The sequence below is a fragment of the Achroia grisella genome, unplaced genomic scaffold (assembly GCF_030625045.1).
Source record: "Achroia grisella isolate CSIRO2021 unplaced genomic scaffold, CSIRO_AGI_Agris_v1 utg516, whole genome shotgun sequence".
Classification (NCBI taxonomy): domain Eukaryota; kingdom Metazoa; phylum Arthropoda; class Insecta; order Lepidoptera; family Pyralidae; genus Achroia; species Achroia grisella.
Genome location: NW_026712909.1, coordinates 2,794,197 through 2,916,092, shown reverse-complemented (window position 1 = coordinate 2,916,092; position 121,896 = coordinate 2,794,197). Strand labels below are relative to the sequence as shown.

The window sequence follows — 121,896 nt, the reverse complement described above, 5'->3', positions numbered from 1 at the left end:
ATAAAGATAGATAAATAAATGTTTGTACGTGGTATAAATAATACTATTTAATATCTTAATTTAACTGTAAGTAGGTTTTTAATAATTTAGTACGGCTTGTTTACTCTCGACTTCTTCTAAAAGACATTATGTTGTCCAAAAAAATGTATCCGAGTAATATAATATTTTATAGTGTGGCTCTAATTTCGTTTAGAACATTAAATTAAGTGATTTACTTCAAATTTCATATGTTTTTAGTTAAATGGCTTACAATAAAACACAGATAAGAATATTATATTTTGTAAAGTCCAATTACAAAAATATAAGTGTTTTATTTATCATTCAATAGAGTAATTGTGCTTATTATTAAATAAGACATGATGTTGATATTATAACAAAACCCATATTTATAATATAGCAAATATGTTATTTGTGCACATTAAGATAAATACATTTCATTAAACTTTGAGATACATATTAATATAGTTCATAGTTTGATTGATAATTTTAGAGACGTTATACGTATAGTATATGTATGTATAATACTTCCAAAATGGAATAGCCTTACATCTAATATATTTACGTCAATAATCAGTTGTACATAGATTGTGGCCGTTTTTGTTGGGTTTAATGAGTCAGTGGGTGCCATTGTTGGACTTGTTCCATAGGCGAGGCAAGTGCGGAGTTCCAATGCTGCAATGCACGACCTCTAGCAAACATGTATGACCCTAGGACGAACTTTCCGAGAAGTCGGTCTGAAACAAACATTTAAGAAAACGTAAATAATAAAAATAAATATGTATAATTATAATTAATTCGTTATGACTCACATCATATAATTATCATTTCATATAAATTTAATTATATGTTAATACTTTGCCGGTAATGCTGTGTAATGTAAATAATCGTGTTAACTATTATATATACCTACATACGTAAATACCTATATATTATGTGTATGTACTAAAATATATATGTATATATCGACGTTGACCCGTAGCATCGTTATTACGCCTTTGCATCGTTACTAAGACTTTGTTCTAAAAGAGTAACAATGTAAGTTTTCCTTGGTTCACAAACAACATGTTATTGTTATTTTATTTTTTCCTTTATAACAAGTTGATATTATTGACCGAGTTAAAAATTATTATACCAATTAAATGTAAAGCATATCAAAGTAAAATATACGATTCCGAATAGACACAATTACCTGAATATTCGGAACAAATGTAGAGTATAAATTTATATTTTTGGTATATATATAAAAGAGTAAATAATTATTTCAAAAAGCAAAATAAAAGTAAATTTAATATGTATGAATTCAGGAAATGTATTAAAAGAGCATTTATACGCATTTCAGAACATGAGTGGTACGTGGTACCAAATAGATAACTAACTAAAATAAAATAAATAAAAACAACAAATCACTATCAGGAGAGCCATGTAGTAGGTACTACAGTTTAGTCGTATAGAACATTTTTCTACGAGTGAAATATATAAATGTTCGGTTATAAATATTTATATCGTATTTTCATCAAGGGATTTTATTTCGTTTACTACGTGCAAAAGTTTTTTCCATTCAATGCCTCTCATAAGCAAAAGCCTTTGTCGAGACTGGCACGTATACTGTTTTCATTTTCTCCTTTTTGTAACCGCTATAAAGGTACTGATACAGTAAGTATCAATTTACGTAATTTGCTTTTATATTTTCCAACCCATATGGAGTATTTCAAGCTTCATGTAATTGTATTTGTAGGAAATTGGGTTTGAGCTGAATTATTGTTGTTTTTGTACACAAATTGCTTATCTTTTGTCTATATGTTTACTTCATGCTCGTTACGGAAAAGGAAACTTTATTTTTCAATATATTCTTCTTTATTATAATAATTTTATATTTAAAATAATTTACTGTAGTTTTATTATACTGGAAAACACACGCTGCCTCAATTTTTTTTTTCAAGTTCATGACTCTTATAGAACACATACATATTTTTAAACACATATTTTCCGTTTTTTTTTATATGTATTTAGTTTTGTCTTTTTCTTGTAGTTAATTTAAAATAATAAAAGGCACATATAAATAAAGTTTTTGTTAGTAAAATAAATAGAAGAACACCTTCTTTATTTGTTTACTACATATATGTACATATAAAGCGGAATTTTCCTAATTTAAAGGAAGTAGTATATATAATATGAAATAGAATTAGTTTTCAATATACCTACTTTCCACCATAAATATATTATCGTAAAATGTATCATATATTTATAATAGTTCCAACGCAATGGGAAATCCCGAATACCTTTAGGGATTTCACAGAAATCTAAATATTATTCCAAGTGGATTTAACTGCTTCGCAAAGCAAACGCCACAATGTTTGCTAATCGCGATAAACTTAAACAACCACAGTATATGTATACCTGAAGGGGTGAATTCCATTAAATTTATTTTCAGCCTCGCTTGTATATACTTTTGGTACTACTAATCGAAATGTTTGCGAGCTCTTTTCAAAGTTTCAATATAAATTCAGCAGGTGTCTAGAGTGTAGGTTCAGAGAGGCGTGATATATATTTTATCCAATTTTATATTACATAAATTCGAAACATTAGTATTTTACAACGACTTCAAATAATGCGTGATATCTTCAGAAGTTCCATTTATGTTTATTTCAATTTTGTAATAAATTTGGTTCCTTTTACAAGAAATAATCTAACGTTATTGTTATGAATTTGTGATATGTTATATTCTATCCAATCTTAATACAAATTCAACGTATTTCGCCATCATATTCTCCCTCTAATTTAAAAGAATTTTGCTGTTATGGTTTTCTTGTGAAGAGTTTTAGATTTAGTTATATATTTTTTATGCTGTCAAGGGTGATGGCCAAGCCGTCCGTACCTATCTAAGACAAAATAAATAAAGAAACAAGATGTTTGTGTCAGGCGGAAACCAATTTAAACAGCATAGCAATAGAAGACTATATTATAACTTTCTGTTTTTCTTACTTTATAACTAAAAATAGCAAACAACGACATGTATGATCTTACTTATGAATGGAAGTCTTTTTCTAGGAGAAAAGACTTCCATTCATAAGTAAGAATATTTACAATATTTTTGTTACTAAATATATACTTTACTTACATAATTATATCTATAAAGCAAGATGAGTTTGATAAGTATCTTATCTTAGACTGGGTGGCATAGTTAAAGAGATTCTCATGAATTGTTGAAAACATGTAAGTGACATTGAGGAATCTAATCTACAGAACACCCACATCAAGGAAGACACGGGTGCATTAGAAACGAAATTAAATTACAATATTAAATAGGTACGTAGTTACTCAACATTAGAATAAATTTACATACCTGTCTGTCTCTGTAAAGATTATAATAATTAGCTATATAACGTTCGTGAAATATTACATGGGATTATTATAATCACGCTAAAGTGAACATATAGGTATATTTTAGAAAGTAATAGAGGGGTGATGTACCTCTATATAATTATCCCCGAGATAGACTAAAAAGTCGTCTGCGTGGGTACCCCAGTCTTAGTTGTTTCAGATGCCTAATTAGCTTTGCTTTATAAACTGAATATTGGTTGAAGGCATAAGGCAGTGAAATTGCAGAATAAATATAATAATTAAGTTAAATAATTGCAGGATTGGTATCACGGGCGACAAATGACGTGATGACTGCAGTGCTGTTCATGTATATAGGTGACGGTTACCACATACCATCAGGGGCATCGTAATGTTCTCTGCCATTAAAATCTAAATAAATTCTTATACCTAAATCCTTGTGATGAATCCTTTATGATGCCTATATCGTTGGGTTAAAACGTTTTTTCATTTCGACGGAACGGCGTTTTACGACCGTCATGTTTATTTTGTTGAGCAGATAATAACTTGAATTGTGAGGTTTTGCTAGCGATATTACCATTATTCGCTTAGTAGTCGTGTAAGAATTTATTTTGATAATAAAATCAACTGTCAACTCAAAAGAACTGTTAAAAGCAGAGGCTGCAAGACTGATTGTATTCATTCTGGAAAATGGAATATAGTTTGGCGAACATAATTGGACTCCGACAGCCGGGAACAAGGTTACCACTACGAGTACCTCTCGGATTAATTTGGTTCAGTGATGGCATGGTCGGTGGAGAGTTAATTGGTTTGAAGTTAAATTAATAATAATTCAAGTGTATTCCTTATACCTTGCATTGCCACCGTGACTTATAACCTTATTGTCAGTCATAAATTCTAATCTGACTTATCGTATAAAATTTATTTTACGAACACAACCAGTTAAATAGATAATATTAATGAACTAAACTTAGTTAAACACAATGATAAATCTATCCCGTCTACTATCCAATTAAAATATATCTAAAGAAAAGCAGACAAATTCATTCCATACATTCTTCACAGGATCAATAAACTTTCGAAATAATAGTCAGTATAGTTTTTTTTTATATTATTGTTTCAACTAATAAGAAACTTTTAGGTACGTGATAAATTTTAATATAATATAAAAAAAATTCTTAATAAACGAACCTACCTTTAGCATACACAGAGTGTGGTTGCAAAGCTTGCACTGTAACACTGGTAGTGTGCAATTCATCAGCTCGTAGCCTGAAGTGGAAGCACTCGGAGACCAAAGCGCTGCCATCGTCTCCCACTTCAACGGCGGCAGTGCGACGCGCGCGTACTCCACGACACGCACGTTCTTGCGTTACTCGGACCACCATCTCACGCTTGTTTGAGGACGGGTCCAACTAAACAAATGTTTATTTAATTTTTAGTAACATGCTCTTAGTCGGCTGAAATTCACCATATAGATTGGCTTTGTGCAAATGAAAAAAAGTCCAAAGACAGATAGGCGGCTTCCTTAGAAAGTAGAATACGAGCACTCATGAACAGTTTCCTCATACACCCCGCTTTCACAAGTTCATCATTACAAATGTAAATTATCTGCACATTTCAATTATATATCGGGAGATTAACAAACATACTGTTACGCCGAGGAAATATTGTCAATAAAAATCCATCAGAGTTAGTATTAATAGACTAATCAAACATTTAAACTTTAATCAAGCGCTTAGTATTGTTTCTTCCTTATCGTTGTTTTCTATAAAGGATATTTGAAAAGAATAAAATTGATGTCTGAGTAATTCTACATTAAACGCAATAATTATTTATATGAGCATTATTTAAATAGGTGAATGTATCAGCATCACAAATTAAATACTCGTCTACATTCTACGTTTTCATGGGGAGATATGTAATTAAATTAATAACGATTTCATCCCCAGAATGGATTTTGATTAAAAGAGATTATGTCGAGGCGTAAAATAAATTATTAAATCTCATCAATAATTGAACATTTTGATTACCTAATTTACTACGTACTCGCTTCATTTTGATTACTGCCTACAAAGTGTCATTATTATCTATTTAAAAATTTCTTCTAACTTTAACATAGTATTTATGGATGATGATACTATTAGATTAGAAATATGAACTGTGTTAATTTGGATATTGTGAAGTTAGTATCTTGAGTATCTACATCTTTTACTGCAAAAGCTACGCTCATTAATGTCGGGTGAATGGGGTGTTCATGATTATTATGGTGATTATTATTATTAATGTAGATTTTAAAGTTCAAGTATATATTTTCTTATCTATGATTACACGTTTAAAATATTATGAAGTTTTAATTTATTCATTTATTCTATATTCAAACGCCATTCTGGGAATGTATTTTCATTACGTTTACATTAGTTGTAACAACTGGAAGTAATAGAACTAATAATATATATATAACTCTAATATGTACTTATTCAGTAGAAACTGGACACTAAAGTACATCTATGTCATCATAGTAAAATATTTACTAAAATATACATAGGTGACTTAAAGAAGCGGAAATTATTAATATTATAACAGGGGAACGAACAACACGACGAAAAATATGACAAAACAGTTTATTATGCAAAAATGGAACGTGCCTGTCGAGTCTGTATACCCTCAGTCAGTATAAGGAAGGTAAATATCGATTTAATTTTTGTCCTACTTGACGGACAAAAATTATGTAGTTTAGGAATAACATCAAAGTACATAATTATACATTTGAAAAGATGTTTGAATGTATTAAATTTTAATGCTTTTGAAATTTATAGTAATTGATGATGAAATTATAGGATAATAGGCATGACATTTTAGTCCTCTGGAATGACGATACGTGAATAGTATCGAGAGTGTCACTTGATAACGTAATGCCCGTAGTGTTGCATGGAGACGGTTACTGCTTTCCATTAGGTGGGCCTGTATCGTCAAGCTGACGATACAGTTTATCATTCGATACGTTTACCATTTACTACAATTAAAATTCTCAATAAACTAAACCAATAAAAAAATAAAAGTGATATGACCTACATGAAATCAAATCTCAAAACTTTTAATACCTACCAAGACTTGTAATCCTTGCTACTTTTAAGTTATATTAATTGTTCAGTATGTTAAATAGCAATTTTGTAAGTAATTTTATTAATAGAAGTTTAAAATTAATAAAAACGAGATTTAATAAATAATACCTTATGCAAATTTTAAAAAAATGTAAGAATTTGTTTTTAGTAGAATTCTCAAGATTAAAGAAAATTATTGTAATTAAATGCCAGTTTTATGGTATAAGATTTCAATGTTTCACTTTTAGGGAGGTATTTGTAAACACAAATTAAAAAAAATCTGCTGAATCTGATCTCACCTTAAGTGCTCGAGCCTCTATAACTGTGACGGTAAGCCGATGTAAATTTTCGTTATAAAGCAATGACACCAACACCTCGCCCAAATCGGAAGTAGGTTCTTGTAACTCCTGAAAAACATAAATTATTATAAAATTTGATTTTGTACTTGAAATTATATTATCCGATTTCTAAATAATTTTTTAATTAATTTCCAAGGACATAGATAATGTCACATTTTTATTGTATGTGTGTATATATAAAGTAAAAACAAAATTAATCGTAACTGTATTCAACTTTTAATCAGCATATTTTACTTCATATATTTGATTTCGATAGTAAATACTAATTGATACCAAGAACATATTAAGAATCAAAATAATAACGTAATCCAATGAAATACCAAGTAAATGTTCTGTCAAATGAAAGAAATTACAAAAAATATAACTAAAAAAGAATATAACAGAGAAATCTATTTAATTTACGCCTTTACCTTTTCTATATCAAGTTTGTATAACTGTGGTTCTTCATCAGGCGAGACTCCCTCCAACTCACTCAGTGGCAGTATAATGTGACCAATAAGCTGTTTCCCTTTTCCCACTCCCCCCAAATCGAGCACAGATAGTTTCAGAGTCAGACCTTCCACTTTGCCCGGTGGAATCTGTTAATAAAGTAATTTAGTCATTATTATTGATTTATTATCTATGTAAGATGATTATATAAATTATACTAATGAACTATAAAATATATAAAGAGAATATATAATTATGACTTTTTTCGTTGCACTAGATAAGGTTAAAAAAGTAGATAATCAATTTCTATTTGATTTTGCCTACGACGAGTAAATTACTAGTTTTAAAATAATCAACATGTTTTTTTATGTATTTGCCATGACATGACTGGTAATATAGTGCCTAAAGTAATACTCATCATGTCAGTCCTGTTATGACAGGATAGAACACAACAGAAATAATAATTAACATCCTCTATGTAGTAAACTGTATATGTAGATTGAAAAATGAATAAATAAATGACGGTTCATTTCCGTCTGGATTGGTGCCTAAAGTTTTTAATGTACTATCAGAAAATACGATAGTAAGTTAGTTTACCGAGGTTTCCATCAAAATATAGAGTTACAGACGATTCACGACTCTATACTTATAGTAAACGTATGGTATCAGTTATTTATTTAGGATTCTACCTATATTTGATCGATTTTGTTTGAAGGTTCGTTTTGTGATCCGTGAAAAGCTTTGTTCCACCTCTTTCCTTTTACAATTGATAAAATATACTGTCGGTGTTAGGTTAGGCGTCATAGTGAACGTAATATTTGACATGCACACATTTCGCCGAGCATATTTATATCTAACGTGGCAGATTAAAGTGACAGTGTATGTAGGAAGCATTTATTCGCGAAGAAGTAATTGGAAATTCAATATGTATCTACGTATACAATAATATCATATAACATGAAAATTACTTCATGATGATGGTAATGAGGCCAAAAGGTATAAGGCAGTAGTAAGTAGTAAGTATAAATTACCGTAAATGTAACAACAAGTTCAATACTAGAGTATTATTGCAATTGACAAAAATTGATTTCCATTTAGCAAATCTAACATAAAAAAGAGGCAGAAATAATAATGTTTTCTATGAATAAAATATATCATAAGAATATATTCAGGATGACTATATCCTGTTACATGAAAACCAGATATGTTGAGAACAAGTCCTATTTTATGGTGTTGAAAACAAATCTCTGACAATATACCAAGTTAGATGTTTAAAGGTCATTCATAAATAAAGTTATATGCAAAAGAACAATGAATATTCTGTAATTTTCAAAGAGCGATTGCGACTTGAAGAAAGTTAAATTACTTGGAAACATCATAAAAAGTTATTTTATATTTTTATTACAATACTTAACGAGAAAGCATGATTGTCTTAACATTGTGTCATATTAGCAAGCTTTTTATTTACGGTGTCTTACACTAATATATATTGAATTGTATTACAGAGAGATAGAATAGAAGAGAAATAATATTTAAAACAAACTTAATATAAACACTTCTTAGAATCATTTTAACAGTAACAATAAGGATGAGAGGAAAGACTACCTACCTACAATAAAGGAAAGCCGCAAAACAAATTATAAATACAATTATTTTTAATACAAGATTATATCAGAAATGTTTTATTTTAAAATTACTTTATATCACTAAATTACCTCAAATTCTAATATTATGGAAAATATTTCAAGGTATTGTACTGTTTGAACTCTCGGTAACCCAATTCACACCTTTATAGAACATTAGCTGATTCTCACGACTTCGCTTGCGTGATATTTATGTAATACTTCGATGATTTTTATATTACTCTGCTGATTGTGATTTTAACCTTTTCTAATCTTATATTCGTAATAAAATGTAGCTTAAGTATTTTGCCAAAATGTATCGCTATGGATACCAAAATTCGTGTAAATTTATCATTGCTGTAGGTTAAAAAGAGACATATTTGTAGTTTAAAGATTAGTTTCATATTTATTGTTTTATTTTGATTTTTTTAATACTCTCATTGTTACAGTAATTATGAGTAACTAGTAATTATAACACGTTAACTTGTATATTTCCCTTGAACTTAGGGGTATTGTAAATAAACATAGATACCTACATCGGAAACTATAAATACTTCTTAGTTCTTGCTATTTCAGTAACTTGAGGGTGTAAAGGGCTTAATAAAATTAATCATGCCTTTAATATTATTAAAGTGAGAAGAGCACTTGAGAGCCCAATTAGTATAGAGTAGGTACTGTCGATAACTATGTCCATTTACGTAATTAAATTTCTTCCCGTTCGGTACACATTGAATATTTTGTATTGCCAGACAACAAATTTTAAGTAATACCTAAATCGGAATTAATACGTTTATACCTACAAATATATTGTTATAGTCTAATATTTTACACTAATAGGTAACTTTAGAACCAGATCAATCAACAATATAGGACATTCTTAACTAGCTGCGAAAATTATAGCAAATTGTTTCCCAGTTATATATATCCTATTTGCATATATTTTCATGTTTCTAAAATTATATTTATTAAACCTGCACTTAGATTTCTTTGAGGATTAGTCTAAAGGGACTGATTTAACATCCATTAAAATTGTTAATTTCGTACAAAATGTGCCGACGTGGTATTTGTTCAACGTAATTATTAATTCTATTAAAATACCCTTTAATAAAGAGTAAACGGACCAGCTAAAAGGGTCACAGGTTACAGAGCTCCATAGAAAGAATCCATCGCGTTAATTTATGTATAAATATTTGAAGAGAATTTTGTCAATGTCGATAAATAAAAAGTCATCATTATTATATTCTTTTTGATACATGTTTATAAGATTAGATTTTAAAGGACAGTAAAACATACATATGTAGGTTTGCCTTAATGCTGTTTTTTGATGCAATTAATAGTTGACTTGACTTTATTCGAAACTTCTCTTATCGTTTTGGACTAAGCATATATTTTTATAAGGAATTTGAACAAAATGACATGATAGTAGTGGTAAAATAAAAATATACTATAATTATAAATCTTCATTTCATTTATGCAAACTAAATAAAGTTATATTACGGCGAACTCATTAATATTTCTAAAAAAAACAATTGTTTCAAAAAGAAAGTTAAAATAGAATAGAAATTACAATACTTTCTATAAATTATGATGTATTGCTATTTTTTATAATTTTAAATAAGCAGAATAATTAATCTAGGTAGTTGTTTTTTTTTAAGTTAATCCTGTACCATTCATTAAGGATTTATTGTATATCAGTTATATGAGATGTCCGGGGACATCTCATATAATTGTTAAAGAATTATGATTATTCTTTTTAATAATACCCTATTGCTATAATAATAAATTTGTCATTTTAGTGCTTATAGCACATATTAGTACTCTTATTAAAATATATATTATAAACTAGCTTTTGCCCGCGGCCTCGCTCGCGCTAATTTATCCTGTTAGGGGTGGAATTTATCAAAATCCTTTCTTAGCGGATGCCTAAGTCATAACATCTACCTGCATCAAATTTCAGCCCGATCCGTCCAGTGGTTTGGGCTGTGCGTTGATAGATCACTATGTCAGTCACCTTTGAGTTATATATATTTAGATTGATACTATAAAAATATGTCTCAGCAGTCTCAGTATAAGATATAATTGTAAAGTAAAAGTAACAAACATAAACACTCCTTTAATATTTTAAAGCGTTTACTTGAAAGTTTAATTAATTTATTCATCATTAAGGACTTACTTGATAAACAAAACTTTCATCAAAGAACGGATTGCAAGTCTTCTTCTTCTGTTTGGTTTGCAGCACTCGTCTCTCGTCTGGCATTAGTTGTATTCTAACAGATAAATTAACAGTATTAATATTTAAGTATGCAAATTAATTAAGTTAACATTATACCACATGGTATAATAAAGAACCTGTTTAACATGCCTACATTCGTGGACAGTTATTATACTGAAAAACTTTATTCCTGTTCACGGCCACAGTTAGTATAATATCTAAGACTCGTTTCTGACTTTGTTGGTACGTTTTCGTATCTGTAGCGAATCTGTACATATTCATTAACGAAACGGAATAATGCTTTTTTATTAGTATATCTGGTCTAGTGACCAGAGCGACTAAATGAGCCTATATGGAAGTAAACGCCTTACAAACCTCGTCTAATAGAATGAAATGAAAAGAATATACGATGTACATAGTATAGTATTAAATAGCTACACTATGTCACAATAGTTTGTCTAATATTAAAGCCTGGAAATTAGCTTCACGATATTATTATGAAAAATGAACAATAACTCCGATAGCATTTTGTTAAAACATTCATGATGTTGAAAAATTAATAAGTCTGACGGAAAAACATTCTGGGTCAGCATGCATATGAAATTGTATGTGGTAACTGATGAAGTATGTGATGAATAGAAATTTATAGTGTTTCTATTATAAACAATGTTTTCATTAATCCTCACAATCTATAAATATCTAAACTATTAATTAAATGTAAAAACAAGTTGTTTGAAATTTTATTCGGAATCGGAATAAAATGTTGTTTTCCTAAAAAAAGTTCCATGTATTCATATTAATTATTAATAACGAAGAGCAGTAAATTCTGCAGTCAACAATGTAAGCTGTATTTATATATCTGAATCCATTGGTAGACTCCATCACTTACATAATATAGACAACTTGATTTAACTAAATATTAGTTATGCCATTTACAGTACCATGTCTATCTCACATTACGAACATGTTAAACAGAACTACATCGAATATAGTTGTCAGCAGGTTACGCATAGTTGTAAGTGACGTACATGTAATTATTATATCTACCAACGGGAGACTTTTTAGAAAGTCATTTGAGTGGCTACGTCAATGTCAACTAATTCCATAGCCGCTTGTATTTGAAATTGTGTCTCGGTTTGAATGCTGAAATAGTACCAATTATGTATGGGTATAAAATACATTGTGATCTCCTTGATACTACTTACGTACTACTCGATATTTGTCACTTCATCAGAGGTATTGTCAACCTATCAGCTATTTCTATAGCTATTCCAATGAACTAAGTATTAATAAGTACAATTAAATATAATATTTCAAAAATCTCAACTTAAGTTGTCAGATAACACTTCGTAAAACTTAAAACTGAGTTGATAATTTGTACCTCTGAAACGTTCTTCATAAATTATAGCTAAGCAATGTTTCGATCATGTTTTTTTTTCAAATAAAAAAGCATCATAATATGTATATCCCTTGGTTTGGAAGTTACGTTGTCAAATACAGATACACGGGTAGATATACTCGACTTTGAACACCGGTAATTTTATTTTCATCGGATATAAAATTACCTAAATTTTCGAAATCTAAAACTGAAACATTAACAGATTATGAATTAATAATTGTGATTTATGCCCTTTCCATTTAACTAATAGAATATTATATTTGATAAGGTTAACAAACGGATATATCTGAGCTGTATTGCGGTTTCGGATCCACTGGACCTTAAAATCTCTCCTTTATTAAACTAACCGTCGCATTCGTCCCACACAAAATTTTAAGACCCATTGAAATTGTTGGAAATTACTGAATATATATGTGATATATCATTTCGAAAGTTTGACACTTCATTATGTGAAGCAAATTATATCACATTATTTAAGAGATATAGTATTAAAATAACAAAAAATATTGAATAGGCGGGCTTAATGATATATAACAAGCAATTCAAATATGTAATAGTAATAGTACTATTGCTACTAATAGTATTATATATAGATATAATTTAGTTTCAGAATTATAATAAATAATTTCGTTAAAAAGTGTATTAGGGAATTAAAAACTTTATCATAAAAAAAATTAACAACAGTGTTTTAGAATTTTTATATCTCCATTCCGTCCGTCTGTACATTTATCCACACGTCACACAAAATCTACTAAATAGAATTGTATTAAGTAATACTTTATACTATAAAGTATCCATATTGGTTTAACAAAATATCTGAAATCGTATTAAGCAACAGTAACCACTGTTGCTTAATACGATTTCAGATTATAATTATATTATATTAATAATATAATATATTATAATAATATTATTATGGATGTATGAATGGATGACAAATAATTAAGTAATAAAACAATAAAGTACTTACTTTATGTAAGGATCGCAAGCGTTGGCCAGTGCCGGAGTACGGGAGGGCAGGTGTTTTGCTTTCATAATGTGCACTTGTAACCTTTCAGTGCTTGATTCGTATTTCAGCGTGAACCATACTCGCCCCTAGGGAAATCAAAATGGATGTCCAATTAGGCCTACATATCATTTTGAATTTACTTCATGAATCACACTTTAGAATCCATTGGTGTCATTATATAGGTACTATTGATGTTTTCTTGGCAAATAACTTTAGTTTTTAATTCTACTATTTTTTTTTTTACCTATTGTAATGGTCATTACGTACCATAGAATTTTCTCTTTTGTTACTTCCAAACCTGATATAATATTCCAAACCTAATCTAAAATAATAATTTTTTGATAATATTTTTTGTAGAATAAATTCTTAAGGGGGTCTTCCTATGTGATGGGTTGAAAAAATCGTTTTTTTTTTTTTCATAAATTGCTCCCTTAACATGTCTAGAATACGGTACTTTGGCAGTTAGAGACCGGGCCTATTGTGTACCGTCGGCTTTATAATCCTGGCCTCCCTTTTATTAATATATTTGTTTATACAAGTTTAGACCATTACCGGGTCAACTTCGAAGAGAGCAACAGCTATTTTTTTTCATAATGAGTGGACGGAAAGGAAGTACGAGTGGAAATGTTCATCCTGGTCGTAGTAAAAAAAGAAAGTTTTGTGGAAACCGTTTTACCCACCAAAATGACAAGGTATTTACATCAGCTTCGGCCAAAAAACTTGTTCCCATCGCTTCGAATTTCGCATATTGCATTTTGGAGTTTGTTTCTGTATTTGCTGCAATCTCTGAAATAGTTATATGTAAAACTTGTACAAGTGACGTGTCTATTTCGCGATCAAGTTTCCGAGGCCTAGGCTTTAAAATTATTTTATCGTGTGAGTGTTAAACATCTTCATTCTGGTCCCAAAGTTGTTGAAATTGCTAGCTACTTAGCAGTTATTATCTTTAATGAAGGTTTTCCGAATTTTAAAAGTTATGTCATTATGGGATGCCCTGTTGGTCGTGAAGCCCAAGCGTATATTGAGAACGGGTCGTTAAACAAGCCAGGATTGACTCAAGAGCTGAACAATCTGCTTTAAAAGAGTTTCACGAGGAAGAGGAAGGAATACCTATGGACCAGGCATCGCCGATTGATTGAAACTTTAAACGCGTTTTTCTCAAAACTGTGTTTTTCAAACTTTCCTCCATTGTATCTCAAAACGGCTGGACCGAATTACTTGAAATTTACAGGGCACACTCAATATATGTAAACGCATGGAATGAACTATTATCAATCGAAAATTTTCAAAACTACGATTTTTTATAGCAAAAAACAAAAAAAAAACGCCTTTTTGTAACTTTTATTTCAAATGTCTATCAAAAATCCAATTTTTTTTATATTCATTTGATTATAGGTCATTCCGTGCTTTTAAGCCTACAAATTAAAACGCCGTTTTTTTTTTTTTCAATAAGCCAGCGCTGTAACTCTAGTTTGACTGAATATTTTTAGCTTAAATTTTATATTTATACTGTCCAAATATGTGTTAATAAATGATAAAAAACTTGAAGCTCTAAATATTTACTGGTCGTAGAAAAAAAATCCTAAAATATCCCTAAAAAACAGGCCGTCACATAGGAAGACCCCCTTAAACCAATTAATTACTTGTACTGTTGAATCCAAGCGAGATAGAAATACCGAGGGTCATTGACTTCTACCATTAAACGTAACTATATTTTTAATAACATATATTATGAGTACTATCTTCATTGTTTCAGAAAAAAATGGAATAATTTAACGAAATTACAAATTTATGAAAGTTTGTAACGTGAATATAAGATAATTTTCTACTTACATACTTAGAAATTAAGAATACTATAAATAACTCTAATTCAAATACAAATAAAAATTTATTAACTCTTTAACTAAAACATTTAGTATTAAGCACTAAATAAAAACTCTTTTAGATCAAATATTTTACTAGAGTGCTATCTGATGTGAGTCCGTTATTCCGTATCAATTTACACCTCCTGTTATCCCCGTACAGGCGGTCGTAAAATGCTATTACCCACATCCCTTTACTCGTGGGCGTCCCATCGATTTATATAAAAAGAGCTACAATATTTTGCACAATGCATATGTTATAACAAAAATATGTTATAACATATAAAAACGGTTACATACATACAACCCGCATTATGCCAATACGTAGGTTACTTTTGGTTTTCATTACAAGGGTTTTCTATTTTGTTAGACACAGTTAGACTCTTTTGCGCGGCCGTTAGTAGATACTTTAAGCTGACAGAAATCATAACAAATGTTGAATGCAACTACCTAGGTTTCATAAATCAGCTAATAAAAGTCTTCTTATTCAAGTAGTAATAATAAATACTCTGTTTATATACAAAGGTCATGAATATTTAATAAAACCTTGACAGGTGTATCTTTATCATCTTGTAGTTCAAATAGTAATAGCATTATTGTTTCATATAAGTAAAAGATTTCTCGAAAATTCCTATAAAGTGTACAATATAGGTAAGTTAGGTTGCACTTATATCAATCTATTTTTTAAATAGTCTACCTATTATTTACTATTACTCAAATAATCATACAAAGTAAATATAAATAATATTATAACGAATGAAGTCTGTATTTAGACAGCATTCGCGGACTAGACTACTGCATATACTCCAAGAATAAACATAAGGTCAAAATTGTTTTCTTTGCCAAAACAAAGTACTAGCGGTTTATCATAGTTTTCTTATCGTGGATCCATTATCTCATGTACTAGAGGGATTTTCCGATTTCCATTAATAATATATTTATTAAATAGATGCTCATGATCAAAAGGAAGTTTTAAGTTGAAATTATTAAACACAGGTATATTATATAACAAATGTTTAATAATTTGATTGACAAAAATTTTAAATCTCCAAGTACGAATATAATTTAGAAAAAATATATTAACTATTACTAGTACTTCGTTTATATCATCTATTTTAGAATTAGAAGAATCTTTATGAAAATACCAATGAAATAGAATATTAACTCAATTAAGCTCAATATAAATGTAAAATAGATTGTAGATGATACAGAGGTATTGTATATTACATATTTTTCTACTAGATAATGACGGCAAACTCGCAGTGTAGAGTTAAGCTGCAAAAATAATCTGCATGCACATATCACTTGGTAATAGAAATGTGAGAGTTTTTTATGTGCATCAAATAATGTATAATAGTAATAATATATATAATAGACAATATATGCTACTTATCATCTGCACTACGATTAGTGATTGTGAAAGACGAAAGTTATGTTCAATCGATACAGTTTGGGCTGAATAGCAACTAAATTATTTACTCACCACGTGACCCTCTGGCCACATGAGATCTTCGTCGAGACAATCCGATTTATATAGCGCCGGGTCAAGTACACCGAGGTCAGCTGTGTTTGCTAAAGGAAAAAACAAATATAATTACATAAAATTAGTGTGAATTACGTTAAGCTTAATTATAAAACTGTATGAATTATTAAAATATAGGTATAATTTAATCATTCATACAGTTTTCTAAATTTTCAAACAAGTTAAAAATATAATAATGACAAATTAAGAAGAAATTTAATAATAAAATTAGGTGCATATTGATTGCAGCTTAATAAAGTATAAATACTATCTTAATAGCTAATGTTCTGATACAAATTCTAAAGTAAGAAAACTACTGTAATCACAGAGGCATATAGACGACGATTAATCTTAATATAATGTTTGAAGTTTCTGATAGGCTCATAAGAATGGATTCCCATATTAAGTCTGTCATACGACTCAGTACATAAATATTAAAGAACTACATAAATAATGCTTTTTATATCTACCGAGGACAATGATATGGTTGCGGTCACGTTGACCAGTATTATTGTTGATCGCCTATGATATTGATGAAATGTCAGTTAGCACAAATTTACATAATTAAAACGACTATAATCGCTTCTAAAACCAAAATCACTATTTTCTTCTGTTTTTCCGCTTATTTATTTATACTGGCAGGTTTATATAGATATGTTAAATGCAATTAATAATAATAATAATACCAAAAAAAGCATTTAATCAAGGTAAGTAAGAGTTTTTTACTTAATGTTTTTAATAATGAAACAAATAATATACAAATTAGACTTTTTTTATTATTATTAATGGGTTTGCGCTTAGTCTTACCTCATCTGATGGCAAATGATGGTTAGACCTAGACTATATATAATATGTATTCTTTGCAAAATTATTAATTTATAAATTACATATGCTTTAAAATGGGTAAACTGTTTTCCCCAGTCGCTACCTCTATCATCTCAGTAACTATTAACACAAAAATCTTTAGACAACAAAAAACACAAAGTTGATTAAATTTAGTAATTTAAATTTGAGTTATGATTTAGTGTCACGCGATATGAAAATTTATTACTTTTTTCATACGAACGCGTACGGGTAGGTATACATTTTATATTAACCCCTAAAATATGTATATGGGGCATGCATAAATCTATTTTGCTTGTTTTCAATAATTTGGCTATGCAAATAAAGAATAGACATAACACAGTTAACTATTTCACAACTAAACTGCTCCATGTATCAAAATGCAATTGCAATAATATAATAATAAGCAATAAAGGTCGTATCAGAAGGACATATATTGGCTTCATTTATTTAAAAAATAATTGAAGTCGTGTGAATTATTTGCATTATTGGTAGCTTTGTCAGTCAAAAACAATGAAAATAAAAAAGTTTCATTACAAAAAAAATATTTGTTTAGGTAAAAGAATATTGTCTATATTTCATATAAAAGGTTAGGTCTACATGGAAGTATTTCCAGGATGCTAGCAATATTACTATGCTAAACTAACTCGTTAATCTATAAATGAACTATTAATAGGCTAAGATTTTGTATGATAAGATAAATATTGCATATCCAGTGGATACTTACTACAAACGCATATTTATAAAATATACAATATAAATTCTCTTTACCAAATATATAGAACATGCAAGATATGATGTGATATTTGTGTAAACCACTTTTTTACTTTTGAAATGTCACGACAACTGTTTCCATTAAAATACATGTCCGCAACTCTACCTACATGCCGCCAAGGCAATATGTTTTGCGATTATGTACTTTGCGGAAAACGGGGTTTGACGAGCACATTATATGTGGGTTGTTGTAAGGATTGTATACTAAAACGTGATAATACATCACAGTCATAATATTTATTTTATTTTCTCGTGGTCCCATTTTTATATTGCCTTTTAGAGAATGATATACTTTCGGACAATATGTTGTAATAAAAATCACAACCGTACCGTTACCATAGTCTATGGATGCGAGAAACACCAGGGTATCACGTGCTGGTTGCCGACCCTTAAGAAACCTTAATATACCCTTCTCGAATAACCTCATGCTGTAGTCGAGAGAAGGGTTTATGAGCCCCGTGTACCCAATATAATTATTATTATATTACTTAACGTCTTGGTGGTATAGCCGTTTACCACACCATCTTATTTCCGATGGTCGCAGATTCAAGTTCGAGCACGATGCAAACGTTTTGAGTAATTGTAAATATCTACCTACAATTCTGCTCAGCTTGGGTCTATCTGGCAATATATATTATTTATAAGATTATGTGTATTTGCATGTCATGAATGATATACAATAAGGTTAACAGTAAACACCACCTTTATGCTCCTTAAAGTACATAAATGATGCAAATACTAACATATGCTGAATAACGTGACTAACAGCTTAATGGTATGCTAATGTACTTACAGTTCTGTTCGCAGTTTGACTTGTTACTATTGCAAACTTAAATATCTATCAGTCAACTTGAATTACTAACAGTTAGTAATATTTGCTCTCTGAATTATAACCTTTGTGTATTAATATTAATTTACATGTCTAATCTATTTGTTTTTGATGACTGATATAAATTCCAACATAGTAAAATACTATTATACGAATGGACGATATAGATTGCATTGATCTGTTCATAACTGGTATTTTTAGATTGAATTGTTCATAAAACTTAACTAAACATAAGATATATACGTAACTAATACACAGTTTGTATATAATATAATATATATTGTACACCTTTATGCAAAGAGCAATAAAGATATCTCAATTGCTAAGAGTGTGGTTAATGCAAATACTGTTCTTGTTCATGTCCATACTTTAAAAATATAACAGCGACACGAATGAATTAGGCACTTTAATAAATTTTCTATAACCAAATCAAAGTTCAAAAAATTACATCAAGTTTTTGTATTAGAACTTTGTAAAATTAATTTTCGGCAAGTTCAATTAGTTTTTGTGAAGTTTGACATAATAATATTCTAGCATTAATATTAAGTTACCGGTTGTTTAATTAACAGTGCTGTCAGTTCAAATATTTCGTAAAACTTCTTTATCAGATTAGGACTATATTTATTTGTATAAATTATGTCAAATTTACTTTATGGAAAGAAGTACATGTACAGTATCAGGTTTGGCATCGCGCACATATCTCTGGTGTTTCAGGCATCCATAGACTAAGGTAAGCGTTATCATCAGATAGTTTATACGCTAGTTTGCCACCATCGTAGTATAAAAAAAATTATGTCCATAACATAATTAACAGGAGAAGGAAATAGATTACATTAATCACTGTTTGTAACATATATTTGGTCAGCTGTCAGGTTGCCTAAATGCTACAAATGTCCCGGTGGACTCCAATCGGCGGCAATCTAAATTTAGTTGCACTGTTTGGTGATGGACGATATAGTAACCAAACGTACGAACGGGACCGATAGTGTCATATGGGTACACTTATAAGTGAATGAATATATGTTACCAGATTTACGTATTTGTATATAACATAGAATACACAAAAAGAAATACTCATTACACTGATGTCTTTTATTGATATATTAATATAAGTAAAAGTAAAGTTTTTGATGAAGTGTTTTTCATTTTAGAAGAGTGAATTGAAAATTTATTTTATATATAGTTTACCCGGGCGGTCCCAAAAGTACCCGACCTGACAAAGAAAACAGTAAAAAAATTGCAAAAGTGTTTGTTATTTTTCAATATATTCTCTTTTCAAGTCGATACACTTTTCCCGATGTTCAATAGCTTCGATACCCGCTTTATAGTAGGAGCCGTCAAGGTCCTCAAAATAGCTATTAACCTTTTCATTGTTGCCGATCTTTTGCTGCCAAGCCATTTTTTCAAATTTGCAATAAGAAAATAATCAGTGGGAGCCAGATCTGGCGAATAGGGTGCGTAAGGAAGCAATTCGAACTTCAACTCATGGAATTTAGCCATCGCAATGACGCACGTGTGGACTGATGCGTTGTTGTGATGAAAGAACACTTTTCAAGAAAGTTCTTGATTTCATCGCTTAAACGCTGCAGTAAGACTGCATAATATGCGCCATTGATTGTTTTTTCTTTTTCGAGATAATCAATAAATATTATTTCACGCGCATCCCAAAAAACGGATGCCATGTTTATAAGTAAAATATTCAAATTAATTTAAAAGCGTATGTGTGAGTAACTATATATAATAATATACATTCACAAATACTTAAATTAATTTGTTAAATAAATCCAATTTAATACAGCATAATATCTAAATAGCTGAATTAAGTAAGATTATGAAGGCAGTCCACAGGGTATCAAATTATATTTTACTTAGATAATAACTTGAACAGTAAGTTTAATAAGCCTAATAACTAAATGTACGGTAAACCACGTATTATACTTACTACTAAAAACTCCGTGTGGTTTTGCATGCGCAAACCCGTCATTACCCTTTCCCATGAGAAATAACCTATAATAATATTTAGGAATAGCGTAAAATATTATTAAATTAATTTTATGGAATCCGCTTATATACTTTAGTGATGTGGCAAATATTTAAATTAAAAGTGTTACCTGAATATATAGGTTGCCTCTTACAGATATAGAAGAAAAAAAATATATATTTATCAGAAAAATGTCTTACGATTATATAGAGACTTCAGTTTAATACTGAAAAGCGAATGGATTTGTTTGCATTACTTTATTGTATTATACTCGTACAACATAATTAAAAAATAGAGTTATTTTATGAAACAAATTAGTAATAAGACTTATCTTAAAGCGATTTCTTTAGGGAGGATCATGATGATGATAGTAATAATTTTTAAATTAAATTAATTTTTAACAGATTTCGAAGAAAAATCTTAAATTAACTATAGAGATTTCTCACAATATTAAATTTCGCAATACAAATCTCATTACAATTAGTGGTCTCATCAAAGTCGGAACAGGATGTCAAAAATAAATGAACATATTGCTTACAATGAATATTTATGTAGCCTATATATTGGTAATAGAAATATAGTCAACTATTTTACAAAATGATGATTTGTGAAAATATATACTTGTTTTATGTTACGCATTATCTGGGTGTGTCTGAAAGGTGCGGTGGTCAGTGAACGAAGATCAACATAATAGGTGTACTATTACGCACCCTATTGTTTGAAGAGAGGTTTCAAAGAAATTGTTTATAGCTTTGTAGCAATTTGGAGACTTATATTTCGTATTATTCTTTCGTTCCTTTTTTTTGTCGTATACATTCGTCACTTATCCTTTAATCCACTATATTTGTCTCTGTATCTCTTTATATTGTGCTAAGTGTATTTACTCGTAGCAATGTGTTGCTGGGACTCATATCAGTAGTAGTAGTAGTATAAACGGATTTAATTATAATGATACCAGGTCATAAAAGGCTAGGCTCAGCTTTTCTTATGCGAAATAGAATAGCAAGCAAGTTACTTAGCTAATGGTAATCGGTAACCATGCTCTATATATATATATGCCCATAGTGTTGCTCATATATATATATATATGAGCAACACTATGGGCATCACATCATAATGTGACATCCGCGATACCACTCAGGCGTTTCCATTCCAGAGAACTAAGACATGTGCCATGTCTTTTATCCTGTAAATGTACTTCTAGTTAACTGAAATAGGTTAGACTGATGTTTGAAATAGGTTATATAAATGACTTTTTATAGTCTTTCATAATGAAAAGCATATGGACAGAAAAATCAATAGGCATAGATTACCTACGCCAGAGTTCTTAATTAAATTTAATCTAACACGAAATTCCTTGCGTAAGCAATCACTGTGTAACAAGAGTACAGGATCCAATAATAATTTCTCTTTGTCAAACTACCTACCTCAATACATAAATATCAATTCGCGTGCGAGAGTTAATACTACAGGTAAGCAAAACATTGTTCAGGTTAATCCATGCTTGTAGGCTTTTACTTGTATGTTGAATAGAGTAATGCTTTCAATAACTAATTTCTAAACATAATAATTAATTAAACAGTTACCTTAATCTATTTATCAGGTGTTGATACTGCTACATTCATCATATCCTATATATGTTGGATGTTTAATGATTATGGGTGTTTAAGATATGGATCTATGGATTTTTATATACAGGACGATATTTTTATACATTATATTTACGAAATATTTTTTGACAAACTGTACGAAACCATCACTTCTTTTATCAAAGCTCCTTCTTCTACATCTAATTAATGAAGTAACATGTTACAAATGTAAGATAAGGAAATAACAATTACAAGATAAAAAATAACTAAACATATTCTGTGATTGTAATTAGCACTTCTTCATTTTTGTTATTATTCACATGAGACAAATCCTGTTTAAAACTTTCTTACTTAATATTTGGTATAGAGCAATGGCAATCATGTTTGTCTTGTAGTATGATAAAGTTACTTTCTCTGCAGTTACACTATTTATCTTTCTATCTGCCACAGTATACAGTAGATATAAAAAGTAAATAAAAGCAACAGGACGCAACGGAACTTTATAGGTAATAAGGGAGTTTGCCTGACGGATACCACTAAACATCGCCTATAGTATACTAGACTATACTTATGAATGTATACACAGGTTTAGTCGTAAAGCGTATAGCAAGTGGAAATACAGTGATGGAATTCAAGAAACTGAATATAATTCACAATGAAAAGTGAAAATATGTTTTTTAACTTTCATACAAACTACTCGGTCACATACATGCTGATTTAAATCTTCCTGTGACAATTTATATTTCTGACTCATTCACCGTTGAAAGAAACACCAATATAAAACCAAAACTTCAGACGCGGGGACAGATAGATTCAAATATACAAGTGAAATGTGTTGCTTTCACCACAACATTAACAAGGGCTATTTCATTTTGTATTATAGTTGCAATGGTGATGACAGGATACCAATATTAACTATAAGCGCAGTTGTAGACATGTCTACATAAGTAGGTACTTTCAATCCATCTAATAATTAGTACGTACCAATATTAACGTATCGTAGTAACAAGGTTAAGGTCACTTTTCGGCAATATTGCTAAGGTAAATTTCGAACTTTCGTCCCAGGTGTTTTATTTAATGACATGTTATCATAGCATATTAATACTATTATGTCACTGTCTACGCATTAACATTAACTATACTGGCAGGATCGAAGCCTAGTTGTATGACACAACAATTGTAATTTTTGTTATGTCATCATTAAAAATTAAAAAATTATCTTTTATAGCTCACACAACGCCATCTGGTCCTTCAGGAGAATTGTTTTAAGGATACCAGATAGATATAGTCAAAATATTATTTGTAAATAAATTTTAATAATAATAAATAAACGCGAAAGGTTGTAAGTAGGGATGTTTGTTATTATTTCACGAAAAAACTACTGAACGAATTTTTATGAAACTTTACAATAATATACATCAGAATAACACAGGCTCTTTTCTATATTTAAATAACGCGGGTGAACCGCGGTCACAGCTAGTACCCAATAAATATAGCGAAATGCCCAGAGATATACTAATAATCACCGCCAATTTGTAACTGAACAATTAAATAAAATATCTTCAAATTCTTCTTCACATAAGGATTCAATTTAATTACAAGTTCAGAATGAAAATTTCTTGAAGTCGAATATTCGTTCTAACATCGTAAAAGCGAATTTATATCTGTCTGTTTGTTACTGCTTACTTTAAAACGGCTAAATTCAATTGTATGAAATTCGATGTGAAACTAAAATTTAGTACGGGCACAGGATATTTTTTTGCTAAAAAAACCAGATAAAGCCGCGAGTAATATCTAATGAAGAAAGAATTTTCCTAACTCGATTAGTTTATATGTTATGCATCTGTGTGCACATCTATCTGGAATATTCTCATTAGTATCCCTGCTAGGTTTATTTAACCTGAGTTACATTCTTGTTTCAATAATTATTATAATGCCTATGTATGCAGTAGCCATGATTAACAGTGCAATGCCTTTGTTATTACCATACATTTATTATGTACGTTGCAATCAGACTGTGCACATACGAGTACCTGCTGAGAAATTCCCTGTGAGGGACATGATTTATATTCAACAATACACCTATAGTCACATAAAATGCTGCTTATTTACTTAAGTGATGTTTATATTTCGTTTATTTATTCATTCAGAAATATATTAAGCATACATAAAGTACGGAATAATGGTAAAAGCGATAAGTTCAAACCCTTACACTTCTTTAATATATATTACCCGATATGGGTTGTTTTCAAATTTGGTGCCAAATAGTATAAAAAAACTTGAAATCGTATATAAATAAATACGGTATAGTCCCACGATAAACAGAGCTAATGTTATGGGTACTAGACAACTGAAATAAATAGTTAGATACATGTATTTTTGTAAATACGCATGAATACAAACGTTTGCAGTGTGCGAGGAATCGAACCCCTGACCAAAGTGGAAACATTGGAAGTAAAGCGGTGTGTTAAACCACTAAACCACCGAGAATGTATATATAAACTAGAGCACGTGTAATAATTGTCAATGTAAAAAAATATTATAAATGTATATTTTTCGTCCCCTGCAAGTTCAGTATATCAATAATTCTCAGTAGTACAAGGAGTACTTACTGTCACTGATGCCAAACGCTTAGTTTTTCTTTCGGTATTTTTTAAATGAAAGTATTTTATAAATAATATATTTTACATAGAATACTAAAGAAACCGTATATCTTTTTTTATAACTAACTTGACGATCAAAAAATAGGTTACATTAGGTTTATTTAAACTTTTTCTATAACTGCTTGTTTTTGAGACATCTTTAGTTATAACTGCAATCTCGAGTACCGAAATACTATAACAATAATTAATCTAAACCTATCTATACCTTGTACCCATGGGTCTTTGTGGATATCGTTCAATCATTCCATATGATTCCAGCGGGAGTTGGTTTTTTGTTATTACAGAAAATAAGGTTTTATCATTAAATCATCATCATCATCATCATCATCGCAGCCCGGAAGACGTCCACTGCTGGACATAGGTTTCCACGACGATCGGTCCTGCGCTTATCCAATATCTTGACCAGATCGTCGGTCCAAAGGCCTAAGCGTCTTCCGGTCCGTGGTCGCCACTCGAGGATTTATCTTTATCATTAAAATTTCATCAATATTGCTTTTTTATTTTTTTTACTATGCATCAATAGTGGAATCCGTTTTCTAAGGCACGTTATATAGCGTTTTTTTTGACTGAATATTAAAAATACTTTCAAAATCTCATTAGTGTCAGTCTCATTCATGTCGCTTTTCAAGTACACTAATGATATTAATTTGAACATCTAAAGACTATATATTTTTGATTAAAATTAATGTGAATTATTAAAATGTAAAAGCAACCCATACACATAATATAATAATAAAAAAGACAACACTAAATATTTTCTTTCTTACTTTCTAATTTTGATGTTTACATATTTACTGCAATCGACTTCTTGCTATGACGATTTCATTTCTACTAATATCACGCGGATGGACAGCTAACAGTCCTGTATACTCATATAGCTGTAATTTTTTACTTTGGCTTTAATCGATAGCAGTTGTGAAAACTATATATTAATATAAATGCAATAATTCACACTGAATGGAATATATATATATTTTAACATTATTACCCGTTGAACTACTTTATTCACTCTGAGTATTTTTTGAGCCTAGCTCAGGAATAAAGTTATTTTACATTTTATTAATGACTGCAAAATGAACGACCAATTAAATGGACTGGCTGAGTTTTAAACGAATGCGATAACTTTAAAACCATTTGTTTCACCAGAACCAGTCTGAAATAAAACGAATTTTAGTGGAAAATTTGTTTTACATTGGAATCCGTTATTTGTTCATTATTATTAACTTTAGAGTTCTAAAATAACTTATTTCATTATTAAAAATAATACTTATGATAATAGTGTGGTAAAAATAAATAATGGAATAAGTAAACACCTTATTTTATTATTTATTTTTTCCATCTTGTACACAATGTGTAATTAATTTTTTAAAAGAAATGCGACTGTGGTGACAGGAGCGGTTGTGAGAGTAAACACACACAGTAGGGTGTAACTTGTATATTAACTGTTACATCTTGAATACTCTAGCTTAAACTAATTACATAAACTATATATATGAGGTACTGCGTGACCTACGTGTCATTATACAAAACGTACACTCGCACAATCTTTTACTGAACGTGCTGATTTGCATCACTATACCACACCTCCCCTGAAAAGTAGGGTGTCTATGGTGAGGGTGTCCCCTCCCTCTGAAAGTTTAACATTACAAAGACAATTTTATTATTTAAACATTTACATACAAAAAGACAAAAAAAAAAACAGCACTACAGGATTAATTTAACAATTTCTCAAGGTATATCATACCTGAGTACAAAAAATACAAAATTTTATAATTACATTGTATTGTTAATACATATTTGTCATCATCTAACAGATCTTGTTTTCTACTAAACAAGTAGTAACCAAAAATTAAAATTAGGCCTTTACTCTATAACAATATTAAGAAATTTTATGCTTTACATTATTGGCCAATGTGACAATGCTCACTTCATTATCTGTACTTATTGGCTTACTATACTTATCTATACATTTTACAGTATACCTACATAATTGTAAAAACTCATCATATTTCTGTATATACCGACAAAACTTATTAACTTAAGACTTATTGTACATATTTTTAATAATTATAACTTCCATAATATTATGATCCTTGCATATCTCTACAAGTTCTCTTAATGATTAATTTACGCCCACCTTTGTTAATAGAGACGTTTGATTTAAATATATTATAGATCCGGATAGAACTACATTGCACGCATTATCATGCATATTATGCATACCTAACACTTTTCCTAATGTCTCCTTATTACAAATATTTAATTTCACACGAAACTGTGATTTTCTAGCAATTCCTACCATCTTTGATGGACTAGATTTTATTTTCACTTGAGAACATTTATGAATTTTTTTAATTGGACCTTGCTTAATAACGCTTGAACAGCATGAGTTTAATTCTTTTAACTCATCGGACGTTGCAATTATTTTCGATAATTCGTCCGTTGTTCTATTTTTCGCACAATTTCCATTTTCCACAATATAATCAGTTTTCCTTTTATTAGGAAAATTAACATATTTTATACCATTTTCTCTTTTTTGAAAAGGTATACGGACCCTATCGAGTGATCCGTGGGGCTTTACACTTAAACAGCCCAATTCAAAATTTATAATACCTTTAAATTGTATTAAAAAATCTTCTCCTAATATACCATGGGAACTGCACTGTAATTCTTTAAATACATAAAACTTTTGTCTAAATAAGTTTCTGAAATTCAAGATTCAGGTAAACAAATCCCATTGCCTCTAGATTACCACAAACACCTTTTATTAAGCGTTATCTTTATGGATCTTAATTGAAGGCAAATTTTTTAACCACACATACTTTAAAACTGACCTTGATGCTCCTGAGTCTGCTATCAAAAATATATCCTTATTAAAACAATTAAATTTACCTACATTATTTGTGTTAAAAGCTAAAATTTCGGCATTCTTATTTCCATGAACAAAATCTAACGATGTCTTTCTATCGCTATTCCTACTATCAGCTGACGCTTTGACGTAATTCATATGCTTACTATAACAAACTGCGCGACCTTCTTTACTATGCATTTTTGTATTTTGCTGACTACGCGCCTTAGTATTATTACGCTTCACTTGACATTGATTTGTTCTACGATCAAATTCTCGTGCGTCATAATTTATTTTATTTATTAAACACGTTTGGAAGTTCTTAGGAATGAATTCCTCCTCTTCTATTGCTGATCTGACAGCTTCTTGTAAATTTGATATATTTCTACATATTATATACATTGTCAACCTACTATCGTTTAGCCCGTATGCAAATTGCCTAATTGCAATATTCTCATTTATGGGCAATAAATAATTGTTAATTCAACAAACAACCTTTCAATTTCATCCCCAAACTCTAAAATTGTTCTATTACCCTGCCTACATTTTTGTAGTTGCGTTAAAATGAATGTATACGATTTAATTGGTAATAGAATTTTTCTTATATCCTCCGTTAAATTATTAATATTATCGTAGTTTGATTTTAATTTTAATTGGCACAACTAGAAAGTCTCGTCTTTAATATAAAATTTATTAGTAAGGGATGGTCATCAGGCCTGAGGATGGTTTTGTAAAATTCAATGCCGTCTAAAAGGCTTTTTATAATTTCCTCATCCCGATTCACTATAGGTAATAGCAATAAAGCTGCTTTTAAATCAAATGCGGCCATTTTTAAAATATACAGACTAATATAAAATTCTTTCAAAAAGTGTGTAAGTGGCCTGTCACAGTTTGCCTACTTCCTGTTCAAAATAAGTGACTTAAATTTAAATACACAATCAAATATTATATACCACTTAATATGTCCCGAAATTATATTTTCACTGCACCAAACACGTATAAAAATGTCTTCAGAAATGACACTAATCACGGCACAATAATCACTACAACATTTGTAGACCGCTAGCACCCTTTTATTCAATCTTTATAATTCCATCTATGGATGCTTCAATCAATTTTTTAGGCACAGGTATGCGGTGAACCTCAATTTGAGGATATTGGAACCGATGGCCTAGGAACTTTAATTTCCACCGTACAATATATTGAAGATAAATAATTTATACCTCTTTGCTGCCCGAAGATCTTCAGAGTATAGTCTGATCTTGATCCATTTATGCAGCTTCTTTGTCACGGTCGCCATGTGGTGACAGGAGCGGTAGAGTAAACACACACAGTAGGGTGTAACTTGTTTATTAACTGTTACATCTTGAATACTCTAGCTTAAACTAATTACATAAACTATATATATGAGGTACTGCGTGACCTACGTGTCATTATACAAAACGTACACTCGCACAATCTTTTACTGAACGTGCTGATTTGCATCACTATACCACACGACAAATTAATTGTTGTGGCCGTATAAAAGTTTTCTTCCAGAAATTCTACGGGAAGATGTATGTAATAAGAATCCTGAGAAAAGAAATAGTATAAAAACATGGATGGGACATGGGTGGCTAATATACGCACAAAAGAATTTAATAATTCCATTTGAAAACCACGTTAATTTTTAGTTGGTTAAAAATGTTTAGTGCCCGTCATCTAGGTACATTTTAATAAATATTAAGAGACGAACTTTATCTTAATTACGTCATAACTGTCCAACTATGTTGTAATAAAAAGGACATTTTAACCCTAAATACTTATTATTTATAACCTTAACATCAACTAAAAGGTAGGACAGGTACATTATATAACCCAATTAAGAACACTATGATGTTTTGGGTTGACCAATTTAGGAAACAGTATCTCTAAATTGTCTCGAATATGTACAATATATATTTAGTTTAGGTTAGAGTAACGACTAGGTTCTTTGATTTATGTTCATTTGTTTATTTACATTAAGGTAATAATTATCATTAGAACGTATAGTACTTTAATATCTATCCTCCTATATTTCTAAATTTCGATTATATATGTAAATATATAAACGAAATTAAAAAAATGCTGCTTCTAGACCAAAGTCAATTCTTTTGTAAATATCCATTTATAGACACCGAGAAAGACTTAATACAAAGGTTTTAGTTGATAAGCAGCTTGCGTTGTAAGCAGTAGTTCAGATGAAGGTTTAGATTAGGTAGTGAAATTGAATGCGGAGTGGTTTAGCGCATTAGGGTTACCACAGCATCTTTATCAGCATCATCAGCATCACCTAATAACGTGTATCCGTAGCGCTGTCTTTGGCGTACGAGTATATAGGCGATTGTTACTACTTATCATCAAGTTGTTTGTCATTTCATTTATTTTAAAAAATACAGCATTATATTTTTATATTAGCTGTCAAATATATTTTAATAGTATGTCTTTAAATATATGTACTCACTGAATGAATTTGATCGCAGTTGAGGAGGTACAGGGGGGCACAGCACCTCACTGTCCGCGCTGCTGACGCTGGCTACCTCCCGCAGCTCTCCTAACGATGATGACCGGAGAGCAGGTAGTGAGAAGTTAACTTCTTTCGTCCTATTTAAATATAATGTATATTAATTATCGTATTTACAATTATGATAGTAGGATCGCCCACTTCGATGTTGAATTCCAATGAGATACTCCTCAAAATGTTGGCATGTCAAGTATTACTTTTACCATTATTTCAACAATTGTCCTAACTTCAAATTTGTAATCAATTATGAAAAATACATCAACTGATTTAATAATAATAATTTCAAAACAATTCTTTTTGATATCACATCACAACGATTCTTCACTAGATATTTAGCAAAAATTCCAAAATATATAAATATTAATACACACATATACATCCTTTAATATTAATGTCCTTTATAAATATGCGCTACATAATTTTGCTATATTGTCAATAATTTCCGTAAAGAATCCATATATGGATTTTATTTGGTACATTTTTCACATGTTTTTGCCAATATTCTGTCGCCTATATTCATAAAAAATGTAAGATTCTAATGTAACAGAAATTTTTAAATCGGACCAGTAGTATCGGGGCCTATTCAATGAAAACAAGCTAACAAGACTGAGCTGTACAACTAGTATTTATTTGTTATCACCAAAGTTTTACCTACCTATAATAAATTATGCAAGCTAAAACTTTTTCTAATAAAATTGCGAAATATCCGCCAGAATTCCTTTTTTTTGCTATCCATTAATCATAATCACTCACACCTACAGGTTGTAGCGTCAGCCACGAGCGGTGGAACAATTTGTATTCTAAGACATTCATTCGTGACAGGGTAAGACCTAATTAACTGTGTAACGTAATACATTTTATGATACAACAAGCTAGTTAACACTGTCTAGCTACTGCGAAAGTAGTGGACGTGTTAGAGTTAGACCTACTAATGAAGAAAAATCTTTTTATGTTATATTTATTATTTCTTCTTGTATTTTCTGTATTGTAGTCGTAGCTATTGTTAGAAGAAATACTTACTTAATATAAATAAATTATGATAAAAATAAATATGTATTTAGTAAGATTATAATCATGGACAACAATTTAAAATTACAGTAAACTAAAAATTTAAGTAATATTTTGACGAATCAATTAGTTAGTCATATAAGTTACAATAATATAATTTGGTCTATATAGTATAACTTTACAGAGAAGTATATATATATATATATATATACAATTATCATATAGGTATATCATGTAATTTATATTTCTGTTCTATTTATTAGGAATTCTAATGTATTTTATTTGAATTACATGCTTACATTACATTACATTAATATAATGTAAATACTTGTTAAGTGCTCAGATTCAACTCAGAACCCGTCCATAAAAGTTGTTAAATAATTTTCTTTCTTAGGTTTATTTAACAATTAAGTACATTTTATAAAAGAGAATGCATAATATTACATAATATATAATAACCTATTATATTATATTAAAGTTATAAAATAAGTGTGTTTTTCTCCCAAATATGTACATGAATGAATGATATGAAATGAATACATGAATTGGATTATTCTGTTATATTGAATTATTGTATGCAAAATTACCTAGAACCTGTTATCGACATATTTTTTATTCATAAATATATTTCAAGCACTAGGTATTTGTTTTCTAACCGCATAATTCTCTATTTAAAATTAAATATTTAAAAAACCGGTCTTTTTTAGTATATTCTAGATAGATATTGTTCTACCAGGCAGCCTTAGGGATAACGCGAGAGGAATTAATAGACGGTTTATAGAATAAGTATTCGCATTATATTTAATGAGCTTTAATATAAAAGATACAACACTAAAGTGGACAATAGGAAGTATACTTATCTGTATATTTAAAGATACCTATATCATTATGGTTATGAAATGATAACAATAATGAGAATGATTACGCCTATATCGAACAAAGAAGATTGAATTAGTCGGTCTCCTTTGTAGTAAGTCACTCCGATTGCATTTCATAGTTTCTACTCTTAAATTATACAGTAACTATGTATTAATTCCATATTTCGTGCTCAATACAAGCTAACAGCCCTTGTTGCCGATTTATTTGTTTAGACTTGATTATTTCAAAAGTAAAGTTTCTAAATGGATTAGATTGATTGTGCCAAGTTGTGCGTCAACAAAACAATACATTTAATAATCACTTAAGTTTCTATATGCATCTACGCAGTTATATTTAACACAAATGAAGTTGATACCGTAGGAGCTGAAAATAGCAACATTTACAATGGTGTTGATTGTAAATTGTTAATAAGCCTGAACAAGCCCTTTCCCACAGAATGCAGAGCAGAGATATTATGTATATAGGTTTATCATTTTATTATTTGACCAATTCGTGGAAAAACTCCGTGGACAAGACAAACGAGGAAAACAAATAACTCCCAGTTCCTTAAGGTTAATGACCTCATTGAGTTATTAGAGAACGTGAAACGTGACATGACGTCACGTAATTCTCATTCTTTATTATTCTTACGTGCAATGTATGTAATGAAGCTGATTGTAATTTATAGATCCACGTGTTGATTAAATATAAGAAAATTTCTACGTGGACACAAATAGCGTATACTCTATTTGAGAAGGCGAGAGGTAGAGAATGTGTGGATAAACATGGATGGTAAGTATTCATGTACAAATCAAAAACATATATATCTGCTTACCAATAAACTAATACACTGTCTACGACGATATCTATATAGGTACGTATTTACGTATTTCCTTTGCTGGTAAATTATTATCTGTAACTGTATGTAAGTTACAAATACCTAATGTATGAAAGTAAAAAAATGTAATGTCATTTTGTTTATAAGTAAAGAATTCCAAGAAATTCAATATTTTTATATGGATATAATAAATACTAAGAAGTGTACTGTGTATTATAGAGTAAAAAGAAGTCTATTAATGACATTATTTCACATTTACTATTCTATCAAAAATGATTGCCGACCTTAAATAAATATCTGTATAAACAATTGCAGAAATAGAACAATCTGTTAAAATTAACTTTTAAAAGATTTGTTTTTACTTTATTTTACAATATGTATACGTTTACTAGTATTCTCTCACAGCTCATTTATTACTAACTTATTATATTATTATTATTAAGTGAATATTCGTGGATTTTGATTAGCGTGTTTTTACAAATTGACTGTACAAATTTAGAAGGCCTATTTGGCGCCAAAAGTTGACTATAAAATAACTGGATTAGAACTTAAGCATAACTTAACTATAACTTCTAAAACCCATGTCTGAAATACGATGGTATTGTTTAATGTGGTTATACGATGGTCATTAAGTAATCCCCACGTACATGCTATTAAAATTTGTTGGGTAGTACGTGATAACTTCATTGTCGGTTATCGATAAGGTTTAAATTACTAGAAAGAGCTACAAGGTTACTACTACGTAGCGTCACGTAACACCATTTGCTGTCCACCTTCATATCATAGTTACGCCTACAATCCATAAAGTCGATTAATTTCGATAAATAAAGAATTTTACGGTAATCAAAGTTTTTTATGCTACTGTTTATATTTAGGTTCTATGAAGTTGTTGCTTCACCTAATAAGATGAACGGCGACATGAATTTCTCAAAAACGTGACGTCTTATTAACTCTTAGTAGACATTTTTTAGACGTAATAAGCTTTTTTTAATAAAGGAAATAACAACCAAACTGACGGTTCACCTAATAGTAAGTAGTAACCGTCCCCTATATACCAGCAGCAAGCAAGCATAGGACCTATCTGATGGTAAACAGTTACCTGAACCCATGGATTACTAAAATACCAGGGGTATTACGTGCGCCAAACCTTAAGAGAAGGTTATATTACCTTTTTAACATATATTTCGGATAGTTGATCATTTTATGGTTTACCAACTATAATACTTCTACGCCTTTTATACCAGCAAATGAAATGGAACGTTTCCGAGAGGCTTCGGCAATGTAATTGGAGCCTACCCGTCATCATGTCAATATATACGATTGTTATCGCATTCCATCAAGTAATTCTATAGCGTGTTTATTATGGGAATAAAAAAAGGTTTCATTATAACCGTGACATCTTTCACTTAGGTATTATATATAGAATTTTATACAATAAATATATAATAACATATAATAAAAACGTAACTGATCACAGTCTGTACATGAACGATACACGAGAAAAAGTATCAACGCTACTATCTAAAATAATGATTATTAGAACTTTTGTCTGTTTGTCTGTTCGGTTGAGATTCTTAATCTCAAAAACAATTTAAGTACTTTCCATGCCGTTTCCATTAATTTATTGTGCTAATACAATATGTTGTGTTTAAAAAATGAACACCACTATTCCATCTAAATAACATTTAACAAAATAATAAATTCAAAATGAAGCTCTTACAAGTTTATATTCGTCTCTAAATACCCTTAATTATACAATTAAAGGTAATTTAAATTTATATCATTAAGTTAATTAGAGACCATTATCAAATACACGGTTTTTGCAAAACACCCACGTGCTACTTTACGGAACCCCGTTGACCTTTTTACGGAAATCGGAACGCGAATATTAAAATATATTAGCGCCAATGAACATTGGATTATACGCCTGTGTTCAGTTAATTACTGAATAACGAACTGCAACTAATCTTACACACATAAAATGTAAAAGGTGCAGCGCCTACCGAAACGCTCACTACAAATAGCAGTAATTTTACTATGGTGACTTTAATTTTTCTTATGTCAAAGCCAAATGATTTGCTGATAATAATAACAAACATATACATTGAATTTATTCGTTTTCTTCTTAAAAAATCCACAAATAATAAAAAAGTTTTCTTTTAAAGCCAATGAAATTAATTCGATACTCGGCGGAAATCTACATTTTCTCTATATATGTAGATATTATTTTTATAAACGTTAATTAAAATAATTATTCTCTATGAAGACCACAATTTCCTGTTTCTTACTTTAAAAGTTCAAGATAACCGTACAGTTTGTAATCGCAACAATTAAATTTTCTAAACAGTGTGATTAGTAAAACTTTTTTAAATCAGTTTCAATAAATATTTTTTTAACAACTCACTGATAATGGGATAATGATAATGTTATCATTATCATCATATCCTATAACACATTCGACTCAAAATTCTGTACAGAATTTGAAACCAATCTAAAATATTTATATAATTAAAAAAATTAATAATAGAATCATGACATTTTTATAAGACTACTAGTTGTATCCGCGACTTCGTCCGCGTAAAATAATGACCTTCACCAAATAATGACAAAGTATTTAGTAATCTAACCAAATAAAACGTTTTATTGTTCTAGCTTCAAAAATAAAAATTTCTATTTCCATTTTTCCAAGAGAATTCCATACAACAACAATTAACAGCCTAAAAAAAGCATGACAGAGACTATTAATTTTATAAGACTATTAATCGATATAAATTAATTGTTAATAAATATACTTACATATAGCATGGTCCAGCAATATCATGGGGAGGATACACAAGTATGGGTGGGGATGGCGCAGGAGATGGACTGTTCTTACGCCTGCGTGCCACAAATACGCCCGCCATCACGATCAGCAATACTAGAGCAGCGCTCGCACCACCCAATGCAACAAGTGCCACTTCTAAAACAAACATTGAAATTATATATCAATCCTATGAGAGTATTTTTATGTATATTTCTTATTTGGGACAATATTAGTAAAGTATATAAATAATTAAATTAATGAATAATTATAAAGAATATTAGATAATGATCGATCAATAATGAAATATCTACATTCCTAATTCGGCAAATTTATGTAACGTATAGCAAGTATTTCAGTTTCTGTAATTATATCAATATTTTCTGTAATCATTACGGTTTACGCCCGTGTTATTCCTGTACATTTTTTTCACATATTATAATCAATTTATAGTGATAAAAATTATAGCTAGACTATAAACAATATAAAGGTGAGAGTATAACTTTACGATCATTTCGTAAGTTATATTCTCATGTTTATTTGATTTATTTCAAAAATATCTCAAGGTGTATATTATATGTCTGTGTTTATACTGATATGTCTATATCATAAGCGCTAAAAGCTCTACCTACCTAAAAACCTACGTTAAAGCATTGATTACTAGAGAGGTCTGAGTAAGAGCATTGTTTTAACACAGTAAAGTGTAATGGATCGTAAAACAACTACTTATAGTTTATCGATCCCGTTTATACTACACTCCAAGGTATCCAAGCAGTAAACGAAACGGTTATTTAATAATAGGATACTTTATATTTTAAATAATAAAGAAAAGGTCTTCAGAAATTTACCGTGTAAAAAGATATAGAATCGTATATAAATTACCAACTCTACTTTAACAACTTCATTAGTGCACTGTTACTGAATGAAAGAAAAGAGATTCATTGATAAATACGCTACGAAGTAAACAATGATAAAATCCTTCTGTAGTATAAATTACGTGTTTAAACTCTGTCGACTTCGATTTTTTTAATATCAAAGAGCAATGTATGCAAAGATTATGTAACTGTAAAGGTATTTTTTGAGGATTAAAATACTTATATTTTGTTATCCCTGATGTGTTATTAATATTAGACTTCGTAGACTCTTGAGTGTTCTGAGTAATTTTTTGTTTGACATAATACATATCTTTCGAGATTGTGCGCTCGCCATCGACTAACCTCTACGCGCCCACTCTGATTATGGATTTAACTACTAAAATTTTTCTCTACAACCAGGGTGCTTTTTAAGGTCAAGTCAAGTCACCACTATGGTAGAAAAATAAATCACTCTCTTATTCATAATACTGCATGACCTACTTCCATTGTATATATACATAGAGTGTAAGGAAAATCAAAAATGTTTAATTCAATCCGCTTGACACATACAAAGACGACATTATACATAATAATGATAGTCGGGCATATTTCCTATCTATTTCTTCATTTGCATATCAAATAAAATTTAATGAGGGAATTTCAATCGCTTTAGTTTATTAGAAGTAAATCAAATTCATTCTACAATAAACAAATAAAATAGTTACATATAATTGAAGATATCAATTTAATTTAAATCTTAAACAATTTCATTTAAAGCTACAGTTAAAATATATTTATTGTGACCCCTTTCTTCTCAGTAATTGTACTTATATTTTATCTAATATAAGAATTCTTATAAAGTATAATAAAATGTAGTAAGTATTTGTACTGAATAATTTTAGAAATATTAACAGGAAAATCATTATTATTATAGTAGTAAATTGTAAATTGTGGCCCGACCTACAGTATCAGATTATAGAGACCAACCCGTATTAATGTAAATCTATTATTCCTTACCAAGGTGGACGATGTAATTGATGTCTGATGTTATATTCTATTAGGTTAGAAGCTGTCTAAAGTACGGGTAATTGCTTATTTTGCATATTGAATGATAACACAATGTTTTGTTGTAACGTTGAGTGTGTTTATATAATTTTGTTAATTAATAGATAATTCACAAAGTTACAGATCTTTAAAAGAGTATTATAATTATTGAATTTCTGAAAATATTTCAAAGGAAATCGGAAACGACTGCTTTCTAGTAAATGTACTCCATTTCAATGTTCAATAATTAGAATTGTTCCATTTGTCTAAATAGTAGTTCGGAATTAATAAATTCTAGCATTTAAAAGTACTGTTGCCGACGTAGACAGCACAAAGTCGTCTGTCAATCATATGCTTTATAAGATATGTTTCAAGTGTAATCAGTGATCTTATAACCAGAAATCCCAATGTAATACCTAAAAGGAATGTTCTAAATGAATGTGTGTGTGTATTTTTATCTACATAACTATATATAATGAAGGCTTACCTCTTAAATTGATAGCATTTCCGATAGAGGACTCAGAAACGGACCCAACGGTTGGCCCTTGTTCCAACCTGGAATTGGGCGGCGACGATTCCAACTGTTCTACTAGATTTGCGTGCCTTGATGTCACTGGATCCACATAATCTTGATTAGGATCATAATACTGTTCCTCTTGTCCGTTGTAGTCAATATCGTATGCTGAAAAAAATCATCAGTCATTAAATCACGTACATACACAAGCTAATTAGAATATCAATTAAAAGAGTGTCAGAATGTAAATACAAACAAAATTACTGATTGTGTAGGGTAAATATTAGGAGAACGGTATTACGAAGTACAATGACATAAGTGATAGCAAGATGTAAAAAGGAGGTACTTTAAATCTACATACATACATACATATTTACTTTCTAGATACTATGAATGATAGATACCGTGTATGGCGTAACAGTATCTAGAAAGTAAAAAGTAAAATGTGCGAACTTGAAAAGTTTATTATAAAAGTTACTTTTTTAGCGGCCTGTTACTCTAGGTATGCGTCAAACTTGTACTGATATTTTATATTTTTATATCACATTTTTATATTCTCCTGTTACATTATATTTCACAAAAAAAAAAACTATCGATAAAATTGATATGGGACTAAATACGAAAGTAAACCTTGTCCATTGCAAACAGAAATAATAGAATCTAAGTTAATAAATCTTAGTTTTAACGAATATATGTTGATTTGGTTACGAAATAATACAATACCTGAATTGTCCTGGTGTCTCGGAACTAAATCAGATGGGTCTACCGGCAGAGCGTACCAGGGTCTGCGAGAATATATTTTCTTAGTATTCATCGGCCGCTCGCCATCATCAACGTTCCTATAACCCGATGGTGACAAGTTTATCATCTCTAAACATCGGTCGATACCTGTAAAGATAGTTCTAAATGATGTTACACGAAACAAAAAGGTAAAAGAAGCCTATACATAAATGTAGGTAGACAAGGACAATTCAGTTAGCTAACTTCTACAAGGATCGCTTTCAAACGACTTAGTTTTTTTTTTAATGTATGTATTGTAAAAGAGATAGTTTCGCTAATTTTAAACTGATTTCGATAGCTATTGTAAAAGGTCAATGTTGTCTTTTTGATCTCTGTATTAATTTCTTGCCCAACGTTTTCATTTTAAAAATAATAATTATAGTAATTGGATCATTTTAATATTTAAAACATTTAACCGAATAGGTTCATAACATATTCTAGTTTATGTTAAGACATAATTTCAATTCGTAGATTTTATTTTTTCTCATTAAATGCATTTAAAATATTAAATTACTTTTATACTACTATTACTAAGTATTTGATTTTGAACATATACCTTTTAGATTTATTATAACACACTAATCCTTATTAATATCCCGATGAAGAAAGATTGTTTTTCTTTGTTTCTTACTTTCTGATGTCTCAACAACTCCATCCATCAAAAAAATGTGGCTACAGTTGTATCAACCGGCTTAATAATAACAAGAAAAGACAAAGTTCAAGAATTAACCTTCAAGGTAAGACAGGAGACAAAGAAAAATAGTATATTACTGAGTAGGATTAAGGCTTAGATTTATAGTACTCCCTAGACGTCTAGTCTCTAGGAACGTACAATAAATTGGCCTTAGTACTCCCATAGGATAAAGAGCTATTAATGATTCAGTTTCCGTAATTCTTTTAAGGATATCTGCTAGCTAACTACTAATTTGGTGCAGGTCATTTACTTAAATAACAGGAGATGCTATTTCTGTTAGTCTTAGGAAATCTGATACGAAGTTAGTATATATAAACATAAGTGTAAATAAAATTACGTATTAATTTATTATTGATTTAATAATAATATGATTTATTTATTTCTCCTCACAAACATGATGACAACAATACATGTAGTATTCTTTATAGTAAAATACTTAAATTTATTACTGATACAATCACTGTTATTTACTTGAATAATAATAATACATATAAATGGTATCTTCATATAGAGGCCATAAATAAAGTAATTGTCGACCGAGTAGTACCGGAAGTATAGAAGCAGAGTATTGACAAAATAATGTTCGAATGTGGAGAAGGCAGTATTTTTTGTTAACAAGCCATTATTTATATATTAATTGAAAATTTTAATTAAATTAACTCCTTATATTCCTAATGTTACGTGTATGTATTCAATATTTATTGAAAACTCTTCATTAGTGCGAGTTTTACTTTATATAAATGAAGTATATTTACAAAAGCTAGGCTTTATACAATATCGTCTGCGTCTGATTGAGTGAAACAGAGATACCCTCTGTCTCCCTATTTCAGTGTTACGTCTGGTGAGATACAGCAGTAAAACTGTTAAATTAGTAGGCATAACATCTTAGTCCTCCTTAGTGGTATCATGGTAGCATGATTAGTGCTGCCGGCGCCACATGATATGTGAAGTGATGTCTGTGGTAGTCATCATATATATATATACAAGTATATATGTAGCCAACGGTTTTACTTACCACCAGGAGCACCTTATTTGTCATTCCAATAACACAAATATCTTGGCGTTTTATTTCGAGAATACATTTACTGTGTGAAGAGGTTCGCAGAAAATAAAAATGAACGTAAACATTTTATAGGCCTTTACCTTACCTTTATGGAAACAATACAAAAAGTCTCAAAAATAGTATTTTTTATTACTTTATCTTTTTAAACGGAAATATAATTAATATCATATTATAAACGAGGTCATAGGCTTCATAAAAGCGTATTACGTGGGTACTTAGTTGTCTACAGAGATTATATATAAAATAAGAAGAAGCATTTTCATTTACACTAATTGAAAGTTACAGAGCTTCTGGTTCTTACTGTATTTAGCTTCGTTTTTTTATACCACTAGTATGTCTTGTAAAGACAACAATCTCAGGATTTACCAAAACTAGAGTTTTAAATAGTACAGAAGTTTTAATATCGTACACTTTAAAACCAAATTAAGCGAAAAAGACATTTCAAATTTTTACTTTGCGATTATTTTAGTCGCATATCGCATATATCAAATGAACCGAAGGATTATCCTTCGGTTCATTTGATATATAAAAAAATAGGTAATTTTATATGTATGTATCCTGTAAATATAATCTTGTAAATAATTAATTTTTTAATTATTTTTTTTTATTTATTATATAATGTTTTTTAAGTTTGGTAGCCAAAATGAATTTCGTAATTTAGGCGAAAATTTTCAATTCTTTCATCATACAACCGGGACAAATTAATTGATTTCTGAATCATTAATGTATAATCTTAGACTTTCAAATTGCCAAAGGAAAAACGCTATTTCAACTTATTTAATATGCATAGAGACTACGTGCCTATACTATGCAATAAGCTCGACGAAGTGACGAATTCAAATAATATGAGATAATATTTTCTTTAAATATGTTATAATAAAAATAGCTTAGATATCAAATATACATTAAAAATATATATATGTAGTTGAAATAATTAGCTAACAACAATACTTAATAATAATGTAATTATATTATAAATGTAAATAATTCGTATAGTTAAAATTATAGTACATTTTTCCGTAAGCAACGAGAAAAGTTGTTACATTAAGTTAAAATACCATATAAAGTACCGCGCAAGAATTTGAAGAAGAAAATATATACATTGTGTATAATTTGTGTCTACGTTATGTAGAACGATATAATCTACCACAATATTACAATATAATATTGATATTACTATCCAATTACTGGAGTTACCGATGTTTAAACTTCGTTATAATCCTTGAATATAAGGTAATTCTGTTACCTCGAAAGTTTGCTGGGTGTTATAATAATACAAACTTTGGGGCGATAACGTTGATTATAACAGACTAATGCTCAATTGTATAATTAACGAACTATATTTCTATTAAACGATAAAAAAGTATAGATCTTAAAGATGATGAGTAGAAGTAGATAACATACTGCGACGATATATATATATATATTTATAGTGCTTCTGGACGTGGACACAGGTATATGAATTAAATTTATCTACGTATATGTATATTATAAGTTACTAACATAGTTTTATAAGTTTTTTACTAACACTATATGGATGTAATTCCGAATTAAAAAATAAATAAATAAATAAATAAATATAATATAATAAGGGTATAGCAATCACACATATATATAAATATATCATTATTAAGGTACCTGGATTTTGTAGTACTCTAAAAAATACCTTAAAAATACTCAGTAATAAGTTTTTTTCATTTAAAGTAACTAATGTAGACATATAAAAAAAATACTTATAAGGTTAATAATTGGGAGGTTGAACTAGTTGGCGGAGTACTATCTATGATGCTATAGATGTATATATACATTGCAGATAACTATTTTTATTCCCATTTTGTATAAGTTATTCTGAGCTACGTGTCTCCTGAGATCCGACCAATGTGACCGCAAGGAGGTCGGTCGACGCGACCCTTGTTACGTAATCAGCACTAAAAAATACCTAGTAGGAACTTGTCCTATAAGCTAAAATTGTTTTAGATTATTATTCCGATTATATTTCTCACTACGGACATCAGTCCTTAGTGCCATTCTTGCAAGTATAGTAGGTATAGTCGACTATTGACACCACCCAGTGACATTTACCATCAGGTCTGGCTTGTTTGCTATCCTACTTACCTAAAATTAAAAACATACAATTAATTATATAATTTTTTTAAAACAATGCCTTATCATAATGTATGTAGGCACACTCCTTAAATTGAATGAATGAATGAATATTGGCATATATTGGCAAATATATGCCAATATTCATTCATTTACATGAAAATAAACAATATATTTTTTTCTTGTGCCTGATCTTAAAGTATTGTATATATTACAATAACCAATTTAAGGAGTGTGCCTACATACATTATGTTAATAAAAAGAAATATATTTGGATAATGTACATAACCACTCGTATGTAGTAAAATGTTTTATTCATGGCATAATCTGACTAAAGACTCTTAGCGTCCAATCCCAAATGACTTCATTCCTCTGATATTAATTGTGTTGTTTAGAAATATATAAGTACGAAAATATTGCGGAATTATTAAGGCATAAAAAGAGGAGTTTTAAGCGGTTGCAAAATACATTATTTATATTTAAAATATGAATTTAGAAGAAATTTATAAATGTTTGTTTGTAATACTTTCATGCTCAGTAATAAACTTTTTATATAAAAGGATATTACATATTAAAAATATTGATTGAATTAACTCATGATAACGTTGTCTCGCTGCTTTCATTCTCTTTTCTAATTGAACATTTATAAGTTTAAAATTAAATACATTTGCGAAGTCTTCGGATGATAACATATTTATTTCAAGCGGTATTTTCCTAATATTTTGAAGACAAAACACCGTCACGGAAAATGTAAAATATGAATTACAGATTTTCTTTGTATTCCTATGTAAGTAGGTAAATGTAATCTCCCTTCTTCAATGGTATACCACGATTCGTCGAGCTTTATAAAAAAGCATTTACCTATAAATACAAAAGCTATAACGAGTATATAAAAATACGTATACCTACCTATATAATATTTTAAAAGACGTCATACGATGAAAGGCTTTTACGTGAATGAAATATTTTCTTTATTCTCTACCTTTTACTTTCATATCTAAGATTATTCATATTGAACAACCAATTACGGGATACTAATGATGCAAAAAATTACTAGGTAATGATGCCGGCAGTTAGATATAGCGAGATTCAAAACAGATTGGAACATACATTATTTTATAATCTTTAATAGAGACACTTCCGATCGATTCCCCGTTTAATTCAAATGGGGATCGAAATTACAACGGTCTCAGTCAAGGTTCAAATCCCTAACGATGCCCTCAGACTAAAGTCGTATCCGTCAGGCTGGAGTTGGCTTCAGCCGCTCCATAAGTCCTTCCGCGGGTTTGAAGTGCCATGTGCACTCGCCTCCTATCGTGCGGTGAAACTGTAAAGACCAACTGCGGCCAATAGCATTAGAGTAATCCGAAAAAAAGAAATAAAACAATAACACCGTGACTCTGTTATTTATGTTTTCCCATTAAATATGATACAAGTAATCCTGCTTACAGGTTATCCCATTGCCAATATGCTGAGAAAATTTAGTGAAATCAAATACATACATATGTATATAATTTTTTTCCTCCATCGTTTTGTGGTTTCTTAATGCAAATCGTATCCTTATCGTCCCTATATACACCTTCATATTGCCCTTTCGCCTTTAAATCTGTTTCCTCGATTTTTCGTCCGTCATTCTTTTTACATCTCCGAACTAATGTAGCATACCCTTTCTCATTTATTCACGGACATTTTCTTTCCCTTTTAGGCTACTAAACAATGAAAAACTGGGCACCCGTAAAAGTTACGAGTACTAATAAGATACTTTAATGTATTAATAAGGCTATAAAAATTTAAATTTGTCCCTATTATAATAGTATCCCTGTTATTATTGTGCAATTAAAAATATACCTAGGTACTTGTATTTTCAAATTGATAGGAGACTAATATCTCATTAAGTTGGTAGTAATATCATAAATTAGGAAGTGAGTCTCTCTGTTTTTCTGTTTGTTACACAGATCAGATAAGTACTTCTTTGTTCTGTTGTTTGTAACCTCGACTAAAGAACTGAATGGGTGGTAATAAATATATATAAAGATAGATAGTATCATAACAACAAACAGAGGCTATCTTTTATTTGAAACAGAGCAGATGAAGTTGTGACTAACTTATTACTTAAAAAAGAAAATATTTTGTTACTAAGAGCTATATATTTACGCATGTAAAAGCAGCTATCAGCTAGAAAATTATATCAGATACTATTACTTACTAATGGTATAAATATTAAATGTTATTACTTAGGTACTACTTGTAGTTTTAACGGATCAATCAAGAATAATATTTAGTGGGCAGCAACTAGCGGAATATAATGTAATTTAATTAATAATGAGAATGTTTATATATTAAATAATAGAGATATATGTAGATTTATAAGTCGCACATGTCTTGGATTTAAGGTGTCAAATTACAGAACAGGCAAGTAGATATAGCATCATAAGAAATGACTTAGGACACCACTGTATACTATGGACATGAGCAAAGTACTTACTTAGATATTTAATTACTTGTATCTTTAATCTTCTGGTTTCAAAACAAATTATTGTTATACCAAAGTAAAGCCGGCTATAAACCGTAATTGCGTTGGGTTGGGTTACAAGGCCATGTCTGATATATCACTCTCCATAGTTTACGCTTGGTAAAACTAGATAGCTACCTATCATTGTGCTATTGTAAACTAGCTGTTGCCCACTATTTTATATTTATTTTAATTATTGACAAAGGATTGGTGCATTTGCCTGCACTAACAGTTTACACTGCGGCACAAATAGAATATGATAAGATGAACATGAAGTCAGTTCAGTTAGGCCTTCGTTACAAATTCATTATTAATTTATCACGATGGTTTCCAGGTGGAAAAACGTGGAAGTCAACCTGACGTGGTACATTGGGTTCATCAGCCCATATTACTCACAATCCACTTCCCCTAAGTGATAACGTTTTACTATATACGAATAGTACTACGGAAATCATGTTATCATAAGACTATTGTGATAATACTTTTGCGTTACTATTCCAGAGGACTAACGTGCATTTTATTTTGTGATTTCACAGGCTAATGGGAACATACATAGGCAAAAGGCAGAGTGCACTCTGTAACTGGAAAACAGCTTACTAAGCTACGAAATAGGCGAGTCTTTAAATTTTAAATATCATTAAATTTCGTTCTGCTGTTAACTGTAAAAAGGTTATGAAGAGACAGACAGAATCTTTCGTATTTATGATATTAGTATAGATACAGTAATATAATATTTCACAAATGCGAGTTACTTTAATATACCAATTGTGGATAGGTATACCAGCGTATACAAATTACAAAGTAACTAGCGGTTTTAACTCTCAAAGAAAATCAATTATTAATTACTGATAAACCATTCATCTAAATGGCGTAATAGCGAATTTTGTGAATTTAAATTATGTTCATTTGTTCGTTAAGCAACATTTATTCTTTCCTTTAGAAGCAGTTCCTTACCAAGAAATCAGTAAAATTCTTTTTGTTTGACCTCTTAGGATTAACATAATTATTTTTTTTTTGCAGAAATAATATTTACAAATTATTTTACAATTAACAATTGGTGACATTGTTTATGAAATAATAAAAATTGTACTGTCTTTAATAAATAAAATGTTAGAATCTTTTATTATTGACGAAACGTAACATTACATGTATTATTAATTTAGAACAATTAATTATAGTAATATATTTATTAAAAACACATTTGGGTGTTTTAATTATTTCCAAGAAATGAAACCAGTGGAATGACATATCTCATTCGCTATCGTTCTCATTGTTAAGAAATTATTGAACGTTCATTAAAGGAATTATTTATTACGACTTAAATATGAAATAAAATATAATAGACATATAAATATTTGTAGTTTTGGTGTAAACCATGAATTAGAATTCATCCTGATTTATTTCAGATTATGCTGTTATAATGTATTTCCAACTACTCAGAATGTGTTCTATTTTTGTATGGGCGATTAATGATAGAGAAAATTGCGTTGCAATTGAATTAATATAGTTTACAAAGTAATCATAGTCCACTTAATAGAATGACAAAAATGACAAAAAATAAGGTCCAAATTACAATTGCTATTACAATCGTATAGCTGTAATGGCGATTGTCATCTTGATGGCCCCTGAAAGTACTGTTCATCGCCCCTATTGAAAGCCTCAGGGTTATAGAAAGGGGCAAATACGTAGGCTGAAGAGAGTACTCAAATGTCAGTGAGTATTATATTCATTCGCTAAATTCCTACTTGAATAGAAAACAATTTTATACGATATATTACACGAGACTTCGTCTGCCGTTTGTGATAAAAGAATGATATCAATCATCGTAACAAAATATATGTATACATCGCAATTTAATTTAGCGCTTTAGTTACAAAAAGGTCAGATAGACAGACATACTTCAGCGTTTATAATATTAGCATGGATAACGTTATCACCTCGGAAAGGGCATCAAAGACAATCTGAAATTCAGTTATAATATTATTCTTGAATCTGACTACTGTTTTTGAGCGACATGGGTCTAAAATGAATGTTAATTTTAGCTTTTTATACAAAAGACGAGAAACAAACAAACAAAAATATATTTTATTTTATTATTTATTACTCACTTCCTTCCACACCTGTATAACCTGCAAAAGTTATTAATTCCTTAGGTTATATTTTCTATTCGAATTAAATTTCCCCTTTAATTAAAAATGGCCTATTAATATTCTCCTGGCTTAATGGCTGAAGCCTATTTTATTAATAAAATTCATATTCCAGAATTATCCATAACTGAAATAGAAGATTCAGAATAATTAAAAGTAATTTACAGATTTTTACTTTTTCTTTGGCTATTCAAGCAAGCTATTTTTATTATAATAAAATATTATTTTAGGTACAACATAACGAGCTGTTGTTATACCAAAAAAAATCTTGATAACAATTCACAATTCTTGCCAAGGAAATAAGTATAAACATAGAGTACGGAAACCGATACGTGCCGACACATAAGTGGTCACTTTGGAGCTTCAACACCATTTCCATTTTATTTGCTCGATAGTACATCAATTAGCAAGCCATTATCGATTCGAATATACTTATTTATTTATACTCTATTGAAAGGTACATAAGGCGGGGCTAATGCTATTATTATGCTTTCTTCGCGAACATTTAGAGCTACAGAGGTATTTAAATACATAATCAGTGAATTACGATGGTGCTAAATAGTACCTATATTGAATTTATTTACTTTAAATACTGATTATTTTAGACAAAATAAGGTAAGTATACATATATAAGACTATGAACTTATAAATGTTATATTATTATAATAATTAATTCCACTTACTATTATATGTTATGTACCATGGACGTGTGGAGTAAATATTTGTAACTATCAAATCAAATATAACTGTAAGTATATCTTTTCTGAAATAGGAAGCTTTCTGATTCTTTAATACTAAAATGTAAGAATAAGTATATATTATACGAAGACATCGCAATCTGCCGTCCTATGAATGGTCTTTACAAAAGTATTGTTGTCAAAATTTTACAATGACAGACATGATCCATCAATAAATTTTTTAAACAGTTTCTAAATGGCGCAATAAATCTTTAGGTCTGAAAATATAATGTCGAAATCGGAATAGATCTAAACAGCCACAAAATTGGCTTTCAGCGCATTATAAGGAAATACTGTAGCTTAATTACGACAAACTAACAAAGGGTTTGTAACAAATTCCATAAATGCACAACTTTATCTAATATTCACTATATATTATTATAATATTTAATTACATGAATTTTTATGTATGACCTTTATTTAATAACTTGTAAATACTTCGATTATACAAATATATAGGCTCTACCAAATTATCTGCATTCCCCGGTACAGGATATAGTATTAGACGTATACGTTACGATATTGATGGAATTTCGACTCCTTAATGTTTTTAATTTCTGTCATACAAGGAAAAATCTTTAATAAATTTAAAATAATACATTTATATAGAACATAATTCTGTTTGTAGTTCGATTACACCTATAATATTTTTCCATAGCTATACTTCGTGCAATATATATGTGTAAAAGACGTATAATATACTACAAACTAATATGCATATATTAGTTTATCGACCTTCTCTATGAAATTTTTTATGACCACCATCCATTCTCATTTATTATCATCCGGCGGACATACTATTTAAGTAGGCAAAAATTAGAATAGTTATTTTATTCCACAAAAATATTATTACTAATAAATATATTAACTAAACAGAGAGTTTAATGCAGTAGATTGTAAAAAGCGTCGACGCAATGTGATTGGAGAATTCCAATTTGTGTAACAAAGAACATAATCCAATTAAAAATCTGTATATTATATATACAATTACCATAATAAACGATATTGTCGACCGTAATATTAGAAATGTGAAAATGTATCTGCGTGTTTGCCGTTTCTTACTTTTTCACAATACACTTCAAAAATAATTTTAATGTAAAATAAGATAAAGATAAACTATATCACAAAATAGCAGACTAAGCGGCTAGTAATAGCTAGTATTTTATGTAAGATTCTGTTTTAACAAATCGGTATTCATTTGTTGGTTATAGCACAGATAACATAATATTACATAGTTATAGTAACATCACATTCAGTTGTTTAGTGCACTGTACTAATTATTATAATTATGAATACAAAAAGTCAAGTGTTAGATTGATTACTCTTGAAATCAATAACCTACTTATTACGTCGATTGCGAGAGAAGGTTCTAACTTGACTGCTCAGAATCTAGGATTCCTTCGAACTTACCGTTAATTTCCGGTTACCTCTCAACCGCTCTAAACCCAGCGACTCTAATTTAATGATTATTTCTATGTTATATATGTTCGACGCGACTCTCTATTAACAAGCGACGATAACCCGTTATCCTTTTTTATAAATTAAATAAAATTGTTGCCTTGTGCAAATAAAATTAATTCTTAACAGCTACAAAACCGCAAAACGATTATTAATTTACATTATATAATTTATATGCTCAAGTTTGCAAATGTTCAAAATAACATATCAATCAAATTTCGCACTACCAAATTAATCATTTTTAATTTTATGTATGTATTTAAAACATATTCCCTCAATTTAAAAATATATCGTTGAATAAAATTTATGTTCTGGTTAATTTATACCGTGTTCATGTAGAACTGTATAACAAACAAAAACAAAAAGGTTAATAAAAAAGTTGGAATGTTTTACTTGTAAATACTTTTTAAGGGTATTGCTATCCATCCTTCTATAATAATATTAGAAATTCGAAAGTGTATCTGTCTGTTTGTTACGTTTTATGACTAAACAACTGAAAGGATGTTATGGATATTTTATACATGATTTTATATGACTATATCATACGAGTATTAACATGAGGTACCTTTTATATAAAAAAGTGTGTTAAATTGGTAGTAAAAAGCAAAAAGCTGACATTATGTAACTAGAGAATAAACAGTTTACAAAAAAAATAAACAATATTTTCTGCATCTAAAGTTAAGAAATTCTTTCAAATAAGATAAGCACCTATCGAAGTGTAAGAATGAATTTTATAGTAAAACTAAAAAATCAGGAAATGAAACACTTTAAAGCTAACATATATTTAATCTGGTAAAATGTACTGTACCCATTTTTAGCAGAGTAAATAATTATTATTTACATAATGAAACGACTTTTTGAAGGAGTCTCAAATACTTTCAGGAAACGACAACGCGATGAACTGTTAAGATCCAGTTATGTTCTGCTTATACATTGACTTTCGCCTTGGTATACTTTTACGACTGAATTAGAAATGGATTATGAAACGATGTGGTTAAAGGGACTGCATTGATCTGAATCACTAAGTAGGCAAGGACTGAAGCGAAAGATGAAGAAAAGAACAGTATGTACCTGCATTCGTAGAATGGGCGAACGTGGATTCTTATTTATTACTAAATATTCACAAGAACACTCAACCATTATTTCTTTAGTGTCTGTAATATACTAAGAAATTATTCTTCAGGGGTTATAAATATGGAATAGTTAGTTTTTAAATGGAGCGGTTAAACGAGCTATTTTTTTTTCTGAAGCCCGATCGGGCCATCTCGGTAAATATCAGTCGCATCGTATCAATAAACCGTACACGCAGTCATGTTGCTGTTAATTTTTTTAAGTAAATATGCTAAAGGACAGGGTATAGAGAAAAGGCATTACTAAGACACTCAAAAGCTACAGAGATTTTAATTTGATTAAGTATCTAAAAATAATGTCGCTAACATCGATTATACCCGTCTGTATATGTAAAAAAGTGATAAAAATGATATGTTGTGCGAAAAAATAATTATGACGTCAATAGTCAGGAAGGTATAAAACCATGACCTTTGAATATTGAATGCGAGTTATTTATTTGGAATAGGTTAAATGGTAGGAGGTACCTACATTTCTGCAACATGTTCACGTAGGTTATATTAAAATATTTAATAACTATAAATGATAAGCTTGTAATATAATTTCTATTTTTATTAAAAGGTAAGTTACAAGTCGGTAATTATTTATTTAAATGTATTGTTTTATAAACTTAGGTTATGAAATGGTAGTCATAAGTCATATTATATATAGTTTTGTAGACCTAGAAAAAACACTGATAATAAAATAATGTTTATTTTTTTAATTTATTAAGATCATATTTATACTGACATATAAATAAAACATTGAGAACAGAATTGAGAACCACCTCCTTAAAGTAAGTTTTTATAGAAGTTTGAAAAATTTTGTGTTATAACTGAAATAACGTTATGTCTGTTAAATTAAAGATTTATTTTGTGTTTTATTTATATTCGTATAATTTAAATAGTCATAGTATATATGTATATTATTGCATGCAGGAAACATTTCCTGTATCGTGTATTCCGTGCGCCATTTGGATGACGTCATAGCCATAGAATGTGGTTAAATTCAAGGATGGATATTTTTCGTGGAATTTGGTAATAATTCACTTAATGCTCTATTTGTTTTTTTTTTAATAAAGAACACCGTCATGTCATTTCAGCCTCGATTATTTTATTCTACTCGCTATATTAGGTTTGAGCCGTCGTCAGTTTTGTGTTAAGGATAAGAAAAAAAGGATATTGTCCCAAATCCGGTATATTTTCAATTCGATAAATCTGAACATTGATGATATGACGTTCTTCTCAATATCGAATATAAGAATAATTCCATTCCACTATTCTATCTCAGTCTTTGGGTGGGTAATAAATATAGAAAAAAACCTTATGTTCTCCTTTGGAATATTACAAATATATAAGTTGTGACGTATACTGCATAATTGTATACATATATGTATAAGTATAGTTCATTGTTTTATAGTAACAATAGTCAACAAAAACAAATAAAATAATTTTTTATTGTCTATTAATTATGGGAAATGTTGCCAACGTAGAATAAAATATACATATGTACATATATTGTTATATAATAATCAACTTCAATGTTTAATAAAGCATTAAGTAATAATGGGCCCATTTATATAGATTGGAAGATGGATCAAAATCAGTACAAAATTGGCGAAGATATTAGCGAAAATTATACAAAATCATACCGTCGAAAGCTATTCTCATTTTTTACATCGTTTAAAAATCATCCAATTGTTATATTTTTGTTATTAGGAAAGTAGGTAGGTAATAGGTACCTAATAGCACACTCATTAGGATAACAAATTAAATACCTAATAAGGTTTAGAAAGTAATAGATTCATCAAGATCAAACACAATACAATGACAGACATTTGTCATGCAACTTCATGGGGCATCATTCATGTAACCTCAACGTCAGGAGCTACAGGTTGTACTTACCCTCAACAAGAAATCAGGCGTACAGATACACCTATTGAAGGAAATTTAATGTCAATTCTCTAAAGACACATCGACATGCTTTTCTACTTTTTAATGCTTACATATAACACTCGGCGGATTAAAGTGGCAAGTATTCCGAACGGATCATCCGCTCAGCCCGTACCGAACGAAGCTTTTGACTACCGTCGAGGAACTGGCCAGATTTACACCGCGAAACTTACCGGCCCTAAACTGCGCATGTGCTGATGGCCAAATAAAGTTAATAAAAGAATTATATACTATATTATATATAGTTATATGCAGATTATGGGAATTTTATGTGAGTTCATTATGTATACATTCACTATATTTTAGAAGACAGGAAATATCTAATTGAAATGAGTAAACATCAATAAAATAATTGTGGAAACGTTAATCAGTACATATTGGGAAAAATTGAATTGAATTACTTTATTATAATATGTAACTTGCGTACATATGATGAATTTACGTCTTTTTTTTATATTTATAATTCCCATCAATTGCCTCTAGAGCAAGAAAGAGACGCTTGTTCTAACTTTGACGTCGTCATTATTTTTCTTCAGATTAGATTAAGGTGAACCGTGAGACCCTCCAATATTAATAATAAAAGAGTCACATTAAAGTTTCCAAGATAAAGAAACAGTTTTTTTTTGTAGTATCAGCTATGATATTCATGTGTACTATGTCAAAATAACTGATTTATAGTAATTTTATTCACAGCACGAACACACTACAAAGTAACAAAGCTGCAATCTCCTGCAAAATGATGGTTCTAACCTATCTGCTTCAAGTATTAACAGGTATGTCATATATCTTGTAACACAATTGTGACAGTAGTCTCTACATATGTAAAATTGAAACATGCTGATACCTGTACATTATATGTATATATGTAGATATTGAAAAAAACGAATATATATCTTAATTAGAGAAACAACAACGATATCAACTGTTTTTAGAATATTTATTTGTTTATTTATTATAAAGTTTATCTGTCTGTCTACTGCATATTTTTATGTAAGCGGATAATATTGATGAATGATAAAGATGATGGCAAATAAATTGACGGCCAATTTGTTGGTTAAGTGGTAACATGAAGAGCACCACAGACATCACATTATCGTGTGACGCCTTAAAGCGTTACTATTCTGGAGAACTAAGATGGTATGCCTCTTATCCCTTAATTTCACTGCCTATCGTCACTCTTCACAACACATCTTACAAAGCAAGCTGCTTGGCGGCTGAAATAGGCGAGATTGAGGTACCCATGCAGATAATTTTTTACAAAGACCTCAATGAATTGGTATTTCTATATTTGTCTAACCTAAAATATAAACTCTAAACTAGGTCACTAATAGTGAAATGCTTGCGATCTATTTAAGGTTTCCCTTGATACACAATTAATTCACATTAGCTATCACTGAGGACTAAATATACTGAAACAGAGTAACAGCTTAAGCACTAGCTCAATGTGCTCGTTTTTACTTGAACAATTTACAGGATATGGATGCAATTTAAAATATTCATTACTATTTTATCAATCCCTATAAAAAATATTGCGGCATAAATTTAGCATAACATTATTGAATTGAAATGGCAAAGAACATAATTTGCCGTTTTTAAAAGAAAATGTTTTTATTTTTATTCTTATATGGAGCGGTTATATTCCGATTCCATGTTTACGCCTCCTGTAATTCACTGCATATCACACTGTTCAACAAGCACATCTTATAAAATAAGCTGTTCGATTATATATTCATATCTGGTCACAGATATATATCATTATAGCACTTTCAATATTTAATGTATATTTTATAAGACTACTCGATATATAAATGAAAATATCTATTTCTCAAAGCGTATACAATATTTATCGGTAGGATGCATAACAACAAATACCGGGTTTCCAATATACCTGAACACTACTACGACAGTTAATCTCTTAATATATAACAACATACTATATACGAGTTTCCTGCTTTGCGATGTATTTTGTGCTAGCCGTGGTACTATTTATGACAATATGGGATAGTTCCCAGCTACAGCTAACCTAACACATAAAATCCAACTGACTAAATTGTAAATTCTTGTACTGCTAAATAAAGCCCTCAGCACCGAGATGCTTATTAAACTCGGTAGGGTATACGAAATATGATGCCCGTATAACGAGAGAATTATCAGAGTCATGACCTCTTACGAGTATGAGATTATATAAAATTCTACATTCATTTAGATATCTACACAGGTACATAGTAAATCATCATATCAAAGAATATTTCTCACAAGTATATTTCTCAGCGAAAACTCCCGTTGCAAAGTTACGTATGTATTTCTCATTTAATTTAAAATATTTTGTAGCATGTATTTAAAACATGTTGGACAGGAACAGAAATAAAATATGCGTTTCGATGGAAACTTGCTGAGCTTCAGTTTTCAGGATCTACCGCATCGGTTTTCTAGAGTACAATGTTGCCATTCCATACAGTTAAACACAATGAGTTCTTTTTTATATTGCATTTCTTACTTCATCACGAATTAACGTTTATTTCCTGAGATACCGCCATAGTGAAGTTCAATCCAATGAGGTGACTCCCAGCTAGATAAAACATTGCTAGGTATGTGTTACTGGGATTCAATGGATGCACGTGACTCAAGGTAACAATTCCTTAGTACAAATAAGTGACGATAATCTATGTTTAGCAGTAAATAGGTGACGTCTAAAATCTTATCGAGATATATGTATCGTTTTTTATTGTGATTCTAAATCATAGCATGTTTCTTAAGCCTAACAAATGTAAGCGTTCGGTAATATTCGAGCCAACGAAACGAAATATTTGAATTAATGTCACGTTAAATCTTTATTTCTATGTAGTATAAATTTGCTGGTGGCTAGGATATTAGCAAAGTTAATGGCTTGGCAGTGGAAATGAAGTAGTTAAAAGTTACAACTTCTCTCGACATCCCACTTTGATCAATGTTTGCACCTACGTTAATTTGTTTTTAGAAGTTGTGATCGTACCCACATATGTTAGTCATGAGTTTAGTAATTTTGTTTTTTAGTTAATAATTTTATAAGAGAGAATCATTACTGTCAGCAAATTTTGTCTAAAATGGTATTTCTATATAAACTAAAAAATTGAAATTCGTAAGGACATAATATTATTATGACATATAAATATACCCTTGTATAACTATATCAACAGACCAAGAATTGTTCTTTGCTTGTAAAAGTATAAGGTTATATTATAGGTTCTTAGAAATTTCATATCATTTCATATCAGAAAACATATAGTAAAGTCGATTTTATTTTTTATTTATATTTTACGTATTTATTACACATATTCTTTTCAAACAAATTAATATAAGTAGACTTTACTGTCAATGTGTATATATATATATATACATATTGTTACAATTGATTTATTTGAATTCAGTAAAGAATTGTTTCGCAAATACAGTCTAATATTTTAGATACAGTTATTTTAACTCTATCTAAAATATCTAAAATACTCTACCAACACCGCAATACCAAACAAATTTGAAAATATAAACGAAGAACAAGTATAACAAAGAAACCCCTCGCTATATTCAACAGAACACTTCAATTGGCTTAAACAGATCTCAACAAAGAACGGATTCGTCTATTATGTTCTCATTTGTATATTATGTATGTTGCTTCATGTCTCTTATACTATGCGTCCGATTCTAAGCAATAGAAGGGATTAGAAACTATATATATTTATATACGAGTATAATATGCCGAAAAAAAAATTTTATTTATAGCAAGAATGTTTTAATTATATTGTATACAGGTATTATTACCATGTTAATAAGTATGTAAATTAATGTAAAATTACGCATCAATTTACTTAAAAGCGTGCCCTTTTCAGCGTGAGGTAATGGTCTCTATTATATTATAATTTAATAATGTATCGGAATCTAGTGCAATCAACAAGAGTGCGGAAGCACTTTAATTATATTTAATATAATAACCAAAACTAGTCTACATTATTTTATTAGACATCTGCACTAATTTACGCAATTAATATTGTTTAATTAATTGAAATGAAACTCATTGATGGGACACTTGATATTTTAATCGTCCCATGAAATTGCAAAAGCCTGTTATGGCCAACAGCATTAGAGAGTACGAAAGAAATCAAACCTGACTTTTTAAAACTACGATATAGAGTATATTGATTAGTGGATTTTTTTTCTTCGGACTACTCTAATACTATTGACCGCAGCTGGTCTTTACAGCTTCAATGGGGGGCGAGTGCACATGGCCCTCGAAACCCACGGCTGAACGACACAACACCATCCTGACGCATACAATTTTAGTCAGAGGACACCCTCGTATTTCGATCCACGTTTGAATTAGACAAGGGATCGACCTAAGGGGGTGATTAAAAGATAACTAGCCGTATCATCGTAAGTAACAAGTAAGTAAACAGACAAATAAATATATTTTATTATTTATTTATAGTAACAGATAACTAGAAGTAGTGATAATTTATTCTGCGCAATATATTCTTTATAACTTTATGATTCTTCGGTTCCTAATCAAGCCTCTAACAAAGTCCACTCACAGACTTCTTAATGAATAAGACCGACCCCTAACTAGATATATTCAATTATGAACATTTAGCTGAAAATTGTAACGAATGAATGAGTAATTAGTGCTCTCATAAATTATTATCACGTTTCTATTAAATTAAAATACCATGTAAAATTAATCAACGAAATTTCATAACGAAATTAATTTTGTTTTATGAAGTGCGGAACGCTCAGTCTTCTTACAAATCTTGTTTTTCAAAGTGGCTTGTTTCAAATCATATTTCGATATTTGTTATTAATCATTGAATATAATTTTCTCACACATACGTACAGTCTATTACTGAATGCGGATTTCCTGCATAGTATGCACCAAACTACTATTTGTAGCCACTTAGATTTTCTCTAAAGTTTAGAGGTCATCAGTCCATCTAAAAATGTTCTATATTACGTCTGCTTATACAAAACATACTCCATAACATTTTGTAGTGGACCATATCGCCATTGCAGTTTGCTGAATATGACCAAATCATACCTCAATGTTTATACTAATTAAGAAATTCTCTCAATGTTTTATTGTATGTTATTCTAGAGGGACCTAGGCTACAATGTGGATATATAAAGCCTACATCACCAAGACAAACCTCGAATGACTCGGATGCCTAGCACATCAACTGATGATTTGTATTAATACAAGAGACAAAAACTAATTTATGCTGCTTTGCTTTGACTGACAGCGTTGATCATTGTATTTTGGTCTGAAGCTTCGATCAATAATCGAAAATAGATATAGACTCAAAGACTAAAAGCAAACTCTAATATTGATATCGGCTGAACATGTATACTATTCAAAAGAAAATAGATATAAAACGTTAACAATTTTAATGTGACTTAAACCTTAAATGCAAACGGTAAAGTTCAGTTATGTTTGTATCGAAATAAACAGAACTAATTCGAAATAAAAAGTTATTCAGCATGTCGGGCTAAATTAACTCGGCTATTTTAGACACTTTGATCGAACGTCTATAACAGTATTTTTGCCCGCAATTAAACAAACAATTTATTCATAAACCAAAAGAAAATTAAACTATTCACCTAGACAAAAAGCATATAAGACTTCTAAGTATGATTGTACTTATGAATGCAAATGACAGGAACACGATGTTCCAGGAAACGAACCCACGACCATTGAAAGCAATGCGGTACTGGTGTGTTGAACCAGTAAACCACCGAGGCCGTTTCGAACTCATAACTACCACAATCCTTTTTGAATATAAATAAAAGCCTCTGAACTAAATCTCTTTTTTACTTGTCGGATATGATATTGCTGATTATAAATAGATTTATTAATGTGAAAACTCTCATATTCCATCAAAGGATTTTATTTTTAACTAGGCTAACTGCACCATGTAGTGGTCTCGTCAAAGGGATTAAAAAGTGAAATAATAAATATTTTACTTCGAAGTTCAAACAGCATAAATTAAATTAAATATGGTAATGCAACATGAGAAAAATACAACTCTTGTAGATTTAATCCTTTTGCTGTACTTCATCAGTATTCAAACACTGTCTTTTCCGACGTTACCTATTTATAACAGTTGATAATAAAATTTCACTTAAGCAGCAGGACTATTAATAAGCTTATTAAGGCTTATGCTAAACAGCTGTAAGTTCCTTAAGACTAAATATGATTTGAAATTTTAATTCTGTATTAATAAATTTCGTAGAAAGTTTCTGAAATCCGTTAAATTCATGTAAATAAAGTCATATTATTAATAGTTATTTTCAATCTATCCTATATATACCTATATATGTATTGTACTGCATCTATCATTGATGAACATCTCTCTTTATACAGTTTGAACTATAGTAAGTAAAGAAAAGATTAGTATAAACTTCGTATATTTCAGACTAGATAGTAGATATTATTAAAAATACTTGTATTATTTAAAAATGTGAAAAGAATTGTTTTAAAGATTCACATACATCTTTTTATGCAGGTATTTATACTCATCAATTTCGAGCTACTATTGGTCAGGCGATCAGTTAGACAGATTTTACTAAAAATGCAGTCATTATACACGATATTTTAGACATTTAAGCTTGTCCGTGTATTATATTTTACCAGTGGCAGTCCAGTTCTGTTGTGAAAATATGTAACATAATATTTGCTTATATTGATTGGCTATTTTAGTATGAAGATAAAATTTACGTTATTTTTGCCATTCAGAGTGCATTAAACTGTCGACAGGTTAGCAAGTTTATTGCACTGTAGTATTGATAACATGAATACTATCATATTATTTGACCTAATAATATAACTACATTTCACTTTACAATAACAAGCACATCATTGTTGCAATCGAAGAAAAATACTACAGTACTATATATTTTTATCTAAACAATTAATATGATACGCAGACAATTATAGTTATACTAGCTGACCCGTACAACTTCGTCTGCATCACATTTAATTGACATTTATATACTCGTAATTCGCCCAATTTACAAGTTTTTGTGCGAAAGAGTAGCTCAGATTTACATGTATAATAATATGCAATGATCCTTCGATGTTACTTTTTATATTTCCTAATACATAGTAAGCATCCTGTCTCCTAAAGTGTTTCTAGAGTAATGTTTCGTCGTAAATCTGGATCACTTAGTAATTACTTGACTCTGTCTCTCAAATAAAAGGATAATTATACGATTTAATTGCTTTACTGTGTTACAGCTTCCAGGCGATTTTACATTTACTGTAAATCAATACGTAAATTGTCTGTTAATGATGGGAAGTAAAACAGATTGTTGTCTAATCACGTAGTACAAAACAATAGCGTTAAATGTGAGATGACAAAATGCAAAACGATAAATTAGCATTGCATTTTGTAACATGTATAAACGATTAGTGGCACATTCTATACATGAAAACATACTAGTATGTGAAATGATTATATTAAAAACAACAATTTGTGCCAATAATCCATTAAAAAAATTTGCATTTACGTAATGAAAATAAATTCACATTTATAAGTAATGAATTGATATGCTATCTCTATTTATTATTAATGTTTCTTTGATAACATATAGAATAATTAAACAGCAGTTTTATAAGCATTATTAATAAGATATAAAAACTGCTAATATTTATCTACTAGAAAAATCATTTGTAATATAGAAATGATGTTTCATTCCAGTAATTTTCATTTTTTTCTTGTACTAATGAATACATGGTGATATCAAAAATATATTTTATAAAAAAGTTTAATTCAACCTTTATCTGACATTGTCTGTCTAGAATTTAATCATGAATAGGCATTCTATTTTTGTTTTAATATATACTTTATTCTAACTTGTTATTAATATTATCCTTAAGATTATTTTGGATTATCGTTCAGGTAAAATGTTCTATATATCACACCAACTGTTTCCAAGATTTCGCCCGCATTTAATCCAATATCTGATGCCTCTCTGTTCCCTCGAGAAATTTCTTCGCAAATTGATGCGTATTTTTTCTATTTCCGATACTCCTTATTCACTTCCTTTCTAAAGATGATGTAAACGCGGCTTCAGAATGCATTTATCATAATTACTAGAACAATTTAACATTTCAATAACGGGACTTAATATACCTATACATATATATGGAATTCATACATGAATTGATGTTAAATCAGCAAACCACATATTAACAGACAGAGTATCGTTAACACAACAGGCTCAAACCACAATTCGAAAGATAATACTACTACAATATATATGATACCTATTATGCATTAATAAAGTAATAATAAAAATAATATTAATACTTTTATGAAGTTATTCTCTTCGATTTTTTAAGCAATTCATGTGTTTATCATGATGTAATTTAAAATCTATGTAGAAATACTATAACTTGCCTTATTAATTATATTTGGTACTGTAGCGTCAATAAAAATCATAAGTAATAAAATGTTTATGGGTCATAAAAAAGTGTAGATTTTGTGTGCGTAATAATATAGATGAGGCAAATAATATTTTTTACTGTTTGTATCCTCTTCATTATTGTTTGTAAGTGCTTATGTGAATAGTTACTAGGCAATACTCACCGAAATCGGTTTTGGTTTCCTTTTCGTGGTGTGGTCATGAACTGTGGCCTAGATTTTGAATGTTTGTTTGTTGAATGTATAGTAATAATGTCTTTATCCTCAATAGTCGAAGTAATTAGAGTTATTCACTACAGTGACCATCGTAATGAACGCAATATACCACTTTTTTGCCAATATTTGCGTTTTTATATACATAATATTTTAATCCAACGTAGCAATGAGCAAGCCTACAGCCTTCTATTTGATTAATTTTATTAACATCAGTGTTTCTATTGCCGGAGAGTAAGCCAGAAATATAAATTGATATTGATTCGAACATAGAACTTTTAGGTCGAAATCGGGCTAGTAAATCGCTAAGTCAACATTATGGCAGTCCATTCTATAGTTATCAATTAAAAAAAAACATGGTTTACGGAGTCGTGTCTTCTTTTTTGTGCAGAATTGTTTATGATAGATTCAGATATGCAAGGTCTCTAGAATTTAAAATTTTAATGGAATTAAAGTATTGTCAAGTTTACTACAGCAATTATATTAACTATGTCTGTTACCGTGGTTACTGTAGCATTAGTGTAATTACTTTCTTTAAAGTAGGGGAAACTTGAATAAAATTATGTAAATATTATTTCTCCAAACGAGAAGCCGCTCCATTTGGGTTTGAAAGGGAAGATTTTGTGGCACTATACTTGAACACGAAGCATAATGTTTTAACCTAGTTTTCATTATGTGTTCCGTCAATTGTTTGCCCTGCTATTTTGTGTTAAGCAGTTTGTTTTAGATTTCAACTCTTCACCATAAAATTTATACGATTTAAGTAGAAGTACTATTAAGCTACCATTATTATTATAATATTATACTACAAAATATGTATCTATATTATTATCTATATCTAAATTAATTTATATTTTACCTGTAATTTTACACAGTGAATAACCCAGAAAGGGTTATAATAAATGTAATGTTCACAGAGATAGAAAAAAACCATTCACGTGGAATGATCACGTTGCGTAGCGATTGTCATACGCAGATATATTTTGTGATAGGTTCACTGAAATAATACAATGATTGACGTCATATTCGATTGTGTTTATTACAAATTCAGAAACCGTAATAATCAGTGAACATAAAAAATCATAGGATTCACTGATAGTAACGTGTAGTTAATAAATTTTTATATGATTAGTGTAGACTAATTAGTCCGTTTTAATTTAACTTTTCATTTATAGCAACATAAGAATACATACGTTGTGAACTAAAAAAATATGTTTCGCGTGCATATTGAACAAAACATTCTCGATTCAAACAGAAAATACTGTTTGTAAAGATAGACAGATACGTGATGGATTCAATTCATTGTTGTAAATATCGTAACTATCCGAACAAACTGTAAAAACTAATGAGTTCAGTTAGCTATGTTGCAAACTATTTTATATGTAGGTAGGTAGGTAGGTAGGTATTAACTGTTTGCCTGTTTTTTATACTTTCTGTACTTCCTTTTCCTCTTTTTAAATAATACATATTTTAATATGTATGAAAGAATGCATTTTGCAGAATTCTTTATTTTCTTTATATGAAGTATGAGTAACAACTCGATGCATTATAAATAAATAATAATAATAATGTATATATAATAGTGGTCGCTCAATGGTCGATATTCGACCATAAATAGTCTGAACATTATTAACGTTCAATTGTCAAAGATTACTTCTATATATGTCAAACTCCGTATTTCCGAGAAATCTTCTTAGAAATGGGATTCAGTGAGATGCCAACGAAAGTCTGCGTTGAAAACTCGTTCTGGAACTTTGATGCGCGTATACATACTTTCTTGGAGCCCACAACATTCATTTTGTTTTATTTCTGTCATATAGTAATATACAATAACGTAATTAAACATTGTCAAAAAGTTACACTTTCGTTCATTTGTTGTATATAATACAGTCACGTACAACCCAATATATGTATGTAACTAGTTGTACAGATGGATGACTTAGAAACAGTTGTAATAATTACATAATAAGACGTAATTTACCAAGAAATCTAAATAGAAGATAATTAATTAATGATACTTATTTGTACATGTGAAAAAAAAACAAATGCAAGTCTCTTATTTTTGCTAAGCGATGTAGGCACGTAATTTTCAAGTGCATGTGAGTAAAAATAAAAGCTTTATGATACATTACTCCTTATGCTCTCTATAAATACTACCTGATATGTCATTTAAAGGCTTTCGAGATTATGTTCACAGGTTTATCGTGGACACTTCGACGACTTTATTTCACGGTCTTGGATACTTAAATGATATAATAACTATTTTATAGTATTGTGGTTTATTTTATATACCAGGATGGTGACAAACTAACATTTTATTGTAGTTGACGTAATTCCGCTTTCATTTTTATTAACCTTGCATTATCTGCCCTAAATAAATTGCGAAGAAAAGCTTATTTCAGTTTTTAGTAATATCTATGTTTACTTTTTTTACTGACAAACATAGATTAGTAATGGGCATTAGTAGCCTCTTTTGCTAGCAATGTGACCGGTTAAATTACATGCTGTGCCTAGTGGAAACCATCGTGTTCAATTCGTCATGATTTTCTGATCTGAATTCATGCTTATTCTATTATCTTCAATATATATATTCTGTCAGCATATACCGTTAGTGCAGATGAGTGTACTACCTCATTTTCATCCATTAAATTAAACATGACAAAATAAAATACATTTTATTACTAATGCGAGTGAATATTTACTGCAAATACCTATGTAATTACTAATCAAACATAAACAAAATCTGCGGTCTACGTGAGCAATAATAAATAATTTTCTTGATTCGTAAAGTATCTAATTTTGAAATCTGTAAATGAAAAGTAGATACAATTACTGTATTTTTTTTCTTTTAGTTAATATTTATAGAAAAATGTATATATTCTTACTGTAGATTTGACTATGCCTTGATGGATCAATATCATAATAACTTAGGTTATTTATTTAAGTACACTAGTAAACGGAGTAATGACTATTTCTGATATCTGCTATTTTAATTATTGTTGTGATTTAAAATGCTACTATACATTCGTGGTTCAATATATTTTTGAATCATTTAAATAACATTGCATGATTAAATTATTTATCTAGTTCCTATCTAATTTTTCTTCTGTACGCGAGTTTGAGAGTGACACCTATCTCTTCACAAATGGCTAGACCGATTTGGATGAAACTTTGCGTTTATATTTCAGATTGAATCGTTTCAAAATATGATGACACCGCGTCGGCGAGATCTGCTAGTCTATCTATACTAATATTTTCGTCAAGGGGTACGGTAGACTCGAGAACGAAACCTTATGTGAATAACAAAACATAAAAAATTATTGATTTCGAGTCGACAACATATATCCGCCAAATTCGGATTATGGAGTATTTGCTACTGTTAAATTCTAATGACACTGACAAACAAACTGCAGTCGCCATCTTTTCATGTCACTAGCTAACAACCAATCGACCGCCGCGCCAAAGATCCATCACAAAGAACTGTGACATGACATGTGTCGTTGACGTTTCGCGAAAATATAGTTTTTGACACTTTTCTATGATAAAAGAGTATACAGTTATGTTTTTTTTCTTTAGATTGGACAATTGCGAGACAAATTTGACAATATTTTTTTTATTAATTTGTTTCACGGTTCTGGATACAAGTCCTTTTTAGCCCAACTTAAAGTTTTACAATATAAATTCCAACAATTAAAGTTAATGTCCAATGTCAAATAATAATAAATGTCAAATGTTGTTTCTCTGTTCTGATGAACTTATTAAAAAAAAACTTAATAACAGTCACCATTTCTTCACATTTTATTATCACATACATAATTCCAGGAATTATTATATAGGTTATACGGAAATAATGTGTGGGTGTTTATTTAAAAAGCATTAACACAAAATTAATAAAGTATAGGTAGGTATTAATAAATATATGATTGTTGTATCAAAATAGATTTTGTTATTTTTTACAAAAAAATGACCTTTTCATAGTATCATATATTATTTAACTGATTGTAAGAAAAAAAATTTTGGTATGTAGATTAATACTGTAAAAATTACTATTTGTACGGAAACGACAAAAATATTTTTTTATTCTGTATAACACTACAACAGTAGTGGAAACATTAGTATATGTACGTAAATTATACAATTCTGTTATGGAAACGTCATATTAAACTTTAAAACTAATTTGTTAGAATAAAAGTTTCCGATTAAACAAATCGGTATGGCTACCCCGCTACAGCTGGTAACATTTTTTTTTGGTGCTGTTTATCCTTAATCGGAAAAGCAAAGGAAACTGCGCCCATACAGCCGAGGTGGTAACATTATTTGAAAATTTGACATTTAAACCTGTCAATTTAGTCTCCCGGATTAAAAAACAAACTATAACCAAGTATGGCACTTACAAATTAATTACTAAGCTACTTGGTGTCCCTGTAGCCCCAAGCTGTTTATAGGGGATCGACCATAGAGTGGGAGCAAATGGCTAACGCGGGGCGAGAGGGAAGGTTGAAAGGAAGAGGAAATGGATAGGAAAAAGAGGAAGAAGGGGAAAAGGACGGTGGTGGACCACGTCGTCGTACTGAAAGAGCGACAAAACTAGGAACTCGGCAAATCCCGGAGAGTCGGACTAAGTTAAAAAAAAAACAATGAAAATGACGATCAAGAATGGGAACGCTGTTTGGATGAAGCAATTGGTTTTAAATATCTGGCAAAGTAGAGAGTGCTTAAAACAAAGAGGTTAACAGAGAATAAACCTTGAAAGTTATATGTTTTGTTAATTTATTTTGAATGTTGATTTAAAATAAAAATTATTTCTATAAATACTTTTGCACTTATTATTTAGTATAGTATTTATTAAACACAATGAACGAAGCTTTACAAATCTATGCCTTGCTTACCTTTAATATTCTTTGAGAACCGATGTTTACAGAAATATCAACCCGAGCGAAGCCGGGTTTTCATCTAGTAGTTTATAAAATATACATTAATTCTTAATATTGTAATAATAAGACTTATATATAGGAAACAAATTTGTATGAGTATTTATTAAAACTATCTCGAAATGTAATTAACAATATTTAAAGTTATCTTTTAAAAATACCGTACCTAATAGAGGGATCGGAGAACTATTTTGCTAAAGGCACGGAATCCTAAAATGAGATGAAAGGTGAAATGAATTATAACAATTCTTCTCCTATAAATAGTACTTTGTAATAAAAAAATATTTAGTAGTAGTGGAATTGATCGACTGCAACATGAGGGCTGTAGTGGTGCTGGCGTTATGCGCCTTGGCTACTGCCAGTGCTGGTGTAGAGGATGTGTTAGGTAAGAAATATTTTTTTTTTATTGATTTCTATTACTATTACTATGCCTCCTATATATTTTTTTATAATTTCGCAAATTAATAAATACAAAATAAAGAACTGAACTGTAGTTTTATTCCCAACAATTACATATACGATATTTGTTACGATAGAGTACATTGCATATTACATATGTTATGTGTTCTTAGACGAGAAATACGAGATGGAATTAAATGTGATACATAGATATATAATAGATAGATAACAATAAGTAATGTAGAATATCTGTTTATTAAAAAAAACTTATGAAAGGTTTGTGCTTGTTTAAGATTTGTTTTTATACTTCTTGTTTATTTTATGTTGATTATTTTTTTATTGTCACTGATTTTTATTTTGATTGCTATTAGAAATATTATAGTAGGATCTGGTTACATGCGTTGTCCTGTGCAATATTTGAAAATTGGTGATTTGCTGCTTCAGCAAACAATACACTGAAGTGCTGTTTTTTTGTGTATGGGCAATGCACATGTACTACGTTACTCATACGTTGTTTATATTTATAGTTTGTAACAATATAGGTTAACTGAGCGATGTAGTTGTGTATTTACTTTGCTATTTTTGTTTATACAACTGTACCTTCTGTGTGTAACGGCTAACGCAAATAAATCTTTGTATGTACTTATCGATTTAAAAAAATAAAGTTAAATATAAAATTCTGAGAAAATCTCAGTATTATATTGTAACATTTTGCAAATTTTTTTAGGTAAAATGGACATCAAACAGAGACAACTTATAATTCTAAAATTATTGGATCATGTAACGGAACCGGTAATATACAAGGAAATCCAGGAAATTGGTGTGAACTTTAATTTGGAAGAAAATGTTGAATTATTCACGGTAAGTAAAACAAGCTTTGCTCTTATTAGTCAAGATTAACCGAATTTAGTAAAGCTCAATATTTATAATTTTTATGCAGTATATATGGAATTATATAATACATATAAATAAATTATTCAATTCCAATAAAGAAGTAAAAAAATACATCTATTCGAATCTAAGTAATGAAACGTAAAAATTTAATAATAATGAAAAATATGTACATAATAGTTTTGTTTCTATTTCAGAAAATTGAGGTTGTTAATCATCTACTGGATTTAATTAGAATAGGTGTATTACCTCGTGGAGAAGTTTTCACACTCCATGTTCCACGTCATATGGAGGAAGTGATTACCATGTTCCATGTACTATTTTACGCCAAAGACTTCGCAACTTTCGTTAAAACAGCGTCTTGGATGCGCCTTAACCTTAACGAAGGCATGTTTGTCTACGCTCTTACTGTTGCAGTCAGACACCGTCCCGATTGCAAGGGAATCATCTTACCTCCACCATACGAAATTTATCCATACTTCTTCGTCCGCGGAGATGTGATCCAAAAATCATACTTGATTAAAATGAAGGAAGGCCTTCTAGACTACAAGCTCAGTGAACACTATGGGATTAAAAAGACAGAAAAAGATATCTACATTATAGATGAAAATATGTATGATACACGAGTCTTTCTTAACATTGAAGATAAGCTTAGATACTTTACTGAAGATATCGACCTAAACACTTATTATTACTATTTTCATGTAGATTATCCATTCTGGATGAATGATGAAGTTATGAGTAAGGTTAATAAAGTCAGACGTTTCGAACTTACAATATACATGTACCAACAAATACTTGCGAGGTATAATCTTGAACGACTTTCAAATGGACTACCTGAAGTAGAACCATTGGCACTAAACGAACCTTTAAAAAATGGATACTGGCCTTGGTTAATGTTGCATAATGGAATTGAAGTTCCTGTAAGGTTAAATAACGTTGATGTTACTACTGAGGATAATGTCAATAATTTACTTTTAATTGATACTTACGAATCGATGATAAAAGAAGCTATCATTAAAGGATATGTCACCGTAAGTATTTATTACCGTATTTATTACTATATATAATATATGAAACTGATAACCTACACAGTAAAGAACATTATAATAGCTGTATGTTTATAAATATACAATTTGTTAACAGATTGATAGTGTTAAATTGGAACTCACCACATCAAAAGACATAGAAACTCTTGGCAAAATAATCTATTCTGATATGACGATACAAGCACGGGACCTGACAAACCGAAATATGATTTTTACATCTTATCGGTACTTACTAATTATTATGAAATCTGTCCTCGGCCTTAACGCGTTAGTTCCTGACAGGTATGTACGCTATCTCGTCAATTTTTTTTTATCAAAATCAGGTACTATTTATATATGTATATAATATAGGTCCGGGCGGCTCCGATAAAAAAATCAACAGGCAATAGAATTTTTGTTGAATTGACCATAATATATGAGACATACACACTCCTCTCGTCATTCCTTCGTTTGAAATGTGACTAATAAAAGTTTTTTTTCATAACGGTAATAAAAATAATAACAGTAATTTATAATTTTCAGTCTATTTGTGACAACGACGGTGTTAGACCATTATGAAACTGCTCTTCGAGATCCTGTATTTTACCAACTACAAAAACGTCTTCTTGACATTGTCATTTTGTTCAAACTACGTCTTCCCAGTTACACTAAAGAAGAACTTGGGTTTCCTGGAGTAAGAGTAGAGAATGTAGTAGTTGATAAGCTTGTAACATATTTTGATGACTATTTAATGGACATTACAAATGTGGTCAAACTGACTGAAGAAGAACTTAAGAAGAGCGCTTCCGATGTAAAACTCATGGTACGCAAACAACGTCTCAACCACCAACCTTTCAAAATCAATATTGATGTCGTTTCTGATAAAACAGTTGATAGTGTTATTAGAATATTTTTAGGACCGAAATTTGATACATTTGGGCGACTGATTGATTTGAACAAGAACCGTTTGAACTTTGTCGAAATCGACAGTTTTCTCTATAAAATAACGACAGGTAAAAATACGATTGTAAGAAACTCAGTAGATATGCATAATTTAGTACGCGATCGTATAATTACACGTGATATTTGGAAGAAAATTGAAACAGTAACTGAGATGAAAGGCCTTTTGGTTAAAGATCTGAAAAATTTCCACACTGGGTACCCTAGTAGACTACTTCTTCCCAAAGGTCAAATTGGGGGTATGGAATTCTTACTATACGTAATTGTTAGTCCACTAAAGATGTTAGATAACATAAATGAAATAGATGAAGATGTTCTAAATGTAAATCATAAAGTTGTTGAATATAGATCCACTGTTCTTCTAGATAAAATGCCACTGGGTTTTCCATTTGATCGTCATATTTTACCTGTTAAATTCTTTACTCCTAACATGAAATTTGTAGATATTATGGTTTTCCACAAGAGACAGGTATCTGATATGAAAGCGCGATGGGAACGATGGGTGCTAAGGGACTACATGTTGGAGAAGACACCAGCAAATTTAGACTCTTATTTTATCGACTCTGACGTTACTATGAAACTTGTTAATCGTGACATCAAATTAGTGGATTTATTACAATAAATTGTATAGGTCCAAATTTCTAATGATTCTTTTTATACTAGTGTGTTTAATAAATTTCAAATTATGACAATGGCTTCTTTATTTCCTAGAATATTATCTTTAAATTGTTTATTTCTCTAATATACTAACATCAAATTTCATTTTTTTTTAATTCAAGTACACCATTCTCTTATTCTAAACACCACAACAACTACGAGATCGTATTTATAGCAGGTATTGGTGTATAGTAAAAACAACTCTGGACAATTCACACAGTGCCATCTAGCACCAAGTTACGCACCGCTTATTTTGTGTTATGAGTACTAGACAGCTGATGTAAATACTTAGATATTGTTTTTTGTAAAAACATACATAATATACATAGAAAATACACAGACCAATACAAATATCACACTCATGAATATATATGTTTGTGCGATCGTTCGAGAATTCCAACTCGAAAATAAAGCTAGCTAGCTAAACTGCTAGACCATCTAGGCCGTGTATAAAAAAAAATCTAAATCTAATCATTATTACAAGAGAAAACATTATTTCAATCACATATTTTGTAGTTTAGATCACATATACATATTATATTTTGCAACAAAACAAATTATAAGAATACTAATTAGCGCCATTTAGTCCTAAATACTGACTACTATTCACATCTACAGTTGTTATAAATAAAAAGTAAAGGTTATTTATATACTTAATATTTTCGATTAAAAAGTATTTTTTCTCAAAGCTTCAACCAAGCTGTTACCTCCCGTTGCAGAAATTTCTGAAAATCTTTACACCGCCCATGTAGATTTACAATAACCGTCTATGTACTTCAGACCAATTATATCTATCTTAAGACTGTATTTAGCATCGTTACAAAAAGAAAAGAAAAGAATAGATCAACATTCTACATACATCACGATATTACAAAAGATGGCAATAGAAACCGTCAATAAATCTAACACGAAGTAATCTGAATTATATGTATAATTATATCATAACTCACACAGCGTCATTTAGCTCCAAGCTAAGGAGAGCCTGTGTTTAGTAGACAACTGATACATTAATTTCGTAAACATATACTTAATATATACAGAAAAAACCCAGACTAGCTCAAACAATGATACTCATGAATACAAATGTTTCTACCGTGCAAGGAATCGAACCTGCGACCACTGGCTGTAAAGCGCAATGGTCGCAAGTGCACCGCTGGATGCACCATTAGATGTTATCCTGTAACACATGTGATACCTTACCGCTCATGCCTTGCCTTGCTTAGGTGTAATGCTTCTTACCGTGGAATTTTGCAGTTTTTCTGCTGACAAAATGAAATATTATAGTATCAAATGTTATAGCGAAACACCATTGTCTTCATAAATAGTAACTATTTAGAAAGTATACTGAAATACTATATACTGAAACGTACTTAAGGACTTAATTATCATTTGATCTTCATTATCACCACTGTGGAATAAAAAAAAATACTACAACAAAATCGCTACTATATGAATTAATCTCAAGGGTCTGTTCTTTCTGCTAGATTTTTGGGGTATGCTGACAATAGTATTATCTCACAATGGTACCTGCTTGATAGTAGCAAAGACATCTGTTTGGGGTTATTGCCACTAAAACCCAGGCTTATATTTTTACCACAAAAAAAAATATTGAATGTATTTATAATTACACAAAACGCTTGTAACCGTAATATATGTACAATGTAATATATGTACAATAAAATAATATTATTCGAGAAGCTATTCAGTCATGTACTTCAATCTGGTAAGTACCTAAGACTATGAGATCGCAGTATAATTAAAATCTTAATATCGCAATGGCGAGTATACATTTGAGAAAAAAAGAATAAATATATTTCTATCTATAACAGTGGGAGTCAAAGTAAAACTGATTCCGTTTACTCGTATCTTTACCAAAAACTCGACATATATCGATTCTAAGAAGACCTCGTGATATATTTCTAGAATTTCTAATATCATTGTAAAGCAACCATATACATCAATTTATATAGTACATGCACTGTAGCATAATAATAGTAATAACCCAGAAAAAATGACATAGTGCTATTTAGATCCATGCTAAGCAGAGCGAGTACAATAGATGGACACATACCAATACATTTATTTTGTAAATACATACATATTATAAACATAAAGCGGACATATTGTGTATTGTGTCGAGAATCGAACCCCAAGAAATAAGACAATATGCTAAAATACCAAGGTCGATAAATGTAAGTATGTAGTGAAAATTGACTCCATTACTATAGGTTATTAATGTAAGTAAATTCTATATAGTTTATGATCTACTACTTTACACAGAGTACACTGCACAGAACACTATTATAAAATAAATCACACTTTTATTTTATAATAAATACATGTTTAATAAGCTCCGTATAAATGCCCGGAGCCAATATTAAGCCCGGATTTGTAATTGCTGAATATAACAAGTTCGATCCAACAATAAATAACATAACGATGCATTTACAATTTCGATAAATAATTACTGCAAATACGATGTGTTTGTAGCAAAGATAAATATAGGTACATATATGTATGTTACGAAGAAAAGCACTATCAGGATTAATAAATATTTACGTTCTTTTGTATTATTATTTTCGTTATTCTAACAATTAATGAATTTTTAAATAAATCCTATGTATTGCACATTATTTCAAATCTTTATATATAGGTTTTATATATAGGTTCTTTTTTTATTAAAACCAGTTTTATAGTTACGTGTACTTCTGAAATAAACTTGTTTAAATAAAGTCTATCTAGTGTGAAACATTAATATTATTTGCCTTTTCTTATAAACAAAACATCGAGTTTAATTAGTTTAAAAAAAATCATAGTAGCACGTTTTGTATGGGGTAAGACACATTTAATAGGCGTTAAATCAAAATTATATAAACCAATTCGACTTTTAATAATATTAAGAATAAAATTATAGAATTTAATTTAATTTTCTTGTAACGTTATATAGGTATTTATATATATTTTAAATATTTAGAAATATATTGACTTACTTCCATCCACGAGTGACTCAATAGTCACTCGTCGGTTATTGAATAAATTAAAATAAAAGTACTATTATTTTAATTTATTCAAAAACCGACGAGACTGTAATATTATAATTTTGGAAGTATGTCAGTCTGTATGTTTGAAATGAAATGAAAAATCTTTATTGTTCTCTTTACAGAATAAGAGCAAACATTTACATACACTATTATGTACCAATATAATATATAAATATGTATAAACACACAGCATTGAGCACGAGAAAAATGCAGAAATTAGTGTTTTGTTGCCTTTTTACAACTAATCGGAACATAATGAATTTAAAGTGAAGATACATTGTATCATCCGAAATGTCAAAGGTTACTTGTTTCATAAAAATAAATAGAAATAGTCACGGGCAACAACTAGTAAATATAATAATAGTCGGCGGGAATATCACTTTAAATTGAGTTTACAATATCACGTTATCCTTCAACAATTACGATTACATTTAAAATACTTACAATGTATAAACACTAGATAACCGAATAATAAAAGAGAGATGCATAGGGCATCTTTTATACCTATAGGCACTTAATAATAAACAATTATTATTGTATAAATAGACCTTGTTCGTGAGCAGTTGTCTAGTAGAGGTGGAAACGGTGGTCTGAAACATGGGGGCAGTAGGAGTGGTAGTGTTGGCTTTATGCGTCTTGGCTACGGCCAGTTCTGAAGTGGACAATCTATTAGGTGAGAAATTGCTACAATAATCATCACATCTTCAGCTTTGTACCCTTGTCTCATTTATTTTAATTTACTTTCATATTCTGCATGAATATACTAGTTTTATTGAATATACTATACTATATATAAATAATTTATAATAATTAAAAAATTCTAAGAAGTGTTTTAATTATTAATCATACAGTCGATCATCGACATTGTAGTAAAGATATGTCTACAAAGATTCGATAACTACACCACGTTTTTTTTAAAACTTGTACTAATATTCCCATACTGTTTCACTTCTATATAATATTATTATTAATCTATATTATACTGTCATTACGATATTAATTTATCATTTTTCCTCTTCACGTTTATTCTATAAGATGTTGTGTCTTTTAGGTAATATGGATATCAAACAGAGAGAGGTGATGATTCTAAAATTATTGAATCATGTTACGGAACCGGTAATGTATAAGGAAATTCAGGACATCGGCGTTAACTTTAAATTGGAGGAAAATGTGGAATTATTCACAGTGAGTAGTAAAAATCATTATTTAGTATTTAGTACAAGAAGAAGCTTACATTACTTTTATTTAGGTATACTTGTCAATTTTATTGGACATTCATAAAAAAATACCGACTAATAATAATATACCTTCATGGCTATAATGACAATTAGGATAATATGACACAATCGACTTTCAAGGTCATGGTGGGTAATTTTAAAAATTCTTAATTTCAGAAAACCGATGTTGTCAAACGCTTTGTTAATTTGGTAAAAGTTGGACTACTACCCCGTGGTGAAGTTTTCACACTTTCCGCTGTACGTCAAATGGATGAAGTGATCACCGCATTTCACGTTCTGTACTACGCCAAAGATTTTGCCACATTCATCAAAACTGCGTCTTGGATGCGCCTGAACGTTAACGAAGGCATGTTTGTTTATGCTCTGACCATTGCAGTCAGACATCGTCTTGATTGCAAGGGAATCATTTTACCTCCACCATACGAAATTTATCCATACTTCTTTGTCCGCGGAGACGTGATCCAGAAATCTTACTTGCTCAAAATGAAGAAAGGCCTTTTAGACGACAATCTCAGTGAACACTATGGGATTAAAAAAACAGATAAAAATATCTACATTATAGATGAAAATATGTATGATACACGAGTCTTTCTAAATAGTGAAGATAAACTTAGATACTTTACTGAAGATATAGACCTAAACACTTACTACTACTATTTCCATGTCGACTACCCATTCTGGATGAAGGATGATGTGATGAATAAGGTAAATAAAGTGAGACGGTTTGAACTCACTATATACATATACCAACAAATACTTGCAAGGTATAACCTTGAACGTCTCGCTAATGGATTGCCGACAGTAAAACCATTGGTGCTAGACGAACCTATAGAAAAGGGATATTGGCCGTGGTTAGTCTTACATAACGGAGTTCAAATGCCCATGAGGATGAATAACGTAGATTTCATTACAGAAGATACTATAGATAATTTGGTTCTAGTAGAGACCTATGAAACGATGATTAAAGAAGCTATCATTAAAGGATTTATTATAGTAAGTATCTTACATTAGTTGAATGTTTAAAAATTGAAGCACTACAAATGTAACTGTATTAATGTATATAATTTCTAATCAGATTGATGGTATTCGACTTGATTTAACTAAACCAGAAGACATCGAAAATCTTGGCAGACTAATTTATAGCAACATTCAAACACGTGGTGTAACAAATCTTAATATGGTGAAGTATCCAGCTTATGAGTATCTGCTTCTAATCATGAAATCTGTTCTTGGTTTAAACTCAAATGTTCCTGATGGGTAAGTGAGTCATATAACACCTGAACTACTACTAATACTTGATATATCTACTTCAATAGAATATAGTATATAGCGCCAATATTAAGAAGACATAGCCGATGCAATTAGAAGATTACACAGAAGTCACATTTTAACACCAGAAGATTTTTTATTTTTATATTTATATACAATTTCTTTTCTTTTTATTAATACATGTTGAATACATAATTGAAAATAATAGAAAAAAAAACCATTTCCTATACCAAATTTGGTTTCCTGAAAATGATTAATATAAACTTAAGTGGTTTTCAATACTAAATATTTCATTTTTGTTATACACATTTATACAAATTATACTAAACTAATTATCTGGAATGAAATACTTCTACTAAGTTGATTCCTTTACGTTACGTTACGTGGTGCGCTTACACAAATTTAATCAATGCGTCTCAACTTAGAACGTCCATGTCTAATAGAACAAAAATGGGGTAATGATAACAGAGTACTAATTCAAGTTACAAATTTAAATTCTTTGGACATTTCGTATCATATAGATAAAATTATAAACTAGATATATAAATGGAAATAGAATTATTGCCTTATCTTTTTACAAAATTTATTTAACAAACAATTTTACAGTTAATAATAGAACTACATCACTTCATTCAAATATCACAGTTAATTAAAATGAAATTTTATTTCAGATTATTTGTGTCCACTACAGTCCTAGAACATTATGAGACTGCTCTTCGAGATCCTGTATTTTACCAACTGCAAAAACGTCTCCTTGATATTGTCATTTTGTTCAAACTACGTCTTCCCAGTTACACTAAAGAAGAGCTTGGATTTCCTGGAGTAAGAGTAGAGAATGTAGTAGTTGATAAACTTGTAACGTACTTTGATGACTATTTAATGGATGTTACAAATGTGGTCAAACTGACTGAAGAAGAACTTAAGAAGAGCACTTCCGATGTAAAACTCATGGTACGCAAACAACGTCTCAACCACCAGCCCTTCAAAATCAATATCGATGTTATTTCTGATAAAACGGTTGATAGTGTTATTAGAATATTTTTGGGACCAAAACTTGATAGTTTTGGACGACCGATAGATATTAACAAGAATCGATTGAACTTTGTCGAAATTGATAGCTTTCTCTATAAATTAACTACTGGAAAGAATACGATTGTCAGGAACTCAGTAGATATGCACAATTTAGTTAGCGACCGTATAATGACACATGATATCTGGAAAAAGATTGAAAGTATGACTAATTACGAGGATCTAATTGTTAAGGATTTGAGAAATTTTCAGACTGGATTCCCAACGAGACTAGTTCTACCGAGAGGCCGTATTGGCGGCATGGATGTTATATTGTATATAATTGTCAGTCCATTGAAAATTATAGATAATATTAATATAAACGTACTTGATGTAAATCGTAAAAATTTAGTTGTCGACTTTAGATCAACTGTCCTATTAGACAAAATGCCACTTGGTTTCCCATTCGACCGACCCATCGAGCCAGTCAAATTCTTAGCATCTAATATGAAATTTATGGATGTGACGATCTTCCACAAAAAACAGGTGTCTGATATGAAAATGCGATGGGAACGATGGGTGCTGAGGGATTATATGATGGAGATGACACCAGCCTACCTAGATACAAAAATTCTTAATCAGGGAGTAAATTTAGTTGATTTGTTACAATAACATAATGCATTTTATTAAAACTATAAGTAGAAACTTGATATATACATAGCATATAAAATGTAAATAATAAACTGGCAATTATTTGATAGTGACTTTTGATTTCTCTTGACTTGAAAACTATATACCTCTAATAAAATAAATAAATCTATACAAAATTTATGCTAAAGTGTCTGTCTATCTGTTTGTTACTTTTTAAGACTAAATGGATAAACAGATATTTATTCAACAGGGCTATCATTATCTTAATAAATAATCTTGAAAGGGTGAAATATTGTGAAGTTTATTCAGACTTAAACAAGCAGTGTAGAACTACATTATACTATTTAAATAACTTTTAAAATGTAGTATAGAGGGCTTTAGATACAGGTTTCAGAAAAGGAATCGTTTTCCCTGTTCCTTTTAGCAGTTAGTGAAAGAAGTCTATGTTCAGCTGCGAATTATAAATGGAAATTATAATGATCAAATTTAAATTTATCTGAATAACTCTATGACTATACTACTACCATTGACGATAATACTTCTGACTACTCCATCCGAGATTATAGTCATGATAGTAGATATATTATTACTGTTTATGACACTGAATATTTTTTAGAGTATATATAGTATTGCTAAAAATCTGATCTCTTTCCTATAAAAATGATCAGCGTCTCTGACATCACAAAATACATTACAATGTGCAAGCAAGAGAAATAAATGAGACAAATATATGCAGAATAATTTGGCGAGACTCTCTGGTGACAGCACCTTAAAAGAATTAATTTTAGTAGTGTAATAATTATAAGTACATAATCATTATTTATTACACTATCCTTGCCTGCGTGATAAAGTGCTAATCGTATATATTGGATCAGAATATTAAGACTCTGTATACTAAATAAACTAAAAGAAAAGAATACACAAACAAGTCACAAACAGAAATATGTGCGAATGGAATTTACATATATATATATATATATATTTACTGCCAGAGAAGCTGCATGATAATAACAGTCTCATACATATTTTGTCTAGGAATAAATAAAATAAGTCTGTCTGAGTTTTTTAAAATATCGTCATGAACAATACGAATTTATTAAACTTAATTCTCGTAGCGTAACTGTTCTACGGGCTTCTACGATGGTTCTGTATACAAAACATCTGCTTTATACAAACTCTAGTAGTTTTACTATTCGTCGTTAGATGGCGTAACTACGGTAGCTCGATATTATTTAATTAAATAATACAGGACTGAACTAAAGGTACGTACTGTCACCAATGGAAGATGGTGGGATGATTATGAAGTCTGATAAGTTGCTTCATTATGGCGGAACCGTGAGGAGGTCGACCTGACAAAGTACATTGTTAGCAGCATATCGTATTAGTAGATCAATTATACAAGACCTTCCTTGATTAAATGTGTATGTTGTAAAAAAATATATTTTAACTATATTTTTTTTTCGTATTTTGGAGAATAACATTATAGCATCAGGTCAAAGATACAATTTTATATTTTTTTTATATATAATGTTTATTTATGTATGATTTTATATTATGTTAGCAGTTGGCACAATGGGGGCTCCATGAATAGCAATCACTTACCCCAGCTCAATATACGAGTAGATTGTATATTATCAGTCTTTTTAAATCTACAAGGAATGTGACCTAAATGTTTGTACCTTTTCTTACCAATTTTCTCGATTTAGTGTATTTTTTATAATATTCTGTTATTGGAGGTACAGAATTTTATAAAATTGTATCTTTGACCTGATGCTATAATGTTATTCTGTAAAATACGAAAAAAAAATATAGTTAAAATATATTTTTTTACAACATACACATTTAATCAAGGAAGGTCTTGTATAATTGATCTACTAATACGACCTCGAGGTGCCAACGAACGAGAACGCCTTCCAATAGTCGTGGGTTCGATTCTTCTCATGGTACAAACATTTGTACATATATGAGTTTGATCGTTTCTGTCAGTCTTTGTATTTCTAATGTATATAAGTATTTATATGATTGTCTAGTACCCATGACATAATCTTTGCTTAGATTAGAACTAGATGGCATTGTAAATGTCCAAGGTGAATAGTCCAAGGGTATATGGCAGCTAATTAATTACTGGATCGGAGGTATCATACCTTAGTTTTTAGGAATGCCAACACATAAGGTACCGCTTATTCTTTGAACACCGGCACGGGCTCGCGAAGTGATGTACATAATGGTGGCATGTAGATGACAATTGCCATTTACCATTAGGTCGGCCATTTGCTGGTATACCATTCCAGTTCAATAAAAAAAATCGTATTCATACAATTTGGAGTTAATATATGTTTTTAATTAATGAATTTTTTCACTGATTTTGTTGCTCTACTGTGTGAATGATAGGTACTAAATATGTTTGCAGTTCTCAAGTGACTGCGATGGTTATTTTTGGTAACTGAAGGGAATCCCTCAATCATAATCCTACGGCTTCCTTCTCTGTAGGTACCACATTAATATGGATAAATATTTTTTTAATAATATTAAATACCTAATTGGGTTTAAAATAACAATATAATTAGATAGCTGCGCATTGCACTAAGTAACAATTAGTAGAAGGTTACAATGATTTGACACAAAAAAATTTGCAACAATTACAACTCTACTGACCTCAACGCTGATAACAATTGTTATCAGTGAACTTTTAAATTATGTTTGCAATAACAACTTTCTTAGTGACAATTATTTTCGTAAACAAACTGATAATTAACATCACCTCATTTTCTTTAATTGGCATACATTGACCACTTTTATTACATACCTATATGTTTTATGTCATGTGTTGTGACCACTGCGACTATATAATAATAATATAATAATAAGATAATATAATATTGAAAATAATAATCTATAGTAATTATAAATTATTATACATTATTTGGATTATTTCTTCTTCAGAGAAAGAAACATTTACTATGATAATTCGGCAATAAAAAGCTATTTGTTTAAAGTTAAATCAATAAAACAACTATATATTTATTTATTTGGAACATTTATTTAATTAATTTCAATACTCAACTTGAGTATTGAATTTACGTACCTTAATCCAAATTTTACAAACTGCGATTATTACATTGAACTCTTATGTCACCGTTACTGAGAAAGATTTTTTTTAGAAAATCGTCTGTCATCTATTTCAATCCCCACAGCTGCTTGCTTTATATATATATAAACTGTTTCATTAGATAAGATATGGCAGTGAAATCACAGGATACAGGTGCATGGTATCTTTCGGAACGCATGAGGAGCATGAATATCATATGCACACTTTACCATTGGCATATTTTCCATTTGGGAGTACCCAAATAAATATTTTGTCGCTATGAGCACGTCTTAAGTTTGACCAATTATTGGCTTACAACATTTATAATAGGTATGTTATAATAATAAGTATAATGTAATAACTACGAAATCATGACGTTCGTGTTCTCGACGAGATCATTGGAGATTATTTTTAAACAAATTGACATATGAAACAAGCTAATACTTCATCTCATAGTATGTAATTTATAACCTTCTGTCTGTTCTGATCATGTCGGTGTGCAAATCCCATTGACGTGATCAGCAAAAATATAAAAAAATATCCTATGATTTTTGTGGGTGCCCGTACATTTTGTATAGGAGCAGGACGAGCTGTGCCTACGAACGTCATTCGAATGCTACCTCTTTGGAAATGCGCAAATCGACGGCGTCGTCGGTACGGTTCGTAGGTACTATGTAATATTATGTTATCTGTGGTTCGTACAAACTAAACCTGATGATGTGAGCACAGGTTAAACTATTTAATGTGTTGCACTATATTTCAATACCCATCACTGCCAAAGATGATTCTATCATCTTTTAAATGATGATTATCCTTTTATCTCATCATATCTAAATATTGTAATTAATATAACTCGACCACTATCGCTGGCCGCTACCTACCAAATCTCTCACATTGTTAGGTTGGCTGGAAGATATATCTTTCAGCGATAAATCCACCCTTGCTCTCATTTTTTTATAACTATCTTTATTCTTTAATGTTACAAGTGCAATAAAGTATATATACCTGATGTTATAAACTTTATTTATTTATTTATTCTTTATTGCACCATAATAACAAAAAAACATATATACACAGAAAAACAATATTTAGAATATGGGTACAAAAGGCGGTCTTATCGCTTATGCGAACTCTTCAACCGACAGACAACCTTTGGGTAGAGGAGAAAAGACAGAAGGTGGTGGATGGCGCATGATGGAGTAGAAGACTTTACTGATACTATAAGTGACATCACCAACATAGAAAGTAAACTGATACATGTATAGGTACCTATGAGCCTACGCGTACACCATTGCGAATTAATAATACCGTAATAAAATCATTAAAGTGGTTTCGTAGCAAGTCGTAGTCTTTAACACAAAGTAGCAGTAGCTACCTTTATTACAACTTTGTCTTTGTTAGGTAGTAATGGCTAACTTAATTTCCAAGCCGTCTTGTAGGTTAATATTTTTATAAGTATAACATTGTAAACAACTCTATATATTGTAAATACGTCTAGAAAGCAGATATCTATAGATAAATTTGAATTATACAGAATCATAATAAGTAGGTAACCGTATTTAAAACTTCACTAGACATTAAAACAAATATAGATTCGATAAACACAGTTTTTTTTTACCAACAACAATACGCATACTTACTCATATTACTAATAGGTACCTATAATATATAGAAAGATACATTTAGTGCATATCCATAATCAAATTTTAGTGTTAATTAAAAAATAAGTCTTATCTTCCACTGTATACTTGCTAGTTTGTTATTCTTCATAATATTTTTCATTTCATATCTCTCATGATAATTCGTATTATTGTTAAAAAAGCGAAAGTACCTAATTCAGTACGATAGCATTTTCTATGTAAAGTCAACTTTATATAAATGCAATCAGTTATTTCAGACGCCGAGTACTTGCTTTGTAAGTTAATTAGAAGTATTTTGAAATTGCAGGATACAGAGGCGTAACATTATCTTCCGGAATGGCTATGCATGAATCACATAATAACTTGATCTAGGTAGTTCATGAGCGTACAACTTACCATCAAGTGGGCCATTAGATAATTTACCATTGTAATTCTATGAAAATAAATAGGTATTATTACATTATTGCAAAAGGAATATAGATCACTAAAAAATATATTTCACCAATATAAAAATTTCATTGCTATTTGCTCGAGGGAATGACCATCAACTCTTTTGTAGTTATTCTTGTCTAAAGAAAGTATAGCTATTAAATAATTAGAAACAAAATATTGCAATAGTTTGCAAGATATTTCAATTATTAGACAATTCGTTTTCTTGTTGTATGTACGCGTAAGTTGAACGAATTTTATATTTTTTAATTTGAAGATATAGTGTATCTCGAGAAAGAACATATTTTATCTAAAAGAACAGACAAAATTGCTAGCAACTTATCACGTTACTAGCTCTTTACAGCAGCTTTGCTTGCACTAATTTATTTACTCCCGTTCTTGTAGGGATTTTAGAAATTATATCTTCTCAACTGCCTACATTATATCATCTTATCAACTGCCTACAATATAAAAAGAATGTATAATATGTAAATTCGCTTTACATTTTTAAGCCTGTTTATCAGTCTCGACAAACCCGTATATAAGGGTTTGTCAAGACTGATAAACTGAAAGATTGAAAGACTGAAAGATGAAGAAATGAACATATCAAAGATTTTAACGTTGTTTAGTAACCGAACAGACCTATTTAACCTTTAGATAAAAGGCTAATTTAATATATTAGAAAACATAAAAACATGCTACGTATACTAATATATAAAGACTGTAAGTAACCGATGTCTGTATACAAAATATAACACGTATGAAATATGCTAATTTTAATGAGAAGACATAATATACTGGATTAAGATGATACACATTAAATCTATTGAGCTGATATTTTAGGATACTTTTATAAGAACGTAATATATTTTTAGAATCTTAATAATTACCCCGTTTTGCTCAATATATAGCTAGGCACATATATGTTAAGCAAAACAATTATTATTAACTACCTACAGTTTTCTATATTTATTGGTACTAAGACCTTTTAAATGCGAATCAATTTCAGCAAATGTATTTTGTTATGATTGTTACGATACCTTACATGTTACTCGATATTCACAGAGACCTTTGTAGTTGTTACTACCCCGATTATTATATTACTATTACTTAAAAGTCCTAAGTTCGAATTTGAATAACACCAAAAACCTGTGTTTATTTATATTTCTGATTTTCGTATTATTGTAAATAAATGATAATTAGGATTACCGAATGAAGTCGCGGAGAGAACCTAGTCAGTAATAAAAATTTGAGATAAGAAAATAATCGATTGCCATTACAATACAAATAAACAGGCGACTGGTTATTTGTTGTTTAATAATATCAACAAAACAACTGCCACCTTTAGACCTTTCAAACTAAGTGGTCGGTTACTAACCTCAGCTTCAGATTATTTGTCTAATTTCAAGGTCATAAAATTATAAAACATTATTTTTTATTTACACAATTTAAATACACATAAAACTTTATATTTTAAATTATCATATGAATCTACTAAAACTTTAATGATATTAAACGGCCGAAACTCGTGAAGATGTATGGATGTTTAAATGTTTCTACATATAAACAACTAAATTTCTTGGTATAAAATTTAGCGCACAGAACTTGTACCGAGTTTATACGAAGGATTTTTTATATTTCCACGAGTTTCCAAAATGTGTATATCACCAATGCTTTGGTAATATACCACATATAAAAGTGGATAAAACAAATGCAGGAATATTATACAAATGCAAACTTATTATAATTAGGTTAATTTTAAATATCCGTCAACATAATTGACGTTTCTTAATTCTTAATTCGGATTTTTGATTCTAAATTTAACATATATTTTTCTTGGAGTAGTTATTTGCTATCTTGAATACTTTTAGTTACGTACTTCTAGGAACCAATTTTTCGTCCTATTTATTGTAATGTAATATAAACATAAATAATGAAAATTTAGGAAGAATCTTGCTAGAAAACATTAATGGAACAATATACACATAAAGCCACATAACTATTATCCAGTATAAGGCTGTCCAATTGTCAACGTCATGGTGCACGCAACACTAAACATGGTCACTCCTTAACAATTACGGTGTATATAGAAAATATTTTTGTCTTACTTATTTACATATGTTGTACCTAACAAGACTATGATTATGAAATTATCAATTGGCATAGCAAGAAGTCTATTGACCTGAAAACCTTTATATTACATTAATGTCATAATACACCAAGAACGTTCAACTGCATTTATCGTAACATTTTAAACAAATAGTGTCTTTGAACTTTGAATATGTAATCCATATATAATGGTATTTTTCAATTAATTCTTCAGTAATATTGTCAAAATGAAAGAGATAACTTTAGCCGTAATAGTTATTTCTATAGTTGGAACCTCGGGGTTCTTAATAAAGATTCCAAGTATGACTATGCAACCTGAACATGGTAAATATCTCGTTTGTTATTTCTACATAACTGTTGCTGAAACATTTTTTGTATCGCTCGCATTAACAATTTATTAATAATACTTATTTTGTATATTTTTTTTTTATTTTACATACTTCGTCTTCGTGATTCATATTTAGTAGAAATATATCTCGATCATTATTTAAATTATTAACCGAACACGAATATTTTTTTATTTACTACTTTATATTACTAGGTCACTAGCCGTGGTCACGAGCTTCTCACGTGATTCATAGAGAGGTTTATTTGCCATAAAATTAGTGTTAAATATATCTCGAAAGTTTAAAATTAATATCTCGATCAATTCTAAATACAAAAATAAATACTTGTTTGAGCGAATAAATTTCAAAAAATCCTTCTATTTGTTCAGATATATCAGGATACATCCATATGCAGAAGATGATGTTACCGTTATTTGAAAACATCTGTGAAGAAAGTAGTGATCCTGTTATTACGAAGTTAGCTCAAGAATTTTCACTGGAGAATATTGAAGACTACACAGTACAATAACTTATTATTTACATAAATATTATAAAAGTGAGTATTAGGAAATTAAGAACTAAATAACGCATCATCTTTTCTACTTATTTCAGAATCCAAATGTTATTACTGACTTACAAAATCTCCAGTCAGAAAAAGGACTTTTATCGAAAAATCAAATATTTACGGAATTCAATTCTGAATATCGAAATGAACTAAAAATAATTTACTCGGTCATGCTACATGCAAAAAATTTTGATACATTCTTCAAAGTCGCAGCATGGGCTCGTCAAAATACGAATTGTGGATTATTTATTGATGCTATTTATTTAGCAATTTTAACAAGGCACGATTTATCAAGACTTTCTCTACCGGCTCCTTATGAATTGTTGCCAAATTATTTCATTCGCAAAGATATTATTATCAAAGCATCATCTTTACTGACTGATACAAATATTACTCTAAATGAATATGTAAAGGATGAAGGAAATGCTTATATTTTGGATGCAAACTATACCGCTGATATCAATGATGAAGACGATGATTCCAAATTAGCATATTTCCGTGAAGACATTGCATTAAATTCTTTTTACTTCTTTAGAAAGCTTATAAATACTTTTTGGTCTTCTACTAATTCAAATGTGAATAACAGATATGGAGAATATATATATGAATCGATAAAGCAATTAGTTGCTAGATATGATTTAGAAAGATATTCTAATGGATTACCTGAATTAGAAAGTCTGAATTGGGATTCAACAGTTAATAGCTACGACCCTATGTTAATTTATTCAACTGGAGTCAATTTTGCACACAGAACTGCTACTTACGAATTACCATCAGTAAGTGATGGTATAGAATTTCTACAAAATATTGATGCAAACATCGCAGATGTGGTAACACATTTGGTAGGTAACAAATATATTTCTTATTTAAGTAGATACATAAGTAAATATTATTTAGGTACTTATGAGCCGCAAGTCATTTTCACAACTGTGTTCGAAGCCTACAGGAAACTTATATATTTTGTAATAATGAGTTTAGTTACTCTATAAATATGAAATAAGCTATATTGCCTATTAATGATTGCCATCGGTTTCCAATTTTAGAAACTAAGATATTTTTTCTAATAGTACAATATATAACTATAAGTAACTAAATAAAATAACAATAGAGTATAATATTTAAGTTTAAATCCATTGAGTCAAAATTAAGCAAAATATTATTGCAGTTTACCTTGCACGAAATAATCTACGTTAACAACTCTGACTAATCTATTTCAACCGTCAAGAAGCTTGTATTGTAATCTGAGTTACATTACAGGTTACGGAGGTCTGATATTATTTTCTCTACAACAACGCATGAGGAGTACAACGAGCGTTACATGGTGACCTGATGTCCGTAGTATTACTAGTGTATTCCTACTCACCATCGGATGGGCCGAGAGATATTAGTCACACAAAAAACTTACATATTTTTTTATATTTACAGAAACAAACTGGTTATAATAAAACTCAAATAATAAACCACCTGGTGGAAATATTTATTACTGGAGATAAAAGCTACGAAACTTTAGCACGAAAATGTTTAGGATATGATAGACCAAATGAAATAAGGTAATAATTTTTTAAGTAGTAGATTAGATAGATTTATCAGAATAATATGTGGAATCAGGAGAATACCACATTCCCACAGAATTTCGTCGCTGAACGATAACATTCAGTTCGTTCAGTTTTATCGCGTTTCACTTATTGTTTGACATGGGCTATGTTTCTTTTTCTTATTCTTTATTCGTATCTCATTCCCCTACCTACAACTTTATCATTACATAGTATAAAACAAAGTCGCTGTCACTGTCTGTCCGTCCCTATGTATGCATACATTTTTAAAACTACGAAACGGACTTTGAACGGGTTTATTTAATAGATAGAGTGATACAAGAGGAAGGTTTATATATATGTATAATACATGAACACCCGTACAAATCCGGGGAGAGTAGCAAGTAATTACTAAAAGGTACACTTCTAACCCGATGTTGCAGGGCTCATGGGCGGCAGCAATTACTAGGTATAAGGTGTTCTGCAATTTCTATAAAAATAGAACTTGTAATAATTGCTAAATAAAAATTAGTTTAATAAAAGTTTTGCAACTTGTAATAATTGCTTAAATAAATAATTTTAATTTTTGGGAAGTGGGAATTAATAAAAACTACTTGCCCTAACGACTAACGGCTCTATAACCTCCACCAAAATAAAATAAATATTTACACTTATTGTTTTGTTTAATTTTTTTTTCAGACAATATTCTGTATTAGATCACATCTTGACATCACTACGCGACCCCGTTTTCTGGAAATTGAATAAAAAGATAGTAGAGTTAATTGACAATTCAATAAAAGCATTCCCAGGTTATTCAAGAAATGAAATGTATTTCCCTGGGGTGGAAATTCTAAACATTGAAACAAAAAAAATGATTACTCAATTTGATGACTTTCAATTCGATGTTACTAATTCTTTAAAATCCAAAGTCACTAATAAGTCTTTCCAAGTAAAAATAAGTCAACCAAGACTAAATCACAAACCATTTGTCATTAAAGTTAACATTTCATCATTTGTGGCTCAGAAAGGATTGCTAAAAATATATTTAGGACCGAAAATGCTACCGGGTGAATATGCTTCAAATAAAAATAGCTTTGTATTACTTGATTCTCATGAAATATCTCTCAAAAAAGGTATTAATTTGATATCAAGATCTTCGAATGAAATGAAAAGATATTCTAGTGATTTTACTCCACTTCGTTTCCTAATAAAGAGAATAGAAGATGCAGAATTTGGATTGGAAACCTTACCGCTGAAAGCAATAGATACACAAATTGGTTATCCTGACCGATTAATTTTACCAAAAGGTTCTGCTAATGGACTTCCACTACAAATATTTGTATTCATCGCGCCACTTTCAAAAATCATGTCTAGGAATTCGTTTTCTACTATAAACAATAAGTTTAACACCGCTATACTATCTCCTGGATATCCATTTGATTTATCAGTTGATGATTATCAATTATTTAGTCTACCAAATGCAATGACTAAAGAAATTCTTATTGCTCATAAAGACAACAAACAAAACTATAATGGTGGTGATAATAATAGGAAATGGGAAGCCAAAAAGAATAATAATTATTATAATAAGGACTACTCAGAACATAGAGAAGATGAAGAAATAATGAATAATAATAATCCTGATAACACCGAGTCTAGTACTCATGGAATGCTGAATTTACGACCTGAATTTACTAAAAGGAAACAACCTGCTGACTATAGTTCAAAAAGAGGTCAATATGGACAAAAAAATATAAAATCGTATAACATTAACAACTCTGAAAATAAAAATCAAATCGAAGAAAATAATGTAAAAACTAACAAAAATACATTTGGTAAGAATCCTAATTACGAACAGAAAGATATTTTTGATTATAGATCTAAAAAAAATATGTATGACAACAAAACTCACTTGCCAAAAAAATATAATGATTATAAAAATAATGACAGCGTGAATAAATTTATATCTGAAGTAAATAATACCGATTTTCCCACAGAAATATTGAATGATGTTATGGAAAATGGAACACAAATTACGGATATTATTTCTAGAGATACAGACAAATCTACAGATGAAGTTTTTAATGAAATTAATTACAAAAACGATGTTGTAGACACTTCCTCAAATATTCTTGAGGAACCACAAAGTAGCAGGTGGAATTTATTTGATTACATACTTCACTCTTTTGATGTCACAAACCCCGAAAAAATGTATGAGCTAAGTTAACTACACAGTATCAATTAATTTTATTAATAAGCTGTTATAATTAATATTATATCAAATATACGTATAAAAATACTCAATCTTTTAATTAAAACCAACTTTTTTTTCACAGTACTTTATTCTTCAATTTTATTAATGTTAAGTTCACATTTCACTGTTATGTTCTGTGTTAGTTTTTGTTGCATGATATGTTTTAATAGTATATTATATTGCCTTTAATATTAATAGTATATTATATTTAACTTTCAGTATTACTCATATAATATTTAAAATATGTTGTAAACAATTATTAGAGTTGTACAATAATACACTTATACATAGGAACAATTGAAGTAAGTTATGGCAAAAGTAGCTTGCAACTTGCGACATCATCTGCGTAACAAAAATAACTTGTAGATTAGCCATTTAAGTAATCTCTTTTTTTACAAATAAATTGCGAATTAGTAAAATAAAAACTAAAAATATTATTATTAATCTTTCAAGCAGTTTCTATCATTATTTTTGGATAAGTTCCAAATATTTACAACGGTGTTACGCTTTCCCTATTTTCATCGCGGAAAATTTAAAAACCATCGGTCACTAGTGTGACAACGGCTAGAATATGAATAGAAATATTTTTACAGTTGATTACAAGGTTTCCACAAAGTAGGTGTCTTCGGACATAATATCCATATTTATCATAATAATAGCGAAACTGTTAAATTTCAAATGAGATTCCTACTTACCTAAACATACGAGTATATTCTATTCATAAAGTCAAACAGATACGTATCATACGCATAACGTGGGCTGTATATATATATTAATAAAACTTTATGACAAGTCTTAAAAACTTGCAACGTTTTAATTAGTATAATTAAAACTGACAATCATATAAATTTTCATCATATTTACAAAATTTGTGAGTAATTGTGTTCACAATGTAAAAATATTATTCTATAATAGAATAATATTTATACGTAGTGAACATAATTACCCACAAATTTTAGTATCTTGTTATATAAGCTATAAAAAAGTGGTATCAAAAAAGCAGCTGATTATTTCAATTTTAAGTAATTGTCCCCACAAACATAAATAATAAATAATATTACAACATGAAAATATTAAATTTACACCTGCCTTCGTTAAAATAAATTAAACACACGACCTCAAAACTTTTACAATTGACGTACACTGTAAATTTTGCAATGAAACCCTATATACTGTGCCAAAATGAAGATGTATTTACACTCAATTGAGACCGATATTGTGAGCTATCCAAACTTGCTTTTGGCTGTGATAGCCAATTATTTCGATCGAGGTATTTCACTCGCTAAATTATGGAACGTCAGTAATGCATTGAGGGATAAATTTCATCAAAGCAACTGCACTTGGTACTACGAAGTATTTTATGCAATTAAAACACACTACAAGCTGTATTTCAGACAAATTGCAGCATGATTCATTGCTAAATTTGTGTTGTGCTTTTAAACCGTTTGCATTAAACAAACATCAAACGACAACTTTTAGCTGACACATAATAATTGTAAAATACGCTGCTTGAGGAGCGGTTTATATTATTCTAAATTATTTAAAGGGTACAATATTATTAAGTTTCTGGCTAGTTTTCTCTATAGAAACAACATTCCTAATCCAGCAATATTATTTCTGTGTATTCTGTCATATTACTAATAAAACTATAATTCACTGAAGCGCCTCCTAAGCCCTTAACTCCCTCCAAATAATCCAGAATAAGTTTACCACTACACTTTCCGGCTGTCCAGGACATTATAGTGAGCACTAAATGATGGAAACGTCGCATCAATATATTATCAAGTATATAGGAAAGTTGATAATCTCTTTCATATCTTAGGGGAATCGAAAAACCAGACAACACCATCATTATAGTAAATCATATTTTACACAGACTCTTAGTTCTATGCGGTGGAGAACCACACTAATCCACCTCTTTCCCTCCCCGTATCCCACCCCTACTGATTCTGTATAACCACTAACTGCATAACTTAGTGCATCATCATCAAAATTCGGTAATAATTTTTTTGAGTTGGTATAATGAACCTATGAGAAGGTGACACTGAATTAATAACACATTTCTAATCCTGAAATTATGATCCATGCAACAAAATTGCTTGTGACTCACGTGTGATTAACAAGATGGAATGAACTAATGCATGATACAAAGGCGACCTCGGAGGTCTACCGATTTAGCACACCGCCTTACTTCCGATATTCGCTGGTTCGATTCCTCGCTCGATGCAACTGTTTGTTATCATGTGTATGCTTGTTTTATTACATAGGGTAATTTACATATGTATATATAAAACCTATAAATATTAGGTACATATTTAAAAAAAAAAGTATTTATATCAGTTGTATAAGGAATGAATCAAGGTTTAAATACAGCCCCAAATTTTATAATCATTATTTTATAATTTGGCTTATTATTTGCCTTATTTTAGTAAAGATTATCATATTATTGATACATGGCGGATTTAATGCCTTATGGCATTCTCTACCAGTCAACATTGAACAGAGATTATAAGTAAATCTATATATTTACTTAAATAAACAAAATATATATGTGATTACATTATGGAATTACTTTCTAGCAATATTTTCAAACCGATATAAAATTCAAATCTTCAAGAAAAGTGCTTCTTAAAAGGCCGCCAACACCCTTGCGAAAAATACCCCTCGTTCATGGGCGGCGGCAATCACTTACCATCAGGTGAGCTGCAAGCTCGTTTGTCATCTATGCTATAAAAGATTATATATACAAATTAAACAGAAAATTAGACAATAATCAACATTCATAATCATCATACATAGAATAATAAACATGTACATATAGCAATGCATGAATGAGATCGACCTTTACATGCTTCCTTAAACCTTCCGAAAACCTTAGCTATTCTTGGTGTAGTAGTTTTTTCCATTATAGAAGACGAATTACCCTTCAACGTGTAATTTTTCATTGACTCGTATATTGGCGACCTTAGCACCTAAAAGTAGCATAGATAGTGTGTTGGTGACGCGTCATCCGCTACCCGCAACATTTATATTCATGCATCTCATGCATGACTTATGGCTACGATATAACTGTAATGGTATGTAATCTGTTTATTAAGTATGAATATATAATATATAATAAAAAAAAATATTTAGTCAAGAGTTATTTAATATTAAAAATACTAGACCCACTCTGTTAGTGCATAAATAGTGCTATATCAGCACTATTAAGACAATTTGAGAATTATTATTATTTTATAATTAATTAAATACTTTTTCAATATTTTTCTACAAAAACATTAGGAAAAATGTATATTATATATATAATAGAACACACAGGACATAAGGTAAACCCTAAGAATAAATGACATAAGGCTATAAGTTTCAGACTTTTATCCTTTTATTTATTAACCATAAATTAAGATATTATATATATATAAATTTAGATATTAACATATATAAAGAATTTAGTGGAATTAAGAAAATCTTTCTTTCGGATGAGGGTTGAAAAGTCATGTATTATATATACGAGAAACTACCTTCGAATTGTGAACATATTCCCAATACACAACCAGACTCACCTCAGTTACAGGTTTACAAAGTTTAGATAAAAATAAATTCATTGCCAGCATAACACTGACATGATTATTAAATTGTGACCTAATTTCGACTTGAATGTTCTGAACTAAGCACACGTGGCGGTCGTCGTCGGAGCAAAGCTCGGCAGACGTTTCACTCATTGTGGCATTCGTTTTAGAACACAAAAATTATAGTCGATCACCGACATTCTATATCTGCGCGGGCGCCGCCGTATAACCCGTTTCACGCGCCAGTGGTCGTCAAGCAATTGTAATTTTTTTCTGGATATGTAATGGAGTTTATTTTTAGCATTAAAAGGCACAAAAAAGAGATATATTCCTATTATCCATACAAACTTAATTTTAAAAACAAAATAATATAAAAACTCTTGGCAAATCATTGACTTTATGACTAATATTCGTAATTATATCATTTTGACGGCTTCGGTGATCTAGTTCCAGTTTAGCATACCGCCTTACTTCTGATGGTCGCGGGTTCGATTCCTATGCAAATATTTGCATTCATGACTATGACTGTTTGTATTGTGTTTTATGTATGTTATGTATGTATTTAAAATATCTAAGTATTTGTGTCAACTATGCTTAGCTTGAGACCAGATGACGCTATGTGAATTGTCCCGTGATAGTACTACTATTAGTTATTGATTAGTAAAAAAACGTAACGTATAAAGTAATGTGTATTAGAATAGCTACGATTTTTGTTTACATATAAAAATATATGGGTCGACGTTATCGGAGTCTCAATAAACAAAATAATGCGCTAAGAGATTATTTTCATTAAAGTAAATATTTTTGATACTAATTTATCTAACAATTAGTGAAATTATTTACGGTCCATTTACAAACGTTGCCTTGAACCCAAGTCATGGAACCATAAATAGAATTGCTGTACCAACACTCGAATATATTCATCAACTTTCTCAATTCCATCATCTCACTCAAGTACGACAGTTATATTCAGTAAATAATAAAATATTATGGCTAGCATTATTATACTATATTCAGGACATAGAGAGTATCGAGTAATGTTCTTTATCGTTCTTATTATTACAAGTAATATATTAAACAAAAGATAAATATTTTCTCTTTATATTTTTTTAATAATATTTATGCATTGTTACCAAAATTACATAATGTACTTAGTTTCTAGTTTTATAGGTTGGTATAATATTGATAGACTCACTAATACGGTAAATAAAATATTATATATGTATAGTTAAATTTGTTAATATATTCTTTTTTATTTGATGACCCTAGGCGAAATTATTACTTATTGACATTAACTCTGACTACCCAATCCGAAATAATAATATTAGTTATATTATTATTTCGAATTGGGTAGTAGTAGTAATTGTAATTGTAAGTAATTGTCAATAACTAATTGCAAAAACATTGTGAGTATAAACATGTACACTGTATGTAATTTTTATTATAAATGAAAAATATTTTCTTTATTATTATATTTAATAGAAAAATATTATATTTAATACAACATTAAAAATGTTGTAAACACCAGAAAGTGACGCTTCACGCGTAATATTTTCATTTGGATTGTTATGAATCGGCCGGTTCAAAGGAATTTCCTGCTCTTAATCAAGGAGCAGCATACGAATGCGTTTCTGGAATGCTTTAAACTGGGCGGTTGGTGATGTTCAGCTTCATATATAACTATTACGATCGTGAATTCGTCGAGTTATTTCGTGTATTTATAATGTCTACACTATCTGTATTTACTTTAACTCAGGATTGTTTAAAGCAAGAGCATATGCCTTCCTATATAGCCGGCAATATATCTGCGTTCTTACAATGTTACAGGTGCTTATAAGCGGCCTAACATCAGGAGAGAGTATCTTTTATTGATATAAGAATAAAAGAAAATATTTATTTCATTCTGGGCATCATAACTGTTCAATAGTCATCAAATTACGGACTCCAAAAGTCGATAGTAAAAATAATGAGTTTAAATTTTTAACTAACTCTTTAGCTTACCTACATAAGTAAACGACATGCATTAAGTAAAATATTATTTATGAAGTTATTATTTGTATAGTTATGCACACACATAAAAAATAAGTTACTTAACTAATACATATAATATACCAGCTACCCGCCCCGGCTTCGCATGGGTGTATATGTATTGTACATATAAACCTTCTTCTTAAATCACTCTATCTACTGGTAAAACTACATAAAAATCGGTTCCGTAGTCTAAATTGATCTAAGCGAATATTTCGAATAAAGGAAGGAAGCGTCTCTATAAAGGTAAATAAAAATATTGTGTTTAAAATTATCTGGTAAATTTTACTGAAAGAAAATATTTTAAAAGGATGCAGAAAAAGGAAAAAATTAAGTTGAAATATCTCAATATATTTGAAAATATGAAAATAATTATTACTTTTAAGGATACTGTAAGAAATATTTATGAACAAGAAAACTGGGCTAAATATATATATATATATATATATATATATATACATATATATATATATTTAGAGCTTTGTAAGAGAGCACTGGCTCTAAAATAAAACAAAATTCATGTAATAAATTTAAAAAAATATAAGAGACAACCCTTGTACATAAGATACATTGTATATATAAATATATAATTATAATAAACTCTATAAAGATCTTACATATCCAAACATGTAGTCGGACGACTAATACTATTGTAGCTATTTAAACAAAACAGCAATAAAAATAGGATACAAAAAATATCCATTTGTTTTTGTATCAAGTTTTAAGAGACATGTACTCGTAAATGAAACAGATACTTTTTCTCTTTACGATACACTGAAAACATATCCATCATCACATCGTTAATTCACTCGATGACAGGCTGAATGGTGGCAGGAAATCTTAAACGAGTGACAGAGAAAGAATTAGTTTTTACTTATTTTTGTATAGCCGTGTTTCGGATGATGGGAATGTTCTATAAATAAGGGTGGAAAACGAACGCAAAATTCAGTGTAACAACACTCGCACTCGGATTCGGTTCTTGTTACAATTGCCAACCCTACACAAACACCATGGTGAGGATATAAGTTTTGTTGTGATTTGGATACATTACAGTGTTGCTTAAATGTGCATTTTATATCATTTATTATAAATAAAAAAATCATTGATTACAAGTGTAACTTCAAGAGAAAATCTTTTATTATTGTCTGATTATTCGCACAATAAATAGTAAAATTATTGATCAACGTAATTATTTGATGACATCGCTAAATAAAATTAAAAATATTATGTGACACTTGGGACTTACCATAGAATTACTAGATGAGTAAGGATACTCTGTATACTATTTTTGTTGATATCCATTTGTCCATAGGACTCAGATGACGAACAGAAGATGGCGATGCTCCGCAAAGCCTTCCAAATGTTCGACACTACGAAGAGTGGATACATCGATGTCCTGAAGATCTCCACCATTTTGAATACCATGGGCCAATTGTTTGATGATTCTGAACTGCAAGCTCTTATTGGTGAAAATGACCCTGAAGGTAAGAATAATTTTTCTATAAACTTTATATATTATATTTTGTCTTCACTTATAAAAGTAATCTATAACACGTAAAGATCTTGAGACACACTACTGTTACTTTGTCTATAAAAAGTCCCATTGCCTTATATTACAACTTAATGTGAATCGATACAAAATTTACTTTATTATAGTCATGCCATGCCCCCTGTAGGAAATAAGGTAATATTATCGAGTAAATACATGTATATAAAATATCACTGACAACTCACAAATCTCTGCGAATAATTATAATTATTTAATACCTAATGCTTAAGCATGGAGGCTTATTGTGGCGCCATTTAACAAAGAAACTGGGTTTTAGTGTAACAAGAATCCAAGTTAGTGAAGTAATAATATGTACCGTTTCAGTAGTAATATACTCGTTACATCTTTATTGGATTACATAAATAACTATAGTAGCTTAATTATGTCAATAAATTAAAAAAAATCCATACAAACCGAAAATAGTGCCGAATATTTTTATCACCGTCACATAGACCAATTTCGTATATACTGTAAACAGCTACAGAGTGAACATTAATCATCGCTTATAACTAGAGAACTATCTTTGGAATCTACACTACAAACCGAGTATATCGCTGACGTTTAAATACATTGCAAGGTCGAAACGTGTTACAGTAAACAGACCACGCAATGATCAGTCGACGTAGACAAACGTAAACGATTTTCTATCTATAACCAATCGTCACTGAAATAATATAGTACAATATGCAACGTTTACGTCTCTCACAAAACAGTGTTGAAGAAATTCTGGAATATTTTTACATCATTCCACAACTAATAAAGTTATTTATATTACGGATTGCTTCTACACATAATTATTGTTCATCCAAAAGAAATCTGTCTCCGTTGCCTTGATTTAGTTATTTACGCAAGGAACGTTGAAAGAAATAGACAATCTTATCCATGAGGAATGTCAAGGTTTATAGCTGATGGTTACTTTACTGAATAAATTGTTCCAAACATCCTATGAATCCGTACACATAACGTAGTTAGTGTATCTAATACACATATTTTAATTTATTTATTCCAGTAAACATTTTATTCATAATTGTTTTACAGGTAGTGGGAAAATTAACTTTGATGGCTTCTGTAATATTGCCTCCCACTTCTTAGAAGAAGAAGATGCCGAAGCCATGCAACAGGAACTGAAAGAAGCTTTCAGGTTTGTTTACTTCATATAAACCTTTCATACCTTTGATGGTCGCGGGTTCTATTCCACATTTATATCCATGAGTATGATAGTATATGTATTATTTCTACATACAAATATCTATGTATATTATTTATGCAGTTACAAAAAATGTAAGTAAATATATCTATCAATCGTGTAGTACTCATAACATAAGATTTTCTTAGCTTGGGACTAGATGACGCTGTGTAAATTGTCCTGGATTATTATTATTTTAAATATAAATATTTATTTAAGGCATTACGACATTTTATTCATTTGTATGTAAGGAATTAATGTCAAGTATTGGTCTACAGTAGGGACTAGTTAAAACACTCCCTAAACACTGTCCCTTATTCAATAATTTCATAAAACTGCCATTTTCTATTAAATTATTCTTTTCGTGTTATTGTTTTCTATATTTTTCAACGTTATTTATTCAGATTGTACGACCGTGAAGGCAACGGCTACATCACCACCTCTACTCTGAAAGAGATCCTGGCTGCCCTTGATGACAAGTTGAGCAACTCAGACTTAGATGGCATCATCGCTGAGATCGACACTGACGGCTCCGGAACCGTTGATTTTGATGGTACATATTATAAATATATGTTTATAATTCCCGTATTTAATTAAGTCAGTATGTTTGCATCTATATTAAGTAGTGACTTTATTTACCGTTGGTAGTATATTAAGGCATATACTATATAGAAAGTGAAAGCATTTTTAAAAATATAATTAGAATTCTTAACAAAACCAAGCATATTAAATTTTCCTTGACAAGAAAATGAAAAGTTCCACGTTCTGTATACAGCCAAACAATGTAACCTACGCTGAGCTGCTATACCTACAGTATTTTTTTAAGTGTTTTATTAGATATCTTATTGTTGGTTCTTTAATTGATTCTTAAACGTTTATAATAAGTGCCACGCTCTCATCGATATATTTCTTGCCGCTTCTTTCCGTCATTCACTTTACATGTTAATACGACACTGAACTAAGTTTTATTAACTGTTCATAACACTAAAATAGTCTTACACATAATACAAAACAAAAAATAGATAAGAAAATAAAAGTTTAATATTCATCGAATTACCTTCTAATGTACTGATTATGCCACACTTTTTCAGTAAGGTAAACAAAGTCACTCGTTTTATGTTACACCTACTACATCAATTCGTGGTGCCAAATTAAGTTAACCGAATTGTGATATTCGACTATGACGCATTCTACTAAATGTGGAAACATAAATATTTTTTCATGAATGTAGGTAGATAGGTATTCACATACAATATGATTTTTGAAGATAAAAGCAATAAACAAGTTCCGAGGTATGTCAACGAGACGTAACTATTATAAAGAACAGTCGTCTTTGGCATCGTACCAACTGTTTTTTCCACAAAGTTATTCAAAATCATTATCAATAATAACAGGATCAGTGTGAAAGAAAAACATTCTTCGTAATGTTATTTTTCTGTAAAATAATAATACGTGTTTAGTATTAATAAATGGTTGACGGAATTTTGTACTCTATATACATATATAACAAAAGTTGAGATACTATTCAAAGTTACTTAATTTATGGCATATATTGCAGAATCATTACCATCCTTGTCCCCATTTAGTTTACTTCTTTATATTAATTGATCTTATAGCAAATAATGATCTTGAACCACTTATATTCATTGAGTCCTTGCTTCGCACCTCATTCAAGGTCGTCTATACCGCGTAGTAATCAGAAACCTTTTATTTCTCAGAGATTCATCTATTAGTAACGAAGATTTAATCAAAATTTTTGGACTTCTTGGTTAATTCTAACGCTATCATTCTTCTCAGTCTTTGATCTTTAAGCATAACCCTTTTAATATTCGTATCTATATATTATACTATTATACTATTATAAAATATATTATACTATTAATATTCGTATCTATATGTAATTGTAATAAAATATTGTATTTTGGTTTTGTAAACCATTATCAATAAAAAGCACTTTAAAAGTCCATCATCTTCATATTTACTATTAAACGTATATTTTAAGTACTGATCTACCGAGTAGTACTCAGTCTGATTTATTGCATATATTTACATACTATACGATAACTATAAGCATAGTACTAGTACCAGAACTAAGTTTGACATGAACATTAAATATTATTTTATTATATTGTAAAAAAATTATTAGTTTTTTAAGGACCGTAAAAAATTTTCGATAAATTAATCAATGCTAATACCTGTATGGTTTCACTTTAATTATTTCTGTACTTTATTTGTCAACTTCGCAATCATCATGATGCATAAACAGGCAATTGCTGATAAAGGAATTTAACACCACTAATATCTAAATTGAATCAAATGACTTACTACTTATGATTCCATTTCAAATTTGTGGTTACATCGTACATCTATGTACTAGAAATTATTCACATTTGTTTTAATTAATCTTCAGTTATATATGTGACATATACATTATTTTAAATATTGTTCATTAATCGTCAATAATGTGTCTATATAATATAGTTTATATTTATGTTTAAAATAAATATGTTTATTCTTTTACAGAATTCATGGAGATGATGACTGGAGACTAAGCTGTTCATTACTATAGTACCATAGTATTATTAATATTAGTTATTAATATTGTATAAAATGTTTACAAGACTTCGGCACTAGTACAAACCATTAATGCGGTATTAGCATGGTTGTTAAAATTATAATTCTTAATATTTGATCTATCTTATAGATAGGTGATAAAGGATATAATGTATATTAACTTTATAAGATAAATCTTTGAGTTCGTTCCAAAGAATTATTTCCGGAATAATTCACACGTAACGAATTTCTTTATATTTTTTTATAAAAATAACAATTATATGCTAATATTTATAACGCATTGCACTAATATATTTGGAAATTAATACTATACAAAAAATAAATATAATATCCACACTACAAAAACACCTTTTATTTGTATACGTCTCATTTATTAATGAAGAAAATACTTATTTGTAAAAAGGACTGGAATATTACATATATTCCAGTCCTTTTTACAAATCCGTCAATAAATTTCGTTAAAAAATCTTCTAACAGACCTAACTTGCAATTAGTCCAACTTGTTTGTTGTTGTTGCAAGTTTAGTACGTCTCTAGTTTTATAATACTTTTATTTATTTCACGTTTCAAAGATTTAAAAAAGTCTTAATTTTACAGCTGCCTTTATATTTGTAAATCGGCTTAGTGTATATAATTATAGTAGCCGCAGTAGTTACATTATAACCTCTCGCCCGTGATACCTCTCTTGCCATACCATTTGTGAGGACTAAGTTGTCAGCCTCAGTTCTCATCCTGTAATTTAACTGCTATGCTACGTCATACTCTAACTACAACTATTTTTTTTATTCTAAATATACGATACTATGTCTTTATACTGAATATGTCTCTTGTAGTTGTATAGTTAATATTGTATCTCATTACAAAAGACGTCTTCCAAGACTCGCAATTGGAAAATTGGCCAATTGCATTTTGTTTCCTGAGCACAATGTACAAAAATGGAGAACAGTTTCAATTCGCTCAATTCACGAAATTGTATCTGCCATAAGATAATAGATAATTACTGTAATAATAATATTAGACTCCATACCCAGTAGACTATTACTGTGGTCTACTGGGTATGGAGTTTTATTTTATGTCTTCTTAAATTATCTCTTACACTGATATGTTTTCATGTGCTCCACACATCAGTTACTACGATATCCTGAAAATGTAAAACGGTAATGTCATACATTACCTGTCATGAATTTTACTACATTTTATACTCCATAATGATCAAAGCAATTCATTTTGTAGTATGTTATAAGCTATTAAAAATGTTTAATGTTTAATCCTAGATTACCATATTTTAAAGGTTATTTAAAATTACTTAGCGAATTGTAAAAAAATTCAATGAAGGTACTTTTGTAAACGAATGTACAAAATTATTTCTACTTAACTGACTCCGGTAGCTCAATTGGCTCAGGAGAAACAGAAAGAGGTCCGTTTTATATACGTGTAGGAGTGGTATAATATTTTCTGACGTTAGTTGATTTCTGTCAAATTATATGTTAGAAAAATGTGGATTTTATTTTTGTTTGTGAGCGTCGTGTCATCTGTTCCAGCAGATGAATATCGAAGTTTAGTTAATGAAGGAGGTACTATCTGAACAGTATTTTCATGAATTAAATTAAATTCTGTAAAATTTAAAATTTTGTTATATTGTTTTTCTTTTCTAGCAATCTAATATTTCAAATTCGTATATAATATTTTATCGTTCTAAATGTCTAAGTACTAATATAAGTACCATATCTTATTTTTTACATAGATCTGTATCTAAACTATTAAAATACTTTAAGTGCATTGTTTTATTAACGACAGTATGTATTCCATTTTATATAATAATAACTGTATTTTTAGTACTTTCAGTATTATTCGTAGCCAAATCAATACAATTTTGCAGCGAAAATATTTCATCGATAGTACGACGAAAAAATAATTTATTTTATTTAAGAATAGTCTTCTTACAGTGTATAATTATCATTTCATGTTTGTTTGTATTAAAACTGCACTTTTTAATACAATACGTAATATTATCTCTAAACATTTTTTAACACCATCTATTAACATTTTATTTACAGAAATTACTTACAATGATGACTTATATCTTAAACATATAATTCCATCGGGTTACTCGCCCCAAAAAATAAAAGAACACTCCACAATTGAGATAACTGATTTCATTGATAAGGTAAACATAAAATAAAAATATAAACTAATAACTATTTCAAAATAAAGTTAACTAATATAGCATTTCATAACAATTGCCTTTCAGGATAATATAAACTATCAATTGCTTATGGAATATATAAATAAAGGTTTTACAATGAAAGGCATAACATTCAATATATACGATGATAACACAAGAAAAGCAACAATTGCTCTTTTCGAAATGCTACAAGATGTTAAAAAACATGATATTCCTTTTGTGATGGATTGGGTACAAAGCAACATTAATGAACACATGTATGAATATGTGTTACGTCTTTTTACACTGTACGGAAATCATGTGGTTGAAAAATTACTACCGCCATTTATTTATAAACCTCATTACTTTGTAAATAGTGAGACAATTGCAAAAGCCTATAGAATAAAAGCCAATAAAGGACAAATTGATAGTCAAGAAGCGACAATTTATCAAATTTATAAAAATAAAGATGATATTGTATACATCAATACTAATTATTCTGGTTGGAATTTACAACAAGATACATGTGATTTGCAAGTTAATTATTTCAGAGAAGATATAGCATTGAACAGTTATTACTATGGGGTACATTTGGCACATCCATTCTGGATGCCTAATGATTATTTGGATTCAATTAATCCAAGACATGCAGAACATTACCACTATAAACATCAACAATTATTAGCCCGCTATCTTCTTGAAAAGGAACATTTGACAAATATGAATATTACACTATATCCTCAATGCGGAGGTGATTACTACCCATTCTTATCGTATGAAAATGGTCTTAATTTTCCCACTCGATCTTCTGTTCACAAAATATCAAACGAATATAAAGTTGCACTGAAATCTATAGACATCGCTTTGAAGGAATTCATTTCAAGACGTTTGGTGATAATGGTAAGTTTAAATATGTCTTCATAACATTTATATAGATTTCGAAACACCTTATATATATATATATCTATTTTTATAGGATAATGGTACACTAATAAAAATGACAGAAGAGAATTATATATCGCTATTATCAAAATTGATTCGAGCAAATCTGGATGGACTTAAAGCTGCAAAAATGATAAGAAACATTTACGGATACAGCTATAGTTATCCCATGAATCTGTAAGTTACATAATTATAAGTACCTATATAAAGTTTTTAAAAGAATGTCAGTAGAAATAATAATATTATTTTAGGTATAACCCGGCACCTTCAGTACTGCATCATCCCGAAACTTCATTACGAGATCCAGTTTATTGGAATATGATGGAACGTGCTTTAAATTATACTAAAGATTTTACAAACACCATAGAGCCATTTGACATTTCCGATTATGAAATGGACAGTTTGTCTATAACTCAAAATGATTTCTCAAGGATTGCTACTTACTTCGATTATTACCAATTCAATATTAATAAAGCCTTAAGTACCGGAGATAGTTATACACAATCATCGCCCATTATAGCAGCAAGACAAATGAGATTAAACTATACACCTTTTAAATTAAATTTTACCGTGTCATCTGAAATACAACAAACCGTTGTAGTTAGGTTATTCTTGGGTCCACATTGTCATTATAGTATTTGCTTTAACAATTACTACAAATTTTTTGAGCTTGATTCCTATATTGTTAAAATAGATGAAGGCACAAATATTATTAGCTGGTCTCCACTAACATCTTTAAAATTTTCATTTGACGAGTATTATAATATGGAAACAAAGAAAACAAAGGAAAACAAATTTAATCTGTTTAAATTTCCAGGAAGTCTTATTATACCTAAAGGATTGGAGGAAGGTCTTAATGTTACTTTGTTTATTATTATAACACCAGCAGATCAATCGTCAAGTAGTTTTGAAAATAATAAATATAATAATCAAGCTTGTCCTAAAGTAGACGGAAAACCTCTTGGATTTCCATTCCACAGAATTGCTACAAAATATAATCACAATGCAAATAATTACAGATTTTATAATGTTTCTATATATCATAAAAAACGTACCGTCAATGCAAGTGGATATTTTTCGTCACATTTATATTAATTAACCAATGAATAGCGTGATAATTAATTAATTTTATATATAATAAATATATATATTAATATTCCAAATATAATAAATCCTACACAGGTTATGTCATAATACTAAATTAATAAAATAATGTCACATTGTGCAATAAGTCGCAAGGATGGGTACCTCTATCTGAGGACACTCATAACTTTAACATTTTGAAATAATTATATTATTTTAGCTACTCTAATTAGTATTACAAAACTATTAATTAAAAAACAAACTAGAACATGCTTGGTTAGTACCAAGCATGTTCTAGTTTGTTAAACTGTTCCAACACTATATTTATTATCTCCATAAAATTTCGAAAAGGAAACAGTATTTTTATTGGTCTAACAAGATTCACAAATACACGTTATACAAAATTTATACTATATATTATAGTCTAAAATACATATATATTTACCGCACTGCTAAAGTATTTTTATACTCATATAACATGTTTGTGATGGCATTTATTTAATAAATAGCCTTTTAACGTACCTTAAAAATAAATTATAAATTTGAAAATAGAACGTCAAGCATAGGACATCGTAATTGTTTTGTTATTTTTTATAAAATATACATTATTTTCAATAATTAAATATATTAAATGTACAAAACGATTCTACATTTTTATGTATTTACTTATTATAATTGGGAACATTGAAATATTCGAACGTTACGTTTCCTGGAATAGGAATAATTTTATAGTTTATTAATATTCGAATTTCGTATGAGCATATAATCCTAGTATTTGTTTCTCTATGTCTACCCCAAAAAGAACCTGTCGTAGATATAGATATAAAAGTCATAGCCAAAGTTGAATTTGTGTCTTAGTTTTTAATTGTAAACAACATCGATGTTAGTATATAGTCAAGTGAGACTCTGGAAATAGTTACTTTACTTACTTTTTCTCGTCAAACATTTTACCCGACCTCAAAAAAAGAAGGATTCTTAACTCAGCGAAATTTTACATGTGTGTTACCTTCGAACTATTCTACGTGAACCAATTTAGATGATTCATTTTTTTATTTGATAACTGGCATTTGTTGTACGTGCACCATACAAATTTGATCAATGTCATCAATTATGATCAATTATGCTCAATAGTAGATAAACAGGTTCAAAAATAGTTCTAAACAGATTCTAAAGAGCAGTGGTGAACCGCTACATGTGTGAAGCGCCTACAATATTTTTAACGGAGTAGTAGTGATTAGTTTTTTCAGTTTTTTCAGATTATTTTTCGTCTAGGTTTTACTAAGTAATCGGAAATACTTCATAAATATGGCTACACATACCTATGTAGTCAACATTATCGATGAGTCAGACATTTCCCTACCAACTGATGCGAGATGCATTGCTACTTTATAATCAGTCAGTAGGTAGGTAGGTCTGGGTTCGAATAAAGAAACAAGAAGAAAACGAGTGATTTAGTTTATTTGACATAAACAAAACATTGCTAATATTTTATTCACTGACACTGTTTGTAAATACTTTCTCTCTCCTTTTAGTGCTTAGGAACTTGGTTTTGGCTCCAGTAAGAAGTATAATAAGGGTATATTTCACCTTCTTGGTAAATGTAGACATCCTTAAAGTACATATTTGGCTGAGTGAAGTAGTAAGGCATGGTCACAGGGCGATCGAACGGATAACCGAAAGGTTTGTTATCTACCACAAATTCTTTCATTGCTTCCCACTCTTTCACCGGAGCTTGATATGGGTAAACATATACGAATAACTGTAATGGGAAACCACCAGCAGTACCTCTAGGCAACATAAGCCTCCTCGGCGCGTACAAAAATTTGTTAGCCATGTAGTATGGCACTTTACCATTTTGTAAAAGCTGATAAATCTGAGATACTGATACAGAGTCATCCTTGAATAGGAAGAATTCCTCGGATTTACGCACAATCTGGTTTTGTCCTGAAGTGAGCTTATGTGTAAACCAGTCTAATTCCAGGAAATTCATCCAGTTATCTTCCAAACTGATAGGTAGACCATTGCCGTCATATTTTGGACCAATGAATACCTTGAAGACTACTTCAGCTTCAACATCTGACTTGATATCAATCGTTAGAGAGAATGGCTTGTTGTTCAATCGAGGTTGGCGGACAATGAAAGAGGGAGACGAGCTCTCGAGTTGTTGCTCAGACAAGTAAACGGCATTGGTTACGTTCCAGTCAAAGTAATCGAAGTAAGTAATTAGTTTGTCAACCTTCACGTCATTAATCTTCACGCCAACGTAATGAAGAACATCCTGAGAGTAGGGTTCTAAGTACTCTTTGTACTGAATAATGTAGTCCAGGATTCTGGCGTAGAGTTGGTAGAAAGCTGGATCTCGCAACGAAGTTTGGTAAAAGTCCAAAGCGGTGGGTACGTTCAAATATCTGTAATAAAAGAAAATATTAGATTATCAGTAATTAATACTCTGTATAGCATACAGGTCATTTTAAGTCTTTTGATCGGGAATTCAGTTTCAATTATTGAGTATATAATATAAATTACAGTATAATAAAATATTAGGTAAAAACTCTGTATTATATACAAGAGCATATACTCATGATACCTTTTCATCATCAGTGTACAATGGATGACAGAAAGATAATGATGACTTACTAATGTAGAAGTATCCATAAGAATCTAATTGTAAATTAAATATTTTGCTATATTTTTAATGTACTTACTCGTCAGAAATTCTAGGAGCACCTCCAAGAATACGACGGGCAGCTACTTCATATGATCGCCAATAATGCCTGTGTGGCACATTATCGTAAAGATCATAATTGGCTTGCCAATAATTACCAACGAAGTTTATTGATTTAGAGTTGTACAAGTCGACTTCTTGCTTGTACTGAAAAGTAATATAACGTTATTTCAATTGTGTTATTTGTAACGATTAGGAAAGAAAAAAAGTTAAAAACGATACTTACAGCCTTAAACTGGCCCTTCTGTAGAAACTGGAGGAAGGTCTTCTCATAGGTATCAATAAATTGAATATCCTCCATATTATCACCAGTACCCATATAGTAATCACCATTTCTTTGAGCGAAAGGTAGTTGGTAAGGACCCAAATATGGATAGTATCCAGTTTCCAATTTACCGAACCAATTGAATCTTGGTATCTCACCCAATCCATTAGAAAGACGTTCAAGATAATAACGAGATAAAATTTGTTGATACACGTAAAAGTATATTTCGCCTCTACGTTCCTTGAATGGTCCAATAGCATTTTCTCCTTTTTCCCAGAAAGGTACTTTATTATGGAAGTAATAGTAGTATGAATTCCAACCAATATCTTCGGTGAAGTATGATATTAGGTTTTCGTTATCTTCATAAGTTAATGGACCAGAATAATTAGCGTAGAAATAGTAAGCATTATCCTTAGCTAATACACCATAATACTGAGATGACTCTGGTAAAATCAAGCCTTTCTGCATCTGTACACGATAAATCTTGTAGAGTATATCTAAGTTCACGAAATATTCTGGCCATATCTCATACGGAGCTGGTAAAACTATGCCTCTAGTATCATGGCGTTGAATGACTGCCATATAAAACGCATATACAAATTGACCCTCGTTCAACCAAACACGTGCAAAAGCTGCAGTTTTGTAGAAGGTTTCAAAATCTTTAGCATAATAGAAGAGTCTGTACAAAGCTATGACTTCCGCAGCCTGATTCTCATATAATATAGAGAATACTTCATTTTTGGGCATGAAACCCGCCTTATACAATGATAAAAATTCGGTTACGACTTCTCGTTGCTGAAATAAAAATTATAATAATTATCCACCATTATTTTAACATAGACCAAATCGAATTATAATAAACTAATTTTATATTAACATTTTATCGCTTAGAAGTTTACTATTTTTACTAATACAACGTTAAGTTTTTACTAACCGTATAAGATTCGATGTTGGCTTCAATATTATACTCCTTACCAATTTTGTAGTATACATCTTCAGGGTCAACCTGTTTCCAATTCTCCAAAAGCAATAAAACTTTTCTTTGGATATCTACGAGACTGGGGTCGACTGCAAAGAAAATATTTAAAGAATTATTTATAAGACGAAGATTGAAAGTTGCGCCAGTTACGGACAGTTTCGGTCATATCGCAAATTGTCACAATCTGTTACCACGCAGATTGAGCGGATATGGGAATGTTATGCGGAAGAAAGAGGATAATGTTTTAAGGAAAGTGTATAATGTGAACGTGGATGGATGGAAAGGGAGACGATGCCCTAACCAAGATGGATGGATTGTATGAAAGATGATAAAAATAAAAGGAGAGTATGCTCAGATATGACAGCCGATAGAGATCAGTGGAAGAGAATGACATAGTGTGCCGACCCCAAATAATGGGATAAAGGCAAGGCAATATTTGATTATGGAATAAAATATATGTATATGTATTAAGGAATAATATGTATTATTTTTATTTTAAATGTCAAACAGCAAGGGAGTGCGTTTTTGAAATTTGTATCTTCTTAATTTTTTTAAAGCAAATTATTTGAAAATAAGTCTATGTTAAAAAGGACACCTATTTCTACAGTCAAGCAACTAACGTAATGAGTTAAGTCATTCGGATATGACAATGAAATTACTGGATACAAAAACAAGATACCAACGGAATCCCAACGTATAATGGCGTGACTTAATGTCTGTTGTCCATGCTATGATTTATGTAGGTTTCCACGTTCCATCATATGGGTTTTCAGCCTGTTTGCCATTAGTTATATAAAAAATATATAATAGTAAAAAAGATATAATTTTTCTTACGAGTTGCTGTTTTCACTTCGTGATGGTATTGCGGGTAAACAGCGGCGGCCAGGCCGATAAGCGCCGCTAATATTAGGACAGTCTTCATTGTCACCAACGCCAGAAGCCAACTGTGCCATGACAACTAATTCCCAACTGTTATATACTACCCCTTATCATTTGTCAAGTAACCGATTGTTATAAAAAATAGTGATGTATAACAGAGTTATCACTAGAGGTCCATTTCCAAAACATATTATGATCCGATAATTATAATAGCATGACTTTCTAGATAATTGTATGTTATTCTATTATTCATTTTTATGCTATTTATTGAAACGGGAATTTTGGTTATACCTATTGTTGATAAATAGAAATTGTTGTATAGATTATTTTAACAATGTAAAATGAAAATATGTACATAAAAGACTTGACTGACTTATTATGTTATGAAAACCATTTTATGATTAGTCTCTAGTGCAGAATGTCCTGAAATGGCATATGTGCCATAATAAATTATTTAGTAGTTGAGTTAAGACATTATGAATGCGAATTCGTCCGCCTATCACATTTAACTTGAAGATAGATTGTAAAACAAGGACGGACATAGGCCACTTTCTATTAGATAATAATCGGAAAGGGAGTGTAATGAAATATGAATAAATAAATATGATAAAATAGAATCCTAGAAATATAATTTATGAGAATGTTTGGATGTACATTGTTCAATGACGGCAAAACAAAATTTGTTACATAGATAAAATATATTACTATCTAGATTAATACAGAAAACATTTTTGTCCGTATTGTCTTGGCCGGCGTATTGATGATCGCCATGTGTGTAGTCAAATTGTAAGTATTGTAATTTTTTATTTTTCATTCATGATGAAGGACTCCTACAAAGCAATTCTTTCACAATAATGTTACCACCTTATATTATCTATTACAATATATATACTATAATTCGGCTGTTTTAGGGTACGAATATCATTAACACTACGGTCTTTGAAGAATATATTGCTTTACACTTCGTTACATAAATAACAAAATAATATAATAATAGCCCTTGCTGCAGGAGTTGGCCTTCAGTCACTCCATAAGTCCCCCCGCGAACCTTCATTACCATGCTCTCGACTTGCTTCATATCGTTTCGTGATTCTGTAAAGATCGGCTGCGGGTAAAAGTATGGGAAGGGTTCGAAAAAAAGTTAATAGTTAAGGTCTGTTATGATATATAAAATCCGTAACATTTAATAGCGGCACGAAGTTTTAATTTATTTCGTCACTTTAATTATTTATTTAAAAGTAACTATCTGGGCGAACACCTTACATTCTTACAATCAAATTATGTCACACGATAGCCATTTTAATATGTAATGTTATAATAATATTTAAAGAGACTTTCCGTGATTTTTTTTTATGTTTCAATAGTTATTTTACTATTCGGAGCAGAGGCAACTAAACTGGTTATAAGTGGTGTAACTAATCCAACTTTATTGAGGTTAAGGTGATTGGTAGTAATGTGGATTGATTATTTTATTGCTAGCAATGTACCATGTCAAGTTGACCTCCACGCGGTTCCCCCTGGAAACCATCGTAATAAATTCACCAAGAATTGACCAAGGGCTAACTGACCTGACCTCATGCGCCACTGGTGCCCCGCCAGCGTAAACCGTTAGCGCAGGCGGGTCCACCATTCCGTTTATCATCCTTAAAAAAACCCAACTTTATTTTATATACAGAGAAATATTTCGTAAATAAATCCTTTATGTAGTCTATACTGATCGATAAATGTATACTCCAGGTTGCGAGCAAGACCTGTATATTAATATGTACGTACCAAACCATTCTCCTCTTTTCTTCGCCAGTCGTGTAATAATTAATGAATTTTTATAATGTCTTCGTTCAATAACAAGTAAAATATTGCCCACTTTTTTAATCGCATAAGTATTGTTTCAGTTATAATCATCAAATGAAATGTAGGTACGAACATTTCATAAATAACGTGTCTATATCAATTAACTTTTTTTTAAGAAGAAAAGAGTGGAATGTAAGAAACTTATAGAGAAATAGACAAAAATTTTACGTCCGACACGTCCGCTTTACGTCCGACAGTCGCGGGTTCGATTCCTCGCACGGTACAAATATTTGTATTCATGAGCATGATTTTTTGTATCGGTCTGGGTATTTTCTATGTATATTATGTATGTATTTACAAAAAAAGATAGATACTTTTTTTGTACTTATATCATTGGTCTACTACCCACAACACAAACCCGCTAACTTGGGACTAGATGGCGCTGTTTGAATTGTCCAAGGATTAAAAAAAATGTAAAAATATATTATTTTACATTCGAGGACGTGAGTATAACATGTGCATTTTTTTATTGGAATTTAATAATTTTATGTAACTTTTAACATGACAGCCCACCTGATAATAAGTTGTATTTATTGCCTATATATAGGAACAGCACCACGTATAACTTCTGTGATACCACTCATATGTTGTTATTTCAAAGAACTAAGATGTTATGCCAATGGAGACATATCATGCAATTTCATTGCTTTATCTCACACTTCAACATAAACAGCAAGCTGCTTGGCAGCTGAGATAGGTGAGACAAAGATGCCCACGCCAACGACAACTATCTATGTTTGTTATATGGTAGGATGTAGCTATTAAAGCCATTTAATTTCTACGGCATATTAATTCCTAGATAACGAGTATTGATGAGGAAAAATTATAATTTATTCTATTCCAGTATTCCCTCGGTTTGAGCACTGTCTTATGCTCCGTTTTCTTGGCGAAGAAGGACTTTGATTCTAATAGCCATCCCCATTGCAACAAAATATATCTAAACTTCTTGTAACTAATTAGCTTTATTCTCATTCTACCATCCTCTACTAGTGCCCAACCAGTATAGAATGTTAACGCACGCATCCACGTATATATTATCCATTTATAGCAAAATTTAATATTTATCTACCAGACCGTATATCAGGCGTATTAGACATGTATGGATTTGTCAGTTATAGTTTATTTGGTTTGAATAACGGTTTTTGCAATAATTTTAATATGTAGATAGATAGATAATAGTTTTTATTTGTATCTTAGTACACACATACAGGCTTAATTATAACATCAAATGACAAGTACCTACAATATAACAATTCAATAAAGGGTAAACCTGCATGTGTGTGCTACAGCAATACAAAATTGGTACATAGCTCAGTGTGGAGAATCACTCAAAGAGCAAAACACTGATTTTCAGCTATGTCCTCGAGGTTGAATAATGTACCTTGTATATTTTTTTTAATAAACTAAAATGAACTGAACGAAATAATGTGAAATAAATAAGTAATAAAAGAACTTGGAAAGTACGAATTACAGTTAGAGTACCAGAACTTTATAAATACCGAGATACCACAATTTAATTTGATATATATGAATACTATGAACAGGAATATAATAAATGTGTAAAAGAAATAATAATTATAGCCATGAAGGAGTGAAAAATGTCTTAATGGAAAGGAAAACAATTAGAATATTACTGCGCTCTGTCACCAGAACAACTTAGTTTTTGTTGCTGTAATAGGTGTGTTTTTATATGTTTTTTAAATGTATATTGAGATGTAATATTTCTGATGGGTGGTGGAATATTGTTCCAACATTTAGTTGCCCGGTAACGAAAGCTGCCAGTAAAAGCTACAGTTTTGTGACGTTGAAGCGACAAAGGTGGACGAATAGACCTACATGGGTACCGCTTATCAAATGTAGAAAAGTTCAGCTTACAGTATAGATATTCCGGACTTTTAAATTCTATTAGACCGAACAACAAACATGCCATATATGTATACGTATAATTAGTGAAAATCACGGGATCTTACCACGTTTTATATTTATTTACTGAGTTCCCGATATTTCGGCAGTATTTCAGCCGCCATGATCACGGGTAAACTGATCTGTTTACCCGGTAGATTTTTCCCTAATTATATGTAGAAATAATGACCACGTCAAATTTAAAACAGTATATAATTTAATTATGCTTTTAATGCATTATGCTACTCATTACTGTTTTTAAATTTTAATTATCATAAATATATTATAGAAACAATATATATATACTTTAATTAGAATTCAGCTAGAGAAGCTACATAACTACATAAATTGTGTACATCTAAATAAATGTATATAAATTTCATATTTATAATTTTTAAAGGAAGTAAAGAAAAGGAAAGTCAATCTACAAAAGTACAGATATTATTTATTTATCATTTTATTACATAATAGATACCGTTTATTTACTCTTTCTCTCTCCTTTTAGTGTTTAGGGACCTGGTTTTGGCTCCAGTAAGAAGTATAATACGGGTACTCTTCACCTTCCATGTAAACGTTAACATCCTCGAAGTACATGTTAGGCTGATCGAAGTAATAGGATTGAGACACAGGACGATCGAAAGGATAACCGAAAGGCTTGTTGTCTACAACGTATTGTGCAAACGATTCCCATTCCTTAACTGGCGCTTGGTATGGGTACACAAATACGAAGAACTGGAGTGGGAAACCACCCTCAGATCCTCTAGGCAGTATCAGTCTCCTAGGCAAGTAAATGAATTTTTCAACCATATAAGACGGTACCTGACCATTCCTCAAAAGCTCGTAGATCTTAGACACAGATACTGAATCTTCCTTGTAGAAGAAGAAGTTTTCAGATTTGCGTGCAATCTTGTTCTGTCCCGAAGTGAGCTTATACGTAAACCAGTCGAGTTCTATGAAATTCATCCAGTTGTCTTCTAAACTAATAGGAAGTCCATTGCCGTCATATTTAGGACCAATGAAGATCTTAACGACTACTTCGGACTCAACGTCTGATTTGATATCAATGTTTACGGTGAATGGGTTGTGGTTCAAACGAGGTTGACGGACAATATAAGACGGAGACGAGGTGTCGAGTTGTTGTTCAGTCAGGTAAACCGCATTAGTAACGTTCCAGTCAAAATATTCGAAGAAAGTGACTAGTTTGTCAACTTTTACATCGTTAATTTTAACGCCACTGTAATGAAGTACATCCTGAGAGTACGGCTCCAAGTACTCTTTGTATTGAATAATGTAGTCTAAGATCTTTGCGAAGAGCTGGTAGAAGGCAGGATCGCGCATTGAAGTCTGGTAGAAGTCCAAAGCGGTCGGTAGGTTCAAGTTTCTGAAAACAAGTTAAAGTTCAATAATAGGCTCACTTGAGTTATTGGCTAAAGTCTAGTAGATCGTTTTAAAAATAAGAAATTTAGTGATAAAAATTATGTTCTAAATGTCATAAAATGCTATTGTTGAATATTCGCCTGCTTGAGAAAAATTAAAATTGATTTCTGTTTATTTGACAATAGACCACTGCAATTTTATTAATATGCTGTATACCTGTATGTCTCGTATAAGTATACAAAACCAATAGCATCATTGGAGCAACTTATAAAATCACTCACTGACCAGTACAGCAAGGTACCGAATAAATAATTATTTGAAAGGAAATACGTAGTAAATATGTAATGTACATCTACCCAATAAAAAACCTTGTGTGATAATAACAAATATTTAACTAAATCTTTTATAACAATCCAAATGAATCCGATAGATGATTATAAAACCGAAAAATATTAATAGCATTTTCTCGGTTTAGTAGGAGTTAGAATCAGTTTTCCAATCAGTTGAAATCCGTTGCGTAATTTTTAAAGATTTAAGCATACATAGGGACAGACAGCGACAGCGACTTTGTTTTGTACTATATAATTATAATAATAATGATGATAACCATGTCAAGTGTTACGTTCACCATAACGCCTATAGTTGTTAACATACCATAACATAACATATATAATTACTCTAATAATGTAGTAGAAGATATGTCATTTTTATATCTATCTGTAATAGTAGTACTTACTCATATGACACTTGAGGAGCACCACCGAGAATGCGACGAGCAACAGCCTCATATGATCGCCAGTAATTCCTGGGCGGTACATTTTCATACAGATCCATATTAGATTGCCAATAGTTACCGACGAAGTTAATCGATTTCGAGCTGTATAGATCAACATCTTGCTTGTACTGAAAAAGAAATGAAAATTAGAGTTTTTGCCTATTCAACTCTATATATAACAAAAAAAATAGAATATATACTTACAGCCTTGAACTGGCCCCTTTGTAGGAATTGTAAGAAAGACTTCTCATACATATCCAGAAACTGAATGTCTTCAATATTTTCACCGCTAGGCAAGTAATAGTCGTCGCTTCTCTGAGCAAATGGCACTTGGTATGTTCCTAATACCGGGTAATAACTAGTTTCGTATTTGTCAAACCAACTAAATCGCGGCACTTCTCCCAGTCCGTTGGCAAGACGTTCAAGATAGTATCGAGCCAGAATTTTTTGATAGGTGTAATAGTATATTTCACCTCGACGTTCCTTGAAGGGGCCAATAATATCTTTACCATGTCCCCAGAACGGCAATTTGTTGTGGAAATAGTAGTAATATGAATTCCAACCAATATCTTCAATGAAGTAAGATATTAAATTTTCATTGTCTTCATATGTCAAAGGACCAGAGTAGTTGGCATAAAAGTAGTAAGAATTGTCTTGAGATAATATGCCATAGTATTTGCCTTGATCTGGTATAATCAAGCCGTTCTGCATCTGGACACGGTAGATCTTGGACAAGATATCCCTGTTAATGAAATATTCTGGCCATATTTCATACGGAGCTGGTAAAACTATGCCTCTAGTATCATGACGTTGAATTACTGCCACGTAGAATGCATATACGAATAGGCCTTCATTCATCCAAACACGTGCAAATGCTGCGGTTTTGTAGAAGGTTTCCAAATCTTTAGCATAGTATAAAAGCCCATACAAAGCTTTGACTTCCAGAACTTGATCTTCAAAGAACACTGAGAATATTTCATTTTTAGATAGGAAACCGGCCTTATATAATGATAAAAATTCATTCACGACTTCCCGGTTCTGAAATGTTAATAATTATGTGAATTCTGTGTTCTGTATATTACCAAAAAATGCATAAAAAATAATTTCAAATACTTTTTGTAAATTCAAACTTATTCAAATAGTAACTAACTACAAGTATATATGAAATAGTAATTGTGTATACATATCTATAACTCAACTTCCAACTATCATACAGTGCAGTATCAGAAGAGTTTCTCCCGCGAACATACAGTTTGCGGAATTAATTGTATGCCAAGATTTTCATTACAACGAGACTACATCGTGGAGTTTTTCAGTAAGGTTTCTTAAGGGTGTGTAACGCACATGTAACACCCCGAGTATTTTAGGCTCCATAAGCTACGATAATCGATGACAAAGCCATATGATATATGCATAGTCCATATGTCCATATATCATTAGGAGCATTGTGCAATAAAAAATCTATTTGCACGAATTTCATCACTGTAGTGAAATTTGTAATAAAATTGCGATGAATGCTACATAGAGTTTTACCTACATTATATCTATTGAATTATTTTTTTTATCTATCTTTTGAATTTTGTGCTTACCGTGTAAGAATTGATGTTTGCTTCAATACTGTATTCTTTACCAATTTTATAATACTCATCGTCAGTATTAACTTGTTTCCAGTTCTCCAAAAGCAACAAAACTTTTCTTTGGATATCTACAAGATTGGAGTCAACTGCAAAAAATATTATGAAAGTAAAGAAAAAGTAATCCTTTAATTAAATAAATATGTATAGTATATATATGAATAAAGTAATTAATGTTTTTGTATAAAGTTGAAAAAATCTTTATTATAAATTTTTTAGACATTAGTCGTCAAAGTTTAATGTTATATTTATTCGTTCGATGGGTTCAGTATAAGTTTTCTGTATTTACAAAATACAAAATAAAAATTACAAACTACTGTATTTTATTCATATCCTATTTATCCTTAACCCTGTATATGTATATATTGAAGGGCTTCGAAATTAAAATATATAATTTTAAGTAATACTATTATTAGTAAAAATCGGCTGATACTTTTTAAGATATTAGATAGGGTTAAAATAAATAAATAAAAGAAAAATAATTTTGTTCCTACAGACAATATTTAGATTATTATTATTTCTATTTATTGCAATAATATTATTTGTTATAAAAAATTTGAGATAGACTACTTATAACCCGGGATTTCATCCCTGTAGAATTGAAAATTGTTTAATAAAATAAGAAAAAAATTAAAACAAAGAAGTACCCTAAGTTACTCTTTATAATGTTAGCTATCTGCGTGTGATAATTCCATCAATGTCGGTCCAGCCCTTACGGAGATTAGCAGATCAAGCAGACAGACAAAAAAAATAAAATAAATATTTTTATGTAACGTATATACTTTCATATGCGTTTAGTGAAAAGCTGTTTATTTTAAATAATAAATAGTCACTTCAATTTTATTTATTTTTGTAGATATTTTACTTACGTTTTGTAGTTTTCGGGTCAGGATTGTAGTGTGGGTATCCAGCGGCGGCCAGGCCGAATAATGCCGCTAGGATCAGGACAGTCTTCATTGTCACTAAAGCCAGAAGCCAACTGTGCCTCACAATTTAAATTTAGCCATTATATACCACCCCTTATCTTTTGTTCAGCGAGTGATTATAACTATTGGAGATGAATTCGTAAACAGCCATCTCTTGAAGTCCATTTTCAAAATATATGAGTTAATATATTTAATTGACTTTGTACTTGGGTAGAAACAGTATACTACACCAGAATAATCTATTATTAATCAACTAACTTAAAATATCTCAACATAAACTAATAATCTCCGCCTATTACTAGACGACTTTGTGTTTTCTGTGTCTTGCATGATTACAAGATTAATTCTATTATATAACAATATAGAATTGTTTTAATAACATCTTTATAAGAATATAGAAATAGAAATAATCTTTATTTTAATATACTTATAATAGTCATATTTTTTTTAATCTACCACTTATTCGTAACACAGACACATTACATGAAGAATGAGCACTAAACTTGGGTATTGCTCTTTTAAACAAATTTGTTCAAAATTTCATTTTTAAGAATATGGGTAATATACCTATACTTTCGTGATTATTATCCTTGATTACGTAGACATAGACGTAATAATTGCCTATTTCTCTGAGCATATTTAATGACGGTAAGCAATTTATTCCTGCCAAGAACACCACAACTGTGCTGGTGTACGATACTTCATATCATGATCGTCTTTACATGAAAATTAATTGTATAGAATATAAAATAGAACAGAATAGAGGAGAATGGAAATAATTTATGTAAATAAACTTAATTTAAGCACTTTTGAATAATCATAGCAATTTTATTTTAAACTACTTGAGAATGAGAACATCAAGAAACTTGTGTGTTGCTCTTTTAAATAATCCTTGTAAGTTCACATTTTACAAGTCGAAAAGTGTGAATAGTAACTACAAACCAGTACTAATTTGTTAGGGTCAAATATAAAAACACAATAAGATTAAATCAGTCGTAGTGATAAGAGCAGACCAGTCCCTACAAGCAGTACTCGTTCACGAGTATGACAGATGAGCCAGCCATCACTGCGCTCCTTATTTTATTTTTAAATAATTATAAATCCATATCTAAATAGTTAACCAGAGTAAAAGTATTTAAAATAATTATAATGTAACGCAGAAACCACTCTACTCAGTTATTTGCATTCATTTAGTTGGAAAAATCCTTCTTTATAGAATGTATAGTATTTTTATCTTAAAGACAAAACTTACTTCTTTATCTAACAAATTGCTAATTAGCATTATTTATTTCCTATAATATTTCTTATTGTTTTCAACCACCTTCATAAAGAAGGAGGTTATCAATTGGAATGTAGGTATCTACTTTTTTATAGTCAGTATCATTAAGTATATTTGCATCTTTTTAATATAATGTTATTTTATTCTAATTGACAAATTTATTTGCAATTAGATTTTTCATAATCATCACATTCAAACTGAAAGTAAAAAATCATGTATTCACGATAATCATACGATTTTTTCAGGTACATGTCATTGTTTTTTATCATTATCTCTCTCCAGTTTGGTTAGCTTCAGTTAAAAAGAACTGACAAGAAACTCAACTGGTACATTTTTTTATATCATAGTTTACATTTTAATTGATTACAATGTTTAAAAAATTAAATTTGTGAGAATTAAAAAAGTGCAAATTTCTATCATATTTAAAAACCCCTTCTCTGATAAACATAAGAAACATTATTTCTATATTCTCATTATCATTTTAATACCTTGGCATAACATATTATTAACTGTATGCTTAATAGATGGATATACAAATACATATATAGTATATAGTTACAATAATGAAGCCTATATGAAGAAGACATATAGGCTTCATTACAACGAAATATTTATCTTTTATAAAATTCAAGCTAATGTCATTTACACATAATTATAAACTACTATAAATAACAACAAATGAGAACTTGACATTATAATTTATTAGAATGAAAAAAGCAAGAAAGTAAAACATTTATTAATAACCATTGCATATACATATTCATATTCATGCACACACTCACGCACTCACTCATACAATACATACAACAACAATTACAATTCATCTTAACTTTCTGATTAGCAACATGGCCAATCAGCCCTCAGCACATACCTTGACAGCTAACTATCGTGTATTAGGCACTATTATATTATACTGATGGATATTTTTAAGCTAATTATACAGTTACTAATTCTCCTTTTGGTAAAACTGAAAAATTCAAAGCGCCTTCTTTATAACATTCATCACATTGTACATTTTAAGTAGATATATTGGACATCGACGTATGTTTAACGTTATAACTGATAACGTTAAACATACGTCGATTGCGCAAGCGTAGGTGTTTTAAGATGTCACTGGGTCTTTTGGAGTCAACTTTCCTAATATTATGTTTCTTAGTAACATATGGAGATATTTTTTATCCACTGTATTTTTGTAGTTTTATGTACATGAATGCAATTGTTTGAAATTTTAACATTTATAAGGCGAATATTTGAAATGCCTGCGCCTTCTACTCTGATAAAGAATAAAGAAACAGGCTATTATAATCAGTTCAGAATATAATGCCTCACCGACGTATGCCTATCGTTATTGCAGGCGCGTACACTTCTCCATGTTCATAAATCAAATAAAATGTTATTATAGATTTATTTTACTTTGTTCTAAACGTTTTACAAAGCGTACACAGGCATGTAATACATTATTACTATATACCATACTTTTCCAATATACAATAAAGCTCATGCTGATACACCATACCATATTCTGGGGAAAAGGTATTTTTAGTAATAGAGTAAGTACATTGTCCTATTGCTATGATTCTATTAGTTCGACCTTCACGCGGTTCCCCTTAGAAACCTTCATGATTAATTCCTAGTTAATTTGTTACGATGTGCTAATTGAACTTTATCCTCATTCTATCTTTCTCCAGTGATGCCACACCAGAATTTTACAGGGATGATAATATCTATATAAAAAAATTCATATTCATGCACAAAAAATACGAATAATGAAATAACTTTCAATCGACAAAGATGGATAAGACTATCTTAACAATATAATTATTGCCTTTTGAATTAGATAAGTTAATGTATACAAATACTTTTATACCTATAAATATAATGGGGACCGGGGTCACTGATAAATTATAGCTACAGCTGGATAAGAATGTTGAACTATCATCTGATAGATCATCTCACGTTACAGTAATATATTTTTTCTTATAAAAAAAAACATGATTACCTAATTTGTCGATTGCTCTACTTTAAATTTGTTTATTACCAGACAAACAAAAATATTTGTCGTTAGTTGAATCAACATTTTTATGAGGACAAATTACATATCTGCTGCTGTTATATAAATATATAATAATATGTCGAATATTAACC

At 30.0% G+C, this 121,896-nt stretch overlaps 8 protein-coding genes across 9 annotated transcripts; 5 read left to right on the top strand and 3 right to left on the bottom strand.

Annotated features, from left to right (window-relative positions):
• Positions 1–417: 417 nt before the first annotated feature.
• On the bottom strand, positions 418–53,522 carry LOC131847219 (synaptotagmin-15-like). Of its 2 annotated transcripts, none has more exons than XM_059196712.1 (12): positions 53,446–53,522; positions 39,563–39,727; positions 38,813–39,007; positions 36,424–36,586; positions 30,864–31,003; positions 16,816–16,904; positions 13,432–13,556; positions 11,024–11,117; positions 7,210–7,377; positions 6,740–6,847; positions 4,535–4,751; positions 418–734 (listed from the first exon to the last, which is right to left on the bottom strand). In XM_059196712.1, exons 2-12 carry the CDS (start codon positions 39,705–39,707, stop codon positions 607–609), a joined length of 1,572 nt encoding a protein of 523 aa, XP_059052695.1. In that variant the 5' UTR covers positions 39,708–39,727; positions 53,446–53,522; the 3' UTR covers positions 418–606. The 2 variants fall into 2 exon arrangements, with proteins under 2 accessions (XP_059052695.1, XP_059052694.1); XM_059196711.1 differs by having other exon boundaries at positions 53,345–53,496.
• A 13,754-nt stretch (positions 53,523–67,276) lies between these two features.
• LOC131847254 (basic juvenile hormone-suppressible protein 2-like) lies at positions 67,277–71,023 on the top strand. Its single transcript, XM_059196777.1, has 5 exons — positions 67,277–67,368; positions 68,110–68,243; positions 68,471–69,307; positions 69,420–69,604; positions 69,845–71,023. The coding sequence occupies exons 1-5, from the start codon at positions 67,299–67,301 to the stop codon at positions 70,881–70,883; spliced, it is 2,265 nt and encodes a 754-aa protein (XP_059052760.1). The 5' UTR covers positions 67,277–67,298; the 3' UTR covers positions 70,884–71,023.
• Positions 71,024–74,515: 3,492 nt separating this feature from the next.
• LOC131847237 (basic juvenile hormone-suppressible protein 2-like) lies at positions 74,516–78,232 on the top strand. The gene is made up of 5 exons (XM_059196751.1): positions 74,516–74,632; positions 75,011–75,144; positions 75,354–76,190; positions 76,273–76,454; positions 77,138–78,232. Exons 1-5 carry the CDS (start codon positions 74,557–74,559, stop codon positions 78,144–78,146), a joined length of 2,238 nt encoding a protein of 745 aa, XP_059052734.1. The 5' UTR covers positions 74,516–74,556; the 3' UTR covers positions 78,147–78,232.
• A 7,347-nt stretch (positions 78,233–85,579) lies between these two features.
• LOC131847239 (hexamerin-like) lies at positions 85,580–90,092 on the top strand. The gene is given in 5 exon segments (XM_059196754.1): positions 85,580–85,715; positions 86,107–86,237; positions 86,330–87,124; positions 87,708–87,832; positions 88,514–90,092. Coding segments are annotated over 5 exon segments (2,715 nt in total). The 3' UTR covers positions 90,042–90,092.
• Positions 90,093–96,568: 6,476 nt separating this feature from the next.
• LOC131847238 (troponin C) lies at positions 96,569–101,306 on the top strand. The gene is made up of 5 exons (XM_059196752.1): positions 96,569–96,675; positions 96,975–97,146; positions 98,250–98,352; positions 98,802–98,950; positions 100,921–101,306. Exons 1-5 carry the CDS (start codon positions 96,673–96,675, stop codon positions 100,947–100,949), a joined length of 456 nt encoding a protein of 151 aa, XP_059052735.1. The 5' UTR covers positions 96,569–96,672; the 3' UTR covers positions 100,950–101,306.
• Positions 101,307–101,509: 203 nt separating this feature from the next.
• LOC131847253 (arylphorin subunit alpha-like) lies at positions 101,510–105,486 on the top strand. The gene is made up of 5 exons (XM_059196776.1): positions 101,510–102,544; positions 103,028–103,137; positions 103,222–104,034; positions 104,111–104,253; positions 104,328–105,486. Exons 1-5 carry the CDS (start codon positions 102,466–102,468, stop codon positions 105,169–105,171), a joined length of 1,989 nt encoding a protein of 662 aa, XP_059052759.1. The 5' UTR covers positions 101,510–102,465; the 3' UTR covers positions 105,172–105,486.
• Positions 105,487–106,598: 1,112 nt separating this feature from the next.
• LOC131847223 (arylphorin-like) lies at positions 106,599–110,070 on the bottom strand. Its single transcript, XM_059196717.1, has 5 exons — positions 109,963–110,070; positions 109,084–109,217; positions 108,111–108,944; positions 107,865–108,031; positions 106,599–107,567 (listed from the first exon to the last, which is right to left on the bottom strand). The coding sequence occupies exons 1-5, from the start codon at positions 110,048–110,050 to the stop codon at positions 106,688–106,690; spliced, it is 2,103 nt and encodes a 700-aa protein (XP_059052700.1). The 5' UTR covers positions 110,051–110,070; the 3' UTR covers positions 106,599–106,687.
• Positions 110,071–114,183: 4,113 nt separating this feature from the next.
• LOC131847222 (arylphorin-like) lies at positions 114,184–118,540 on the bottom strand. Its single transcript, XM_059196715.1, has 5 exons — positions 118,416–118,540; positions 117,502–117,635; positions 116,117–116,950; positions 115,874–116,040; positions 114,184–115,141 (listed from the first exon to the last, which is right to left on the bottom strand). The coding sequence occupies exons 1-5, from the start codon at positions 118,501–118,503 to the stop codon at positions 114,262–114,264; spliced, it is 2,103 nt and encodes a 700-aa protein (XP_059052698.1). The 5' UTR covers positions 118,504–118,540; the 3' UTR covers positions 114,184–114,261.
• Between the last annotated feature and the right edge of the window lie 3,356 nt (positions 118,541–121,896).

Bases quoted from the DNA above. Each gene is read 5' to 3' on its own strand.
- LOC131847219 (XM_059196712.1), bottom strand. From the start codon at position 39,707: ATGATAAACTTGTCACCATCGGGTTATAGGAACGTTGATGATGGCGAG. The intron at 16,905-30,863 runs GTGAGTACATAT...TTTTTCCTTTAG, and splicing joins ACTGCGATCAAATTCATTCA to CAAACACAGCTGACCTCGGT. The intron at 11,118-13,431 runs GTAAGTACTTTA...TTTATCTGTTAG, and splicing joins GCTTGCGATCCTTACATAAA to AATACAACTAATGCCAGACG.
- LOC131847254 (XM_059196777.1), top strand. From the start codon at position 67,299: ATGAGGGCTGTAGTGGTGCTGGCGTTATGCGCCTTGGCTACTGCCAGT. The intron at 67,369-68,109 runs GTAAGAAATATT...AAATTTTTTTAG, and splicing joins TGGTGTAGAGGATGTGTTAG to GTAAAATGGACATCAAACAG. The intron at 69,308-69,419 runs GTAAGTATTTAT...ATTTGTTAACAG, and splicing joins TCATTAAAGGATATGTCACC to ATTGATAGTGTTAAATTGGA.
- LOC131847237 (XM_059196751.1), top strand. From the start codon at position 74,557: ATGGGGGCAGTAGGAGTGGTAGTGTTGGCTTTATGCGTCTTGGCTACG. The intron at 74,633-75,010 runs GTGAGAAATTGC...TGTGTCTTTTAG, and splicing joins TGAAGTGGACAATCTATTAG to GTAATATGGATATCAAACAG. The intron at 75,145-75,353 runs GTGAGTAGTAAA...TCTTAATTTCAG, and splicing joins AAAATGTGGAATTATTCACA to AAAACCGATGTTGTCAAACG.
- LOC131847238 (XM_059196752.1), top strand. The intron at 98,353-98,801 runs GTTTGTTTACTT...TTATTTATTCAG, and splicing joins GAACTGAAAGAAGCTTTCAG to ATTGTACGACCGTGAAGGCA. The intron at 98,951-100,920 runs GTACATATTATA...ATTCTTTTACAG, and splicing joins CGGAACCGTTGATTTTGATG to AATTCATGGAGATGATGACT.
- LOC131847253 (XM_059196776.1), top strand. From the start codon at position 102,466: ATGTGGATTTTATTTTTGTTTGTGAGCGTCGTGTCATCTGTTCCAGCA. The intron at 102,545-103,027 runs GTACTATCTGAA...TTTTATTTACAG, and splicing joins AAGTTTAGTTAATGAAGGAG to AAATTACTTACAATGATGAC. The intron at 103,138-103,221 runs GTAAACATAAAA...ATTGCCTTTCAG, and splicing joins TAACTGATTTCATTGATAAG to GATAATATAAACTATCAATT.
- LOC131847223 (XM_059196717.1), bottom strand. From the start codon at position 110,050: ATGAAGACTGTCCTAATATTAGCGGCGCTTATCGGCCTGGCCGCCGCT. The intron at 108,032-108,110 runs GTAAGTATCGTT...ATTACTTTTCAG, and splicing joins AGAAGGGCCAGTTTAAGGCT to TACAAGCAAGAAGTCGACTT. The intron at 107,568-107,864 runs GTAAGTACATTA...CTTTTATTACAG, and splicing joins GCTCCTAGAATTTCTGACGA to ATATTTGAACGTACCCACCG.
- LOC131847222 (XM_059196715.1), bottom strand. From the start codon at position 118,503: ATGAAGACTGTCCTGATCCTAGCGGCATTATTCGGCCTGGCCGCCGCT. The intron at 116,951-117,501 runs GTAAGCACAAAA...TTAACATTTCAG, and splicing joins CAAACATCAATTCTTACACG to AACCGGGAAGTCGTGAATGA. The intron at 115,142-115,873 runs GTAAGTACTACT...ACTTGTTTTCAG, and splicing joins GCTCCTCAAGTGTCATATGA to AAACTTGAACCTACCGACCG.